The sequence below is a fragment of the Chiloscyllium punctatum genome, chromosome 39 (genome assembly GCF_047496795.1).
Source record: "Chiloscyllium punctatum isolate Juve2018m chromosome 39, sChiPun1.3, whole genome shotgun sequence".
In the NCBI taxonomy this organism is placed as follows: Eukaryota; Metazoa; Chordata; class Chondrichthyes; order Orectolobiformes; family Hemiscylliidae; genus Chiloscyllium; species Chiloscyllium punctatum.
In genome coordinates, this window is record NC_092777.1 from 19,911,432 (window position 1) to 20,055,610 (window position 144,179).

General features: G+C 41.4%; 3 protein-coding genes across 3 annotated transcripts; 2 read left to right on the plus strand and 1 right to left on the minus strand.

Moving 5' to 3' along the window:
• Positions 1 to 14,904: 14,904 nt before the first annotated feature.
• Positions 14,905 to 79,978, plus strand: glp2r (glucagon-like peptide 2 receptor). Its single transcript, XM_072558256.1, has 13 exons — positions 14,905 to 15,288; positions 27,602 to 27,695; positions 39,429 to 39,533; positions 43,743 to 43,882; positions 46,179 to 46,285; positions 49,622 to 49,778; positions 54,148 to 54,307; positions 62,145 to 62,205; positions 65,124 to 65,193; positions 67,585 to 67,673; positions 72,378 to 72,516; positions 75,858 to 75,899; positions 78,331 to 79,978. The coding sequence occupies exons 1-13, from the start codon at positions 15,181 to 15,183 to the stop codon at positions 78,631 to 78,633; spliced, it is 1,575 nt and encodes a 524-aa protein (XP_072414357.1). The 5' UTR covers positions 14,905 to 15,180; the 3' UTR covers positions 78,634 to 79,978.
• Positions 79,979 to 93,372: 13,394 nt separating this feature from the next.
• LOC140463853 (recoverin-like) lies at positions 93,373 to 102,256 on the minus strand. Its single transcript, XM_072558257.1, has 3 exons — positions 101,800 to 102,256; positions 94,820 to 94,931; positions 93,373 to 93,781 (listed from the first exon to the last, which is right to left on the minus strand). Exons 1-3 carry the CDS (start codon positions 102,178 to 102,180, stop codon positions 93,672 to 93,674), a joined length of 603 nt encoding a protein of 200 aa, XP_072414358.1. The 5' UTR covers positions 102,181 to 102,256; the 3' UTR covers positions 93,373 to 93,671.
• A 17,127-nt stretch (positions 102,257 to 119,383) lies between these two features.
• On the plus strand, positions 119,384 to 141,546 carry pts (6-pyruvoyltetrahydropterin synthase). Its single transcript, XM_072558258.1, has 6 exons — positions 119,384 to 119,538; positions 124,251 to 124,330; positions 126,446 to 126,468; positions 134,723 to 134,779; positions 134,975 to 135,045; positions 139,713 to 141,546. Exons 1-6 carry the CDS (start codon positions 119,450 to 119,452, stop codon positions 139,834 to 139,836), a joined length of 444 nt encoding a protein of 147 aa, XP_072414359.1. The 5' UTR covers positions 119,384 to 119,449; the 3' UTR covers positions 139,837 to 141,546.
• Positions 141,547 to 144,179: the final 2,633 nt, after the last annotated feature.

Sequence of the window (144,179 nt, forward strand, 5' to 3'; positions counted from 1 at the left end):
GCAAGGCATTTATTAAGGTTCCCCATGGTAGGCTCATTCATAAAGTCAGGAAGTATGGGATACAGGGTGATTGGCTATCTGGATTCAGAATTGGTTGGCTGATAGAAGGCAGAGAGTGGTTGTACATGGAAAGTATTCTGCCTTGAGGTCAGTGTTGAGTGGGGCCCCGCAGGGCTCTGTTCTTGGGCCTCTGCTCTTTGTAGTTTTTATAAATGACTTGGATGAGGAGGTTGATGGGTGGGTTAGTAAATTTGAAGATGATACAAAGATTGAAGGTGTAGTTGATAGTATCAAGGGCTATTGCAGGCTGCAGCACAACATAGACAGGATGCAGAGCTGGGCTGAGAAATGGCAGATGGAGTTCAACCTGGATAAATGCGAAGTGATGCATTTTGGAAGGTTGAACTCGAATGCTGAATATAGGATTAAAGACAGGGTTCTTGGCAGTGTGGAGGAACAGAGGGATCTGGGTGGGCAGGTACATAGATCCCTCAAAGTTGCCACCCAAGTGGATAGGGTTGTTAAGAAAGCATATGGTGTTTTGGCTTTCATTAACAGGGGGATCGAGTTTAAGAGCCGCGAGGTTTTGCTACAGCTCTATATATCCCTGGTGAGACCACATTTGGAATATTGTGTCCAGTTCTGGTTGCCTGACTAAAGGAAAGATACAGAGGCTTTGGAAAGGGTGCAAAGAAGGTTTACCAGGATGCTGCCTGGACTGGAGGGCTTGCCTTATGAAGAAAGGTTGGAAAAACTCGGACTTTTCTCTCTGGAAAGAAGGAGGAAGGAAGGACACTTGATCGAGGTGTACAAGATAATGAGAGGAATAGATAGAGTCGATAGCCAGAGACTCTTGCCCAGGGCAGGATTGACAGGTACGAGGGGTCATAGTTTTAAAATATTAGGGGAAAGGTACAGAGGAGACGTCAGAGGTAGGTTCTTTACGCAGAGAGTTATGAATGTATGGAATACATTGCCAGCCCCAGCTGTGGTGGTGGAAGCAGAGTCGTTAGGAACATTTAAGTGACTGCTGGACATGAACATGGATAGCAGTGAGTTGAGGGGTGCATAGGTTAAGTTACTATATTTTACATTAGGATTAAACCTCGGCACAACATCGTAGGCCAAAGTGCCTGTTCTGTGCTGTACTTTTCTATGTTCTCTGTTCTATGTTCTATCTCTCAGCCCCCTTCCCCCTCAACATTCCTGACAAAGGGCTTATGCCTGAAACCTTGACTCTCCTGCTCCTCAGATGCTGCCTGACCTGCTGTGCTTTTCCAACGCCACACTTTTTGAACCTAAACATGACCCCAGGAGGCAATCTCCCAAACAAAATCGTGGAATAGGCTTTGTAGCAGCTGGACTGTTTCCATTCCCCTGGGGTGGTAAGTTTTTGTGTGTTAGGGTTAGGTCATTTGAGAAAGAATCAAGTCTTATGGAGACGGCCTTGATGCGTACAGAGAATGGAGACCACAAGATAGAAAGTCTCCCAATTTAAAAAGATTTACAAACCTCACGCCATCAAGCACAGTCTCTTGTTCCTGAAAGGTTTTGTTCCTAGGTAAAATTGGAATTGTCATTCAGATTAATGCAGTCACCATATGTGTGTATTCAAAATCTGATTAAACTTTGCTTCAGAACCGACAGTCATAGGGCTCACAAAGTGCAAAAGTGTTAATTACTCAAGTAGGTACTACAGAACAGCTATTCTTGATGTGTGTGAGGTGTGTACAGCTCCTGAGAAATGTGAAGCAATGAAAAACATCTGACGTTAAGATGTGTAATAGACCAATGTTGTTAAAAGCATTAGCCTTTACTATGTGTGGATAATGAGGAATCTGAATTCCATTTCTGATCAGTAAATAAAAGAGAAATAAAAAGCACCAACATTGACCATAGGAACCTCAATACTCATATGCGCACAGCAGTTGCATAATTCAGCTATTTGTGAAACAAAAGCAGAAAGTGCTGGAGGAAATCAGCAAGTCTGGCAGCATCTGTGGAGAGAAAGCAAATTTAACATTGTTACAAGTACTGTGATACAATGAAAAGTATTGCTTTGCGTACCAACCAGACATAACATGCCTTACTTAAGTACGGTAGGATAGTAAAACAGAATGTAAAATATGGTATTACAGCTACAAAGAGTCAAAGTTTGGGAGAAACCTTTGCAATCATTAAAAACACAGAAATAGAGAACACACACCTGATCATCAATGCCACACTCACAGGAATCTGATTCACGAGAGAGGAAGAAAAGGACAACCAACTCCCATTCCTAGACGTGATGGTACAGAGAACACCGAACGGAGAATTCACCACAAAGGTTTACAGGAAAGCCACACACACAGACCAAGTCCTAAACTACGAAAGCAACCACCCCAACACACACAAAAGAAGTTGCATCGAGACACAATTCAAAAGAGCCACAACACACTGCAGCACACCAAAACTGCAAAAAGAGGAAGAAGAACACGTATACAATGTATTCGTCAAAAATGGAAACCCCCGCAACTTCATCAACAGATGCCTAAGGGAAAGACAATAGAATGAGGACATGCCACAACCCAAAGGACTAGCCACACTACCATACATCAAGGGCATTTCTGAACTGACAGCCAGACTACTGCGACCACTAGGACTCATAACAGCACACAAACCAACAGCCACTCTCAGACAACAACTCACCAGGACGAAGGACCCGATACCCAGCATGAGCAAAACCAATGTAGTGTACAAAATCCCATGCAAGGACTGCACAAAACACTACATAGGACAAACAGGAAGACAGTTAATGATCCGCATCCATGAAACCAACCAGCCACGAAATGACATGACCACACACTCAGATGATAAGCAACATGAGTTTGACTGGGACAACACTACTATTTTCGGACAAGCCAAACAGAGAACAGACAGGGAATTCCTAGAGGCATGGCACTCATTCACAGATTCAATAAACAAGCACATCGACCTGGACCCAATATACTGACCACTGCAACAGACAGCTGGAACTGACAACCGGAAGCGGCAGAGACAAACCACTATAAATGCCAGGGGAAGCATCACAGAAGCGCTTCACCGGAGGGTCCCAAGCACTGAGGATGTCACCTAGACAGGGGACGAAATGTCTGCAACACAAATCCCCAGCTCGGCGAACAGAACCACAACAACAGCTACAAAGAAGATGTAGAGAAAAATCAACTTTAACATATGAAAGGTCCATTCATAAGTCTGATAACAGTGGAGAGAAAGCTGTTCTTGATCCTGTTCTGAAGAAGGGCAAGCCCTTCGGCCCAACAAGTCCACACTGACCCTCCGAAGAGCAACCCACCCAGACCTATTCCCCTACGTTTACCCCTTCACCTAACACTACGGGCAATTTAGCATGGCCAATTCACCTAACCTGCACATCTTTGGACTGTGGGAGGAAATCAGAGCACCCGGAGGAAACCCACGCAGACACAGGGAGAATGTGCAAACTCCACACAGACAGTTGCCTGAGGCGGGAATTGAACCCAGGTCTCTGGTGCTGTGAGGCAACAGTGCTAACCACTGTGCCACCGTATGCCTGATTAATGTGTACTGTAGGTAAAAATGCCAAATTTCCAGTTAACTATTTGCTCCTAGTCTTGTGCCCTCCTTCCCCCTCCTCTGGACAATATATTTCTGCTTGACACTCAATCGCTTTCCAACAAATGTTCACTGTCTAATAGTGATGCCAATACAATATTGCAACTAGGGAGGTACAGAATGAAGTGGTGTCTCATTTGTATCTTATTCAGTGCATGAAAGTAATCATACACATCAACATAAGTTATTCAAGCACTTTGTTATTTTACTTTTAGAAACTATTCAAGGTATTGATGTCATTACATATTATTTGTTGTGATAGACTATTTAGGAAGTTTTAATCTACAGTCATATGGTCTAACAGCTAGTGTTATTCGTTGAAGAACAAGAAAATATGATGGGCACCTTCTTGACCTCTCCTATGTGCAGTACAAATATATATGAGTTATCAGCACTCACTAGATGCTGACAACGATAAACTCAAACTGATAGGAAATGTAGATTTGCTGATGGAAACTGCAACCTGCCGTGAGCAATCATGGGGACAGTCACCCAAATAGTAACATCCTAATCTTTTAAGTCTTAAGAACTAGGAGCAGGAGTAGGCCATTTGGCCCCTCGGACTTGCTCCACCATTCAATAAGATCATGGCTGATCTTTCTGTGCTCTCAGCTTCACTCATCCACCCACTCACATAGCACTTAATTCCTTTACTGTTCAAAAACCTATCTATCTTTGCCAAAGACACATTCAACGAGGTAGCCTCAACTACTTCACGGGGCAGGGAATTCCACAGATTCACAAACCCTTTGGGTGAAGAAGTTCCTCCTCAACTCAGTCCTCAATCTATATTCCCTTATTTTGAGTCTATGTCCCCTGGTTCTATCTTATCTATTACCTTCATATTTTTCAATGCTTCAATAAGATCCCTCCCCCCTCCATTCTTCCACGTTCCATTGAGTATGGACCTAGTCTACTCAGTCTCTCCTGATAAGCCAACCCTCTGGAATCAACCCAGTGAACCTCGTCTGCACTCCCTCTAGTGGCAGAATATCCTTTCTCAATTAAGGGGTTCAAAACTGCACACAGTACTCCAGGTGTAGCCTCACCAGCATCCTGCACAGCTGCAGCATAACCTCCATGTTTTTAAACTCCATCCCTCTCATAATGAAGGATGATATTCTATGTGCATTCTTTATTACCTGCTGTACCTGCAAACCAACATTTTTGTGATTCCTGCACAAGGATTCCCTCTGACAGCAGCGTGCTGCAATTTTTCACCATTTAATTAATCAGCAATTTTGCTGTTATTCCTTCCAAACTGATAATCAGTTTGATCACACATTTATCAATATTGTACTCCATCTGCCAGACCCTTGCCCACTCACTTAACCTAGCTATATCCCTCTGCAGACTTTGAGTGTTCTCTGCACCTTTTGTTCTACCATCCATCTTAATGTCATCTGTGATGTTTAACATACTATACTTGGTCTCCAATTCCAAATCATCAAAGTAAATTGTAACAAAATGCAGTCCCAACACTGATCCCTCAGGCATACCACTAGCTATGGATCTCCAACCAGAAAAACACTCATTTATCCCCACACTTTGTTTTCTGTTAGTAAACCAATCCTCTATCCATGCTAATACATTATCCGTAATCTTAATCTTAACTGTACTCTCTTGTTGGTTTAAAGGTCTCTGCACTTTTAAAAAATATGATGGTGGTGCTAAAAAATATGATGGGCTAGTTTATCAATCTTCTGTCCATATAGGTTGCATTCCAAAAATATCTTCAAACCAACTCTAAGCACAATTGCATTTGGTAAAATAATTGAGACTTACCACATGCTTCCCTCATGGTGGGTTCTCAATCAAATCCTACTTATTGGAAGCAATTAACAAAGGGAGTTCAGATGCTCTTCCAATGTTGTACTGGCAAGTAATTATTGCATGTTGGTCAAGGCAGCAGAAGAGATAGGGGAAGTGATCAGTAAAAATTAGCCAATAAGGCAAAGAAATATCATGCTGAAAAGCTAATAATCAATTTAATAATAAAAGCAGGAGGTGCTGGAAACTGTCAATGGGTTAGCATCAGAGGAAAAAGAAGCAGTGCAAACCTTTCAAGATTCTGAAGTTTCCAACAGTTTCTGGTTTAGCTCAGATTTCGAACATCAGCTGTATTTTGGTTTTGTTTCAGATGTGTTCAGAGCAGGAGGAGAGAGTGCCCACTATCAATCACTCAGAATGAAATGCAATCTAATCTTCTTCACTATATCTCCCCTTCTCACGGATGATACAGTCTCTGTTGAGTTGGAAGTTGCAGATGGGAGAAGGATTTGCATCTTTCTTTCAAACGCTCATCCTATCCCCTCAGCACAGCCTTCAACTTGGGTATTTTCTCAATTTAGAACACCTATCGCAAGTTGGCAGAGCAGTGGTAGAAAAGTAAGAGGTAGAAGCTCGGAAAGACGGTAAAGTGGAACAAATAATATAATTCACTCTTATGGTTACAGGTATTAAAGGATAGCCTAGATTTAGAATCTGCACTTGATAAGAGAGAGCAGGTACAAGTGGCCTGGAGGCAGGGCAAGTGACATAGGTAGGCCAGGTGCCCTTGTCAGATGATGAATGCCTGTTAAGAGATGGTAATTGAAACATTGAGGTCAAAATAACAATGATGTGGTCAAGTCAGCATGGCATGTGAATTAAAACCACTTTTCGTTCTTCTAGCATTTTTACATACGCACTAATAATCTCAACAAAATGTCAGCTGGACAACTCATAGGAACGCTTCAAGAGTGCCTTTGCACCACAGACACCTTTTTGGACATGAAGGTGTTCTCCTAATGCCAAATGAAATGCTAAGAAGCTGACATTTATAGCCCACACCTATACTTTTGTGTACACCTGAGTATTTGACCGACTGAAGTTTTCCTCTCTAGGTGATAGCAGTATTGGAGAGCTGCCAAATCATAAGTGAGCCAGCCTTGGTGTGCGTCATTTCCTTTAAGAGACAAGATTAATGAGTGGCAAATTAAGAGATGTACCTTAGTATTCACAACTATTTATGTTACTAATGCATCGTTCAATTAAGCAATCATTACATTTGTTTCCGTGACGCAAGGGCAGCAAGAGCAAACGAGGGAAGCATTTGCTGTGCCCTGGTGGTGTCCTCATGGTCTGAGACATTTTACAGCAAAATATTGAGGCGTTCACAGTAAGGTGGGGTTTTGAGAGCAAATGTACACCTTTGATTATCACGCAGGCCAATATCAGCATTCAGGTGTTTGCTGTGGCTCAGATCCTTTGAATAATGAAAACTGTAAATGTGGGAGCACTGTTATTGTATCTGGCTATTGCATATTTACATTACTGGTGAACTGCTTGACTCAGGTTGCAACAGTGACTTAGCAGGAATAGCTTCTATTTCTGGACAGCAGTCAATGAGCTAGAATAATATATTGGTTTATTCTCGCTCTATTAGTGAGTCACTTAAAATAAAGTGGTAGCTGGGGGCTGTGTTTTGTAGCTACACTTGAGGTTATCAATCATGTAAAAGAGGAATACATCTTTGTTAAATGGAGGAAATCAAATATGAGAACTGAATAAACTGCCAGGACTCAGGTAAATCAACATTGTCATGAATTTCCAGCATTTTGCATTCATATTGGTCGAGTTCAATGTGATAATGCCAACAAGAGGAGGGGAAGGTGTGGGTAAGGTCTCTGTGCTGTCCAGAGCAGTGAAGTTATAGATCAAATTCGAACAAGCGTGCTCATGACATTGCTTCATCAAGCACACCCTTTTGATTATCCAAAAAATATTTTTGAATCTGACTGCTGTGTTTGGGGATGATTCGACCACTCAAGAGGGCAAGATGCACTTCTGGATGCTGCACCACCGAATTATTGGCCTTGAGAAGGAGTGTGGATAGGCCACAGCAACCCAGGATGGATTTTAAGAAGAGCTTACATGAACTGAGCACATTGTTCCTGTATAATTAAAGTTAAGAGATGATTTGGTGTAAACCAGAGCCGCTAACCAATCAAAAAGATGTCAGGAAATGCTTCTTATCACAAAGGACATTTAAAGTGCAAGACTCTCTTCCACAGAAAGCAAAGGATTCAATTAATACTCAGTAGTTAACACTGCTGCCTCGCAGCGCCAGGGACCCAGGTTCGATTCCAGTCTCAGGCGACTGTCCATGTGCAGTTTGCGCATTCTCCCCTTGTTTGCATGGGTTTCCTCTGGGTGCTGCAGTTTTCCTCTTACAATCTGATGATGTGCAGGTTAGGTAAATTAACCACACTAAACTACCCATACTGTTCAGGGATGTGTAAGTTCGGTTCACTAGTTAGGGGTAAATGTAGAATCTGGATGTAAGTTTGCACGCTGAGCTGGAAGGTTTGTTTTCAGATGTTTCGTCGCCATGTTAGGTAATATGATCACTGATGATGTTACCTAGTATGGTGACAAAACATCTGAGAGAAAACTTACATCCAGAACCTCAATGTGAGCTATAAATCTTCTGAAAACTCGGTAAGTGTTGAATAATAGGGTTGAGGAATGGGGCTGGGTGGGTTTCTCTTTGGAGGGTCAGCGTGGCCATATTGGGTCAAATGGCCTGTTTCCACATTGTAGGGACTCTAAGTTCTAAATTAACTTGAAAACAATAATGGGTAGATGTTTGCTAGAATACAGTGTTAAAGGATGGTTCGCCATGGGGAAAATTTGAATTAAAATACGTATCAACTATGATATCATTGAATAATAGAACTGACTGAAGAGGCTGTAATTTATCCTTCAATTTTTATTTTCCAATATTAAGATACAAAAATGCGGGGCTGAATTTTACCAGAACTGAGCTAGGTTTCAATTTTGACAAGTTTCAGAGTGGATTTCTCTCTGCAAGGCTAGCTTCCTAACCTTGCACTACCCCTCTATGGTGTACCAGTCATCACATTCTCCCAAGCATTTCTGCATTGCCTGAGGTTACCATGAATGTCCCACCTTCTCAATTTCTCCCCTTGCCTGAGGCATGGTGACCCTCAGGTCAAATCACCATCAGTTGTCTCTCTCTGAAGAGAGAGCAGCCCTATGGTCTGTTGTAGCTATTGTGACTATGCTGACTTTACAGTGACCTTTCTCACTCACTATAGGCAGATGTGCTCCTCATTGTTGAGATCTCCTGGGTGCCAGTGCCATACTTAATATAATATGGAGGTGCCAGTGTTGGACTGCGGTGGACAAAGTTAAAAATCACTCAACACCAGGTTATAGTTCAACAGGTTCATTTGAAAGTACAAGCTGTGTCCTATGTTCCTGCCCCACTAGTTACCTGATGAAGGCACAGCACTCCGAAAGCTTGTACTTCCAAATAAACCTGTTGGACTATAATCTGGTGTTGTGTGATTTTTAATTTTGTCCATAGTTAACAGTTGGTTGTGCATCCAGTCAAGTCCTGACAGTCCAGAGGAGCTCTGCAAACCTCATGGCCTTTGGCCCAAACATGTCGAACAAAGGAAAATTGGCACCTTGATCTGTGCACAGGGACTTGGAAATCCTCCAGGATAGGGTAGTGTATGGGAGGGTTTACCCAAGACCAGCAGCAGAGACTATGAGACTAGAATCTATCAGCCATTACCAAAGTTGCCTCCTTGGTTAGTGCAATTTAAATGGTAATGCCCAGCAGTTCCACAACAAGGTTAGTGACATTCTCCACTCCACAATGTGCCAGCATCTTCTTTCTCTCACTGCTGCCTCATACTCTAACTTTGCTGTAGCGCACTCCCATCAAGCGTCATTGCCTACTACTCTCACAACTGCATGCAACATCTTCCCTCATTCACTTTCACCCTCTCCAATCCCTCCCAGGTTACTGACAGTGGATGATGGCTGCCTACTTAGTATCTCAGAGCACCTTGGCCACTTACCCCCACATGCACTGACACTAGCCACTGTCATCTCACTCAATCTCTCTCTTTGTCTCATTCCAGAATGAAATGGCCCACAGTAGGGCAGGGAAAGCCAGGACTGGTATGTGGTGCCTGACATTCAGCTCCTTACTTTGAGGAGAGGATCCTGGCACTGGCTGGGGAAGACTATGTCTGCTCACGAGTTGATGACCAAACATCCACCCAATAACCAAGTAAGAAGCGTTAGTGTGTGGTGAGGCTGGTTATGTATTGGATGCCAAGGTCATGAATGGGTGGTGTGTGTCGATGCTGACCTTGAAGTTAACAGTTAGTTACTGATGTGCAAATTGGAATGAACATGCTGGAGTCATGAAGTATCATTCTGATTTTCTCACCAGGAGTTGTCACCATCTAGTTTCTATTTATCAGAAGGGACAATGGGGTGAGATTAACTAAGACTGAGATGTTAATGAATGATAATGGATGCCAATAGAGGTCCCAGCAATCACTGATCAAAATCTCAACGCACTATTCAACAGTTGGTTGAAAAATGGGACTTTTTGCTCTTGCCTTTTTGTGAATCCCCTCACTGTCCACCTGAGATGATTTTTCCCAATTTTTTTCTCAATGCCCACATCATTCAGTGCCTGGGAAGACTTTGCCTGTGTTCTCTAGATCAGGCAAGATTCCATTAGTCTGCACACCTTGACCAGAAAGGCAGGTGAAAGCATAAAGATATGACCTCATTTTATAGTTTTATTGATTACGTCCACTAGTGAATGAATTTGACTCTGTTGTGAATGGGATGGATATTTCATTGGGTGTTGAGGTGGTGCATGTATGTCTATATGAAAGATTGATTGGTAAGATGAGGTTTTATTTGGGAAGGGATTTAATTATTTTCTTTTAATTATCTCAATTGCTTTCCCATCAGACAATATGGTGTGTAGTAGTGGGGATGGATCCCCACTGAACTTGGACCCATTCTGACAAAAATTGGAGGAGGAGGGATGACATAGGATCCAACTGGGCTTGCCACTCAATACCCAACTGACTGCCTCCATCCTACTATACACCTTCTATATCTTACATTTTGTAAATTCAAAAATGACTGTTTGTGATATTATTAAATGATTACTTGCGCAATATGTTCACATGACATTCTATTGCATTGTTAAAAGTGATACAATCTAATGTGAACTGAGTTAAAAAATCACACAATACCAGGTTATAGTCCAACAGGTTTATTTGGAAGCGCTAGCTCTCGGAGAACCGCTCCTTAATCAGGTGATTGTGGAGGTTAAGAACGGAATTTGAACTGAACAGGTTAGTCACTTCAACAAAGTTATCTGGCAGGAGAGTCTCATGAATACTTAATTTCATAAAGCTATCATTAAATGGACAGACTTTGAGATCTTGCGATGTGGTTGTAGCATCCAGACCTCTGGACTGGGAGGTCTAGGTTTGAGTTCCATGTGCCGCAGAGGTCATAACATATCTGAAAAGGGTGAATAAAAATAACCTTACACTAGCAGCTCAAGACATGTCAAATGAACGCAAAACTCACCTCGCATTTAGTTGTTGTCTATGTTCTTCCTACAGTCATGCATATTAAATTCTTAAATTCTTTCTGTGTAGACATTAGTACATCATGACACAATAACATTGTTAAACTACACATAACATATTGGTAAACACGTTTAAAGTTGGTTGTTACTGTTAATTTCAAAACATTGGTTTTCTGTTTTTACTTTTAACATTAAGAAAAAGAGAAAAGTGTGGGGGAAGGCAAGTAAAATTAGAGCCAACAAAATCAGTTCTTATTTTAAAACATCAGAAACAAAGTTAGTGACCTGCAAAACATCACTATGATTCATGCCAATCCATATATTTTTATGGCAGGTCTAAAAATAATGAAACACAGTTCCTGCCATTTCAACCTCTCTGGCTCCAAAATAAGACAATTTAAATGATGGAGTTTCAATCGTGCAGGTAGCGAAGTGATGTTGAAGGTTTTCAAAGTTTTTTTTTCCTTTGCTTCCACTCCAGTCTTTATTTGTGTTGCTTTCTATAAACAGATTTGACTCTAGGCAGGTAATTAATCATAGTCCACAGGAAGTGGTTGAGGCCAAAATATTGTGTCATTTCAAGAAGGACGTAGATACAGCTGGTGTGGCTACATGGATCAAGGGATGTGGGGGAGGGAGGAGTTAGGGTATTAAACTCAATGGAGGAGAAAGTGAGGACTGCAGATGCTGAAGATCAGAGCTGAAGATGTGTTGCTGGAAAAGCGCAGCAGGTCAGGCAGCATCCAAGGAACAGGAGAATTGACGTTTCGGGCATCAGCCCTTCTTCAGGAATGAGGAAAGTGTGTCCAGCAGGCTAAGATAAAAGGTAGGGAGGAGGAACTTGGGGGAGGGGTGTTGGGAATGTGATAGGTGGAGGGAGGTCAAGGTGAGGGTGATAGGCCGGAGTGGGGTGGGGCGGAGAGGTCAGGAAGAAGATTGCAGGTTAGGAAGGCGGTGCTGAGTTCGAGGGATTTGACTGAGACAAGGTGGGGGGAGGGGAAATGAGGAAACTGGAGAAATCTGAGTTCATCCCTTGTGGTTGAAGGGTTCCCAGGCGGAAGATGAGGTGCTCTTCCTCCAGCCGTCGTGTTGCCATGGTCTGGCGATGGAGGAGTCCAAGGACCTGCATGTCCTTGGTGGAGTGGGAGGGGGAGCTGAAGTGTTGGGCTACGGGGTGGTTGGGTTGGTTGGTCCGGGTGTCCCAGAGGTGTCCTCTGAAACGTTCCCCAAGTAGGTGGCCTGTCTCCCCAATATAGAGGAGGCCACATCAGGTGCAGTGGATGCAATAGATGGTGTGTGTGGAGGTGCAGGTGAATTTGTGGTGGATATGGAAGTGTCCCTTGGGGCCTTGGAGGGAGGTAAGGGGGGAGGTGTGGGCGCAAGTCTTGCATTTCTTGCGGTTGCAGGGGAAGGTGCCGGGAATGGAGGTTGGGTTGGTGGGGGGGTGTGGACCTGACGAGGGAGTCACAGAGGGAGTGGTCTTTTCGGAATGCTAATAGGGGAGGGGAGGGAAATATGTCCCTGGTGGTGGGGTCCATTTGGAGGTGGCGGAAATGACGGCGGATGATACGCTGGACATGGAGGTTGGTGGGGTGGTAGGTCCACTGGTCCTCACCTACCACCCCACCAACCTCCATGTCCAGCGTATCATCAGCCGTCATTTCCGCCACCTCCAAACGGACCCCACCACCAGTGACATATTTCCCTCCCCTCCCCTATCAGTGTTCTGAAAAGACCACTCCCTCCGTGACTCCCTCGTCAGGTCCACACCCCCCACCAACCCAACCTCCACCTTCCCCTGCAACCACAAGAAATGCAAAACCCGCGCCCACACCTCCCCCCTTACGTCTTTCCAAGGCCCCAAGGGACACTTCCATATCCGCCACAAATTCACCTGCACCTCCACACACATCACCTATTGCATCCACTGCACCCGATGTGGCCTCCTCTATATTGGGGAGACAGGCCGCCTACTTGCGGAACGTTTCAGAGAACACCTCTGGGACACCCGGACCAACCAACCCAACCACCCCGTAGCCCAACACTTCAACTCCCCCTCCCACTCCACCAAGGACATGCAGGTCCTTGGACTCCTCCATCGCCAGACCAGGGCAACACAATGGTTGGAGGAAGAGCGCCTCATCTTCCACCTGGGAACCCTCCAACCACAAGGGATGAACTCAGATTTCTCCAGCTTCCTCATTTCCCCTCCCCCCACCTTGTCTCAGTCAAATCCCTCGAACTCAGCACCGCCTTCCTAACCTGCAATCTTCTTCCTGACCTCTCCGCCCCACCCCACTCCGGCCTATCACCCTCACCTTGACCTCGCTCCACCTATTGCATTCCCAACGCCCCTCCCCAAGTCCCTCCTCCCTACCTTTTATTTTAGCCTGCTGGACACACTTTCCTCATTCCTGAAGAAGGGCTGATGCCCGAAATGTTGATTTTCCTGTTCCTTGGATGCTGCCTGACCTGCTGCGCTTTTCCAGCAACACATCTTCAGTATTAAACTCTATGATTGTATTGAATGACAGACCAGGTTCAAGGGGCTAAATGGCCTATTCCAATCTTCTGCTTCTCTATCTCCTTCTTGATTTGAGAGAGCCAACTGGTTATGTAACCCCAGAAGAACCACCCTGTGTCAGGCATTGAACTGGCAAGAAGGCAGATCTCAAGAATATCTGCCCGCGCAGGAATTGAGGCTACATTGTTCTGGTTACTTGGAAGCATGTACTAATCATCAACTAATCAAACTAACCAACCCCATTTACTTAAATTTAGTAATTCCTATTTTCTCTTCTGTTTTCCCCATCTGTTTTTTTCTCAGCACTTTAATTTTGTTGATAAAAGACCGAAATTTTCGATCCCACTGTTAAGGTCTCAGATGCCTTCAGCCAGCTTGTAGAGTCTAATCTTCCAACAATTTAAAATTGAAACTGTTGTCAAGCTGAGGACTGGGGGCAAAAATCTCAAGTGACAGAGAGTTTGTATCCTGGCCCCAACAAGATCCAGGATATTGATAACAGAAGATTTGCTGGAAAATTTCTGTCTGGTAAACTAGATAATTGCACACCAATATAGTTTTTGTGAAGCACATATACTTTTAAAGTCTGGTTGTAAAATGAATCTGTTGACGTTAAAATGTGAACAGTAACTTGCATCCATTGTCTGCAGTGTAACCATATCACTGCAGCCAGTATCGTGAGCTCTGCTGGCATTACTGACTCAAAGTTGATATGCTGGTGAGATATCTTGTTGCTGTTTGCGGGAGCTTTCTGTCCTTGCTCCCGATATTATATTGGTAACTATCCTTCGTGGACAATAGAACGTATTGAAATTGCTTTGAGTTGATGCATTTTGCTTTGACTTGTATACCTCAGTGCTCCCGTATATTAATTTCCCACTTTGTTTTCCTTCTGGGTGAGAACTCTAATTATTTTCTGTAAAGTTGTGACACAAGTATGTCTGGTACCTGCTTTTTAAATATAAAATGGGGAATTTCAGGAAGATAGCTTTCTTCCAACGTGGAAAAAGCCCTCTCTTGATCAATCCAGCAGTCAGATAAAAATCTAGTTGTTGAACTGAAATGTTGAGCCTGATTTTAAAGATGCCTGTCTCATGTAAGGAGCAGTAGTACATCAGTGACTGCCAAATTGGTCACTTTATATGCAAATACAATAATAATTGTATACGTCTGTTTCTATGGTGACTTCCGTCTTTGGACTGTGATTGGTAGAGAGTTGTTTAGGGATCAGGGATGGGTGGGGAGTAGGACCTAGAAGGCAGTGCATAATTCCTGCAAATTCAGAGGCTGGACCTTTCTTTCTGAGGATTAGAAACTTGACAGGAATCCCACAACATTGAACGGACTTTCTGCTTCAATAACTTAACGTTGGCTGTGAATGAAAAAAATACTATGTGGTCATGACAATCGGGAATTAGAGGTCTTGAAACATCTGATTGATGTAAAGAAAGAGCTAAGTGTCTAAAGGTAATTGTTGCAGGGTGAAAGACTCAGAAGGCTGGTTTTGGAATAAAGTACTGTAAGTTTTGGACCGCCCGGAAGTGAATTGCAAGTTCTTTGCGGACTTTGATAACGGATTATCCTAAAGCAAACTGCAATGAAAATCCTCAGAGGAGACAGGGGTGAAGGAATAAGTTCAAACCAGTGGCTAATTCGTTTACAAACTTCAGTTTTCCTGTTTGCCATACACCAACAAATGATGCAGGTGAGTGCATCTGAGTATGTGCAGTGACCATCCAAAGAAAAAAAAACTATTCGTAAAAACAAAACCACGTTAAAAATATATATTAACATAGTGAATGGTCTTACCCTATTATTTGATCATTACTTGACACGTTAAAGGTAGAACAATTTCTAACATAAGTTGAATTTTCTCCGGGGTTTTGTTTTCAGCATTGTTGCTAATGTATTTGCATGAAGTATTCGTGTGCATTTTTAACTAAGTCCTTAATCTGTTTAAGCAGACAAACGTCTGTTTTAAAGTACTGTGGGGAATTTTAAATTGAGCAATGGAGAGAGAAAGAAAGAAGCTGCCTGAAGTTTCTCTTTTCAAATGTATTTTCTCGAATAGTTCTCATTATGAGCACAACTTACATTCTAAACATCAAAAGTCTGTTTTGGGGCGCATGTGGTTCATAAAACTCTAGTAAATGTGCGTGAGTGACTCTCTTTCGTGGACACGCAAGAACTCAGGAAATGAGGGGATGGGGGTGGGGAGTAGAAACAGTAGCTGTATAAGGAATCGAACCCTATATCCTTATGATATACAGGCTAAAGCTCGGCCAACATAGCTATCCCATTAAACGTTCCTCGAATCGACCCCCCACCTTCAAAAAAAACTTAACAAATGACACAGGGTATATATGCAAATAAGTGGTCAGTATAAATTTAGTTTTGAGTTGGAATTTGAGTTCTAAATTATCCGCCCAGAATTGCTGGTCTCATGACATAACCATTACACTACTGTTCTGGGAGAAGAACTGGGTTCAGTGGCTCAAGAACCAAAACTACTCATTGCTAAGAGCCAATGCTGATTTGAAACATGAATGTCTTGCTCTCAATGGGGATGTTTCCATATTGTGAGAGGTGACTTCAGGTCTTATCTTAATGCTGGACACACTAAATTTAACTGGAAGTTAAATCAGTTGTATATGAATTTCGTAGGAGTGAAGTGTGTCCAGCACTGATGAAACTTAATTTCAAAGACATTGTAAACATTGGTAACTGGTGGTATGCAAGATGCATAAAACATTGCATCAAGTGGCACCAGATTGCAGACAAATTCCATTTTTCACTTTATGTCTTATGCAGACATAAAGAAAATACATCTGATTGAAAAGAAATTTAGAATAACAAATAATTATCCACAAAATATATATAAATAACAGCAGACCTATCATGAATAAGATATTACAGCCAGTGTTGAAAATTGAAATAGTTTGAGGAAGTTGACGGATATTCTACACATGTTTGTTTCAAATGCAACCAAAATCATTCTCAAATCAGAAGTCTAGTCTTGAATAGAAAATTATATGATCATTATCATTTGAACTTCTGTAATTTCCATTTTTTTACAACTCAGTTGAAAGCCATTGAACTGTTTGAAGTAACTACAGCTGTTGATCTTAAATGAAGGAGTTTTGAACTTTTCAGGGTAGATATTGATTTTGTTCAAGACTTGAAAGATAGTGAGGTGGCAGCCCTTTTAAATTTCCCTCAAATTTTATATCAAATGAAGTTAGTTGAAAAGAGGTACAAACCAAGCTGTCAATTTTCTGTTATCTATTTTACACTATCACACCAAGTATTCATTTACCCTCATGTCTTTTAAAACTATTTCTAAATGATGTGATATATGTCCCTCTACTCCCTCACAATTATATAATGCAAGAACATAGTATTAAATGTTAGATCAAAACAAGAAGAAAATTCCTCATCATAGTTTTGGGTGATTTTTTTTGTCTTTCATTGACCCTTTCTGTCTCTTGTCTTAGTTTTATATGAGTCGCGAGGGGATGCAATGTGGTTTAGGCAGATTGAGTGAGTAGGTTAGAGAATATGGGATAGAGTATAATATGGATTTATGATATTTGTTACTTTGGCAGCAGGAGCAAAGATGCCGAGTTTTTTCTTAAATGGTGAGAGTTTGGGAAATGTTGATGTTCAAAGTTATCTTTGTTCATAAAAAAGCTAGCATGCAGGTGCAGCAAGCAATTTGGGAAGCAAATTATATGTTAGCGTTTATTACAGGGGGATTTAAGTGCAGGAGTGAAGATTCCATGTTTCAACTATAGAGAACATTGTGAATCCACACTGGAGTATTGTATTGAGTTCTGGTCCCCTTACTTAAGGAAGAATGAATCGCTATAGAGGGTGTGCAGTCGGCTTCACCAAAAGGACGGTCCCACCATTGCAAAAATCCAATCAGGAGAATTCACCTGTACTCTATGAAGTTTGGAAGAATGAGGTGATCACATAGAAACTGACAGAATTCTCAAAGGAATAGGCAAAGTAGATGCAGAAAGAGTATTCTTCTGGCCTGGCTCTAGAACCAGGAGACACAATCTCAGAACAAAAAGCAAGCCATTTAGGACTTAAATGAGGAGGAAATTCTTCATTCAGAGGGTGATGAATAGTTGGAATTTTCTATTCCAGGGCAATGGAATACTGCAGTTTGTTCTGAATCATGTCAACCAACTTCATTTAAAAAAACTTCAAAATTAGTCATGATTTGGAGATGCCAGTGTTGGGCTGGGATGTACAAAGTTTAAAAATCACACAACCGCCTAATGAAGGAGCAGTGCTCTGAAAGTTAGTGCTTCCAATTAAACCTGTTGGACTCTAACCTGGTGTTTTGTGATTTTTAACTTCAAAATTAGTGGTGGTCTAGCAGGGAGATTCTGGTTATCTTTCAAATTGCAGTTCAGACAGCTTCTTGATAGTGAGTTAACTTAAATGGGAATTTAATAGGTGAATGTTTAGCTCTCTTCTAATGCTAACAAGAAGAGATCCAACATTGACCAATCAGAAAGTCTTAGATTGTTGCACTTAGCTCTGACAATGGATCATGCTTACAAATCACATCATTCGGCAGATACACCACAGAGTGTTACACTGGGAAGCTCTCCATCACAATTCCTATTGGAAATGTATTATTTCTCCAGATCTATGTCACATTCCCTCTTCTTTACCAGAATAGCTGAATTTTGATTCCTGAGTGTCATTTTTTAGCTGACACCTTTTAACTTCCTTACAGTATGGAAGTTTCAGGGGAGATTTACTCAAAGCGTACAAAATGATAAACCTTTTGAGATAGTAGATTGGGAGAAATTACTTTCCAAAAGCAGAGCATCAATAATCCACTGGCAGAGATTTACAGATCAATCTTGTCAAAAAAGGAACAATGTTAGCAACACCTGTCAACCAACACTCAAGCACAAAAAATGTCAAATTTCAAATAATTAATTGGCAAAACAATGGTGGTGCGGGGTGGAGCTGGAATTAGAAGGCTTTTTTCAAAATATAGTGAGTTGTTTTGATCTGGGTGGCTCTGTTTGAAGATACAGAGGAAGCAGTAACATTCCAAAGGATACATAATATACACAAAGAGTATAATCTGCAGGACTATGGGGAAAGAAACAGGGGATGGTGAACAATTTGATAGGTCTCTATCAAAGATCAGGTATGAAAAGCTGAACAGCCTCCTACTGTGCTGTGTGAGGTAGGCTAAAGCGTTTGCAATTTATAGCCAAGCTTATGAAGAATACTCCGAGATCATGAGTGATCCGTGCAAGCCAAGAAAAATGGTGTGACTCGGAAATAGTTTAAGATTGGGTAGTAATTTGGAACTGACCACACTGTTCACACCATATGTTCAAAACCTTGAAGATTCACTGGTTCACTGTGCGTTGTTAAAAATCACACAACACCAGGTTATAGTTGAGCAGGTTTATTTGGAAGGACTAGCTTTTCAGACGCTGCCCCTTTATCAGGTGGTGATCCACTTAATGAAGGGGCAGCACCTTGAAAGCGAGTGCTTCCAAATAAACCTGTTGAACTATAACCTGGTGTTGTGTGATTTTTAACTTCGCCCACCCCAGTCCAACACTGGCATCTCCATATCATTGTACATTGTCACCTCTGCACATATGTTTATGCAAACAGAAGTGATAACTGCAATATATTATAGCTGAGTTCATCAGATATGAGACTTACCTCTGTATCTTCAGCTGTCTCCCTGTCGCTGTCTCTCTTCCCCTTCTGTCTTCTACTGCCTCAATGGCCCACCAGCTATGTTAGTTCAGTAGGTTGTCAAATAATGCATAGCTCTAGTGTCAATCCCATCCAGTGTGGAAAAAGATAGGAATTCACCTCATTTTCCTGGCCCCAAATATTATGTCTCTCAACCAAGATTTCTATCAGCTACCCTCACGTCCTATATTACTACATTGGTAGTTGTACTTTACAAGTAATTTATAGGTAGTAAGCCATGTCGGGACATTCTGAGGTGGTGAAAGAAGCTGTATAAATGCAACTTCAGTTCTTACCAAATACAACCTGACATAGTTGAAACCTGTAGGTGATGCAAAGAAGGTCCAATATCACACACAAGAGCTACAAGGGTAAATTAGTAAAACCTAGACCATTTATCAGTGGTGGAACTTGTCCAAAGGTAGGTCTCAGCTGTTTATGATACTAAACAACTGAGGGAAATAAAATCACCTTGCTGTAAGGTGATGGACATTACCAAAGCTTTTCATCTTGCACTCATCAGGACAAATGCAAAAAATACCAAATTTTAAACAATCACAAAAAAAACCTGCAAAGAGGAAAATTCAATTCTAATTTCCTTCGATGTTACTCTGCAGAAAGCAATGGAGACTGTGGAATCCACAAGCTCCTCGCTAATTCAGGAAAAAAAACAAAAGCTTGAACATGTTTGGTTTGTTTCCAGAGAATGGGTCCCTGCGAATGAATGTCTGTCCTTTCCAGCAAGTGGAAACAGGTCATGTTCCAAACTTGACTGATTATCTTAAATGGCTGTTAAGGTAGCTATTGGTACACCCAAGATTGTTCAGCAAATGTTTTGCAGAGTCATCTCTAATAGTAGACAAATAAAACATATGGTAAAAACAATGACTGCAGATGCTGAAAACCAAATTCTGGATTAGTGGTGCTGGAAGAGCACAGCAGTTCAGGCAGCATCCAACGAGCAGCGAAATCAACGTTTTGGGCAAAAGCCCTTCATCAGGAATAAAGGCAGTGAGCCTGAAGCATGGAGAGATAAGCTAGAGGAGGGTGGGGGTGGGGAGAGAGTAGCATAGAGTACAATGGGTGAGTGGGGGAGGAGATGAAGTGATAGGTCAAGGAGGAGAGGGTGGAGTGGACAGGTGGAAAAGAAGATAGGCAGGTCGGACAAGTCAAGGAGACAGTAACTGAGCTGGAAGTTTGAAACTAGGATGAGGTGGGGCAAGGGGAAATGAGGAAGCTGTTGAAGTCCACATTGATGCCCTGGGGTTGAAGTGTTCCGAGGCGGAAGATGAGGCGTTCTTCCTCCAGGCGTCTGATGGTGAGGGAGCGGCGGTGAAGGAGGCCCAGGACCTCCATGTCCTCGGCAGAGTGGGAGGGGGAGTTGAAATGTTGGGCCACGGGGTGGTTTGGTTGATTGGTGCGGGTGTCTCGGAGATGTTCCCTAAAGCACTCAGCTAGGAGGCGCCCAGTCTCCCCAATGTAGAGGAGACCACATCGGGAGCAACGGATACAATAAATGATATTGGTGGATGTGCAGGTGAAACTTTGATGGATGTGGAAGGCTCCTTTAGGGCCTTGGATAGAGGTGAGGGAGGAGGTGTGGGCACAGGTTTTACAGTTCCTGCTGTGGCAGGGGAAAGTGCCAGAATGGGAGGGTGGGTCGTAGGGGGGTGTGGACCTGACCAGGTAGTCATGGAGGGAACGGTCTTTGCGGAAGGCGGAAAGGGGTGGGGAGGGAAATATATCCCTGGTGGTGGGGTCTTTTTGGAGCTGGCGGAAATGTCGGTGGATGATTTGGTTGATGTGAAGATTTGTAGGGTGGAAGGTGAGCACCAGGGGCATTCTGTCCTTGTTACGGTTGGAGGGGTGGGGTCTGAGGGTGGAGGTGCGGGATGTGGACGAGATGCGTTGGAGGGCATCTTTAACCACGTGGGAAGGGAAATTGCGGTCTCTAAAGAAGGAGGCCATCTGGTGTGTCCTATGGTGGAACTGGTCCTCCTGGGAGCAGATACGGCGGAGGCGGAGAAATTGGGAATACGGGATGGCATTTTTGCAAGAGATAGGGTGGGAAGAGGTGTAATCCAGGTAGCTATGCTGCTACACTCTCCCCACCCCCACCCTACTCTAGCTTATCTCTCCATGCTTCTGGCTCACTGCCTTTATTCCTGATGAAGGGCTTTTGCCCGAAACGTCGATTTCGCTGCTCGTTGGATGCTGCCTGAACTGCTGTGCTCTTCCAGCACCACTAATCCAGTAAATAAAACATATGGTTTCATCCAAACAACCTGCCACTGGGATGGAACGTAAATCTGAATGCAACATCAAAGTTGAACACACAGATAGCCCAAAATCAAACAGGAAGAGAAATTAAGGATAAACAAGAAACAATTTGCACGATGTGCATGGAATGGTCGTGTGGGTTACGTTGGGCTATCTGTCGCTCTCTCTCTCTCTCTCTCTCTCTCTCTCTCTCTCTCTCTCTCTTTTCATTAGCTGTTTCTCCACCAAAGACACAATTTCCTTTCCAGCGAGTTCATTTGATTGTGTCAGCTCCTGTCCATCACAATCTCCACCAACTACTGCTGGAGGTCCTATTGAATGATGAATTATTTTAAAACCATAGGATACATGCATAGACTCAAACCAATAAGGGGTGAATTTACATCCGATAGAAAGAGCTTTATATAACATCATCTAAAGTGGAATCCCAGAGGGGTGGTAGCAAAGTCTTAGAGTTATTTACGACCCTGTTATGATGTGAAGACAGAGAAATTTTAGTCATTTTTGGTTTCAATTATAGATATGTTATGGCAAGCGAATTGATCTCCTTTATCTCCTTTTTTAATTTCGCTGTGGGCATCGCTGGCTGGCTACATTTATTGCCCATCCCTAGGTGTCCTTCAGAAGTTGATGTTCTGTTCTCTTCCTGTGAATTCTCTTCACTCTTTTGATCCTTGCACCAATATCCTGGCATACATTCCTCGGATGCTGCCTGACCTGCTGTGCTTTTCCAGCACCACTCTCATTTAAACTCTGGTTTCCAGCATCTGCAGTCCTCACTTTTGCCTTATCCTTTAAAAAAAGACTACGAAACATGAAATGTGGTATTATAGTTTAGGAATTTGCACACATTTCATTTTAGATACATTTTGAAGTCAAACAGTCTTCCACTGCAGTACAGAAGAGTGGTATAAAAGATTACATCTTTTACTTCTTAATGTAACAGTATTGGTGGTTAATGTGTTAAAATCAAATAACAAGGATTTCAATGAGACCCAGCTTTATACAGTCAAATGGTTTTTCTGTTCCACTTGGACTTTATCACAATTAATGTCAGAAAGAAATAATTTTGTGAGTCTTCACTGACTTAAACGTTCCTATGACATAAGATTGAAAGAGGCTGGGACAGATCTTCCTGTCAGAATAACTGTGAGGTTAATGGCATTCACCATTATGTAGACCCAAATTGTACAGCAAAGTCTAGCAAGGATCAGATACATGGTTAAATGTGGCAACCCAAATCTCGAGTCAAAATTGTCCTGCTCTACCGGCATCTGACTGGCTGGCTTATACTCGAGAGTGTTTAGTGTCTTCAAATTGAATTTTCCCGCTTAATACCACAGATATTGCTGATAATAATAAGCCTTTGAACAACATAACAAATATTAATTACGGCTAATCAATCTTCCTGGAAACAAAAACAAACTCTATAGGTGCGGAGTCTCGTACCACATTGTGAATTGCTTAAGGAGATTTTAACAAATGTCAGACCCTTTCTTTAATGTACTTTTTCAAATTCTTTTCTTGATGTCGATTCAGCCCTATCCTTCTTTCTACCGGCATTTTAATGTTCTAATTTAAAATTGAATTCTTCTCTCAGTTCTTCCACTACTTGTTTTGCAATTACTCAATGCCATTGGTTAAGGAGGCATCCATTACTGGTTTCCTCTGATTTAGTTTCTTTCCCTGACCTGTTTTCAGTTCTCTCATTCTGCAACTTAGTGGACAGAAACATTTTTGAACTCCAGGATGCAGAGACAAGTTGAATACCAAATATCACTTGATGCCCTGCTGCAATATACTTTGGGCTTTTGGTTACTGATGAAGAGAGAAGCTTGGAGTAGATTAGGTTAGATTTAGATACTTTGAAACCAGTTTCTAAGTCACTGAATTGCACAAGTCAATCTGATTATTGTGCAGCAAGGGTTTTCCTGTGACTTTCCACTGATAAGCGTCATTTTACTAACGATTTTAAATATCATGGCTCCTGAAAATGCTTATCAAGAAACAAAAAGAACTTGGGAAACCATTTGGCCCCTTGAGCCTGTTCTGGTATTTACTACTCTCCTGGCTGATTTGATTGTGGATTTAACTTCATTATCCTGCCTGCACTTCATTAAACTTTGAAGATCTAGATGATGCCATCAAAGCTGTCACAAACTGTGGCTTGTACTCTGAGTTGCAACAGCAGGTCGGTAAAACTTAATTGAGCTTATGTCACTGAGCTGCAACATTTGTTGGGGAATTACATTGAGGAGACGGTGAAGTACATTCCAGGATTCTGTAGCAGTAGCCAACTGGTAAACCTTTCAGCAGTGCAAAGGCTTGCAATTCAGCAATGTTGCCCTTACTTGGAACAGCACCAGTGTGAGTCTTGTTTCCTACTGTTGGGTTAAGAGGTACCAGAGAACTGCAGCTGAAAGGGAAAGAGCATTCATTTCTAAAGCACTGTCCATCGACACATTTTAACTGCTTCAAACTGCAGATGGCTTTGGGGCTACATACTTTCTGTGAAGAGGATGGAATATTAGAGAGGAGCCATCAGATAGATAAGCAACTGGGAATTGAGCTCCGGTTACAGTTTAAGGGAGCTAGTAAGATGGAGTGGTTTTTTATTGTGGACTACCTCAGCCACACTTAAAAATGAATTGCAGAAGCCACCTACTGAATGTTTATGACACAGTTTGTTACCAGCAAAGTGCCAGTCAGCTATGTAAAATAGATCAGGTTACAATATGTGAAGTTACGGTTTGTTATCTCTTAACTTCTGTTTTCTGTGAATTTAGTCAGTTAAATATGCATGGAGCAGCAGGAACTGTGGCATTTATTTACAATAACCATATGGGTCATGCATAGTTCTTTGATCAGAACTGTGTCTGCATAATACCAAAGTTAAAAATCACACAACATCACGTTATAGTCCAACAGGTTTTATTGGAAGTGCCGTTCCTTCATCAGGTGGTTGTGGGACAGGAGCATAAGACACAGAATTTATAGCAAAAGTTTACGGTGTCATGCAGTTGAAATGACAACCTAGATTAAGTCTTTCATCTTTTAGAATAGATTTGCACAATTTGGTTCGTTAATATGTAAATACCAGAACTTCTTTTAAGTCACATTCTCAAGATAACTCCAGGCTTTCTAACAAAAGGTGCCATGTCAGACAATACATTAAAGGTGTGAGGTAAAAATCTGTTTGTATCCCCACCTTGAGTCAGACTGATTCTATTTCTAAAGTGGGATTTATAGACTATTACATGGATTGACTGTAGGTTATGTATTTTTTGAACAAAATAGAACGTATAGAAAGAACCTTGACATTGCCAAGATGCTTTGTTACCAATCAATCAATGCTCTGAAAGCCATTAGAGTGCTGAAGCAGCTGTCCACTGAGGGAAAGCTTGCTTGATTGACAGATATGGCTGTCTTCTGTCAATTGTGCAATCACACACAAGATTGAGAGGCTTGAAGTGCTTTTACTTTCTACAACTGATGTTTTGGCTAACTGACACTTTCATAGGCCTTCAGAAAAACAGGTTTTCTTTCAGGAAGTGGAAAGTTATGAATAAGTGACATATTGATGGGATATGTGTAACGTTAGGTTAAAGTGCCTGACCTCGCTCTTTAAGGCCTGATCAAAATGAATACAAGTTATAAAGCAAATCTATTAGCCTAATCTACTTTAGAGTTACTGGAACATATGTAATTATTGAATTAAACTACTTCGTGCATATTTAACAAGTGACTGTCACATTCTTTCACTCATTGGGGACCCGTCCTTGGTGCTGGCACAAGGAGCTCAACCTAATTTCTACGACAAACCTAGTCTAGTGGTGGAGTCCAATGAAATATGAAAAGTCCCCAGTGTTAATAATATATTGGATTTGTTGTTCCATGCTGAATTGCCTCATGTGAGTATTTTTCCCAAGCATTTCTCTATGGTTGACGGTCACAAACAGTCTAGGTATTCCTGCAAAGCAGCCTGTTCCCATCATCTAGCACAACAGCCTGTTCTCGCATACTTTTCTACTCTCTCTATCAATTACCCTTATTGCCATTACCAATTAACCCTTAATAATCTGGTTTGGAGATATCATTTTTGGATTTGTAAGCTACAGTATGTGATGGAATAGAAGTGACATGGGACCATGAAGTGATATGGATAGAGTATGGGGTGTGTGTGAGGGAGGTGGGGTTGAGGGTTGATAGTTAGAGGCTTCACCATTTTCCTTATATCTGGATAACATCCTACAGCATGGGGTGAACCTTTTTAAGCAGCTTACCTTGGCAGATGGCTGCCTCAGACCACTTTCCTGGGCCAGTTGACTTGACTACCTAACTGAACACCACCCCCCGCCCCCCGCCCCCCACCCCCCACCCCACCACTGCAACCCCACCACCACCACCATAATGAAAATCCCATCATTGTGGGCATTTTCCCCTGAGATGGGTAGCCCAAGGCATGAATTTTCCTGACTCACACCACTTGCCTCAAGGATGAAAATCCAACTCTGTATCTCAAGATCCCCTCTTCACTTTATGATACAGCTTAGCTCCCCATCCATTTTAAACTGATAGTAAAATTTCATGTCTGAGAGGATCAGATTGTACTTCAGTGGCAAGCAATCTCTTTTAGAAAAGCTCATCGTCCATCTGATCTCTTTGAAACACTGTGAAGGAACTGCTTCTGTCAAATGATACGAGAATGCCAATATGAAAACAGGCAGTTTGGCCCCTGCAAGCCTGTATGGCTTGAAGAACTAGGTAAAAACAATGACTGCAGATGCTGGAAACCAGATTCTGGATTAGTGGTGCTGGAAGAGCACAGCAGTTCAGGCAGCATCCAAGTAGCTTCGAAATCGACGTTTCGGGCAAAAGCCCTTCATCAGGAAGAGCTATGCTGACAATAACAATGCCATCAGTAGAGACAGTAAAGCTAGAAAGGGCAGAAGGGGAAAGTTAAAAACAACTATTAGTTTAGTGTTTTTTGTACAATTGAAGCAGGTGGAATGCATACACCAAAACTCTAACATAAATCCGGAAGATTGCAAAAAAAAATAACCAAAACCAATGAACCACATTAGAGGGAACATCAGCCTTTTAATCCTTTGCATAATATATGTAAGGACTTCCATCAACTGAAGAAACAAAAATCATAAGAAAGAAATATCAAAATATTGGTAATATTTGTGCTGTCCTATGTTTTAATCATGGGATTTGACATTTTAACCTAGTGATGCTGCTTAAACAAATTGCAATTAAGTATTTTAGCAAAAAAGGTGAAATGGCTCACTATTCTGAAGGGAATGTTTTATTTTTACATGTAATAGTTTATTCAAATTTTATTCTTTTACAAGCCAGAAATGTTGATGAATATTTTAGCAAACCGAGTAATCTTAAAGTTTATCCTCAACCATTGTTGAAGGATGCGACTCTTTTGGTTTGGGGTTATGTTCAGCATGGACTGGTTGGACCAAAGGGTCTGTTTCTGTGCTGTATGACTTCCATGTTGCTATTTTCAAAAGAAGTTAAAAGTACAATTTAGCAGATATAATTTATTACATTGTGAGAAAATTCTGCTCTGAAAATAAAAGGCTAAAATTAACAGACCTCAATTTTGTGGAACAGATTGTTCAACCAGATCTGTGAGCTTAGAGTTTTCACAACTTTTATTATACCCCATTGTTTTGCTTAATGTAGCTGATACCTTTTTTTTCTCAAGAAACTTAGATAAGGGCCAAAGATATAACACATGGCACTTTTCTCTTGATTCCTTGATTTATCTCTTTCCCAGTTGAAGACTTGGGAAAGAGATAAATCAAGGAATAATGTTTAGGTATTCACTTCACTTGGAACTGACTGCATTGCTTTCCACACAAATCAACCTTACAGCAATAATCTTCTGCTTTAGTAATTCACAAAGAATTTTGCTTGTTTAACTTCCTTACAGGGACTTGTTTATATGTTCCATCCTGTTTATTCTGCAGGTCAGTGGCTCGATGCTGGAGGACACGATCAGTAACTGGTCCTTGTATAAAGATCAGTGTTTGCAAAACCTAACCAAGGCCAGTAATAAAACTGGTGAGCAACCTAACTCGATAGTAAGATTTATTTAGAGGAAAGTTATTCTGTTTAAACATTTTAACCCCTTGCCACCTTGGGACAAGCTTCTATTGAGCTGGATTTTTAAGTTATTTTAACAAAGACACCAGAACACAAATTTGTCTAAGTTCATGACACTTGGTACAATTTGTTTGATGCTGTATCGTCTGTTGTTTCCATGGTCTTTCTTACAATACCAATTGGCTATTTGGTTAAAAATTTCAGCAGAGGAGCCGATAATGCTTCCCCTCAGCACTGACCCTCCCAATATTGCCTACCAAAATATGAAGTGGTTATTTCTCCTGTGCAATACCTTACCTGGCCTGTGCAAGAGCCCAAAAAGAATTCAACTGGAGTCCCGCTGTAGTTATTTTGGGTGTGTGCCACATGTCTTTCTTTGGTATAGATTAGTTCAAATATTTTGACAGTGCAAATATCTGAAACATCAGAATGCAAAAGTAATCTTTTCATCTTAACTATTGATTTTTACCCTTTGTTGTGCAGTCTCTCTGCATACAAGCACCATACATCGCCCAAGATAGATAAATGTTACACTTTAAACCAAATTTTCCATGACAGACTCTCATGCTAAACCAAAAAAAATCAAACTTTTTCAATAGTTTATTTGCTCAGAAAAGAACTGTCTCATTACCACGTCCCCATATGTCAGTGGTCAGATCAATTCATTTTGAATAATTAGTAATATTGAGATTTAGAATTCATGTCTTTCTATTTGAAGGTTCTTTTTTTTTCCAGTTGTTTGAATATGAAGGCCATCATTTCAGGCACTTGTGTCATTACACTACCTAACTTATAAAGTTGGAGGAGTTTACACAACTAATCAAGAGTATTTGCAAATTCAAGTGCAGACTTGCATCTTGAAGAGCTTGTGTTCATATCCCAGCTTGAATTGCTTTAATGGAGTAAGTCTCAGAAGTCCCCTGTAGGACCATTCGGAGATGGATAATATCACTGAATGACTAGTTTTCTGGTCAAAGCTTCTGAACTCTTTCCTTTGATCTGAGCGTACCTCAACAAAATGTAACTAGGCAGCAATCTTGTGGTGCCCTTGGACAATCAAATCCTGTGAGAGTCTATTGCTCACATTTGACATTCCACATTGTTAATGGGGAAGCATTGCTTGTCCTGATAGCTTTGTTGCTCCATGTTTCTCCTAGAATGCAACAAATCATAATAATCCTGAGAATTCACTGCTCTCGACTAAGAGACGGCAACAACATGGAACAACCATGGAACAGGAAAGGGGAAGACATTAACTTTATCATCCGTGCTCCTGATTGCCATCTAATCCCTAGCTTACATCTCAAATACAGTAAAATGCAGAACATGCATTAGCCATGATTTCTTTGCATCTGTTTTTGTCCTTGTCCCAGTCCAAAAGCTATCTGTCCATATTAACCTCCTGAACATTATTAGAAGATGCCAAAGAGAGTTGATGGAACTGTTGTGACTTTAACAATATTAAGTGATGAGAGGAGCGCATTAAGAAAGAAGTCGATATCAGCAGTTAAGTTAGGAAAGAAGCAAGAGATTTGAAATAGGATCTTCTTTCCATTCAGGGTTTGAGACAGACTAAAATAACTCTTTCACAGGTTGTCTGGATTAACTTCCCCACCTCACTACACCCAAAGAGTTGTCTCATCCATCAGGAGTACTTATTGCAAGCACATCACCCCCAATGAATTTAGATACTAAGTGAGTCACTTATAATGTGCATCGAAGAAGAATTCTTTGCTGGGTGAGGTGTTCCAGTATAAAGCCAGAGACCACACATGTTGAGCTTTTGTGGTAGTTTAATATTTGTAATTCTGTTGAAGTGAGTTGTTTCTAATATTGGGAGGATAAAGGCTGTATGTTTCAAGTGTGCTCCAATTGCTAATGGCTATGCCAAACAAGCACCGTGAGCTGACAATTTTATAGCATTTAGTTTATTTTTCACAACACAAGACAGATTCATACTCAGGAATTTTGTCCACTAGAATTATGTTTTCTATGAGATTACTTAGTAAAAGATTTAACTAGCTTCCTGGCACATTCCAAGCAAAGATGACAAGTTTCAAACGCAGCGAACTATATCGGTTCAAGTACAAGAGCACAGACTTTGCCTGTTAAATCTGTAGCGATTACAAACAAATAATCTGATTAAACAAGACGTCTCATCGGTTTTCATTTCTGAAATGTTGACCGGATTTTTTTTATTTTTCGGAATGCTGGAATGGTTGGCAAGGCAGGTACATATGACCCATTCCCAGTAAAACCAATCTGCAGATGGGATAGTCCACTACCTGAATAGTGGAGGATGGGAGGGTGACTTGTTGATAACTGTCTGTCATGCTGCACTGTGCCTGGATACTACATGCTCCAATCGAATACAGAAACAAATGGAAAAGGAGAAAAAGTAATCCATTCAACACCTTTTGCCTGCTTTCAGCATTCAATAAAATCACAGCTCATCTGTTGATGTTTTGAATTCCACATTTCTAGCTACCTCCATAATCTTTGATTCCCTTGCCTAACAAGAATCTACTTACCTGCACCTTAAAAATATTTAATGCCCCCAAACCCCTTGCATTCTGAGGCAAAGTTCCAATATTGCAAATTCTTCTGAGAGAAAAAGTTTTTCTCATCTCTATCCTAAGAAGGATGACCCATGATTTTAAAATGCTGCCCCCTAGTTGTGGACTCACTCACAAGAGGAATTATCCTTTCCACAGCCACATTGTCAAAGTCATTCAGGACCTTCTATACTTGAATCACGCTGCCCCTCTTTTAAACTCCACTGGAAATAAGCCCAGCCTGTCCATGAGACAATCTAATCAGTCCATGTATGTATCAGTCAAGTAAACTTCTTCAGAACTGCCTCCAAGACATTTATATCCCTCCTTAAATAAGGAAGCCAAAACTATGAACAGTTGTGGTCTGTATAACTAAAGCAGAACACTCTAACCTTTATTATCAATTTCACTTTTGACAAAGTATAGAATTCCAATAACTACCTAATTATTTACTGTACCTGCATGAGAACACCTGGACCCCCACCCCACACCTCATATTTCTGCAGTTGTTTATAATTTAAGTAGTACCCTTCTTGTTCCTATCAAAGTGCATTACTTCACAATTCTCCACATTATCCTCTATATGCGAGATTTTTGTCCACTCACTCGCTCTATTTATAGAGCTCTGAAACCTCTTTGTACTTTCTTGCCTATCTATGCGCCTTCTTCAAGTTTATCAACCAGGCTTTTGTCACCAAGCATAAACATACAAATAATGATTTGGTGTTAAAGAAGTTGTGTCACTGGAATAAAGGCACATTTTGTCAAAATCTTTCTTTCCATCTTGCGCTCATCAGGAAAACAAGCTGACATTGAGAAGCAACCGCTGTTTCATGTCTGTTGCCACTCAAAGGTTTATATTTAACCAAAACACTGAAGTGAAAGAAAGAAACTGCATGAAATTAGGATGTTTGGTTTTTCTTGTTATCTTCAGTGTTCCATTTAAAATTGATCACTCAGTTATTGTTGGAAGTCTCTGTTAAATGGCTATGATCTAAGTGCCATGGGTATCATCTTGTACATATTTTATTTGACAAATCTTCATTGCATTCATGAAACACTTGACCTGCTATAACTTGTTAACAGAACCCATGCAGATAATGTCCCTGCCACTTTATTAACCAGCTGCCTCACCTCTTCTTGCACATTATGATAAAGTCCATTCTTTTCAAAGGTGAAAAGACTGAATTGAGTTTCAAATTGACTTAACTGTTAAATGAATTAGTAATGAGGCTCAGCTACAAAAATTAGACAAGTGACAGGCTAGGAAATATCTCCTTGTCACTTTGTGCGCTTGGTTCTACAGTGTGATGTAACAATGTGTGTAGAATTAGGAGATCTCATATACACTTTGTAAAATAAGCAAAAGATGTGATGATTTCTTCATGATAGCATCTCAATTATGATCAAGTCCAAACATTTCTGCAGCATCAGAATTTATTGTACACTCACTGCCTGGCAGATAAACACCAAAATCATATTCGTTTATTCACTCCTGTCAAATATATCAGTTACATAATCATCTTAACTCTGTGGAATAGGACTCAAAATATTTCTACTCCTTTATTTCTGGTGGCTTCTTCTTCAATCTCACTAAACCACTCTTATGTTTTAAAGTCACTTAGGAGTGACATTTTCTCTCTTTATGCTGATACATGAGGGATTCGGACCCTCAGTAGCAGAATTAAAACTATTCAGCAATTGCCCCAATAATTATTACAGCTATGCACTATTTATATTATCACAAGACAACAGGTAAAAGTTAGCAAAAAATGCTTCAAAAAATGACAAGTACCCCAGAAATTTCATTGCAGTAAACACATGTTCCCCAGACTGGCGAGGTCACAGCAGTATCAATGCATATTTGTAATTGGGTAATTCATACTGTATGAGACATTTTGTGAAGTGATATTATAGACATGAAAATCTTATGAAATAAAGTCATTCAATGTTAAATTTACAATTGGTTAACTGATCATCATAATAGCATCCATTTTCTCCATATGGTAGCTCCTGAACTCCTGCAGCTTTAACTTGGCGATTTTCAAAGAATTCATTATCTCAATCATCCTGTTACCAGTTAGTTGAGTATTGCTGTGTCGAAACATTCAAAACCATTATTTTTTTTTGCTTTGCAAAGGGATGGTCACCTTATTGGGATTGTATTATCGACCCCCTAACAGTCAGTGGAAAATGGAGTAACAAATTTGTAAGGAGATCTCAGCTATCTGTAAGAATAACAGGGTGGTTATGGTAGGGGATCTTAACTTTCCAAAACATAGACTGGGACTGCCATAGTGTTAAAAGTTTAGATGGAGAGGAATTTGTTAAGTGTGTACAAGAAAAATTTCTGATTCCGTATGTGGATGTACCTACGAGAGAAGTTACAAAACTTGACCTACTCTTGGGATATAAGGCAGGGCAGGTGACTGAGGTGTCTGTGGGGGAACACTTTGGGGCCAGCAACCATAGTTCTATCAGTTTTAAAATAGTGATGGAAAAGAATAGATCAGATCTAAAAGTTGAAGTTCTAAATAGGAGAAAGGCCAATATTGATGGGATTAGGCAAGAACTTTCAAAAGCTGATTGGGGGCAGATGTTCACAGGTAAAGGGATGGCTGGAAAATGGGAAGCCTTCAGAAATGAGATAACGAGAGTCCAGAAACAGCATATTCCTGTTAGGGTGAAAGGAAAGGCCGGTAAGTATAGGGAACGATGGATGACTAAAGAAATCGAGGGTTTGGTTAAGAAAAGGAAGGAAGCATATGTCAGGTACAGATAGAATAGGTCAAGTGAATCCTTAGAGTATAAAGGCAGTAGGAGTATACTTAAGAGGGAAATCAGGAGGGAAAAAAGGGGACATGAGATAGCTTTGGCAAATAGAATTAAGGAGAATCCAGAGGGCTTTTACATATATATTAAGGACAAAAGGGTAATGAGGGAGAGAATAGGGTCCCTCAAAGATCAGTAATGCAGTCTATTTGTGGTGCCACAGGAAATGGGGCAGATACTAAACGAGTATTTTGCATCAGTATTTACTGCGGAAAAGGATATGGAGGATATAGAATGTAGGGAAATAGATGGTGACTTATTGAAAAATGTCCATATTACAGAGGAGGAAGTGCTGGGTGTCTTGAAATGCATAAAAGTGGATAAATCTCCAGGGCCTGATCAGGTGTACCCTAGAACTCTGTGGGAAGTTAGGGAAGGGATTGCTGGGCCTTTTGCTGAGATATTTGTAACATTGATAGTCACAGGTGAGGTGCTGGAAAACTGGAGGTTGGCTAACGTGGTGCCACTGTTTAAGAAAAGTGGTAAGGACAAGCCAGGGAACTACAGACCAGGGAGCTTGACATCGGTGATGGGCAAGTTGTTGGAGGGAATCCTGAGGGACAGGATGTACATGTATTTGGAAAGGCAAGGACTGATTAGGGATAGTCAACATGGCTTTGTGCATGGGAAATCATGTCTCACAAACTCGATTGAATTTTTTGAAGAAATAACAAAGAGGATTGATGAGGGCAGAGCAGTAGACATGAGCTATATGGACTTCAGTAAGGCATTCGACAAGATTTCCCATAGGAGACTGGTTAGCAAGGTTAGATCTCATGAATAAGGAAAAACTAGCCATTGGATACAGAACTGGCTCAAAGGTAGAAGACAGAGGGTGATGGTTGTTTTTCAGACTGGAGGCATGTAGCTGGTGAAGTGCTACAAGGATCAATGCTGGGTCCACTACTTTTCATCATTTATATAAATGATTTGGATGGCAGAATAAGAGGTATAGTTAGTAAGTTTGCAGATAACACCAAAATTGGAGGTGTCCTGGACAGCGAAGAAAGTTACCCCGGATTACAACGGGATCTTGATCAGATGGGCCAATGGGCTGAGAAGTGGCAGATGGAGTTTAATATTGATGAATGCTTTCCCAAAATGCAGCACCTTGTAAATCTTAGCAGGACTTATACACTTAATGGTAAGGTGGTGGGGAGTGTTGCTGAACAAAGACACCTTGGAGTACAGGTTCATGTCACCTTGAAAATAGAGTCGCAGGTAGATAGGAAAATGAAGAAGGCATTTAGTATGCTTTCCTTTATTGGTCAGAATAGAGTACAGGAGTTGGGAGGTCTTGTTGTGGCTGTACAGGACATTGGAGAGGTCACCTTTGGAATATTGCGTGCAATTCTAGTCTCCTTCCTATTGGAAGGATGTTGTGAAACTTGAAAGGGTTCAGAAAATACTTACAAGGATGTTGCCAGAGTTGGAGGATTTGAGCTATAGGGAGAGGTTGATTAGGCTGCGACTGTTTTCCCTGGGGCATCGTAGGCTGAGGAATGACGTTATAGAGGTTTATAAAATTATGAGGAGCATGGATAGGGTAAATAGACAAGGTATTTTCCCTGGGGTGGGGGAGTCCAGAATTAGAGGGCATAGGTTTGGGGTGAGAGGGGAAAGATATAAAAGAGACCTAAGGGGCAACCTTTTCACACAGAGGGTGGTACATGTATGGCATGAGCTGCCAGAGGAAGTGGTGGAGGCTGGTACAATTGCAACATTTAAAAGGTGTCTTGGTGAGTACATGAATAGGAAGGGTTTGGAGGGATATGTGCTAAGTGCTGGCAGGTGGGACTAGATTGGGTTGGGATATCTGGTCAGCATGGACAAGTTGGACCGAAGGGTCTGTTTCCATGCTCTACATCTCTGACTGTATGATTCTAAGACTCTATGACTCTGACTCTGTAACCTCTCATTTCTCTTAAACTCTTTTCACATTTTCCCATCCCTTTCCACCATTTACACAACCTTTTAATACTTTGAAGTCTACCACCCCACTTTACAGCTCCCATCAGCACTTTATAGACCCCTCCTCATTTGTCAATTCTCAGACCATCATTGAAGACCCTCCCTCAATTTTGAGCCCCTTCATCCACTTTGCAAACCCTTACATCTCCTTTTGAAGTCTTGCCTCCAACTCCACCCATCCATCCCCCACCACCCAGGCCCCCACTGACAATATTCTCACTCTCCCGAATTTGCAGCCTGATCCAGCACCTGGGTCCATTTGCCTCATGACTGTGGTTGTTCTCTCTAGGACAACCCAAATGTGGATGTAACTATAGAAGAGAGACAGACAGTAAGGCCACCACCCCACTTCACGGCTGGATTGGAATATCCTGTTTCCATACTGTAAGGAATCTAATATCTAATATCGTCAATGTAAATCCCTTATTCTAATAGGGACTCAGGAGCAGCCCAATGACTTGTCCAGTCCATCTCCCCATTGTTTCAGACGAGGGTTTTGGGAGTGGAGGCTGAAGTACAACCAGAAATTAGAAAGTAACGTCTTCAAATAATGATAAAAAGGAGGTTCTAGACTGATCGAATCCATTTTTATTTGGAACACAGGCATGAAAAGGCCATTAAAATGATTGTAAGGCAGTCAGAGTGTCTGCAAACCATTTTGACTGTCTATTGCTCTGTGGTTGTATTGAATGGTTTTTCCGTTTTTGGGTTGAATTTGTCAGTTCTATTTCCAACGGATTAGGACTTGAGTACAGAAATCAACTTCTATATACGTGAGAGTTTAGCAGCCTGAAGTGATGACAGTGAATGTGATGCTCTCTTGTATATCTCTGAGAGTTCCATTTATAAATAGTTCATTTTCTTCAATAGGCTATACAGAAGTAGTGGTTAATACTTTAATGTACTAAAGCAGAATGCCAATATGATTAGCAGATAGTTATTGTTTGAATCATAAGGGATTTTAAATGCAGACCAAATTTTATAATTGCATGTCATGAATTGATGCCTACATTATGATATGAGGCAGTTCTGTATGTAATATTAAAATTTTCTCACGAACTAACAGTGTGATTATGTCAGTGCAACAACTGCAGTGCCTTAATGAGGCTGCAGAGATAATCCCATGCTGGGCAAAATGCTGAAATATCGAATCAATTAATTGCTTTGATGAGTGAACTTGACTTCTGTATTTCTTCAAAAGTCAGATTGTTGATTCTACACAGCTTTGTAAATCAGTAATAATCAACATAATTCAAACAAATACCACTAATTATCTGTCTCTGCACATAAATGCATTAAATCACACCTCATTTTAATCTATATTTACAATAGTTTCCATTCCTATGGTGTCTGACTTTAAAGATAGTCATGTCCAGAAGTACAAAGGTCATTTGCTCACAGAATCAACCCAGTTTTGTGAATTGTTCAAGAATCTTTTTAAATTTAGGGTGTAGGTTTGCTCGCTGAGCTGTAGGTTTGATATCCAGACGTTTCATTACCTGGCTCGGTAACATCATCAGTGGCGACCTCCAAGTGAAGCGAAGCTGTTGTCTCCTGCTTTCTATTTATGTGTTTGTCCTGGATGGGGTTCCTGGGGTTTGTGGTGATGTCATTTCCTGTTTGTTTTCAGAGGGGTTGATAGATGGTATCTAGATCTATGTGTTTGTTTATGGCATTGTGGTTGGAGTGCCAGGCCTCTAGGAATTCTCTGGCATGTCTTTGCTTAGAGAATTCCTAGAGGCCTGGCACTCCAACCACAACACCATAAACAAACACAAAGATCTAGACGCCATCTATCAATCCCTCAGAAAACAACAGGAAATGACATCCCCACAAACTCCAGGAACCCCATCCAGGACAAACACATAAATAGAAAGCAGGAGACAACAACTTCGCTTCACTTGGAGGTCGCCACTGATGATGTTACCTAGCCAGGTAATGAAACGTCTGGATATCAAACCTACAGCTCAGCGAGCAAACCTACACCATAAACCTCAACCTGAGCTACAAACCTTCTACCAGAGCCAGAATAATCTTAAAACAAAAGTGAAATAATTTTTCTTTAATGTTTAGTTATCTTTATGAGATTATAATCTCTTTCAGATACAAAATAAATATATGTTGTATTGGAGAATAGGAACAGAATTAAGCTGTCCTTGTCACTACTCTGGAAATATATAATCTATTTAGCATGATATCTGCACCTAACTGCATAAACACATAGTTAAAATGTTTAATTATATGATGCTAAGATAGTGTGACACCTGTATTCTAGTCTGTACAGACTTTGAATATTGCTGGAAAGGAAGATATATTCTAGAATTTAAATTTTAAATTAGGCAAATTTTCTGAGATTGCTCAGGGTATTACTGCTAACTATCAATTAACATTAACTGGTGCATTTTCTACAGCAATGCCTCGACCAATCAGGGGCTACTTACCAACTAATCAACACTCTCCTTTCATCTGTTGGTTTGCCCCTTGAATTGGTATTCTTGCAAACTGTCCAGATGAGCATGAGATAAAAAGTTATGACAATATGTGCCTTTTTGTTTTAGTAATAGTCAAACCATTTTAAAATAATCTTGGTTCTCCTTAAATTGAGTAAATGGTTAATCAGTAAGTTGATAGCAAACAGAACATACAAGAAGAAAATCGGCTTCCACCTTTCATTGCTGAAACGTCAATATTCATCTCCACTCTATCTTAACATTAACTGTCACCCTCTATATTTATGGAACAAAGAATCACTTCAGTTCCTTGTGAATGTATTGTTGCTTTATTCAATTACAATGGGCGTGAAATCCTCTGACACTGGAGCCTCCTCCTGGTATCATACTCTTCAGAAGATATTGAAAACCATGGTTTTCCATTGGATTGGTTCATCATGTGCTTGGCAAAATGGTTCTCCATTGCCCTCTGCAGTATGGCTGAGCAGGAATCTCCCCCACTCTGACATCGGGCTACATTATCCTACCTCTAGTGGGATTATAACCATCCTTTTTTTAACATTATGAATGGATCCTCCCATGGCAATGAAATGCTCAAGTGGGGCTTAAACCTAGAGCTGTTGGCTGAGAGGCAACAACACCACCACTGTGCTAGAACACTTCCTGCATTTAAATCAGCCAAGTAGAAATGAGAACTGAATTTCTTATGAATACAGAAACTAACTTAAAGCTAGAAGTGAGAGAAAGTAATGAGATGGTAGTCCACAGCTCTTGAAACAGATGTTGAAAATTGAAACAAATGAATAAAGTCCCCAATCATTATTCAAACCCCAGGTTATTACTGTGAGATGCCTTTGTAGAAATTGTTCAGAAAAAAATTTGAAAAGATGTTTGGAGAGAAAAAAATGAAAACCAGACTAAACATTTCTCCCTGGTTAAAATTTAAATTAAACTTAAATTGGAGAACAAAAGGATATATCATAAGTGTGTCATGTTTTTATGAACACATAAATAAAGTAAAATTAAATCTCAAGGTCCAACGATGACCCTAACATTATTTTTTTTTAAATCGCATTAGTCAAGTTGTTGGATAGTAAATTCCATAAATTAATTAATCCAGTTCTGAAATAATTGCTCCTTACATTCTAATTACATTGAACAGTCTTTCATTTGTAGTCATGTTTGATGAAATGTTTAAATTTGACCCAAGCAATATATCCACATCCATCTCACCAATCCGTTGCTAAGGACACTAAGAATGAGCATTCAATGTGACTGCTCTTCCAAGCTGCAGAACGGATGTCTGTCACCTCAACAGGGGAATTATAAATATTAATTCAATATTAACTCACTACAGCTTACTGAGTACAGGAAATATTATGTTTACTATTGTCTTCCACAGTGTACCTTAACCTCAATCTCAGACCTCGAGTTTTACATTTCCTACAGTGGGCACAGTCCTGAGCTTTTTGTGCAGTCACTGGTGGGGATTCACTTCTGTTGGAGTTGAACTGAGACTATGTCACACTCATCTGGCTTGAAATCCATAAGAAATGACCAGCAATAAAAGATTCGTCACAAAATTGAGTCTGAGATCTTGAAGCTCATTAGCCTTAAAACTCAATTGCTTATGTTACTATTTTAATTCTAACTCCTTGAATCAACAATGGAGTCAAGTTTTATAGGGTTGATGGGTACAGGGCAGACAGAAAAATAGAGCCGAGACCATGGTTCACCTCAATCAGGACCTCATCAAATGGCAGAGCTGGTGTGAGGGGCTGAATGGCTTACTTTTCTAATTTACATTCCTCTATGTACATATGGTTTAGATGGAGCTTTTCTGCAGCAACTTGAATAATTGAGTTATATTTCCTTCCAAATAGGAATATTTTGTAATGGAAGCTTTGACCAATTTGTCTGCTGGCCAGAATCGCTCCCAGGAAATGTATCAGAACCCTGCCCCTGGTATCTCCCTTGGATTAAACCAGGTAAGCTTCAAATAATTTCTCTTTAATTTCTACAAATTTCATACCCTTGAACCAGCATCTGAGAAGAGGAAATATCTCTGACTTTTATTCCCTTTTGTTTCCCACTGAACTCTCTGCCAATTGTAGGCAATGTATCTTGAGACAACAAACTGTTGTTCTTTATCAGTCAGGCACGATTCACAAAGCAACTTGCTGACAACAGTGTATTTAATTTTCTCCTCTCTCTGAGTAAGAGAGCCATGACCTGCCTTTAAACTTATCCCTAGAAATGCTCCATAAATCACGTCTTCAACAGAAGATATAATTCACATTCCCCATCTTATCCCTGCTCCCAGTAGAGTATAAATTGCTGTTCTCTTTGAGATTTGGTGGTTCTTTGTTCATAGAATCTCTACAGTGGGGAAAAAGGCCATTTGGCCCAACAAGTACACACTGACCCTCTGAAGAGTAACCCACCCAGACCCATTCTTCTACCCTGTTATTTTACATTTACCCCTTACTAATGCACCCAGCCTACACATCCCTGAACACGATGGGCATTTAGCATTTTTAGACTGTAGGAGGAAACCAGAGCACCCAGAGGAAACCCATGCAGATACAGGGAGAATATGCAAACTCCACACAGACAGTCACTCAAAGCTGGAATTGAACCCAGGCCCCTGGCAATGTGACGCAACAGTGTTATCCATTGAGCCACCATGCAGGTCTGACAATTCTGTCCAAATTAATGCAAGATGAAAATATACAAAACCTAGAGGGAACAGGATTAAGCCACTGAGTGCTTTGAGCTTGTTTGCCATTCAATAAAGTCACAGCTGCTCTGGCTCTAACCTCAACTCCACATTTCTGAATACCTCTGATAACTTTTCATTTTCTTGGTCCAATAACATGTCTACGTACAGCAAGAATCAGATTAAGCTGAAACTTCTGCAGAAATGCTCCAAAATTCGATATCCGTGAACTGACTGCTTTTATGAGATTGACTGATTGTAGAATTGATTACAATGAAAGGCAGCTATAAAACTTGTCTGTGCGCACTGGTGTAAACTGTACTCATACTGAGCATGGCTTAGCAAGAGGTAAGGCAACCACAGATTTCTCCATCAGTCATGCTGTGTCCCACTTCTCAGTGCCTGCCCACTATTCCTTGCAACTCAGATTTACATTCACTATCTGAAGTACCAGCAGATCAGGAAATGTTCTGGCTCCACATATGCGACAGTATCCCAGCATCTCAAATTTTCTTTCCAGAGGTCAATTGTTTGCATAGGTCAAGCTCATCCTTCTTAAACAGAGTTAAGGCTCTGTTTCTGACACTCTTCAGTGATCCTGAACTTCGAGTCCAGCTTTTCAAAGACAGTAAAGAAGATTAAACATCCAGCCTTTGCCCCTCAAGCAGGAGATGGCCTAGTGGTATTTTCACTAGACTATTAATCCAGAGTCCCAGTTAATGTTTGGGGGACCTGGGTTCGGATCCCACCATGGCAGATGGTGGAATTTTACTTCAATTGTAATTTGGAAATAGAGTCTAATGATGACCATGAAACCATTGTCAATTGTCAGGAAAACACATCTGATTCACTCATGTCCTTTAGGGAAGGAAGTCTGCCATTGTTTCCTGGTCTGGCCTACGTGTGACTGCAGACCCACATGTGATTGACTCTTAACTGCCCCCTGGGAAGTCAGGAATGGACAATAAATGCTGGCCTAGCCAGTTATTCACCCACAGGATGTGGGCATCAAAGGTGTCCTCACCCTCCCTGAAGTCCCAATGTGCCTAACCCAAAATCATGCCATCTCTGAGCATCTCCCCCTACCACCTCCCACACTTACACCAAAGGACCCTTGTATCCTCATTGCCACCCTCTGGTTCTTTATCCATTCCAGTGCAGCCTCGTACTCTCCATGTCAACCTGTGATCTTCCCCCTTAACCTCCATTGCCAACTTACACCACTTCACTCAACCATCAATGATCCTTTGGACCCTTCATCCCCTACCAATGCCCATGGCCCCTCATGCACTCCTCACCAATCTACCCAATTCTATGGCCCTTTATAGTGCCATCCAAACTAAGGGCTAACACGTGCACCCTACCCAACATTTCCCCACATTTAAGACTTTATAAGGACTCCGAGCTTTCAAACAAACTGTGAACTGATCGACATCCCAATATAGTAATATTAAGTCAAGAAATTACCAATCCATTAATGATTATGGCATTCGGCCACAGACAGAGAGAACTAGCAAGCTGATTTTTCTTTTAAACAATAAGGAGCTTTCTCAACAATTAAAAGGCCATAATATTTAATAAAGGTCCCATAAAATCTTGATCGTTTCAGTGAGTGTAGCTTCTTTTTATGCACATTCAGGCCTATGTTGAACTAACTCAAAGGCATTTGATTTTTCCTTGAGGGTAACTTATATTTCCCATAGGTAACTTTAACATCTTCCAAATGTATCCCTTATTCAAAATAATATCCTAAAAGGGAAAAGCCAAGCACCCTCTGGGTTAGTTTAACATTAACGTGCATAAAAAGTGGATTAACTCATTGAAACAGTCAAGCTTCCAAGACTAATGTCAAGTTGTCAAGTTATTTAAATCTTTTGGTCTTTCAATTTTTGAGTAACCTTCTCAAGTTTAAAAAAGAAATCAGTGCATGCTATTTTACTCTACCTATCAAGTAATCATGAGTAAAGTCATGACCTAACACAGTGTGGTGCCTGTCAATTCAGAATTTCCAACTGGTTCTAATGCATTTAAAGTGGGGAAATGAATACAAATGCTTATTTTATAAGGAATAAAGTAGTTGAGGAAAAAAATTTAGTGAAGGGATTTTTATGAATGATCATTCATTTGAAACAGTTCATAAATCAATATACACTTAGAGCTTTGTCTTATTTCATCTCTGCATTGGTCCTAAGGTCTACCATGGAGGATACAGGGTGAGTTGGAATGGTGGGTATAAGGGCATAATGTGGTTGGAGGGGTGCACAAGTTAACATAAATTGGCATGATGCCATAAAGAGCCATTGGTTTAGATAGACGAGCATAGCTCAACAGAGCTCTGCAATTCATGTGAAAAGTTTAAACCCATGTACCATTTTCAGGACATTCCCCTAGTGAAAACTGGATCTGACTGACTTGATTTTAGCATGTGCAGTTTCCTCCATGAACCATAGATCTGCAAAGTACACACCACCCTCCTTCACCCCCATTGCAAACTATATGTGCCAGTTTCAGGTGTAAGACTTCTGGCATTGAAATACAATGCTATTTTCACTAAAGCCAGAGACCCTCTCCATCTTTGCCATCTCCAGACCACAGCAAGGGGAAGTTTTGCTTGCAGCAAATGTTCTTTGTTTGTAATAGGTACCAAACATCTGAGCAAATGCAGATGTACATCGAGTGCAAGACATTTGGTCAGTGGGGTGTTAGGTGAATGGGAAAGAAGCCATTTCTTTGTTTGTGGTCAGAGAAGGCCTGACCTACTCCCTGCTCCTATGTTCCATGGATATGTAAAATTGACAGACAGGAACGGAGTAGTCGGTACATCAAGTCTGCTTCCCTCTGCATGATTACCGCAGCAGTAGACTGGATACATCCCAACATCTAGCCTCCACCAACCCTTCTCTCATAGCCAAGTAATATCCTGGAAAATCAAGGATAAATTCCCTGAAAATATGCTGTAGAAATTTTTGCATCCTTTAGCAAGGAACACTCCTCCGAGGAGTTGGGTCTTCTTTAAAATCTTCATACTGTAATGCCATCTGTTTATCTATCATAGAATCCCTATAGTGTGAAAGCAAGCCATTTAACCATCAAGTCCAAGCTTAATCCCCACAGAGCATCCCACCCTGAACCACACCTCCCCACCCACCCCCAACCTCTGTCCTTGTAACCCTGCATTTCCCACGGCTAATGCACCTAGCCTACACATCCCTGGACACTATTGGCAATTTAGCATGGCCAATCCACCTAATTTGCACATCTTTGGATTGTGGGAGGAATCCAGAGCACCCGAAGGAAACACATGCAGAGAATATACAAATTCCACAGAGAGAGTCGCCTGAGGTTGGAATTGATCCCAGGTCCTTGGTGTTTTAAGATGGCAGTGCTAACGACTGACTAACTGTGCTGCCAGGCCTCCTGTCTAAATCTACAAATTCCTAAAGTTCAACCTTGGTGTCTCCAATCTACTTCACTGCAGTGTCCTTCCATGCAGGAAGCACAGGAATGGTCTACAGGTATTGCCTGGATAACGGTAGTTGGATGACAGTCTCAAATTCTACTGAAGTCTGGCGGGATCATTCTGAATGCTCTGAAGACAACCAGGAGGTCCAGAAGAAGGTAAAACATCAGGATGCTTGTAAATTTTATTCATTTTGTAAATTGCAAATATTGCCACAGCAATACTTGGTTTTATCAGTCATCTTGAAACAAAGATTTTTCAATGTACAGACTCCAGACAGTGTTATTGGTTAGTTCAGGATAACCATATTCCAGAAAGGTACAGAAAATCTATAATTCCATTTGGCCTTCATTCTGCCAAAACATTTGAAAATGCTAACCTTGCACTAGCATCTATATTCAAACAAACAATTGAGTCTTAGGCATATTAGCTTTAATTTTAAAAATAATGTTCAGATTTGTTCCTAGTCTCTCTCATGAAGTTATTGACTCATCGTATGAAAGTTCTAATGCTGTACTGTTTTGTATATGCTTCTGTCATTGTACTGTTCCTTCACAATGTTGTTCATTGGGTCTTAGCAAATAAAAAGGGCATTAGAAGTTTGGAACTCACTTCCAAAAATGGCCACTATTATTGAATCCATTGTTCATTTTAAAACTGAGGTTTGTCAACCTTTGCTATCCAAATATATTAAAGCAATGCTTGCCAAACTATTTTCCAACGTGATCCTATTTTAATACTTGAACACTTATATGATAGCATATGCCAATAAAAATAATACAGCTACAAAGCAGCATACTAAGTAAATAATCATTAAGATTTGATCTCCTGGTTAAAAAAGACTTGTGTGATAAATTGTACATATTGAACATGACCTACAACTGGCAACTTGGAAGGATAATGAAGCAGACTTAGGAATAGACAAATGAACGTATATTAACAGCCGAGCAGAAAAGCAGAGAGAGAAACAAAACCCAGCATCTGCAGTCCTCACTTTCACCTTAGGAGAAGGGGAGCCAACTCCCTTTGCATAATTGGTTGTAACACTAACATGGCAGAGATTGGGGATGTCTTTTAATGTTTGAAGTTTCTGGAGTTTACTGAACAGATGTGCATTGTTGTGCTAATCAACAACATCTTGATTAGTAAGTACTTTGAATAACATTTTATATGTGTCACATTATATAATGAAAAGGAGTATCTGACATCAAGATAAGGTATTAAATTGCATACATGTGATGAATGTAATTTTCTGATAGGTGTTTATGAAACAGGAGTTATTTGTGTCCTCAGTATGCTTCAAAATATCATAAAATGATAGGTTTTTGATGCATGCTGCAGGAAGGCAGATTCCTTACCACCGTAGATTTATCTTAAAATTACTCAGGATATCTTCATAAGAACAATGTCTTGATTTCCCTCATCTTCTTCTCTCTCACTCTTTTTGACTGATTTGTGCAAGGCATTTTTGTGTCACACAAATGCTCGCCAAGGCCATACCCAACCAGAGACAGGCTAACCCACCTGTCCTTGCTTTTCGGTGGCATTACCATTCCTCAGTTCCCAACTGTCAACAGTCTGGAGATGTCATCTTTGACCAGAAGCTGAACTGGGCCCAAATTTAAATACCATGTGTACTCAAGCAGACTAGAGTTTGGGTTTTGTGTAGATTCCTCACAGTCACAACCTCAACCACTGAGAAGAACAAGGGCAGCAGTTTCATTGAAAAAGATCCACTTGCAAGTTCTCTTCCATCTATCACACCATCCTGACTATGATATATTTTTTGTGGCTTTTTTCACTGTCACACTTTGAAAATGCTGAAACTTCCCATGTAACCGCATTGTAGGAATATCTTCAATGCAAAGACTACAGTAACTCAAGCATGGAGTTGAGCAACACGTTCTGAGCAACACGTTGGAGTGATAATGGGCGGCACGGTGGCACAGCAGTTAGCACTGCTGCCTCACAGCACCGGAGACCCGGGTTCAATTCCTGACTCAGGCGACTGACTGTGTGGAGTTTACACGTTCTCCCCGTGTCTGCGTGGGTTTGCTCTGGTTTCCTCCCACAGTCCAAAGATGTGCAGGTTAGGTGAATTGGCCATGCTAAATTGCCCGTAGTGTTAGGTAAGGGGTAAATGTAGGGGTATGGGTGGGTTGCGCTTTGGCGGGTCGGTGTGGACTTGTTGGGCTGAAGGGCCTGTTTCCACACTGTAATGTAAATCTAAATAAATGCTGATTTTTTTTTTTCCCGGGTGACTGAAAATTAATGTAAAAGTTTGAGTGTTGGCTCTTCACCTCAATTTCTCAATAAACAATTTGAAGGAAAGGTGTACTCTTCCAAAAGTAGGAAGGTGCATTTATTGTAGCCAATTATTCAGAAAAGGGAAGCACAGCTCATATTGTTCTTAATAATGCCACATTGTTGTTTTACTTTGTTGTATCTTTGCAGAATAATCAACATGGTTCACTGAAAGCTCTGCAATTGATCTACACTGTGGGTTACTCACTCTCGTTGGCTTCACTCTTGTTGGCTGTGCTGATATTGCTCTGGCTTAGGTTTGTTGTCTGTTCTTGTTAAACACTCCTAATTTATAGCTGGAATTAGTCATATTTAATATTATTCTAGTTTTATTGTCCTACATATTGACCCAATTTTGTAAAACAAGGCAAGGGCATTCTGAAATCTTTGAACAGCATAAATGACCAGTATTATGTGAGAACTCTTGCATCAACTTTAAGGGTACTTAAATGGTCATTGGATAGACCTATGGCTAAAAATGGAATAGAGTAGATTAGATTAGATTCCCTACAGTGTGGAAACAGGCCCTTCGGCCGAACAAGTCCACACAGACCCTCCGAAGAGCAACCCACCCAGACCCATTTTCCTCTGGCTAATGCAGATAACACTATGGCCAATTTAGCTTGGCCAATTCACCTGACCTGCACATCTTTGGACTGTGGGAGGAAACCGGAGTACCCGGAAGAAACCCACACAGACACAGGGAGAATGTGCAAACTCCACACACAGTAGCCCAAGGCTGGAATTGAACCTGGGTCCCTGGTGCTGGATAGGCTTCAGACTGGTTTCACAGGTCAGTGCAATATCGAGGGCCGAAGGGGCTGTACTGCGCTGTAATGTTCTATGTTCTAACTGGTGATGTAAATCTCCCATCAAAAAAAAAAGAAAAAACTGTGGGTGCTGAAAATCAGAAACAAACATAGAAATTACTGGGAAAGCTCAGCAGGTCTGGCAGCAGCTGTGGAGAGAAAGCAGAGTTAACATTTCTTGTCCTGTGACCCTTCATTAGAATAGTCTCTTCCGTCTAACATAACAATAATACCATTTCTTTCTTACTGTACAAAGGAAGTAATTAATTGTTTGCATGCTGAAAAGGTCTACATGAAAAGATAACAGAGATGACCATGAGGTAAAATGAGGAAATGGCATAAAACCAAAACTTCTTTCTGAGAATGGGATAAAATTCCATTTGTGTAACAATGTAGTTACATAGCTGCTGGTCTGGATAATATTGCTCATGTGATTATAATTCACATATGTGCTATGTAGCACACATGGAGTAGCATGTAAAGGGGGGTGTTATGTATAATTTATCAACATGAATTGGGAACCTAAAATCTCTTTTCCGAAAATGACATCTCTGTTCTTAATGAGCACATAAAATACTCATTGTGATGACCAAATCAGAAATAGATTTGATATGCAAAAACTATGTACCTCTTTGGTGAAATAACACAAAACCAATCCCATTTTGCTGCTCCCTCCTCTATGGTTTAAATATTGATCTATTTGAATATTTCATATTAAGTAGTAATCTAATGGCAAAGCATTCTGTTCATCTGCTCGACCTTTCTGAAATCAATGACAATCCCTTTCACACTTACAAAAGCCTCTACTCTTCCTTTTGAAAGAATTGGCTAATTTCTTCACTTAAGATGCCTGTGAGGCATCTTAAAAAAAAAGTCTTCTTCTGAAAGTCCACACATGTGGAATCTACTGAATCTCTTTCATATATCCAGTTTCTTCCACAAATTGCACTAAATTTATCAAACCAATTTCTGTTGGCTGCCACTTATTATCTCCAAAGCTCACTGTTTTGCTCTTTACTTAATGATTTTTTTGCAGTTTGCCGCAACCAAATTATGCTTCTGACACTTTTCTAACAAAAATGTTAGATTAGTTAACCTTTGAGTCTCATTCAGAAGGATTGAAAATTGTGACCATTGGTTCTGTTAGCTCCCCTCTGCCCTCCATTAACAGGATTGTGTTAATGCCACCAGCATCCAATGACATCTTGGCGAATGATTTCAGACAATTCCCTTTACACAGTGACCTCCAAAAATGATTACAAGTCCATCTTCCTCGTCCAACTTCACTTGTATAAGTCAAAGTTAAATATCTAAATGCCACTGGTTCTGTACTCACAAGTAGATTGCCCATTCATCATCATTTAATTATCCATTTTCATTGTTATATGCTAATGAAAATCTACACTTTTATTTTTGTTTCTCTGTTGGCCATTTCCTTCTTCACTTTTCATTATGGTAAGCTCATTTTTACCCATGGTACTATTTTCAATATCCTCACAACTTTATTATTTCAAACATCACGTTTTTGTTTCACTTAATTTTAATGTCCTAATTCATCTTTGAAGCTCTCGTCTTTGAGACCTTCCCTTTTTATCTAGTAGGTATCTATTTTACAATCTACAAGCTCATGTCAAGTATTTCCCACTGTTGATTCGTTATCGACGTTTGATACTTTCTGTCATTAGTTTGAGGTAGATTGCACCTTACCTCTTCAAACTTTGACTTTACCCAGTCAATGCCCTAACCTTTGAGTCTTCATTGAACATTACGTCTCTTCACTGGTCCTTTTAATCCATAAAAGCTGTTTCTTATAGCTTTAGCAATGTTCCAGAACCAAATTATGCTTCTGCCACTTTTTGAGGTGAGGCATGGAGGGTATTATTGCTGTACAATTCATCCAAAGATGCAGGTAATGTTCTAGGGAGCTGGGTTTGAATGGTAGAATTTGAGTTCAATAAAAATCTGGTTTTAAAAGTGCAATAACGGCCGAGTGGTATCATCGCTGAACTGTTAATCCATAGACCCAGAAAATGTTCAAGGGATCCGGGTTTGAGTCCTGCAGCAACAGATAGAATTTGAATTCAATAAGTGTCTGGAAACAAGAGTCTAATGTTGACCATGTCAATTATCCAGAAGAACCTATGTGGTTTTCGAAGATGCTTTCAGGAAGGAAATCATACTTGGTATGCCATCCATACTTGGTCTGTGACTCCAGACTCAGCAATGTGGTTGCTCTCAAGTGCCGTCAGGGCAATTAGGGATGGGTAATGAATGCTGGTCCCTGCAATGACGCCCACATCCTCTGAATGATTTTAAAAGAACTCTGGACTATGTAAAATAATAGATATTTTCCTTGTTGAGCATAAAATATTTTATCCAAGAAAATCCACATATGGGTTTGCACTGGATTCAAGTCAAACTCCCCACTCCTCTCCCCAAACAAAACCTGGTTACACCAGACTTTCATTAAGGCTTGTGTTTTGAGGAAGTGAAATAGTTCCAAATATATTCTAATAACAGAAAGTTTGAACTGTACAGAGCTTTAGCTTTGACAATTATGTATAACAGCGACCACAGCCAACGTCCTACTCTACATGTCTATGTTAATGAACCTATTAGTGTTACAGCACAACAGTAAAATTTGGAACAAGACATTGGAAGAATTTCCATGAGAATGCTTGTTTTTCCCATCTGTATTGAAGTTTCAATTTTATCCAGATTATATGGAGTTGAAAGAAAGATCTGGTAGCTGTATTTGGTTTATCCAACCTGTTTTTTTTGTAGGAAGCTGCATTGTACTCGAAACTACATCCATATGAATTTATTTGCTTCCTTTATTTTGCGAGCACTGGCTGTCCTCGTTAAAGACATGTTCCTGAATAATACTTACTCCAAACGCCCGGATGATGAAATAGGATGGAAGTCATATTTTGACACCAAGGTAAGTTTGATATCCTTTATCTTCTGTGACAGAGCTTTAAACCATCTTAGAGCAAATACACTCATGACAGTGATATATGTCTCTCCTTTGTTGTAAGCAACACATCTCTTTGTCTCTTCCTGTCTATTTCTCCTTTCTTTTCACTTGTACAATTACCAAACTAATCCAAGTGAATTTGAAATGAATGATTCTACAACCAATGAGTTCTGGATGTAGGTTTGCTCACTGAGCTGGAAGGTTCACATTCAGACATTTTGTCACCATACTAAGTAACATCTTTAGTGAGCCTCCAGACGAAGCACTGCTGATGTTTCCTGCTTTCTACTTATATGGTTGGGTTTCTTTGGGTTGGTGATGTCATTTCTTGTGGTGACATCATTTCTGTTCTTTTTTTCAGAGGTAGTAAATGGGGTCCAAGTCACTTTGTTAGTTGATAGACTTCTGGTTGGAATGCCATACTTCTAGGAATTCTCGTGGGTGTCTCTGTTTGGCTTGTCCTAGGGTGGATGTGTTGTCCCTGTCGAAGTGGTGTCCTTCCTCATCTCTGTGTAAAGATACTAGTGAGAGAGGGTTATGTTGTTTAGCAGCTAGTTGATGTTCATGTATCCTGGTGACCAATTTTCTGCCTGTTTATCCAATGTAGTGTTTGTTACAGTTCTTGCAGGTATTTTGTAAATGACATTAGTTTTGCTTGTTGTCTGTATCGGGTCTTTCAAGTTCAATAGGCGCCATTTTAGTGTGTTGGTGGGTTTGTGGGCTACCATGATGCCAATGGGTCTGAATAGTCATTTCCAAGATGTCTTGGATATAGGGAAGAGTGGCTAGGGTTTCTGGACGTGTTTTGTCTGCTTGTTTGGGTTTGTTGCTGAGAAATCGGCGGACTATGTTCATTAGGTTCATCACCATAGGAAATGACATCACCAACCCAAAGAAACCCAAACATATAAACAGAAAGCAAAAAATATCATCAGTGCTTCATCCAGAGGCTCACTCTGTTACTTAGTATGCTGACGAAATCTCTGAAAATGAACCTTCCAGCTCAGCGAGCAAACCTACATCCAGAATCTCAACCTGAGCTACAAATCTTCTCAAAACTCACTAACAATCAGTGAGTGATATTTGGATCCCGTGATTGATCTTAGCACAGGGAATGGTTATTTGGAGAATACTATTTTCCCTAAGACAAGCTTATGTGATGGCTAAATCATTTGGATATACTTACTGTTGCACCCCTTTAGATATGCTTAAAAAGTTTATTGCTATAGGTTTTCCATATGGCCTTGCTATGTATTGTAAACAAGATTCAATCATGGTACAGTTATGATATACCATGTTGCCCAACAAGTTCAAAGAGAAACCCACCCAGACCCATTCTCCTACCTATTACTCAACACTTTTTCCTGACTAATGCATCTAACCCACACATTCCTGAACACTTTGGGCAATTTAACATAGCCATCACCTGACCTGCACATTTTTGGACTGAGAGGAAACTGAAGCACCCGGAGGAAACACAAGCAGAGACGGGGAGAACGTGCAAACTTCACACACAGTCGCCCAAGGCAGGAATCGAACTCTGGTCCCTGGAGCTGTGAGGCAGCAATGCTAACCACTGAGCCACCATGCTGTGAACCATGAGAATCCAAATGTTTCACTCCTTTGCGGCTAATAATGGGAAGATATCTTCCATTCTTCAATAACTCTTTTGTGTTATTAATTCAGTGAATGAGGGCTTCTCTGACTGGTCCAGCACACAATGCTATTAAAGAAAGAGTTCCAGGATTCTAATGCAGTGACAATGACTAAAACACTTAGTAGAAGACTCATGCCACTCCATCCACTCCACCCAAGAATTCCTGAAGACCATCAAAGACACTAAGATAGAAGAGGATGAAATAATGGTCTCCTTTGATGTAACAGCTCTATTCACATTCATCAACATCAACCTGGCCAAGGAAACACTGACTACACTATTAGAAGAACAAAAGACACATACACCAAACACCACCAACTTCATCGGCAAGAACAATATCGTCAAGCTAGTGGAGCTATGCCTTACCACCCACTTCACCTTCAACAACAAAACCTACAGACAAACCAATAGAACACCCATACGATCTCCGATATCAGAGTTCTTAGCAAAGGCAGTAATGCAGAGACTCAAACAGCTCTGCCAACCATCCAACCCAAACTTTGGGTCCGCTACATGGATGACACCTTTGTCATCACTAAATCAAACAAATTAGAGGAAACCTTCAAGACCATCAACAACACCCTTCCTGGCATAACATTCACTAAAGAGGAGGAAACAACAATAAACCACCATTCTGAGATGTCACATAGAATGAACAGCCAATGGGGAACTTCAAACCAGCGTCTACAGGAAAACAAAACATACAGACGAAATACTGAATACAGAAGCAATCATCCCAACACCCACAAACGGAGCTGCATTAGAACATTATTTGAACGAGCCACCACACATTACAGCACAGAGGACCTACACAGAGCAGAGGAAATACACTTATGCAGTGTTTTCAAAAACAATGGGTATCCAATGAATACAGTCCACCAATTTCTCAGCAACAAACCCAAACAAGCAGACAAAACACAGCCAGAACCCTTAGCCACTCTCTCCTACATCAAAGACATCTTGGAAATGACTGCCAGATGATTCAGAACCACTGGCATCATGGTAGCCCACAAACCCACCAACACACTAAAACGGCAGCTAATGATCTTGGAAAAACCCGATACAGACAACAAGCAAAACTATGTCATTTCAAAATACCTTGCAAGAACTGAACAAACACTAGATTGGACAAACAGGCAGAAAACTAGCCACCAAGTAAATGAACATCAATTAGCCACAAAGAGACATGACTCACTCTCACTAATTATCTTTACATAGAGATGAGGAAAGACACCACTTCGACTGGGACAATACATCCATCCTAGGACAAGCCAAACAGAGACACGCATGAGAATTCCTAGAAGTATGGCATTCCAACCAGAAGTCTATCAACAAACACATTAACTTGGATCCCATTTACCATCCCCTGAGAAAAAGAACAGGAAATGACCTCACTTCCAGAAATGACATCATCAACCCAAGGAAACCTAAATAAAAAGCAGGCCATTCCACCAGTGCTTCATTGGAGACTCACTGACGTAACCTAATATGGTGACGAAACATCTGAAAATGAACCTTCCAGCTCAGCAAGCGAACTTACATTCAGTATCTTTCCAACTCAGGATGGTGAGTGGCTTTGAGAGAAAATGACAGGTGGTACTGTCCCCATGCACTATTCATCTAGGTGATGATGGCTGTAGGTTTGGAAGTTGTTGTCTAAGAACCCTTCGTGAATGTCTGCAATGCGTGTAGTAGATAGTACACACTATTGTTACTATACATCAGTGGTAGAGGGACTGAATGCTTATGGAGGTGATATCAACCAAGTGGGTTGCTTTGGTCAGGATAATGTTGAACTTCTTGAATGTTGAAGGGGCTGCACCCATCCAGGCAAGGGGGACTATTCGATCACACTCCTGACTTGTGCCTAAAAGGTCATTATCAAAGTTTGAGGGAATCAGGAATTGATTTACTCAGTACATTTGTTAAAACAAAGCAGGACAACATGATGGCTCAGTGGTTAGCATTGCTGCCTCACAGCACCAGGGACCTGGACTCAATTCCAATCTCTGGTGACTGTCTGTGTGGAGTTTGCGCATTCTCCCTGTGTCTGCATGGGTTTTCTCCGAGTGCTCTGGTTTCTTCCCACAGTCCACAAATGTGTAGGCAATGTGGATTGGCTATGTGAAATTGCTCATAGTGTCCAGGGATGTGTAGGTTAGGTGGACTAGCCATGGGAAATGTAGGGTTACAGGGATAGGATGGGTTTGGGTGAGATGCTCTTCAGATGGGCTGAGTGGCCTGCTTCCACACTGTAGAGATTCTATGAAAGCATTAAAGAGCAGAGTAATGTTGTTCATAAGAGCCCTGCAAATTGCTATCCATTTAGATCAAGCAATCTATATAACCTATAACATTTTATATCTGACATCTGAAATCATTGAACCATTACCCCCTCTGTTCATTGGGTATGAGCCCAGATTTCTTAATATGGAAAACTAAATATAATGGTAACACTATTAGAATTCTATTGTACTGTAGCAAGACAACAGCATGACAGCACAATCACTGAGTTTCCAGAAAGTTTGTGGACCCAGAAATTACTACTATGAGTGGTGTCCTCATAAATAAAGTGAGCCAATACAAAAACATCAGCAAAATGAATCTGGTGTTTTACCATCCATTGTAAAAGACGTTGAAGTAGTTACTGATGAAGAGTCGACATTCTGCTTGCAGGTTTCAAATGGATGTAAGATAGCACAGGTTTTGATGCACTATTTTGTCGGAGCCAACTTCTTCTGGCTTCTGGTGGAAGGAATTTATCTTCACAAAATGATCGTCCTTGCTGTCCTTTCAGAGAAAAGACTGTTAAAGCAATATGCCCTGATAGGATGGGGTAAGTGACTCAAATGTTCAAAACGTATTCACTGTCTTAAAAACTAATCATCTTGGTTTTTTTTTGATGGATGTGTGTACTGATAACTACAGCTGAGCATCCAGGAAAAGACAACCTACCCCATTCCCATGTGCTTGGTATAAATGTTGAGAACTGCTGAAAAGGACATCAGCAGTGCAAGGTTTTCACCTTAGTTTAGTGGTAGATCTCTGGTTAAGTCCAAGTCCACTCCAGAGAATGGAGCATTCAGGTCCAGGTTCTCACTGCAGCACCCAAGAAGTACTGAAGCTTTGGAAGTTGATATTTTGGATGAGGCACCATTTACTTTCTTGCCAATGTGGGACCCCAGTGTCAATCCAGAGGCACTGTTTTAAGGAAAAGCAGGAGAGCTGTCCACTGAATGCTGTCCATTAGGTATCTGTCATCAGTAGCACTGAAATGGGTTACATGGTCATTATTTTGTTGCTAATTCTGGGATCTCACTGTGAATTCGCTGCCATGTTTGCAAACAACAGTGACCATTTTTTTCAAAGTGCTTGACAAGCTACATTGTGCAACGTCATAACATCAAGTAACATTCCTTGTCTTTTCCCTAATGTTTGATTATCCCTGCAGAAACATGTTTGACTACCCTGACAGCTTCTGGAGTTCATTCCTATTCAAGTGATAATCTTGTCAAAGAACAAACAGCAATATAGCACAGGAACAGGCCCTTCAGCCCTCCAAGCATGTACTGACACGTTTTGCCCTTCCATACTCACAGGATCTGTGTCCCTCTGTTGCCTTTCTATTCATGCATTCATCCAGGTGTTTCTTGAATGTTGTTATTGTGTCTGCTTCCACCACTTCCCATGACAGCCTGTTCATGCCACTCTCAACCCTTTGTGAGAAAAAGTTGCCTCGCACACCTCTTTTTAAACTCTACACCCCCCGCCCTAGTAACAGAACCCTCCACCATCAGAGAAAGCTTCCCACTCTATCCATGCCTTTAACAATCTTTTAAATTTCTATCAGGTAGCCCTTGAACATCCTGCGTTCCAGTCTATCCAACTTTTCTTCATAGCTAAAATCCTCCAGTGTCCTGATTTAAAATTCTCTGTACCCTTTCCAAAGTAGCCACACCCTTCTGGTAGTGTGGTGACCAGGACTGGGCACAGTTGTCACAATGGATATTCTGGTCCTCATTTATGATCTGATTTTGAACATTGCCAAACTTCTTCACCAATTTACTATTACTGTTCCTATTTAATTTGTCTGTTCAAGGTTAGAGAATGAGCTTGAGTGCATTTCTCAATTTCTCTCTTCATATCTGTTCAATCACCAAGCCCGGTGTTTCTCCCCTATAAACTACTACCTGCCACCCTTCGTAATAACCCCATCCCAGCCTCAATTCTACTGGAGCCCACCAAGGTTCTAACAAAGGAAGTCAAAGCTCCAGGGCTGAGGGTATTTAAGAGTAAGCTACTCAGCCTAATTTGCAGTTACATATCATTTATGCAGCTTTTTTTGATTAAATTTTGAAGGTTTTGGAAAGGGTTTCATCTAATCCAGGTGCTTTGTTTGTGCATTAATCTTCATCAGAGTAGCAATATCTGTTAGTACCAGCAGCTGAAATAAATGCAGACTGATCTTAACTTAAGCCAAGGGTTTTCGTAGGTGGTATCTGCTCCTGTCTAGTTTTGTGACATCAACAACTTTGGAAATGTTACATTTGGTTCCTATGTTCAAACCATTGAAAAAGACTGTGGAAAGCTAAGACCCAAGTGATGATCTTTGCAGCATTCCACTAGCCATAGCCTGACAACTTGAGAATGACCCATTTATTGCTACTTTCTGTTCCCTATCTATTAATTAATCCTTAATCCATAGATCAATAATTTCCAATCTCACTTAATCAAATACTTTACGAAAGTCCAAGTTCACTGTATACGCTGATTCCCCTTTGCTAGCTACATCCTCAAAAAAAACTCCAATGTGTTTGTTCAGACCTTTATCAGTTTCTTGGTCCTCCTTTGTTAAATTCTAATATGATTTCTATCCTTAGTTTTTTGGAAATTTTGTAAGCTTCCACCTTGGGCTTTTGTCTTGTAATTGGAGGCCTGGTTCAATTCTGACCTGCTCAGGAGTTGTAAAATGGACAGGATGATTAGAAAATATCAAAAAGCTTTTTATTTTGTTCTAATGCAATCTTTAACTACCTGTATAAGCCATGGTTGACTCACCTTTTCTCTTAGATTTTATTGTGCCACAAATTCTCTTCTGTTTCATATGATACATTTCTTGTATTCTATGTATTAATTCTTAAATATCAGTCATTGCCTGTCTATGGTCATACCTTTTATTGTAGTTTCCCTGTTCTCTAGCCAACGTGCCCATTATTCCTTTCCTTTGTTTAGGTTTAAGATCCTAGCTGGTCCTCCAACATATTTGTTTTTAGAATCCCTACAGTGTGGAAACAGTCCATTCGACCCATACAAGTCCACACCAACCTTTCAAAGTACATCCCCCACCCTTTCTCTGTAACACTACATTTCCCTAATGCACCTAACCTACACATCCCTGAACAGTAGGGACAAGTTACCATGGCCAATTCACTTAACTTGCACATCATTGGACTGTGGGAGGAAACCAGAGCACCCAAAGGAAACCCACTCAGACACTGGGAAAATGTACAAACTCCACACAGACAGTTTGAGTGGAATCGAACCTGGTCCCTGGTGCTGTGAGGCAGTAGTGCTAACCACTGAGTCTATATTATGTGAGAAACAATCTTGTATATATTCTAGCAATTCATCCTCTACAACATTGTAGACTGGATAGACATAATTAGCTCAATCAGTCTTAATCTAATCTAAATTCACCAACAGTCCTTAGATAACACCTTCCAAATCCATGATTACTTCTATCTAGAAGGTCAAGAGAAGCAAAAACATGGGAACACCTCCACCTCCAAGCCTCTCATCACTGGAACTTGGAAATACAGAGGAACAGCGATCATCTGGACGAGATGCGTGGGCACGATTTTGTTCGGATAATTGATTATTCGGTTCATTGATTCAATGCCTCTCCTCTGAGGCTCAGAGTGTTCTGAAGTCTCCTTTTTCCTTGCTCTGCCTGCCTTGCTCCCTCTCTCTGTCTCAGGGTTTGTTTCTGAGCAGACACACACTTGTGTGTAAGGGACCTGCAGCATTGCTGAAGCCTTCCCCACCCCCCCAACTCCGAATCAGTTCATTGGGATTAATACACAGCGAGCATTTGCTAAGTCCACCCACCGTTTAGGAAACTAGGCAGCAGCACACTGCGTGCGAGCCCCTGCACCCCCCCCACCCCCCCAACCACCCCCACTGCCCCATCCGACTCCCCAAACCCCACCCCCATCAGATTTCCCCCCACTCCACCCTCCCCGTCCAACCCCCCCAACCCTGCCCCCATCCACCCATCCTCACCCCTCAACCCAGAACTCATCTGACGCTCCCGCAACCCCACCTACCCCATCCAATTCATCCCCACCATCCAACCCCTCCAACCCTGTCCCTCGTCCGACTGTTCCCCATCTGACCACTCCCCTGTCTGAATCCCCCACCCTCAGTCTGATCCCCACCAACCGCATCCAGCCCTGACCCCCCAACCCTGTCCCCCGTCCAACCCACCCCCATCCATGCCCCCAATCCTGCACAGTCCACCCCACCCCGTCTGACCCCAACCCCATCCAACTTACTCTCCGTCCAACCCCTCCCCCCAACCCTGTCCAACTGCGGCGCCCATTCTGCCCATGAAACTCATCCAACCACGCCCCCATCCACCCCTGCCCCCCACCCCAGAGAGAGAGAGAGAGAGATCATTTGGAGACAGTGCCTGGGCTCCCATCGATGTCCAGGACTGTTCTCAGCAGCCTTTCAGTAAGCCAAGTTCATTATTAAATCATTGTAAACAAAAGATGTGACCAGTGTTGGAAACACCTCTTTGATGTAATGTTTCTATCTGGACCTTGAGATCTCCTTCGGCCAATCCGAAATTCGGATAATTGATGTTCAGATAATCAAGGTTCCTCTGTATATTGCTTTTCCTTCACTGTTCCTGGGTCCAAATCTTGGAATTCTCTCAGGGCATTGTGGGTCAACCCACAGCATGTGGACTGCAGCAGTTCAAGAAAGCAGCTCACCACCACCTTCTCAATGGCAGCTAGGGACAGGCAATACCTACCGGCCTAGCCAGTGATGACTATGTCTCACAATTGAACATTAAAAAACAAGTAGATTGGAGTCCCCTAATATTACTGTACTACCCTTGCAACATGCATCTCTAATTTCCTGATTTATATTATATCCTGAATTAACACTACTCTTTGGTAATCTGGAAATAACTCCCACCATCATTGTATACTTTGCTCTCTCTCTCTCTCTCTCTCTCTCTCTCTCTTTCTCTCTCTCTCTCAGCTCCAACCAAACTAATTCTAATTCTACTTTTTGATCTTCAGAACTAAGATCTTTTTTTCAGTAATGTACTCACTAATGTCCCCAGTGTGGTCTCTGCAACGCTGGGGAGATGAAACTCATACTGCGTGAGTGCTTTGCAGAACCTCTAAGTTATGTTCAAAAAAATGACCCTGAGCTTCCAGTCACCTGCCATTTCAACATCTCACTGTGTTTCCACACCAACATTTCTGTCTCGGCCATGCTGCAGTGTTCCAGTGAACCTTAGCACAAGCTCAAAGCATAACATCTGATTTTCCCCTTAGGACACAACATCGAGTTCAAGAATTTTACAGCCTGATTCGAACCTTCCATGTATTTTTTACCCACACCACACTCAGTCCTGTTATGACATGGGTTGCTTTTATGACAGTCACCCATTTTCTAGGCATACTCCTAGGCATATTATTACAATATATGGATTGCTTTCAATGCAGCTCACTCATTTGCTCCTATTCTTTGCTCTTATTATCACTTATGCAGCTTTTCTTCTGACCTGGCCTACTATCCATAATCTCCTCATTTATCTACCCCTTTCATGTCTCTCTGTCTGTCTGTCTTTCTCTCTCTCTGCCTCTCTCTGCCGCTCTTTCTGTCTGTCTGTCTGTCTGTCTTTCTCTTCGACCCTGGCACCAGGGAGGCAACATACCATCCTAGAATCATTTCTGAAGTTGCAGAATCATCTATTTACCTAGTAATTGATTCTTCTACCAATATTGTTCTTCCACTCCTTTTTCCTCCTCTTTTATGCAGCTGAGTGACCTTGGTGCCATGGACTTGGCTCTGGGTGCACTTCCCTGAGGAATCATCACCTTCACTCATATTTAAAATGGAAAACTGGTTAGTGAGAGAGAGGGAGAGAGAGAGAGTCAGGGAAGCCTTGCACTGCCTGCCTCATCCTACTACAGTACAACCTCAGTTATCCGAACATTGATTATCCGAATGAGATCTCAAGATCCCGATGCTTGGGTAAACGGTGTTATCTGAACATTCGATTATTCAAACATTTGGTTATCTGAACAAAATACTACCCCCACCCTGTGCCGTTGAGATAATTGAGGTTGCCTTGTAGATAGTCTGGTGGTCACTCCTTTCATCTCTGCTTACAATTCTTTAACCTCTGGTGGGACTGCCTTCCTAAATGTGCTCTCCATGAGGTTCTCAGCCTTGCTCGTATACCACAATGACTCCGTGAGTTCTAAAACCTCAATCTCAAGTTTAGCAGCTTTTCTGCACAAGAAACATTGATGACATGTTCCAGGATGTGCACTGCATGCAAGCAAGTTGTCCCACTGTGGCTTAATATTATTTTGTAGACTATTTACTGTACATTGGAAATTAGAAAGTAGAAAATACAATTGTTCATCAGTTTCTCAACAATCCGTTCCATCCTGTGTCCTAGTGTCACCTTTTAATTCTGACATCACATTCAAACTTTTCATGCAGTAAGAAATGGTGACCATTGTGCACCTTCTGATGGGGAATAGACCGAGAAGTTAGTAGTTATATAACCTTTCCTAGCAATCAAACAGGATGATTTTATAATTAGATTAATAGTGCAACAATGCTATTTCACACATAAAGGGACAAATATAATTATAATTGAGAATACTACCCCATTGATAATAAATTAGTTATGCTACCTCAAAATTGCACTATAAATATTGAAAGTACAGGTTTTAATTTTCGATCTGGTAAACTCTGTCCGTTTTTCTCATTGTAAAGGTCTGAATATTGCAGGTTAGTTATGATAATTCTCCCCTTGACTGAGGCAGAGTCATCTTGCTAACTCTGTAGTCTTCACTTGGAGAATTAGGATAATTGTTACTTTAATAGGAGAATATCTGACTTAAATATTTTACTGTAACTCTAATTGAATTTAGAAAGTCAATTCTTGTGAAAATAAAATTACATTTCCTATGTTTAATCACAAACTTTTAACACTATGACTTACCATCTCACCCAATGAATTGTATGTTCAGTTCTTCCTTAAATGTCTGTCATAGTTTTTGACTTGCTCATTCACCAATCTGACTCCCACTGTGGAGTGGGAAGGTACATAATTGAGGACCATATTAATAATTTTAGACATTATAATTTACTGAAACCTGTGTTTTAAAAAAAATGTTATCTGGAGGATGATAATATTTTCATCTGGTTTATTTACTTTGGAGACAATTCGATCCATTTCTCAGACTCAGTGTCTTTAGACCTATCTTTCTTAGTATGTAATTGAGAAGGGTTATTTGAAAAGTATTCCTGAATTGGAATTGGCCCCAAAAAGATTTGAGGATTATAAACACCACAATGTAAGCTTCATATAGTTGTGATTAACTTCCTTCATGGCATTGACTACTTTAGGTTTGTAACCTTTCAGCTCTTATTTCTCTAATCTTCAAGCTCTGACTTCTTGTATATTGCACATCCCTTTCAGCATGTTTGTTCATACCAATTAGATCTTACATTTGAAGGAAATTTTTTTCCGCTTTTCTTTCTCTTTAAGAAGTTCCTTTAAACATTGACTAAGATTTAATGATTTGTCCTAACATTTTCCTGTTTAGCTCAATGTCAGTTTTTGTCTGATTTACGTTTCTGTGTCACAGATGATTTCTGGCATTAGGTTGCAATATAAATGCAGGTTGCTTTTAAATTTCCCATCCTGCCCTGTGTTCTGTTTATAAAACCGTAAGATGTACAAGCAAAAGTAGGCCGGTGTTATATTGGAATGGACAAAGTCAGAAGTCACACGACACCAGGTTATGGTCCTACAGGTTTTTTGAGATCACAAGCTTTTGGAGTGCTGCTCCTTCATCATCCTGACAAAGGAACAGTGCTCCAAAAGCTTGTGATTTCAAATAAACCTTTTGGACTATAAGCTGGTGTTGTGACTCCTGACTTTGACAGAACCAGAAGAGTTAGAGGAACTTGGTTGAAAAGTCTATTAACTCATTATAAGTGGTGGAAATGCAAGTGGAACAGGGTAGGACTTCCAGTTGCTTCTTATACCTCCGCATGGGTCTGTAAGAAATCCCAGTTGGGAGATTGGTGAGGTTCCTATTTCTCTTACGGTGTAGCAGTGATACCAGTTTCACCTGTAACCTGCAGGTGGCAACTTGATGCTGCTGTGTCACTCTGAGGGGAATTCTCCAACTTTATTCCCCTGGAGTGGGCTTTCCAGTTTAACTTGGAAGTATTACTTTGAGCTCTCCAGTTTCCAGAAGGAAACCTTTAATGCATCCACTGGATAAAATTGTCACAGTTGCCTTACTACACCTGAGTATCCACACAGGGCTCTGAGTAGCATACTTCCACAGCTCAGTAGCATTTCTTGACATGAATCAACAATGAACTTCTTTCTCTTTCAGTGTGCCCACTATTCTTTGTTATACCTTGGACAATTTCAAAGGTTATCTATGAGAATGAATGGTAAGATTTACTAAAAAGGAAATTAATTCCTTTATAACACTATAAATAGTTGAATCAGTGTATTGTTTTACATTCTTGAAACATATTCAATCACCTTTGAAGTTTGGGTCACATATAGACAGGATTGGGGGTGGAGGGGACTGGTTAAAAAGGCATTTAGCACGCTTGTCTTCATTACTCAGTCCTTTGAGTACGGCAGTTGGGACGTCATGTTGAAGTTGTACAAGACATTGGTGAGATTTCTTCTGGAACACTGTGTCCAGTTCTCGTCACCCTGCTATAGGTAGGATATTATTAAGGTGGAGAGGATTCAGAAAAGATTAATCAGGATGTTGCTGGGTATGGAAGATTTGAATTATAAGAAGAGCTGGATGGGCTAGGACTATTTTTAGTCGAGCATAGGAGGTTCAGAGGTGATAGAAATTTATGAAATCCTGAGGGGTATAGATAGGGTTAATGGTGGCTGCCTTTTCCCTAGAATGGGGAATTTCAAAATTAGGGACTCATTTTTTTAAGGTGAGAGGAGAGAGATTTAAAGACATCATGAGGGGTAAGGTTTTACAGAGGGGGAGGTCCGTGTGTGAAATAAACTTCCTGAGGAAATGGTAGATGTGGGCACGGTGGGATCAGTTTAGTTTGCAATTATGTTCAGCATGGACTGGTTGGACTGAAGGGTCGGTTTCTATGCTGTATGACTCTATCTAGCAATCTCTCCGACTTTTCAATGAAATGCAGGAAATGTTTCTAAACTGATCACTGACCTCTCTCCCATTAGTCTTTCTCTCTCACTTCATTGCTAATGTTGGTATCTCTCTTAATCTTGTAAATAGTCTGGTTATCAAGGTCCTTTTGTGCATTTCTTTTCCTGCTGATGTTTCAAATTAACAATTTGAAGGTCACCGTTACATCCAACTAATAATAACTTGGTTCCAATATCTTCCTCTTCCCACTATGCTCACTCCAATGCAATCAAGGTTCCTTGCACAATCTCCTTGGGGTTTTCCTGGCAGTATTCCCATCTGAGACTCCTGTTCCTACCACAAGCCTCAGCCTTTATAATTATAGTTTGTCCTTGCTGATTCGCTGATTTACCCAGCCTTACCTATAACACTTTACAACCTTTAAACGTAGTCCTTAATCTTCCTTAACCTGAGAAATGTACTAGCATCATTTACATGTTAAGACACAGACAGAGTCAATTAGTATATCATTTCTGTGCCAGTCCTAAAACAAAAGAACACTTTTTAAGAATGCATTGTTACATTTACATGTTGGCCTGGTAAGCAGGAGTAAATGTGAGGAAGCTAGCTTTATGATTTTGAGTGAAGTTACAATCCACAGGACTTTAGCCCCAAGCCATTTCTAGGTGTGCCATGATTGCAATGGCAATGGGAAGAAACATTTTGTGTTGAGTCCCTGCCTTTCCTGATGCCAAGGAATGTAAAACAGCCTTGTTGCATGCTAAACATGAGGTCTTACCAGCCATTTTTAATTGGGTATAATTGTGGCCTTCTAAACTTTCAGTATAAGGTGGTGTTTCAGTGATTAGAAGTATAAACTATTGAAAATATTCAACAGGTCTGGCAACACCATGGAAAGAGAAATAGATTTAATGCTTCAGGTTGATGTCCTCCTCCCCTCGTATTCCTTTCTCCCAGGATGCTGTCAGACTTACTGTATATTTTCCAAAGTTTTTCTGTTTTTATTTCTCATTTCTGTCTTCTGACACTTTTCGCTGAATGCAGTTTCTTTTATTCACTCATGAGATGTGGGCATCACTGGCTGGGCCAGCATTTATTGCGCATCCCTAGTTGTCCCTAAGGAGGAAGTGGTGAGCTGCCTCCTTGAATCCCTCCATTCCATTTAATGTTAGTGGACCCACAATGCCCTAAGGGAGGAATTCCAGGATTTTTATCCACTAAAAGTGAAGGCGATATATTTCCAAGTCAGGATGTAGGGACTGGGAGGGGATCTTCCAGGTGGTGGTGTCCCCATATATCTGCTACCCTTGTCCTTCTAGACAGTTGTGGCTGGTGTCTATCTAAGGATCTTTGGGAAATTTCAGCGGTCCATCTTGTAGATAGTACACTCTGCTGCTACTGAGCATCGGTGGTGGAGGGAGTGGAATCTGTGGGTAAGGTGCTAATCAACCAGGCTGCTACTTTGTCCTGGATGGTGTCAAGCTTCCTGAATATTGCTAGTGCTGCACCCATCCAGACATGTGGGGAATATTCAGTCGCACTCCTGACTTATTCCTTGTAGATGTTGGACAGGCTCTGAGGAGTCAGGAGGTGAGATATTTATAGATTTGTAGAGATGTACAGCATGGAAACAGACTCTTCGGTCCAACTCTTCCATGCCGACCAGATATCCTAAAATAATTTTAGTCCCATTTGCCAGTATGTGACCCGTATCTCTCTGAAACCTTCCTATTCATATACTCCTCCAGATGCTGTTATATGTTGTAATTGATTTTCATTTCATATATTCTTCTTTAACATAATACTGATGTACCAAATACCTAATTATGTGCTAGACACTAACGCACCAGCAACCACACAAGAGTGTAAAAAAAATGTATGTCCAAAAGAAATGTAAGCTGGAATAGACCGTTTGGTTCTTTAAGTCTACTCTGCCATTCTGAAATATCTTGGCTGATCAATTTGTAGCCTCCCTTCTTGCAGAGTCCAGTGAATGAATGAAAAGCACAGTGTAAAAGCAGAGCATAAATTCATTAATGGCTCAGGAAAAGATCATTCATCCCATTGTATACACGCCAGTTCACATCTGGAGACCAAAAGACATGAGAGAAAGTTAGAATATGTTAACAACAACGAAAAAGTGCATCATTTCCGAAACTTCTGAGAATTAATATTTTTTTAGAAAATTATGATTTACAGAAATGTTTTGTGTATCAGGTGCTGGGGAACAAACAAGCACATGGGAATCTGGTGGATCATCAGGGGGCCTGTGATATTTGCAATAATAGTGAGTATTGAAGGTAGCCTTCTATTGGTGTATGTGTAAGTAAATTTTTTTTAAACAATTTAATTCTCACCTATCCAATTGTTTTCGCATTCTGTTCAATGAGCAACCTCACTTATACTTCAGAAATGCTGGATATGGTCTTTACTGAACATAATGGGTTTGGAGTCCAATGATTTACACAAATAATTAAACCACACTCTCAGGCTTTATTGTGTATAAACATATCTAATACACTGTCCTCAAGCCCTAGAACACAGAAACATAGGCCCAGATGTTTTCACAGCCAGATAGTTGCTCCTGTACAGAAAGGAGTTTCCCAGTCAGAACCTGCAGAATCTCATTGGAGCAGACTCTGAAGGAATAGTGAGAGAGATTGCAGATTCCTGCTGGGAAAATTTCCTTACACTTGGAACCCTCTGAAGTATCTGTTTAAATCAAATAATTTAGACAATTCTGGCTAACTTAAGTGAATAGTTTCTCAAGGGAGGGTGGCACTGTTTCAGTGGTTAGCATTGCTGCCTCACAGCGCCAGGGATCCAGGTTCGATTTGTGCCTCAGGCAACTGTCTGTGTTGAGTTTGCACATTGTGCTCATGTCTGTATGGGTTTCCATCAGGTGTTTGTTTCCTCCCACAGTCCAAAGAAGTGCAGATTAGGTGGATTGGCCATGCTAAATTGTTCATAGTGTCCAGAGGTGTGTAGGTTAGGTGGGTTAGCCATAGGAAATATAGGGTTATGCAAATAAGGTGGGAGACTGGGTGGGATGCTCATCAGAGGGTGCAGACTTGATGAGCTCTTTCTGCATTGAGGAGATTCAATGATCCTGTGAAAGTCATACAATGAAACACATTGCCTAATTCCTGAAGAGCTATTCAACTGACCCCATACTTGACTCACATCCGTCTAAGTACACCTTCCCCAGACCACTTGCACCTCAAGCTCGTTGACTTGATATTGCCACCCCAGAAACGTCAAATTCTCTCTTTCTTCTCGCTCTCTCCTTTCTTCCTCTGCTCCAGACATAATATTCCTCTGACCCCAAACCCTCCCCACTCTGGACCCAAAACCTCCACTTCTTCTGCCCATTTCCTTAGTTTCAGACCCCATTCTGTCTTCCTTGTACCTGCCACTAATCCCTTCATTCCACATCCAGGGACCCAGCTGCTCTTCCTGCTCCTGACCAACTGCCATCCATTCCCTGCACCAGATCTGATCTTCCAATACTGACCCTATCTCTATCCTGCACCTAGAATGCAACAGCACCCTGTCTCCTCCGCCAGACCCAGTCTCTCCCAGAACTTGACACCCACCCTCTGCCAGACCCCATTTCTCACATGCAACCTGACTTACATGAGATATTGCATTATATACCTGGCCCTTTTGCCACCTTGCATCCTGGCATCCTACCCCCCCAGTATCCTACCTCTACTCACTTGGCATCCTTACCGCCTACCACAGCACCACCTGGGAACCTAACCCTACCTCACTGAGCTATCGGAGGAAGTAGTAGAGGCTGTTAAAATTACAACATTTAAAAGGCATCTGGATGGGTATATGAATAGGAAGAGTTTTATAGGGATATGTTCCCACTGCTGGTAAATGGGACTGGATTAATTTAGGAAATCTGGTCGATATGGCCAAGTTGGACCAAAAGGTCTGTTTCCATGCCATACGTCTCAATGATTCTATTACTTTTCTTGACTTTTTATCCACCCAGCTATTTGGCACCCTACATCCTATCCTCCTGGCACCCTACCCCTCACCTTATATACTTACTGTTCGATAGCAGCTGTCAAAATGGCTATGTGTGATTCTGGACCTCTGAATTTCAAAATACAGCAACTGACTGTTTTGAAAAGTTGGTGAGTTAAATGAGTATGTTGAACTGTGTCCAACTTGGCTTGACAGTGAGCACTGTGATCTCTTCATCAGTACTCTGAGATTTATGATATAAGGCAGGCTGCATTCTAGGTATATCCATGCTTTTGGATTAGATTTATAGATTAGATTACCTACAGTATGGAATCAGGTCCTTCGGCCCACCAACCCTCCGAAGAGAAACCCACCCACACCCATTTCCCTCTGACTAAAGCACCTAACACTATGGGCAATTTGGAATGGCCGATTCACCTAACCTGCACATCTTTGGACTGTGGGAGGAAACCGGAGCACCCGGAGGAAACCCACGCAGACACGGGGAGAATGTGCAAACTCCACACAGATAGTCACCCAAGGCTGGAATCGAACTTGGGACCGTGAGGCAGCAGTGCCAACCACTAAGCCAGCGTGCCACCCACAAAGTAGACATAAACTACTCAAAGAGGAAAACATTTTCACAATATCATAACCAAAATTAATTGTATTTCAATGTGTGTTTTCTTCTTTCCTGCAGATGAATTTCTATATCTTCATAAAAATTTTGAAAATGTTGCTTTCAAAACTTAAAGCCCAACAAATGCGATTCAGTGATTACAAATACAGGTTTGTATCTTCATCCTAACACAAGTGGCCTACTGTCTTTGTGATACGTTGGTGGGTAGGAAATGGGTCTTGTGAAGCAGTGGTGATATCTTGATCTCTGTGGTAGATGACTTATGTTCAAATCCCATCTCAGAACCTGATGAGCACATAGATATCCAAAACATATTTGTTAGCAGCCTAGACATCCTTCCAATATACTTCTGGAAGGTGGCAAAGTGGGCAAGGTTTCTGCTTGTCTTGATGTGGACTGACACAAACTACAGCCCATGACAACAGGCTTTCAACCTGTTCCAGGAAAATCTAGCTTTTCAAACAGGAAAACAGCATATTCTTTGCCTGCATCATGTGCCACTAGGTATGAGCAAAGAAGAAGGAGGTACTTGCTTATGGACTATGAACCATAGTCCATAAGCAAGAATGATTGTCTCTCTATTACAGTCAGTGGGGCATATAACCTAAGATTCCCCACAGGCCCAACTGAACTAACTGCCCCACATGTTTATAATAAAAACTAACATGTACCTACCTCAGAGGTACCAGAAAAGAAACTTGGAGTTTCTTGACTGTCTAAGGTACTAACTTTCACTGGATGTAATAACTCAGGAAGCCTGAGTGGAAAGGAATATAGTTTGTGGTCGAACACCAAAATAGAGCCACTGCTCTTGGCACACAAAGGCTAGTCACTGCCCAAGGTAGACAGTTCTGGAGACCCATCCTGAGTCTACCATATAAAGGGCTCAAGTAATGAGTTCCAAAAAGGCAGGCAAAGGGAACTCATACTCAACAAGTTCCCTGAGGATATTAATTAATGATTCTCCATGGACTTTGAAGTGGTAATTATGCAGGTTTATGGTAGTTACTGTAGTTACTCACCAATATCATGGCAGCAAGGCCAGCTTTCATCTCTCTACATTGATACAGAGACTGTTAGGAGCACATTCACTTTAGGTCTTGCCTCCGATCAGTTCCTTTTTTAATGTGACCAAGTGTCTTATACAGTCCTCAGTCAAGTGTTAACCCTTTAAGACTCAAATGTGTAAGTGTCAGGATTAGAGCTGATCAACTAAGGTACGTTGTTTCATCATGACCATGTTCTTGCTACACTTCCTCCCAGGTTACCAATTGTGTAGATGATGTGATTACAGTTGATGTAGTGTCTATGGATTTCAACAAAGTCTTTGACAAGGTCTGTTACAGGAGGCTGATAAAGAAGGTACAAAGGCTCATGGGATCCAGGGTAACTTGGCAAGTTGAATCCTAAATTGGCTAATTAACAGGAAATAGAGGATAGTGCTAGAAGGCTGTTAGAGTGACTGGAGACCAGTGTCCAAGAGCACACTGAAGGGATCAGTACTAAGTCCCTCATTGGTCATAGCATATATAAACAATATAGGAGGGAATGTGGGAGGGATGTAAGTAACTTTGGTGGTGACATGAAGATTGGCTGGCTGGTTGATAGTGAGAAGAAGATTTTATTTATTTATTTATTTGTGCACGCATCTTTATTCAATTTCCACCACCAGGAAGATATGAAAAACACCCAGGTGGCCAGTGACAAGCACTGCCCTTCACATCAAAGGGCAATGCTGTGTGATCAAAACAGTGAAGGGGAGGGTAGGGACTAAATCAAAATAGAGTTGGACGGGGAAATAATGCACTCCACTCCCTGCGGCGCCCACCTCTCCCTGAACAACTCTAGGGTGTTGGTGGACACCGAGTGCTCCTTCTCCAGAGACACCCGGGCTCTAACGTAACCACGGAAGAGGGGCAGGCAGTCGGCCCTAACGACCCCCTCCACGGCCCGCTGCCTGCACCTGTTGATGGCCAGTTTGGCCAGGCCCAGGAGCAGACCCACGAGGAGGTCTTCGGACCTGCCCTCCCTCCTCCGTACCAGGTGCCCGAAGATCAGGAGCGTGGGAGTGAAGTGCAACCAAAAGCAGAGGAGAAGGTTTTTAAGAAAATCAAAAAGGGAGTGCAAACGCCCACACCCAATATATACATGGTCCACGGACTCCACAGCACCACAGAACAATCAATTGGGCTGTGAGTCCGTGAACCACCGCAATCTGCGGTTGCAGGGGACTGCTGCGTGCAGCACCCTCCACCCCAGATCCCCGAGAGAAAGGGGATCTCCCGCGTAGAGAGACCTCCACTGGGGATCTCCACCGCCCGGTGGAAAATGGGCACGCCAAGGCGTGTCCGAACGGTGGATGAGGGAGAAGAGGTGGACGGTGTGCAGCAGCAGTCTATATAGGGCGAAGAAGATCTTAGGTTTTTGGAAATTATAGATGTTTGGCCATATGGGCAGATGAGTGGCAGGTGGAATTTAAACCCAATAAATGTAAAGTCATGCACTTTTGAAGAAGTAATAAGGCAAGGGAGTTCTCATTGGGGCAGACTGCTGGGAAGCCCTGAGAAACAGTGAGAACTTGGAGTGCTTGTGCACAAATTCCTGAAGAAGATAGGATGGATGTAGTTAAGAGGGGATCTGGGATGCTTGCGCTTATCAGTCAAGGTATAGATTATAAGAGCAGGCAAGTTATGTTGAAACTGTGCAGGATTTTGATTAGTTCAAATCTAGAGTACTGTGTACAGTTCTAACATTCTACGATATAGGAAATATGTGATTGCATTGGGCGGGGGTGGTGCAGCAGAGAGTCACCAAGATGGTGGCTGGGTTGGAGTGTTTCAGTGAAGAAGAGAGGCTGGATAAACTCTGGTTGTTTTCTGTAGAGCAGAGATGGTTAAAGGGAGACCTTAGAGGTGTGGAGGATTTGAGGGGTATGGACAGGGTGGATAGAAAGTAGCAGTTTCCCTTATTTCATGTGTCAATAACAAGGGGACCCACTATAAAGTGAAAGGTAGAAGGATTTGATGAAACTGTTTTTCACCCGGGGGTGATGGGAATCTGGAATGCACTGTTTGGGAGGGTAGTCAAGGCAGAAAACCTCTCAACTTTAAAAAATATATGGTGAATGCTTGAAGTGTCGTAACATTCAAGGCTACAGGCCAATTGCTGGGAAATGGGACCAGTGTAGATTTGATATGGCTTTGGTGGTACAGACTTTTTGGGCCAAAGGACTGTATGACTTTGTTACTTGTTTGAAAGGGTGAAAAGCTCAAGCAGAAGGTTGTAGCATAACTGATGGGACAGAGTCAGAATGCGAGAGGATCAAGTACTATCACCATCTTCACTTGCCACAGACTAAGCAATGAACATTGCCATAATGACCAGAACTCACTGCTTCGTGATATACGGAAGATGCTCTCTGTGGTTAGATCCTATTGTCTCTGAGCACTTACTACCTTGGAGAAAGTGAGGATTGCAGATGTTGGAGATCAGAGTCGAGGATTTTGCTACTGGAAACGCACAGCCAGTCAGGCAGCATCTGAGGAGCAGGAGAGTTAACGTTTTCATCATAGCTCGCATTCCTGATAAAGGGCTTAAGCTCGTAATGCAGATTCTGATTAGACTCCCTAAAGTGTGGAAACAGGCCCTTCGGTCCAACAAGTCCACACCAACCCTCTGAAGAGTCACCCACTCATACCCATTTCCCTCTGAACGATGCACCTAACACTATGGGCAATTTAGACGGCCAATTCACCTGACCTGCTCTGGACTAGCTTTAATCATGCTCGCTGCAGACAATAGTGTCCTCCTTCCCCAGCTTCCAGCCAATCACAGTGTGGCCAGCACCTGCTGGACTATTCAGATTCTTTAAAATAGCAGAGAGCATAAAGTTCATGCGTTCCTGCTGAAACATGCCAGTTCATGATTCACGATTCTTCAGCCTGGTTTTACGGGCTCTTGAATTTCACCCTGCACTGTCTCTCTGTATCATTGATGAATGTTCTACTCCATCTCTATAAATATGATTTAATCCTTCTTAGTAATGTTCGTCCTTCATGGAAATCGTGTCGAGACAAATTGTTTGGGGATCTTTACTGAAGTCACTGCCAGATATCAAATGCCAAAGATGGGATTACATTAGAATTAAAGGCTCCACAAGGCAGTGTTTATGCATTTCCTCCATTTTAACCTTGTATGGTCTGACAGTCAGCTTCACTCAGTTACTCCCAAAGGATACTGAGTTCAAGCACCACTCCAGAACTCGGGAAGAGCGGATTCAGTCAGTGTTCCTGCTTCATTGCATTTTAGTGACACAAGTGGGAAAACTCATGTGCAGATTTTACAGTAATCAAATTCAGGCGTGAGGTATATTGCCATTCACGTGAGAGGTTACAGAATTGTGAAACCATGCCCTCGGAAGGAGACATTCTCTTGAGGACTGAAGGGGAAGTAAAGAAATATCCTTAAGGATTTGGTATTTATTATCAATGTATAAACTGCTCGAGGAATGCATAATTTATCACTAAAACAAGTGTCAGAGCTTTTGGAAAATATGCTTCCAATTATTTTATGGTGAGCCATTAATTTTAGAAGAAATGATTTTGGATTGGGCTGAGATTAAGGATGTCTCTGTCTCCTGCTGGTTGATTGGCATTGCTATCCTGGGATAGGCAGATTACCAACTGTGCAACTTAAGTTGGAAAGTAACTAAAGTGATGTATTTCTCAAACATTAGTGTGCCAGCTATCAGACAGAGAATTTTAAAATGTTCTATTCCAGTAGAATTGAGGCCTTCTAACTTAAAGAATTCCCCCAAAAACCAAAAGCATTTTTTTGTCACTCCAATGTTTTAGGTTGGCCAGATCGACCCTGGTTCTGATACCTCTGCTTGGGATCCATGAGTTTGTATTCATCTTCCTGATAGACGAGCACATTCCGGGTATCCTGAAGCAAATCCGACTCTTTATTCAGCTCGCGATCAGCTCCTTCCAGGTACAAGCAAGATTTCTTCAATAATATTCTGGGTATTTATGTGAGTAAGATGCGTATTAATTCTTTGGCCAGAATGTTAAGAATGGTGATGAGCTATTTAATTTATTAAAGCTCATATTTCAAACACAGTTTCTAGGCTAATCTATATCAAGTCACTGTGACTTATTTACTTTACTGAGTCTTGGCACGTGGGACTGGCATGTATTCCCTAACCTAGTTGATATTGAGGTTCTGGCAGTGGGATTTCCAATTGAACTGTTGTGGTCTTTGTGGTGCTAGTGGTCGAATGCTCTAAGTAGGATTTTGACTTGAGTGACAAGGAAGAAATGGTGAAATATGATCAAGTGGGGATGGCCTCTGACCTAGAGGGAAACTTTCACATGATGATGTTTCCAAACACTCATTACTTAGTCCTTCTAGGTAGCACAGATTCAAGAGCTTGAAGCTTAGGAGGCAAGCTGCTGCCATGTATCATATCAAGAGTTAGCACTGTACTCCTTGTACAATGGAAGAGGTTAACATATAGGCTTTATTCTCAAATGACGGGCTAAATGTTGAGGTACAGTAGTTCTGGGTGGCACAGTAGCTCAGTGGTTAGCATTGCTGCCTCTCAGCACCATGGACCCAGGTTCGATTCCCAGCTCAGGTGATTGTCTATGTGCACATTCTCCCTGTGTCTACGTGGATTTCCTTCGGGTGCTCTGGTTTCCTCCCATAGTCCAAAGATGTGCAGGTCAGGTGAATTGGCTGCGCTAAATTGCTCGTAGTGTTCAGGGAGATGTAGGTTAGCTTCATTATTCATGGTTAAATATAGGGTAGGGGGAATGGGTCTGGGTGGGTTACTCTTTGGAGGGTCAGTGTGGACGGGTTGGGCTGAAGGGCCTGTTTCCACACTAGGGATTCTATGATTCTGTGGTATAACATAGTGGTCTTACATGCAAAACCAAAAATAGTAAATCACAATATTGACCACAAAAGGATTTAATAATTCATTGTGTGCACCTGAAACATAAGTACAATTGTTATTAGAAATTTGTTAAAACCCAACTGATTCACTCATGTCCATGTCCTGTCACCCTCTTACAATTTGACCAATGTGCAACTTTAGTTTTATATTGAGGTTGCCTCTTGATGCTTTCTAACGTGGTCTGACCAGTCATTTAGTTGTAAAAGCACTCACCACTCTTGTGATGTTGCAGCTGGGGTGCCATCCTTGCTCTCAATGTCCGCATCCTGAAAACAAATATTTCAGAAAAGCTTTGAGCACCTACATGGAAAAATGTGTTTTAAAAAGAAACTGCAGATGCTATGCAACTCCAACACGCTGGTAGAATATTCTCTGTTGAATGACATTTAACAGCATGATCCATTTACGGAAGAAATAGATCAACACCGGAATATTTATTTGGTTGATTATATTCTTTCTGTATGTCATTGCTGTGGTACAGTACCAAGTGGTGATGGGACAACATGTGGCTTGATATTAAGTAGACAATGTACAGCAAGTGGTAATTCACTAAATATTAGATCAAAAACTGTGTTTGTCATTTATTTTTAATTCTGGCACAAAGCACACCTCTGGTACTTGACTATATTCTTGTGTATAAAAATAAACTGAACCAAAAGGGAGGGACCATCTTGGTATTATTTCAGTCACAGATTGTCTGTGGGCTGAGGAAATCCCACGGGGGGAATGGTGAAAAATCAAAATGAATCATACTGAAAAATAATCCATTGCAATCAACTGTTACTATATCAGGCCAACAACAGCATTCAGTTACATTTCATATGCGTAAATTGAGTTCTTCACCTCAGCCACATAATGATAGCATATGCGAACACCTTTACAAAAAAACACATAATGATAGTGAAAACTATTGCTCTGACAGCAGTGATGGTCATCCCTTCACATAAACATTTTGAATCTGTCTATCTCACTTAGGAAATCACAGTTCAACAACATTTTGTTTTAAAAGAAAGTCAATAGTATCTCATTTTTCTAACCTAGAGCCATCTTGTTATTAACATCTGTCCCTCTGCAAAGATCTCTCATCAAAACCTCAAGTGATTTTTCAACCTGTTTAGCTGAAAATTAAGGATCAGTCAACACTGTCTTTCTTTGGTAGTTAAAGGTAAAACTAGGGGTTAAAGAAATACCTGGCCATACCACACTGGATCTTCCATTTATCTAGGACCTTTCATATCCACCAGATGCCAAAAAGAGTTCCACAACTGGTTGGCTATCAGTTGAAACAGTGACCTTGCAACCAGCAGAAGATCCCACCAGTAGCAATTGATAAATAATCAGATAATGTACATTAGTGGAGTTGGTTGAGGATAATTGTTGGACATTGGGCAAACTTTGCTGTTTTTCTTTGAATGGTGCTTTGGCATCTTACATTTATTGGATCAGATAGATTGGGTTTCACAGCCCTTCCAATTTGCAGCACTTAGGATCCAAAACTAACATCCAATTTTATATTAAATTGGCTGTATTTAGTGCATTGTCCAACTTATGAAGTCCTTTAGGACTTGAGTGAAGAATCAGTTGTACCTTCATTTTTATTCAAGCCTTATCTAGCAGTTCCACAACAGACTGAAACTGCCTGTACTTGCATTCCCTTAATAAACAGCTTACATTTAATCACTGACTTAAAATTGTCATCATTGTGGACAAATTTGACTCCTAACTTTTGTGCCAACGCTTCATCATTGACCTTTTTGAATTGACTAAGGAAAACTGCTGAATGATACAGGTCACATGTTGAACCTGCTCTTAATAACCCTTTCAAACTAAACCGAAGACTATGTCTGTCAATGATACATGATGCCACTGTAAAGACTTTATGTGCAGATTGTAGGAGTTTCAATGTTATAGTTACTGCAATATCAATGTAAGGTAAAACAAAAGGTTTGGAAACTTCCTTAATCATGGCTGATTTTTTACAAAAAAAGAGTACGATGGAATGAGATTCCAGTGCAAGCCTGTTACAACAAAATAACCCTCGGTGAACCAATTTTTGAAAAGTTGAATTTGGTTTGTGGATGCATAGACATGGTTACATTTATTGCCCAGCTCTAATTGCCCTAGAATGCAAGTTCTCTCAAGTCTTAAGGGACTTTATAAGTTGGTTAGTGCTCTGAATGGTGAACTGTACAGGAACAAATATATATTTTTAATATAACAAATTTGAGGAAAACTATTTTTCTTTATTTACAATACTATATCTGCACCTAATTGACTAATCTATGCCAAATCCACTACAGCTTTAGTACACTGTTAAGTGGAAAGTATCTGGCAACAATTCAATGGACAACAATAGTCTTTTCTTCCCCTGCAGGGTTTTCTGGTGGCCTTGCTATACTGCTTTGCCAATGGCGAGGTAAGGAATTGATTGAATATAGTCTCATTGTACACATGTCTCCATAATAACGGTGTGTTAATTGTGATAATAAATTTTGTGTCCACAGTGAACCAGGGATACTTCAGGTTGGATACTTTGGAACAATTTTTCAACTGACCGTAAATAGATCAGTTGGATTATTTTGAAGAAAATTGCAGATGGCACAAATACCTTATTGCTTTATCTGATTTATCAGTGGTTTTATTTACTGATTTTAATATAAGACCACCAAACATTTTTATACTGTCTGCAATTTGTATATGTGCTTTTTCTGTCTAAGAGCAAAATAAAGCTGGACCATCTTTGTGCGCGCATGTATGAATGTGCACACTTTCCCCACCTCTGTGTTTGGCTTTGTGTCTATCTGCATGTCCTATGCAAGTGCTCCCTCTGCTGGACTGAGCTTTTTATGTACACCATGCACTATGTACTATGCAACCTTTTCAGTAGAGAGCATGCACACATTGGGTAGACTGGGCACCTCCTAGCAAAGCGCTTTAGGGAACATCTCCGGGACACCCGCACCAATCAACCACACCGCCCCGTGGCCCAACATTTCAACTCCCCCTCCCACTCTGCCGAGGACATGGAGGTCCTGGGCCTCCTTCACCGCCGCTCCCTCACCACCAGACGCCTGGAGGAAGAACGTCTCATCTTCCGCCTCGGAACACTTCAACCCAAGGGCATCAATGTGGACTTCAACAGTTTCCTCATTTCCCCTTCCCCCACCTCACCCTAGTTCTAAACTTCCAGCTCAGTAACTGTCCCCATGACTTGTCCGGACTTGTCCTACCTGCCTATCTTCTTTTCCCCCTATCCACTCCACCCTCTCCTCTTTGACCTATCACCTTCATCCCCTCCCCCACTCACCCATTGTACTCTATGCTACTTTCTCCCCACCCCCACCCTCCTTTAGCTTACCTCTCCACGCTTCAGGCTCACTGCCTTTATTCCTGATGAAGGGCTTTTGCCCGAAACATCGATTTCAAAGCTACTTGGATGCTGCCTGAACTGCTGTGCTTTTCCAGCTGCAGACTTTTTGACTCTGAATTTCCAGCATCTGCAGTCCTCAATTTTCTCTCAGTTCCTGCATTCATTGTCCACCAGCACCCTGGAAGCCTTCCATTACCAATGGCCACTGGGAGAATTGGAGTGTGTCATCAACCTTAGAAATATCACGTCAATCTGATTAGCTCAACTGAGGATATTTATATTTGGTTGCATTATATTAGTTGTGGGGGCACAATACCTGTTTTTTTCTAGTCCTCCTGCTAATTGAATCAACAGAGGGATAATTGGGTTGTTGTTTTAGGAGGTGCATGCTTGTCTGTGTGCCTCTGTGAATAAGTGCTCAAAAATGTGTAAAGGTTGGTTCCAGTTCAACATCTGGCTTCCTGGAACAAAAGAGTTAAAACATGCCGCAACGTTCTTAATTTACTTACACTGTAATGGATCAGCCATAGCATTTCTGTGTATATTTGGTGCTTATCCATAGAGCACTATCTTCGCATCATGACATTTTCGTGCAGAAGTCTCTCAGCAAGGTCCCATAATAGTAGAGCTTCTGGAGAAGCAGGTCTGCTCAGACAGCAACTCCCTAATTTCTGCATTTTCCTGCACATTTGCAGTCACAGCTAGTTGCTGTCTGATATTTTCTTGAACAGCAGAATGCTGATGTCCTCACAATTATGCTTATTGCAAAATACAGCCCATATTTATAAACTAGGGCGCCTACTTTTGTGAATGTGTGGCATTAAGGGACTGGTAAATGCAGGAGTAGCGTGCCATCAATGTCACAAAATTTCGTCAGTGACCTTAAAATATGTGTATCATAGAATTATTTTTAAATTTATTTGATGCCCTCTTTACACATTGTTGGGGATGAAATGAATTACAAAGCGGGTGACTCGCTTGTAACGATCTAATTTAGAGAAACAATGAATCGTGCCACACAAACTTTGAGTTATTGATTGTGTATTTGTGAGGTCATGGGGAGAGACAAGTTGACCCAATGGTCACCAGTCACACTGATGAGATACAGAGAGTTGTGTGATTATATAGGTTACAGTCACTTAACAATTAGCAAACCGTTAATTGCAGGATAATGAGTAAGTAGGCACTTTGCCCAGTCAGTAGCCCCAGTCACTTGATGTCTGGACAGTGCTAGTTAGTGGCTGATAAGCAAGTGTTAGTATGACAATGGATTCTTGCAAAAGAAGGACATTCCAGTGCTGGGAAAGAGTTCACTAATCAGGTGTTAGTACAGCTATAAGGTCAACCACCTCCCTTAACAAACTTAACAAGCTGACACTAACATGAGATTTAAAATGGATTCCAGGCTTTTAATATGTGACAAGATGACTGCTTTGGTTGTCAAGCAAATTCTTATTTTATTTTCATTTTCCTGCAGGTCCAAGCAGAGTTGAAAATGCGATGGAGATGCTGGCTGCTGGTAAATCACTTTGAATGTACCAGCTGTGTCTTTGGCAAACACTTCACGTATCTGGGGAAATGCCCCAAACCCAGGTCCAACAGTTACATCTACAATAGCAGCTCCTACTATAGTGATACCAGGACGTCCAGCATGCAACTGAACACAGCACCAATGACAGAACTGCAAGCACACAAAGCTATTCCAATGGAACAGTTCATCCAGACTCGTGTGTCTGAGAGCAGCGAAGGAGAAGCAGACATTGGAGAGAGCCAGATGTAAGGACAGATCTGGACAAACCACGTCCAACATTAAGTTTCGTAAACTGTGAAGTCTTTTAAAGTAAGAAGTGAGTTAGAGTCACAATCTGAACCTACTTTGTGACTGACCGCTTTTCATTGTAAATACTGAATTTTGCAAGTGACCAGGTTTATTTGGAAGGCATTTTAAAACCTTGCTCTTCCAATGTTCTGTCTTTGTAGAACTGGGCCTTGGACAGGAGAAATCTATCATTGAATTTTGGCCCACATAGACAACTGATGTCAGAAGAGTTGCTACAATTACATGTGTGTCTGTGTGAGTGAGTGAATGAATGAGTGTGTATTTGTGTGTGTGTGTGTGTGTGGGTAATTTGATTTAATTTTGATTTGATTTATTATTGTCACATCTACCTAGGTACAGTGCAAAGTGTTTTTTTTGTGTGCAATACAGGCAGATCATACCATACAAAGTGCATAAGGGTAATAGATCAGAGCAAGGAATACAATGTTACAGCTGCTGAGAAGGTGCACAAAGAATGAGGCCAGCATCCAATTTGAAATTTGAGAGGTCCATTCAGCAGTCTAATAACAGCAGGGAAGATACTGTTCTTGAAACTATTGGTACGTGTGCTTAAGCTTTTGTATCTTCTGCCTGATGGAAGAGGTTGGAAGAGATTATAACCAGGGTGGGAGGGGTCTTTGATCATACTGGCTACATTTTCAAGGCAGTGGGAAGTGTAGACAGAGTCAATGGATTGAAGCTTGGCTTGTGTGATGTGGGTTGTGTTCACAACTCTGCAATATTGTCTCTCTGAGTGAGTGAGTGGTATCTGTGTGTAAGTCTGTATCTGTGTCAGTGTGTTAGTCTGTGTGTCTGTAGCTGTGACTGTGGTTGTGTGTGAGAGAGTCGGTGTGTAGGGTTGGTCACAATGACTTCTGCCTGACACTCATTTTTCAGGTTCAGATTGATTGGTCAGTGCTTTAAGGAGCAATGTCACAGAGGAAAAAAAGAAGAAAATCCCAACTCAAGCATGGTCTGACCTCATCTACTTACTCTGGGAACAACTATAAGTTTACTTTTGTAATATATACCCACATCTGAACATGTGCCTCCTTCTTTGTGTTAAGCCAAGTGACCTCCTTCCTGCTTTAATATGTAAACCGTTACAGTCTTATCTTTTAGTATCAAGCCCTATAAGGTTTCATAATGATACCCAGCTTGTACATACCGTGCACTAAGGTAAACATTCCCCTCACCCCCAGTTTTGGGGCATTATCTAAAATATAAACTAATAAGCCATTAAATTTATGTATTTAATGTTATTGTTGTGAGCTTTTTTAAGAAAGAAAACTGTACTCATTTGAAATGTGCCCAGTCAATAAACTTTATTAAACTATACCCTGAAAGTCATTTGCAGAATCGCTAGCTCTCGGCTTTTGTTTGGCCTGAATCTTCTGGTCTGAAATCTGGGGTTTTCAACTAGAATCAGGCAAATACAGGGAGCTTCTATCCAAACCTCCAAGGCAGAAGCCTCCATCATTAAAACAATTGAGAGAAGGATTAGGAACAGCAGAGTAAATCACCACGGAGACCCCCCTCCCCATTTATGGTCATAGCTGTAATATTGCAGGCTTTAAGGTCCCACTGCCACTTTATCAGCTACTGAGAGAAGGTAATTAGGAAGGGGAGTAGTGTGTCATATCGGTGAGAGGCTGAGGGTACCAAAAGTTTGGAGGGAAGTGGGTGAGGAGGTAAAGTGGGTCAGGTGTTTGCAGGAGGGTGACATGTTAAGATATCCACGAAGGGGTGGTTGTATTGACTGTTGATTTGGGAGTGGGGCAAGTGAGCTGTTAGTCAATCAGTTTTCCATGGGGGGGGGTTCTCTACAGGCAGGATCTGTCATGTGTTTGTGGCATGGAATTCAGGAGTCCATGGGGAAGGGGGGGGAGGGAAGCTGATTCAGTGAGAGTGATTGGGTTGTATGTTTTATAGTTTAGTCAGGAGTTACAGTCAGCTTTAACTCCTATACATTTCCCTAGGTGGAAGGTAACTAAGTTGGAACCTTCCAAACTCTCTGACTTACCAGGTAATCATTACATTGGTTTATCAGACCAATTCCTTGGGTGGCAGGACAGACCTATGAAGAGGTGTTGGATGAATTGGAACTCTATTCACTGAAATTAGAACAATGAGGAGAGATCTCATGGAAACCTATATAATTCTCTACAGCAGTAAACATACAAAGGATTTTTGAGAGTCCAGAGCAGTCTAAGGACAGGCATTGGCCATGAGTAAGATGAGGAGAAATTTTCTCACCACGAGCCTGTGGAATTTATTGCCATAAAAAGCAGTTGAGTCCAAAATACAATAGCTGTTTTGCCTTTAGGGCTAAAAGGATCAAAGGGTATGGGAGAAAATGGGAACAGGATACTGAGTTAGATGTTTGGTCATGATCATGTTAAATGGCAAAACAGGGTGGAATGGTTTACTTCTGGTCCTATTTTCTACATCCATCAGTGACCCAATGCTTTGTCCCATCAGCCTCCCTCACTTAGCCAAGGCCTTACATTTAGATCTTGTTGACCCAGTTTTCAATGGCTGAACAAGTTGCCTCTCACTCCCTGGCACTCAACTTTCTCTTGGGAATTGGGGCTAAGATTCCCCATCAGGAAGGACTTAGGGATAACCTGGAGCAGAATTAGCTTCATACCCTGTTCTGCAAGAATGGGTGCATGTACATTTCAATGCCTTGTAACTGGCATTGATTTAAAGACAGCACAGTAACAGTTCTCTGCTGGGAAAAGTGGAAATGATCAAGGTGGAATTAATTGAGCTTGAGTTAATCAAAAATGAAACATCAAAATTCTTTGTAAATGCTGGAAAATTCTTGCATGAACTAGTTTTTTGGTTACCACAGGTGATAGGGTCTGTGAGCATTGGCCCAGTTTATCAGAGATTGAGTACTCTATCTGCAATCATTGAGCTATGACCAGGCTGTGTTACATCACTTTCATTCCTGATGAAGGACTTTTGCCCGAAACGTCGATTTTCCTGCTCCTCGGATGCTGCCTGATCTGTTGTGCATTTCCAGCACCGCTCTAATCTTGACCCAGACCAACAACAGTCCTTCTCTGCTGCAGGTCTCCACTCCACTCCTCCAGACACTCAGCCACACCAAGGTAAGTTGTGCTGCTCCAGGACTCGCTTTTCATCTTGCGATCTCCAGGACACATTTCCCCTTGCACTGCTCGAGGACACACTTGCCTTCATCCTGCTCCAGGACTCATTTCCCCTTGCGCTACTCTGGGACTCATTTCCCCTCACGCTGCTCTGGGACTCATTTCCCCTTGCGTTACTCTAGGACTCATTTCCCCGTGCGCTACTCCAGGACTCATTTCCTCTTGCGCTACTCTAGGACTCATTTCCCCTTGCGTTACTCTAGGACTCATTTCCCCGTGAGCTACTCTAGGACTCATTTCCCCTTGCGTTACTCTAGGACTCATTTCCCCTTGCGTTACTCTAGGACTCATTTCCCCGTGCGCTACTCTAGGACTCATTTCCCCTTGCGTTACTCCGGGACTCATTTCCCCTTGCGCTGCTCCAGGACTCGTTTCCCTCATCCTGTTCCAGGACTCACTTTCCCTCGTGCTGCTCTGGGATTTGTTTCAAGTTCCGCTGTTCCAGGACTTGCTTCCACTCACTGCTCCAGAACATGCTTGCCTTCGCACTGCTCTAGGACTCAGTTCCGTCATCCTGCTCCGTTACTTGTTACGACTTGCAGTGCTCTGTGACACACTTCCCTTCACGCTGCTCTGGGGACTACTTCCCCGAATGCTACTCCAGGACGGCTAAAAACGAGAACAAAAAAAAGAAAAGAAAGGAACAAATAGATGGGCCAGTGGAGCTCCAAATGGAGTGTCATAATGATTTTACTGCTAGCTAGACAGAGTCATAGAGTCACAGCGATATACAGCATAGAAACAGGCCCTTTGGTCCAACTCGTCCATGCTGACCAGATATCCTAACCCATTTATCAGCACTTGGCCCGTATCCCTCTAAACCCTTCCTATTCATATACCCATTCAGATGCCTATTAAATACTGCAATTGTACCAGTCTCTTGTAACTTGACCACTTCCTCTGGCAGCTCATTCAATACACACATGAAAAAGTTGCCCCTTAGGTCCCTTTTATATCTTTGTCCTCTCATCCTAAACCTCTAGTTCCCCTCTAGTTCTGGACTCTCCCACCCCAGGGGAAAGACTTTGTCTATTTATCCCATCCATGTCACTCATGATTTTATAAACATCTATAAAATTACCTCTCAGTTTCCGACGCTCCTGCAAAAATAGCCCCTTGTATAGGTGTTGGAGCAGATGTCCTTGAATTCCAGGAGCAGTAATTACTTGTTTATAACCTGCTGCATTGTTTTGGAATTTTGGGGAAAAAACAGATAAAAATAACAGCACTTTAAAAAGGAGGAAGAGACAAAGGTAGGGAGCACATGATCAGTAAACCAAATGAGAAACAAACAAGAAAGAGACTCCAGCAATTTTGCCTGGGCCCATTATACATTTACAGAATCCCTTTAGGTGATGTGGGCAGATTCAGTGCAGCCACATCTTATTGCACATCTGACATTGCTCTTTAAAAGTGGTGTTGGTGGATAGCCTTCTTGAACCGGGACAATCCATGTAATGACATTACTCCCATTTTGTGAGGGAGTAGCAGGAATTTGTGACAATAATAGAGCAGCCACATTCGTAAGAATGATGTGGAACATGGAAGGAATTTGAAGGTAGTGGTGTGTCTTTGTACCTGTTTGCATTTTCTTTTCAGCTTGAAAATGGCACTTACAGTAAGGTTGTTACAATGCGTTTTATAAATGGTACATAGAGAACAGTGGGAATAAATACTTAAGGCATAAGGTTAAGGGTTGCAATAAGTACGAATGTACAAATTAGGCAAGGGAGTAGGCTATTCATCTCATTGATTCTGCACTGTTAATCAATAATATCAAAGCTGAACTGTTTGCAACATCAAATCCACATTCCCACCTACCTCTGATACAATACACCCACTTACATAATAAGAATTTATTTACATAGAAAATAGAACATAGAAAAAATACAGCGCAGTACAGGCCCTTTGGCCCTCGATGTTACACCGATCCAAGCCCACCTAATCTACACTAGCCCACTATCCTCCATATGCCTATCCAATGCCCGTTTAAATGCCCATAAAGAGGGAGAGTCCACCACTGCTACTGGCAGGGCATTCCATGACCTCACGACTCGCTGAGTAAAGAATCTACCCCTAACATCTGTCCTATACCTACCACCCCTTAATTTAAAGCTATACCCCCTCGTAATAGCTGACTCCATAAGTGGAAAAAGGTTCTCATGGTCAAACCTATCTAAACCCCTAATCATCTTGTACACCTCTATCAAGTCACCCCTAAACCTTCTTTTCTCCAATGAAAACAGCCCCAAGTGCCTCAGCCTTTCCTCATACGATCTTCCTACCATACCAGGCAACATCCTGGTAAACCTCCTCTGCACCCGTTCCAGTGCCTCCACATCCTTCCTATAGTATGGCGACCAAAACTGCACACAATACTCCAGATGCGGCCGCACCAGAGTCTTATACACTGCAACATGACCTCTGGACTCTGGAACTCAGTTCCTCTACCAATAAAAGCCAGTACGCCATATGCCTTCTTCACCGCACTATTTACCTGGGTGGCAACTTTCAGAGATCTGTGTACATAGAACATAGAACATAGAACAATACAGCGCAGAACAGGCCCTTCGGCCCTCGATGTTGCGCCGACCTGTGAGCTATTCTCAGCTCGTCCCCCTACACTATCCTAAAATCACCCATGTGCTTATCAAAGGCTTGTTTAAATCTCCCTAATGTGGCTGAGTTGACTACATTAGCAGGTAGGGCATTCCACCCCCTTACCACTCACTGTGTAAAGAACCTGTCTCTGACATCTGGCTTAAATCTATCACTCCTCAATTTGTAGTTATGCCCCCTTGTACACGCTGATGTCATCATCCTAGGAAAAAGACTTTCACTGTCTACCCTATCTAATCCTCTGATCATCTTGTATGTCTCTATCAAATTCTCTCTTAGCCCTTTCCTTGCCAATGAGAACAGGTTCAAGTCTCTCAGCCTTTCCTCATAAGACCTTCCCTCCAGACCAGGCAACATCCTGGTAAATCTCCTCTGCATCTTTTCCAATGCTTCCACATCTTTCCCGAAACATGGAGACCAGAACTGTACACAACATTCTAAGTGTGGCCGCACCAGCGTTTTGTATAGTTGCAGCATGATATTGCAGCTCCAGAACTCAATGCCTCTACAAATGAAACCTAACACACCGTATGCCTTCTTAAAAGCCCTATCCACCTGGGTGGCAACTTTCAGGGATCTATGCACATGGACTCCAAGATCCTTCTGCACATCCACATTGCCAAGAATCTTTCCATTGACCCAGTACTCTGCCTTCCTGGTATTCTTCCCAAAGTGCATCACCTCACATTTAGCTGCATTGAACTCCATTTGCCACCTCTCAGCCCAATTCTGCAGTTTATCCAAGTCCCCTTGCAACCTGTAACACGCTTCCACACTGTCCACAACTCAACCGACTATACATGGACACCAAGATCCCTCTGCTCATCCACACTACCAAGTATCCGACCATTAGCCCAGTACCCCACCTTTTTGTTACTCATACCAAAGTGAATCACCTCACACTTACCCACATTGAACTCCATTTGCCACCTTTCTGCCCAGCTCTGCAGCTTATCTCTATCCTGCTGTAACCTGACACATCCTTCCTCACTGTCAACAACTCCACCGACTTTCGTATCATCCGCAAAAGATAGTCAAGGGTTCTGTTTCCACCATTCTTTTTCTGGAAGAGTTTCATATCCCGCTGGGAGCTAAAAGTTTCATCTAAGCTTTACCTTTCTTTTAGCATGTAACGTGTATTCTTTTTACTGAAAAACAATGTAAAATCATTGTTCAATTCATTCAACAAAATACCAGGCCAAGAGTGCATAACAAATCCTAATTTATACTGTTTAAATAAATATTTTCCTTGTGTTAATTTTGGTTAATCTGGTTACTTTGCTAATCAATTACAAATTAATTAAATCTGGACCATTCAATTATTGATCCTCCAGCTATTAGATGTAATTCCTACTTATTCTTCTGAAACGTTTCATCATTTTGTGCACCTCTAACATATATTCTCAGGCTTCTTAATCTTTAGGAGAGCAAATTAGTCTCTGGGTCATCCCTTGCCCCCCAGAGGTGTTATAGTAAATTGCTTCAGAACCTCTACAAACACATCATATCCTTCTAGTGATCAGAATTGGCAACCATAGTCTCTGTGGGGTCAAATTATTTTATAGAGGTTGAACAACACCTATTTGCTTCTGTGCCCTACGCCCTGTTTTCAGTGTAAATACACATTGTACACATTGCTTTGTAGGAACAACACTTTCAGCATTTGAGTTGACAGACAGAGTATTTGGACTTGCATGGAAGCTGAAATAGAAGAATTCATCAATATTTTCAACTATCAGCCCTCATTAAACTTACATCCACAGCACACAATAAAAGCATTGATCCTGGGAGAAGAAGGGGAGGCGTGTTCTGAGGGCTAAGAGACGTTCGACTTCTGATTTTCTTCTTTGTTGTTTTTGTGTGGTTGAAAAAAATTGATCCTTAAAACGGCGGTTCTTGGACGCGGCGTAGTTGGAGGATGCTCAGGTGTGCGGTGGAGTCCCATCTGCGCTCATCCCTGGCCGGACGGAATTTCACATTGGCCCCAAGGTCTCATACTTCCCCCGGAAACCTGTGTCTCACAACCTGAGCCACGTCAGGAATTTTAGTTTTGTCCCTTTTAAGGACATAAAACAGCAGGCCCTGTACAGACTGCTGCTGCACACCGTCCACCTCTTCTCCCTCATCCACCGTCCGGACACGCTTTGGCGTGCCCATTTGCCACCGGGCGCTGGGGATCCCCAGTGGAAGGCTCTCTACATGGGAGTCCTCTCCCTTTCTCTCAGGGATCTGGGGTGGAGGGTGCTGCACCGTAGATTGCGGTGGCTCACGGACTCCCAGCCCAATCGCTTGTTCTGTGGTGCTGTGGAGTCTGTGGACCATGTGTATATTGGGTGTGGGTGCTTGCACTCCATTTTTGATTCTCTTAAAAACCTTCTTCTCTGTTTTTGGTTGCACTTCAGTCCCATGCTCCTGGTCTTCAGGCACTCAGTACAGAGAGAGGGGGGGAGGGCAGGTCTAAAGACCTCCTCATGGGTCTGCTCCTGGGCCTGGCCAACCTGGCCATAAACTGGTCCAGGCAGCGGGCCGTGGAGGGGGTCATTATGGCCGACTGCCTGCCCCTCTTCCGGGGTTACGTTTAAGCCCAGGTATCTCTGGAGAAGGAGCACGCAGTGTCCACCAACACCCTGGAGTTGTTCCGGGAGAGGTGGGTGCCGCAGGAGTGGAGTGCATCATTTTCCCCTCCAATGCTATTTTGATTTAATCCCTGCCCTCCCCTTCACTGTTTGATCATGCAGCATTGCCCTCCAAGAGGGGCACCGTTTGTCACTGGCCACCTGAGTGTTTCCTTTCTTCCTGGTGGTGGAAATTGAATAAAGATTTGTGCACCTTGTGTCTTTCATTCTGTTGCACACCTGCACACACACAACATGGGTGTGGGGGCAAAAAAGAAAAATAAAGAGAAAATAGAACAAAAAGCATTGATTTTGTTGATACCACTGGCTGCATCTTCCAGTCTATTGGTTCAGTGGAGTGATTCTCACCAAAGCTTATCAAATTCACTTTATTAATTGCACTGTTCCCATCCAATTTCTACCCCATCTTACCACTTGCCATTCCTGGAATGACTCACCGCTTAGCAGATATCCCAGCATTCATTAGATTCCCTTGCATGTCTTTTAAAAATTAAAGTCTATGAATAGTGAGATTGGGTGTTGCAATTAAAAATGGCCACCATGCTCCACCTGCATACGCACAAGGCCATTGCAATGACAGCCACAAGGTGAGAAAGATATTTTTGACAGACAGACATTTTGCAAAACCAAAGTCAAATCTTATCTTTTAGGAGATGAATACATAGACTGTTTTGTTTCTTAAATCAATGAGACAGCCCTTACCATTTTACCATTCAGTCTATTTAGCCTATCCCTTTCCCATCTCTCCTCATGCCTAAGAAATAGACTTGAACAAATGTAAAAGGGAGCCCAGTTGTCTGCCAAAAACCCAGACCTTGGGGCTTCCCCCAAGCATTGTGAATGCTTAACTCCACGGCCTGTGCATGGTGTAACTGACAGATTTTATGTGTATGTATATATATGTATGTAGCGGTCACTATGTACTCCCGCCCATTTCCTGCAGATTGATTTATGATCCTCTTCCTTACTCCAACCCACTTCCTGCCCTCCCCACATCCCAACCCCACACCACCTCCCTCCCCCATGACCTTGTTCCATTTGATGCAGGAATCCACTCCTACAAGACTCTCCTTCCTCAATTCCCCATCAATCCCCAATCCTCCCAGCACACCCCCAGACTATCAACTCATGCCCAGCACATTGATTCTCCTACACTTCAACCAATTATCAAACTTTATTGACTGTTCTTTTCCCCCCTCCATTCTGGAACTTCTGAGCTCTTCGGCCTTGTTATCTCCAACCTGCCTTTAGCAAGCCTTCTGAAATTAATCTATTCCTCTGCATTTCAGCCTCACCTCCGAGCATCTTGCTTCATCATTTTTAACACCTTCATTCTCCTCCATCACATTGTAAAGCACTTTGAGATGTTTCTGAAAAAAACAAGCAAGAAGCTTTTACATGTCGAAGTTGGCCAAATGTTGCACTTTCTGCCTGGATATCGGACATTGAGTAAGATGTGCCATAAGACACAAAACCTGTTGTTAAAACAAAGGCAGCACGGACTGAATGAACAGGATATAGACCTCGACAGTTCATTGTGGATGATAACTGGACAGTATTTGCAACCAAGAGCTGATAGAAATATTGAACTGCACAACTGCTATAGAATGTAATGTGTGGTCCACTGAACTGGGAGACTCTTCTAATTTGCCACAACAAAAAAAAAACAAATGCTTCAAGTATTTAAAGAGCCAAGCAGCAGGTTAGATGGTAGGGACAAATCTGACTTAACAAGTTGGTGATCTTTTAGAGCAGAGCCCTGATTAAATTTCAAGTTTACTCCTTATTCTCTTGCTCTCCCTCTCTCTTTTCAAATGCTTCCTGACTTGCTGAATGTATCTGGTACTTCATTATTGTTTGTATTTCAAGTTTCTAGTATTTTGACATTTTTTTTATCTGCCATGTTGCCATGACAATTATCCTGTGGTCCAAAATAGGAAATTAAAATCCTATTTATAGAGTCATAGAGATGTACAGCACAGAAACAGACCCTTCGGTCCGACTCATCCATGCTGACCAAATATCCCAACCCAATCTAGTCCCACCTGCCAGCACCTGGCCCATATCCCTCCAAACCCTTCCTATTCATATTCCCATCCAGATGCCTTTTAAATGTTGCAATTGTACCAGCTTCTGCCACTTCCTCTGGCAGCTCATTCCATGCACGTACCACCCTCTGTGTGACGATGTTGCCCTTAGGTCTCTTTTATATCTTTCCCCTCTCACCATAAACCTATGCCCTCTAGGTCTGGACTCCCCCACCCCAGCGAAAAGACTTTGTCTATTTATCCTATCCATGCCCCTCATGATTTTGTAAACTTCTATAAGGTCACCCCTCAGCCTCCTATGCTCCAGGGAAAACAGCCCCAGCCTGTTCAGCCTCTCCCCATACCTCAAATCCTCCAACCCTGCAACATCTTTGTAAATCTTTCCTGAACACTTTCAAGTTTCACAACTTCTTTCTGATAGGAAGGAGACAAGAATTGCACGCAATATTCCAACAGTGGCCTAACCAATGTCCTGTACAGCCGCAACATGAACTCCCAACTCCTGTACTCAATATTTTGACGAATAAAGGAAAGCATGCCAAATGTCTTCTTCACTATCCTATCTACCTATGACTCCATTTTCAAGGAATTATGAACCTGCACTCCAAGGTCTCCCAAGGACATTACCAGTAATTATGTAAGTCTTGCTAAGATTCGCTTTCCCAAAATGTAGCAGCTCACATTTATCTAAATTCAACTCCATCTGCCGCTTCTCAGCCCATTGGCCCATCTGATCAAGATCCCATTGTAATCTGAGGTAACCTTCTTTGCTATCCACAAGACCCCCAATTCTGGTGTCATTTGCAAACTTACTAACTATACCTCTTATGCTCACATCCAAATCATTTATATAAATGACAAAAAGTAGTGGACCCAGCACCGATCCTTGTGGCACTCCATTGATCACAGGCCTCCAGTCTGAAAAACAACCCTCCACCACCACCCTCTGTCTTCTACCTTTGAGCCAGTTCTGTATCCAAATGGCTAGTTCTCCCTGTATTCTGAGATCTAACCTTGCTAATCAGTCTCCCATGGGGAACCTTGTCGAACGCCTTAATGAAGTCCATATAGATCACATCTACTGCTCTGCCTTCATCAATCTTCTTTGTTACTTCTTCAAAAAAACTCAATCAAGTTTGTGAGACATGATTTCACATGCACAAAGCCATGTTGACTATCCCGAATCAGTCCTTGCCTTTCCAAATACATGTACATCCTGTCCCTCAGGATTCCCTCCAACAACTTGCCCACCACCGACGTCGGGTTCACTGATCTATAGTTCCCTGGCTTGTCCTTACCACCCTTCTTAAACAGTTGGCATCACTTTGGCCAACCTCTAATCTTCTGGCACCTCACCTGTGACTATCGATGATACAAATATCTCAGTAAGAGGCCCAGCAATCACTTCTCTACCTTCCCACAGAGTTCTTGGTTACACCTGATCAGGTCCTGGGGATTTATCCACTTTTATGCATTTCAAGACATCCAGCACTTGCTCCTCTGTACTATGGACATTTTTCAAGATGTCACCATCTATTTCCCTACATTCTATATCTTCTATTTAGTCTTATTTAAAATTAAATTAAAATTAATTAATTTCTCTGTTCTGCAAAGGATCTTATTTAAGCTGGAAAGGGTTCAGAAGAGATTTACTGGGATGTTGCCAGGAATGAAGGGTTTAAGTTATAAGGACAGGCTGGATAGGCTGGGACTTTTTTCACTGGCTTGTAGGAGGCTGAGGGGTGACTTTAAGAGATTTATAAAATCATGAGAAGTATAGATAAGGTGACTATGAAAAGGTGAGGACTGCAGATGCTGGAGAGTTGAAGTCAAAAAGTGCAGCGCTAGGAAAAGCACAGCAGATTGGCAGCATCCGAGGAGCAGCAGAGTGGACTTTTCGGGGATTAGCCCTTCATCCTCAGATGCTGCCTGGCCTGCTGCGCTTTTTCCAGCACCACATTTTTCAACTCTAGATAAGGTGAATGACAGGTGTCTTTTCCCTAAGGTGGGGGATTTCAAGACTAGGGGACATATTTTAAGGTGAGAGGAGAAAGATTTTAAAAAAGCAATGTTTTTACACAGAGAGTGGTTCATGTGTGGAATGAACGTCGAGAGGAAGTGATGAATGCAGGTACAGTTACAAATTTTAAAAATCATTTGGATAAGTACATGAAAAGAAATGTTTGGAGGGATATGGGTCAAGTGCAGGCAGGTGGAACTAGTTTAGTTTTGGATTATGGCCAGCATAGAGTGGTTGGACTGGAGGGTCTGTTTCTGTGCTATGAGACTCTATAATTTAGCAAGTTAATTAATGTAGTGGCTTCCTGGTATTTGGGAACAAAGGCTATATTCTGCCTGCGACTGAAAAATATTATGATAATAACTCAAGGTTACTGCGAACAGCCATTGCATATTCCTTGATGTTGCCTCCATAAATATTAAGAATATGGCTATGTTTCTGAAATGTAATGCAACAGAAACGTTGCATAAGTTAAACCACAATAAATACCAATATCTGTGAGCAATGATGTTGGTCTTCAGAAAGAGTTCCATTTGGAATTTACAACATTTTGGCTGCTCACATGGGTCTGCACAGCTAATAGCAGCTGACCGTGTATTTATTCAGGTGCCATCTGTGAGAGTATATGATCTGCTGGTGTCACTTGTAACCTAATCACATTCAGTGAGGTGACAGCACTGTTTGGGACTCGCCACATCATTCACAATGTAGTGTTACAGCAAATATGCTAGAGGAGACTGCTCCCATTTTAACCTCTCCATTTGATGGAGATGATCGCAGAGAAGGAGTTACAATGGAAGCCAATTGTTACCCAATTGCCATGTTTGCACTGTTGTGGGGTGTTGGTTAGCTCAGTTGGTTGGAAGGCAGAGTATTTACAAAGAAAACTCCAACAGCAGGAGTCCAATCCCACATTGACTGAGATTAGGATGAGGGGCTGTCTTTGTCAAGCTCTCACCTTGCCCTCAGCTTGGTGACCCTCAGGTTAAATCACCAGGTTGAATCACCCCTCCCTCTTGAGAGAGCAACTCTACAATCCAGTAGGACTATGGAAACTTTACCATAACTACCTACCAGTTTAAATCCTGAGTTTGTGTGCGTGCTGAAGCTGCCCAATGCCAACAGGCAAGGACGACATGATGACTGGAATGTCAAGGTTTAAAGGCATAATTCGAACCCAGCCAAGAGATGAACAACAAAGAATCATTCAAGTTGTGCAGTGTTAGAGTCACCCTTGAAATCTAGACTGGGACCAGAAGAGACACAAATGGGCAGCACTTGGTAATAAATCCTGAGTTTGTCTATCCCTGCACAAACAGCCATTTAAAGATTACCAGTCGGGTTCTCAATGTGACTCACTTGTGTTTGCTACAAGTTACATGTATTCATATGGAGGTCCCAGTCACCTGCAGACAAAATAAGAATTTGTCAATGTGTTATATCTTTTCAATTAGCAGCTCATAGGCCACTGTTCCCTGGGGAATTTTACATTGCACATGCAATCAGAGCTGTCTTGCATCTTTTGAATTTAAATAAACGTCTTAGGTAACTGCTCCATGGTACAATGTCCATAGCAATGCCTCAACCAGTCAGAGTCTACTTACAAACAGTATCCTGGTTCTGACACAGTATGCATTGTTGTTCCTTTCTGAAACTTGTCACTCTTGCAGTTATCCAGATGGTCACAAAGACAAAAAACATGACGCCATGTCTCTTTTTCCAGCAATAATCAAGTTCTGTACTACTAAGTTAAATATTGAAGGCCCAAGTAGTTTGACTTCCTAAAAAACAATCCATTTGGCTGCAATGTAACACCAGACATTCTGCTGCTCAAAAACATTTTCAATTGCTAACTAATTGAGGCAACTCTCCCAATTGAATAGATCCTTACCTTTCATAATAAAAAAAAATCTTGATCTGATTTATGGCAAGAATCAATATCTAAATCTAGATTTTGATTCTGAAATTCAGTTAAATCTGCATTTTAATCTATGTTAATCCCATATGTGTGTAACTATCAATCGATTTCACTTAGTGTAATAAACAGCAAACTCAGATTGATAACTTTGAAATAAAGTCACCTCAGACAATTGTAGACGTATAGATGTTAGGTTAACATCTCACCAAATTCACCAACTGGAAGACTGACAAAAGACAAACCATATCAGTTCTCATTAATAAGTACAATAAGCCATGTGTATAATATTACATAATTAAATGTAATTTATTTGGGACCCAAACATCTCGAAAAATTAATAAACGGATATCTGTAAATGACCTTGAGGATTAAGAGCTTTAACCATCAATTTGGATTAGAAAAATCTTAATCACATTCATTATGTGCATGATAAACAGCGGAATATGCAAGTATATCACAGTGAATGTGTACAGTGAAATATTATGGATTTAGATGTACGTTTACACTATTTATGTAGAAATATGCAATTTGTAAACAATTTTGAAACAGTCTTTGGAAAAATAGCTTCCTTGGTGAAAGTTAGTTCTGATTTACTTTTCCTTTGATTTTCTGAGGTTCAAACTGTATCAGTCGGAGTATATCCTTGTTTTCCAGGGTGCCTTGAATAAACTCACCTTCCGATAATTTATCTGTGAAAAAGAACATTTCATTAAAAGGTGTATGTATCTAAAACAAACTTTCACTTCAATTTGCTTTGTACAATATTGACATTTTACATTTTATAATAGGGTTTCTTTGTAACTTTAGTTGTGAAACAGCAGTGGTAATTCTTTTAAGAAAATTGCTCACTTTTAAATGAAATAAAATGTTATGGAAAAATTTACCTATTTTAAGTAAACATAAACCTGGAATAGCATCCAGTAACTAGGTCACAAGGAAGTGCTGGGGACGTACAGCAGTTCACTTAGATCAGACAAGGTAGGATGTGTAAGGTAAAATCTTAGTCTTATTGAACAGTTCCTTTACACCTTCAGATGCTGATGGCCTGTTGTACATTTTCAGCATCTTCAATGTTCTTTTGAGATTTCTAGACATCCCATTTTTTTTCTTTAAATCCGTGGTAAGTAAGCAGGTCTATTTCCCTTGTTCTAGCAAAATCTCTGTGTGTGGCGATTTAAAGCTTTGAGAGTTAGTTCACTCAGTTGTGTACATGTGGTACAGTTATCACTGTGCTAAAAGTAACAGATAATTAAGGATTATTGATTATAAGTGAGCAATAGGTGGATTATTGCTCCTTGTTCAGTATTTCTCCTATTGTAATATCTGACAGCTTGACAATTCTTTGTTGTGGATTTGTAAATAATATTTAATTAGACTCTGCTATTATTAACTATAGACTCTAACAAGGTAATGAATTAATAGAATATGCCATATATACATATTTATCCACATAGTCCTTATTAATCCATTGTAGTTGTTAGTTAGAAATTTTTATTTCTTTGAATTTATTCCCCCACCATAAATGGAATTTTATTATACAGGAACAATATTTAGTTTGCAGGTGAATTAGTATCACAGGATTAAAATCTGTGTGCCTCCCCGATGTCAGTGTATAGCAACTATCAAAAGGTAGGGAGTTATTTCCTGCACTCCCTCCACCCCCTCACAGCTTCCCTTCACCCCACCGCAGTTCCTGCCTCTCCTCTCCCCAACCATCTCACATTTACCATTTTCTTTCTTGCCAAAATACTCCCAAATTTTGTCAGCCCTCTTCTCTGGGGTGTTCTCATCCTCTGGCAGAGTCTTCAGTTCTTCTTCATTGATCATTTTAAATATTGACTGTGGGAAAATAAAACAACTGATTTCATCAAAGTGGCAATGAGTATAACGAACCATTGCAATAATTCTGCAGAGGACCCAGCGATGTGTGCTTCCCTTTTTCACAGATGTCGATATACAATAATGGTTTCTCTAACTTACACAGTTAACTTAACTTATATCAAACTATACTTACTTTTGATAAATCCAAGGAATGACCAATAAAGAAACAATGGGAACACAATTTCATTTTCAAATGTTCAAATCTTACTCCTCCTTCCTCCCCGAAAGAGCATTCTATTTTATGAAAACCCTTCCAATATCTTAAAACCCCATTGCCATTTTTCATTTACATGCCTATACTATGATTGCCAGTGAGATGATTGGAGCTAGTCTTGTTCTCAGTGTCTGTTCTCATGCATCTCTCAAAGTAACTTACTGGATAGAGATCAGGATCAAGAATTGTTCCTGTTTTACATTTTCTGTTACGAATTATTAAAAGACAAAGGAAGAAGGAACTTGGGCACAATGTTTAATTGCATTGTTTTGATGCTACAACTATCATTTTTCATTCAAAATAGAGGCTACAGTAAATCCATACATTTCCAACACTGGGCAAACCAGGGACTATCTTGGTGAGGAAATTAACAAGGGCACTGTGACTGTGCCATGGAAGTGCATACAACATACTAAATTGTAGAGAGCCTTGGTGAGGTCACAACTGTTGTATTGTGTGCAGTTTTTGTCTCCTTATCAGAGGAAAGATGTTCTAGCGATGGAGGGAGTGCAACAAAGGTTTTCCAGTCTGATTCTTGGCAGGGCAGGATTATGTAGGAAGAGAGAGTGGATTAGTTAGGACGATATTCACTAGAGTTTAGAGGAATGAAGGAGAATCTCATAGGAATCTATACAATTCTAACAGGCCAAAACAGGGTAAATGCAGGAAACATATTTCCGATGATTGGGGCGTCCAGAATCAGAGGTCACAGACTAAGAATATTGACTAGGCCATTTAGGACTGAGATGAGGAGAAATTTCTTCACCCAGAGAGTGCTGAGCCTGTGGAATTCTCTGACACAAAAAGTGGTTGAGGCCAAAACATTGAGTGTTTTCAAGAAGGAGGTAGATATAGTTCTAAGGGCTAAAGGGATCAAAGGGTAAGAGCGAACATTGGAACAGGTTACTGAGTTGGTGATCAGTCATATTCAGACTGAATGTAGATAAACAGGAAGCTGGAAGAACACAGCAAGCCAGGCAGAATCAGGAGGTGGAGAAGTCAGCATTTCAGGTGTGACCCTTCTTCAGCACTGAAGAAAGGTTTACACCCAAAACATTGACTTCTCCACCTCCTGATTCTGCCTGGCTTGCTGTGTTCTTCCAGCTTCCTGCTTGTCTACCTTGGATTCCAGCACCTGCAGCTTTTTTTGTCTCTAAATAATCATATTGACTAACAGGTCAGACTCAAAGGACTGAATGGCCGACTACTATTTTTATTTTCTATGTTTCAATGCTGATAGTTCAGTGCATGCCTTTTCTTAACCTTGAACAGAGTAACATGTAGTAAGCAGCAAGAGAGACTCCCCCGCTCAGATTACTTGTTGGATAACATTTCCAGTCATTGCTGAGTTTGGTGTCTTTGTCTTTTATTGAAGTCTATAAGGTGTGGTGTCATACATGGTAAAGGTTTCCCTTTTCACTTTAAGGATCCTGTTCAGGCTACCTAATCCCACCCATGGGTGCAGGAATCTGTCACTTGCTTGGCTGCAGCACAGCCAGGAGGGGAGGGGTGGGGGGGAAGGTAACATGAAACACTGAAAGTGGGAGAAGGACAAAGGGTTGAAGTGCTCTCAGCAAGAGGTCATATTTACTCAATTTCTTCAGTGAACAATTCTCTTATTGTAATTTGTGAGAAATTATATGTCAAACATCTCTACTTCACTGAAGTGGTACATTCTGAAGTCTTGTCATCTGCTGCAGGCATAGAGCAGAAGCAGAACAGCATTGCCAGTGACAGTGAAGGTAATTCATAGATTCATACAGTGCAGAAAAGGCCCTTCAGCCCATTGAGTCTGCACTGACATAACTACCGCTAAAAATGCACTAATCCCAATTTCCTGCACTTCTCCCACATCTTTGAATGTGATGGTATTTGAAGTACTCATCCAAATATGTTTTAAAGGCTGTAAGTTTTCCAGCCTCCATTACCTTCCAGATTACCACCATCTGCTGAATGAAAGCATTTTTTTCCCAAATCCCCTCTGAATTTCCTGCCCCTTACTCTAAACCTATTGTAGATTGTAGCTGGGTCCATACACCTTGTTTCGCCCAGCGGTGGGTTTTCCAAGACTTTCAAGTTTGCTCTTCGCCATTGCCTACGGGAAGACACTGAGATCGAGAACTCAAGGAACATCTGATTAGGTTTTGATTCTTTCTTACCTGAGAAAAGCAGGCAATGTGGGAGTACATCTTTGCAAGAATCACAAGGTACAGCATGTGTTGTTGGCAGGTGTAAATTCTGAATTGCACAGCAACCCAGGGTTTCCACTCTGGAATGTTCAAGTGGTGTGTGATTGTAGTCAGATCTACATGAGGTTTTGTAGCAACAGTCATGATGCCTTCATTCTGCCATGTCTGGATCTGCCATGTCTACTTGCAGCAAGATCACAAATCAGAGGTCATGGACTATCTACCTCACAGTAGTCACAAAGAGGCTGTCATCAAAGCTTGCTATGGACTGCACAACTCATATGGATGCAACCCTTGCCACCAGGACTTGGCTGAGCCACTGTGGAACAGGTTGAGGAATAAAAGGAGGGAAGAAGTCTAAAGGAGGCACCCTTCCCATTCTGGCTGGCGTCAGAGTAACTGTCTCATCTGACTGTGGAATGAGAGAAGGTAAGTCCATTTAACCCAGTCACACATCATACCTGTCAAAAGCAAAGTTCTGCAGATGCTGGAGATCTGAAATACAAACAGAATGTGCTGGAGAAACTCAGCAGGTCTGGCAGCGTCAGTGGAGAAAGAAAAGAGTTAGCACTTCAAATCCAATAACATGCCAGAGAAGAGTCAATGGACTCAAAATATTAACCCCTGTTTTTGTCTCTCTCTCTCTGCAGATGCCGCGATACCTGATGAGTTTCACCAGTGTTTTCTGTTTATATACTTGTCACACTGCATTCAGTTGGCCAAAATCCTAAAGGAAAAAGGACCATGGGACAAAGTTCAAGAACAGTCCAAATCAGCTTTCTGAATGAGACTGTCCACAATTTCATATAAAAATCAACAGATCAACTTTGTACCTTTCCTTTGTACCTCCCTTCTGAGTGTCTTTTCCAGGCTTAGTGCACCTAAGCAGTTCTCCCCCACTGTCTGCAATAGGGTTGAGTTGAAGGAAAGTATTGACTTTTAATGGGAGAGACTGTCTTGAAGGATGACCTCAGGCAGCTCTGACCCAAGAAGCCTGAGCTTTGGTTTGCACTGTCCTAGCGTAGACAATGGCTATAGGCTGAGAGCTGGCCACGAAAGAACTGGCAGATTGGCAATGGGGGCTGGATGGACACTGAGGTCTTTCACAGTATCTAGCCATTGTGTATGTGCAACAACAGAAACTGAGACATCAACTATCAGATTGGTTTTTTTATGATTTGTTCACAGATGTGGGTACTGCTGGCTAGGTCCATTTATTGCAGTTTTCTTGTTGATGGCAATTACGTCAGCCATAAATTGGTGTGGGTCTGGAGAACCATGTAGGCCAGACCAGGTAAAGATGGTAGATTTCCCTCCCGAAAGGACACTAGTGAACCAGTTGGGATTTCACAATTAACAATGGTTATATAGTCACCAATAGACAGGCTTTTCCTTGCCAGATTTCTTATGGAATTTAAGTTTCACCATTTGCCGTGGTGTCCCCAGATCATTAACCCAGGGTCTGCGTTACTAGGTCAGTGACTGACCATTACACCACTGCCTCCTTTGTGCTTGTGTTGGCTAGTATTCTCATGAGGATATTCACCGTGCCCTTGCAAGGTATAATGGGCTGCAAACTTTGCAATTTTTTTTTAATTTCAAGACTATACTTTATTCATTAAAATATCTTTATTTACATTCATAGTCACTGAAGCAGTTTGGGTCTGTATCGCAGCATATGGATAAACAAACAAACATTGGAGTTTGACTCTATTCAACAAACAAACCAAAGGCATTTCTTACTTGTAGAAGACTATATTTACATACATCTGAGGCATTGGGAGGGTCTGATAACTGAACGGACCCCTATTTAACTTCAGCAGAATGACCTTAGACCGTGATCTTTCCTCACTGCACCTTGGCTGCTGTGCATCTCTCAGCACATAATCTTGGACCTTGGAATGTTCCAGTCTGCAACACTCAGTCGAGATCAACTCTTTGCCCTGGAGGCCAATAAGTTTCAGGCGGACCAAAGAGTGTATTTCACCAAGTTGATGGTCCTCTTCAATGTTTGTATTGGTGAGTGTCCCGGAGAACAGACTGTCGAGCACAGAGTCCTGCAATAAAGTCAACGCTGCACCTCTTCTTACTGTGTTCCATTGACCACAAGCTTTCTGGCAGATCTACCAATGCAACACCCCTTTCATTGTATGTGACCAGCCATTGTCCTCAGTATCCTGATTCATCAAAGTTTTCATCAGATTCTCCTGCAGCAGGACCCAAGAGGAATCTCATCCTCTGCTACCTTTGACATCTGATTCAGCTCTAGGATTCTTGTGCAGATCCTATCTCTGAGCTTTGTACAGTGTCACTGTCTGAGCTGTGAACACCAGTGTTCCCGCTTCATCATTGTCTTCCTGCCCTTTTACCACTCGTGAAACTTCCACGTCTGGTGAGTTCCTGAAAGGCACGTGGCTCGGGTTGTGTTGACGGTCAGCGAATTTAGGAAGGGGGGGGTGCAGTAAGAGTCTGTTATTAAACCATGTGCAACTTTTAAATCAGAGGAGATTGTGAGGTGAGGGGGAAGCTGAGAAAGAGGACTCAGTTTGAGTCCACCTCTGCAGATAAATAGATACAGCCAGTCCTTTCCCCTATCTCTCAAAATCTGTGCTTCCAGTTATAACCCAACTTGATCATCAAGAGAGTTGGAGTTGTGCCTCTGAGCAGGCTACAATGAGTTTATGTGATTTACCTGCCACAGTTCAATAGCAATAGCTGGCAGTTTTGCAAATCAATGTTGAGATAGGTGTGGTGGCATATGTGAGGTATGAGGAACGATTGATAGCGATTATCGATAGGTGAGTGAAGGGAATTGATGAACAGAGCAGCGTCTGATGTATGTTGTAAGATTAGGTTCTGAGAATGTGAGATTTAAAGATATTTTCCCTGAATTTGAGCACTCACCTGAAGGCATTGAGCTTAAAGCACTGCATCCGGATCCTTTCAGCTACATTGGATGTGTTTGACCATGAACTCTAACTGCTCCCATTGCCTTCACAACCTTAATCCAGAGGGGTCTCTGAAGTCCTTGTGGATGAAAACCATCTCCCCTTTCTCCACCATTGGCATTAGCACCTCCAGTGCTGGATCGGAGACTCTTGATTAGTCAGTGTTCCTCCTCCTCAAAATCACGAGTTACTTCCATCAGCTTCTCTAGCCAGAATCCATCTTCCCTACAAAATGCAGTTGCCTTTAAGTCATGGAAGTTAGCTTTAAGTGCTGCTAGCCTGACAGATCTCGAGAGTCTTCACTGAAGTATACAGTCACCCAGAGCACTGCACTTAAAAATCATGCAAGTCAGCAGGTTGTTTGAAAGTTTCCTGCTGCCTGCATTGGAAAAAAATGAGCAGATCATAATCCCCACATTTGTTTTCAGGGCAAATGTTGTCCCTCTTGTATTTAATTAGAGCGCTTCATGATCTCGAGAATTCTAAAAGAGACAATAAACTGCTTCTGAAGGACAATGACATGAAATATGGCCATTGTTAAAAGATTCGAAAAGTCAATCACCACATCCCAATTGCTATCCCTTAGTATTTTTGGTCATGAGTATTCCAACACAAAAAGCAATGAAGGAAATAGAGCTCATTAATTTTGAGCTTTAATATGTTTACAAATTCCTGATGCAGCATAAACACTCCAAAGTCATCACAACTATTAAAGTAACATAATGCAACTGAGTAACAGTGAGTAACAGTGAAGAAACCATTGAGAACTCTTTCATATATCCACTATATTCGCATGGACTGCAACTGTCCATTTAATCAGTCTCCTTCTATCTAATAAGTATCTGCTATTACAATTCACATCCTGATTGAAAGGTTAGTAGATAATTTTACTTTTGATGAGTAGTATTATGAAGTACATTATGAGTAGTACATGAAGAAACAAATGATCTATTATTTTGTTCCTTTGCTGTTTTTTTTTCAAACTTTGCTGCCAGTATATTTTGTGTTCAGTCCAGTTGTACAATCATGTCTATCCTTCAAAAGCAAAGTGCCTAAGGATATCTTAGGCTTATGCTTCAATTCTTTAGAAATAAAAACAATTTCAAGATTTTGTTTTGCAGTGAATGTGTAAAGTTACTTCAGAGTTTGAAATTAAGTTTTATAATGATAGAATGTACAATGCTTGCACTTGTGTTAGGAAGCCCATGATTGTGTCTTGGGAAGAGATGAGGAGGAAAAAAAGAAATAGTGTTAATTCATTCAGCTGAGGCTATTTCTGCAGATAATGGTCACTGTCGACTGAACAGCTCTTGATTGGAAAGGTTCCCTCCAAAGATTCCCTCCCTGCAGCTTAATGGTAAACATTAGGCGGAAATAGAGAGAAGAAAATAACACCAAGTTGAAAATGGAGTGTTCACCAATTTACAAAACTGGCATTGTGCAATTTTGGGCATTGATTTAAAATTGATCCATACCTTAACAATTTCCAGTACTTCCTCCTTGTTGATTGTGCCATTGCCATCCACATCATAGAGGGAGAAAGCCCACTCAAGCTTTCGTGAAGTCTTTCCAGAGGAGGTGAGGTGAAGGGCGATGATGTATTCCTTAAAATCCAGGGTCCCATCACTGTTGGTGTCAAAGCTCCTGAAGACATGTTGAGCATAATCTTTGGGGTTTGCATCTGGGAAGAAGCCAGAATAGATCTTCTCAAATTGTTCCCTGGTGATCAAGCCAGATGGGCATTCCTTCAAGAATGTCTGGTACCACAAGGAGAGTTCTGCTTCTGTGTACTTGGTGTTCATTTTGAGGTCTTCCAAGATCCCCTTGGATAGGGCGCTACTTTTAGAGTTTCCCATTTCTACTGTCACAGCCTAGAAGAAGTAAAGGACTGCACAAGACCTCTTCAGACTCTCCAAAGACTGCACAGACTGATAGCAGAACTGTATTTATCAGAACAGATTAAGCTTTATGGATTAAAGGGATTAGTCTTCATCTCCTTGCCTGACATTCACAAAGACAGCAAAATTCTTACATAGTGCAAGCTAATTAGCTAATGGAAATAACTGACCTAAGGTCGAAAAATCTTAAAATTGTAATGAACATCTGTCCTTGCAGATGGTTCAATTTCTATCTCATGTCACTTTGCACTTACACCTACTGTCTATTGGTCCATTGATAATTTGTATTCACAGAGAATGGAATAACTGGCTATTTTTAATTTCATTCTCAGGATGTGATAAAACTGCTAAGTTCAATTTTGATGCTAATTTACATATTGAAGTATAGAAAATAGGAGCAAGAGTAGGCTATTCATTCCATCGAAACCACTCAGCCGTTCCCAAGATCATGGGTGATCCTTTATCTCAAGCAGAAATGGGCCAATCAAGTCCACGCTCCATTTGAGATTTTTCCTAACTTCCCTCATTTAATTATATCATTGTAACCCTGTATTCCCTTCTCTCGCCTAAGCTTGCAGAGAATTACATAAAATTTACAGATAATATAGTGTCCCAGAGAGATGTATGAGTGCTCGCATTGAACCATTCTATTTCTTGTGGTGACAGTGTTAATCCCAAATTGGATTTTGACTCAGCACCAATGCTGGAAACAGCTGTTTAGACCCAAGACAGATTGGTGTATGATTTAAAGGGGAACTGATAGATGACAATGTTCCATATGGGTCCTTCTTATTTAGTCTTTGAATGGTGAAGCAGACTCGATGGGATGAATGGCCTATTTCAGTTCATGCATCTTAATGTCTTATAGTCTTATGATCAGTCCAAACCTGGATATTGTCTAGGTTAATGCATGTGGATGTGAATTACTTCAGTATATTAGAGTTGTGAACAACACTGCAATAAATAAGCGAGCGTCCACATTTCTGTACAAATGTTAGGGGGAAGGTCATTGATCAAGCATCGAGAAAAGGATATCTCATGGACGCTGCTCTGGGGATACTCTTATGGCTGAGATAGTTATCTTCCAACAACCAAAATTGTCTTTCTTTGTGCTAAGAATGGCTAAATGGCTATGAACAGCAGAGATATCAAAAACTTGCCATGACTATCAAGGACAACCACTCCTACCTCACTACTGAAATCCAGCTTTGGAGTCCGTTTTGTCCAGAGCTGAGCAGCTCTGGTGAAATCCAAATTGAGAAAATCCAGTGGCAGAAATTACAGAAGAGGCAGGAGGTATTGAACTAAAATCAAAACCAAGGAACTGTGAAATCAGGAAGTACTGAAAATGCTTCCCACAACTTCATTAAACTTCTCATTGTACATGAGTTGGATTCCCTTTTATGGATAAAGAGAATTCCATTTCGACCTGATGCAACTTAATGTTCACTCGAATAGCAAGTCAACAGAAGCAAATGACCTCAGATATTCAGCAGCTGCAGTATTTCAGTCAGACAAGAATCTAGCCTTAAAATACTGGCTTCTATTTCCACACAATTTTTGACACACACTCCACTGTTGTTTATGTTATAACAAGACCATATGAGTCTGTTAAATGACAAGCCAAAAAAAATTGGTACAAAGGAAATAAATAATCCTTAAACGTTAAAGCAAATATTGGAGCAGTCTGACTTTTCATGCAAAGTCATTTGGCAAAAACTTTTAATTAGTGCATTCTATGGCAATATCCATCATTGTGCAGCTTGGCATTAGAAATGTAAATTGTAGCAAAGAAGTACATCTTTAAAAGGAACAGTTCAGATGAAATGTCTTTGTTAAACAGATAACCCACATACTCAAAATTATAAAATTACAATGACTCTGGCCAGTTTCCAGTTTAGGGGTGAATCTTTATTGGACATGGGCACAGACTTCCCTCCTGCCAGTTAGGGTGCCAGCAGTCTGTTTTCTGGATGACATGATGCAGGACTGGAAGAGGTTACCCACTTGCAAGCAGTAGGCAGCTGGTAGACATTGTGAAAGATTAGTTAAGGTCAATCGTTGAAGGCCAACTGGAAATTCTGTCATCTCATGTCTCCAAAGATGTTAGGGAAGTGTGGAGCTCCCTGCAGGCAACCTTCTGCTCCAGTCAGTTTTAAAGGCCCTCTACATCTCCACTCCGGCTCTACGCACAGCTCCCCCTGGAACTGGAACCATTTCAGAATGGTGGCCCAGTTAATCAGATCTTTTATTAGAACTTTCGAAGGAATGCAGTTCAAGTTGGCACTTCCATCTTGAAGCATTCTCTTTCTCACTTCCTTGAAAGACCAACTTCTCCTTCAGAGCTGAACGGCGACCTGTTAGCCATCCAGCTTCGAGAGCCCACCCATCGGCTCCACCTAATGGGCAGTTCTCTTGCCATAACTTGACCAATTCAGAGAAAATCATAATTGAGTGATTATTTCTCACGCACTTCGGCCTCTTGAATCCCATTAGAGCCTAAAAGTCCATGGGGAAAATGATGCCTTGACCTCATTCAGATCTCTATTACTCCAGGTATTCTTCATTCACCATGCTTGCTTTCACTGACTCAATTCCTTCCATTTTCCAAAATGCCTTGACTTTAACACTCTCAATGTCATTTGCTTTCTCCTTACCTTATCAGCTTATAACACTCTGGGATCTTAATGTTCCTTCAATCAGGCCCCTTAAGTTAGCACGGGAAGGTACTATCGTTGCTGGCAGTTGTGCCTAAATCCTCAAAGAATTCCTCCACAAGCCTATCTATTTCTCTGCTCCTTCATGACACCCCTTAAAATCTGCCTTTCTGACCTGGTGACTTCCTTATACAGCTTAATAATGCTCCAGAGAAGCACCTTGGGCTTGTTATATTTGCTGTACATAGGCACCATTTAAATGCAAGTCAATGTTTTGTATATATATATGACAAAAGTCTCAGATTGGAAACTTGCCAAATTGGTAGATGACACTAAGAATGTACAGTCATGCAGATAAAGGATATAAATTGTTAAAGATACATGGAAAATCTTTAGTTTGGGTCTCTTTGGTATATAACAAGCATCAAATAGGATAGATAAATCAGGTAATGTCAGAATTTCATTTTCAAGAGAATCGAGCCAGCAGAAGCAGCGGACAGAAAAACAAAAGTAAATTCAGAACTAATATTAGCATAAGCTCCTTTACTCAAAGGGTATTTAGTGTAATCTAACAGACAGACGGTAAGATTACAAGCATTCAAATCAGAAACTAGTGTTAAGATGAAAGACTTTGAGAGAAGAATCTGCAATTTATCTTTTTTTTTCATTTTTATATCACTAGTTGCGGGAGATGAACTGCTTTAATTGAACATAACGGACAGAATTTATTTGTTCTTTTTACACTTGGAGGTAAGGAATGTGTACTTTCTTACCTTGCAAGCTATCATCCCATTAAATAATTCACTTCAGCAGGCTTTTTGTGGGCTGTAAAATAAAGAAGGTTATTTTAATATCTCACTTATCTTTCTCACACACCTAAATAACACATGCACAAAGAGTCGATACAGATCGAGGCTCTGTAACGTCTCAGATACGTTAATGCTTTAGTTGCAGTGAAGGACTTGTGGAGGATTCACAGTAAGATGCAAGCTTCTTGGAGTTGGATTTCCAGTTGATTAGTTCTCAGGTGAACCTGAAGATGGATCAGGCTGAGAGAAGTCCTACTTTTGATCTATTGCTGTTTGTCATCTTAGCTGCTTTGATGACATACACTTGTTTTGATGCTTTCTGATGGAATGCTATCAAACAGTTTCTTCTCTAATATTGAAAGCGGATAATAAAAAGATATTCTCATCCTGTGATTTGTGCATGTTCAAAACCCTTTACCAAAGAAAGGTGATGTGTTGAATACACATACTGTGTTGACATTTCACACCTTGAGATGCACCCAGTTCAGTTTGAATTGGGAAAATTATTATAAAGTAAAGGAAAGTAAATGGAATTAATTTACATTCATTTAACATACAATGTATCTTTTTCACATGATAAAGTGAAAAGACAAGTTGGCTAGAATACTCCAGATCTCTTGTTGATTTATCATTAAACAAGGAGTTTGTAAATCCAAATTCCCTCAAATATGTTCTTCCCTCTTATAAATCCTCTGAGGTCCATGAGCAGTAGTGGTTTCCAAAGCTATCAGTCCAATGGACTTGAAGGACTGAATAGCCTACTCCTGCTCCTCTTTTCTATGTTTCTAAACATCTGCAGGTTAATTGGTTTGTGTGGATGCTTCAAGCATTTGCCTGTGATGTGGCCACACAGTTTAGAGGGAACATTGGTGTGAATTCATAGATGGATGTGAATGTTTTCCTGAGGCTCAAGTCTGTCTAGAGCTGAAACTTTCAAAAGTCATACAGTTTGCAGCAGGGGTCACTGTAAAGTATGTTTGTGTTTACAATTTTAATGTAGCTACAAGAGAGTTCATAACAGACCAGAGCAAGATTCAACTCATCGGTAATTCTTTGGTGAGATCGGAACACGCATAGATCTGTGGAAGCTAAGACACAGGTTTCCTGTTAGCTTCCAATTCAACTTAGCAATACTATGAACTTATGCAGCCCCTTATTACTGAATTCCTTTTACGCAATGTTTATCTTAACACAACCTATACCTTGGCCAGTTCCACAGAATAACATTACCAGGTTAATTTGGATTTGTCAAGACACTACCATGAGGAATGAATGAAGAGCCAGAGGAGAAATCAGGCTTTCTGCAGCATCTTGCCTAAGTCAGCATCATTCTTTAGTAGTCTTGATTCATGATTGCAAAACTGGTTAAATAAGCACTCTTTGATAATGAAACTAGCCATTGCTTTATAATCAATAAACATACCATAAGCTGAACACACATATGAGGGAAAGACACAAGTCCCACTGAAAGCTGTCATAGTGTAATTTATGACTAGGTCCATTTTGGTGATACAAGTCCACGGTTTTAACAACTTTTTATCCCACCAGTTCTAATTAAAGCTTTAAATATTTCTCCAAATGCATCTAGTGTGATGCTCAGCTCTTCAGCAAGAAAATGAGCAATTATTTAATTAACTTGAGTCAGTGCTGAAGAGGCATATCTAAGGTTCTAAAGGAAATACAAAATGAAAAAAGCAATCAGAGAACCAGTTAGTATCCCAGGCCATCTTGGTAAAATACACAGTAGCTAGCTGGAGATGGCATCATCTTGAGCATGGTAACTTATGTCTTGTTTGTATTTAGATTAGATTAGATTACTTACAGTGTGGAAACAGGCCCTTCGGCCCAACAAGTCCACACCGCCCCGCCGAAGTGCAACCCACCCATACCCCTACATTTACCCCTTACCTAACACTACGGGCAATTTAGCATAGCCAATTCACCTGACCTGCACATCTTTGGACTGTGGGAGGAAACCGGAGCACCCGGAGGAAACCCATGCAGACACGGGGAGAATGAGCAAACTCCACACAGTCAGTCGCCTGAGGCGGGAATTGAACCCGGGACTCTGGCGCTGTGAGGCAGCAGTGCTAACCACTGTGCCACCGTGCCGCCCACTTGTGGGTATTGTGGGTAGGAAGTGTTGATTCACAAAATATTACGTAAAGGGTCATATACAGTCATAAGGCATGGAAATAGACATGTTGATTCAACCAGGTAAAAACAACAACTGCAGATGCTGAAAACCAAATACTGGATTAGTGGTGCTAGAAGAGCACAGCAGTTCAGGCAGCATCCAAGGAGCAGCGAAATCGACGTATCGGGAAAGTCCTGATGAAGGGCTTTTGCCCGAAACGTCGATTTCGCTGCTCCTTGGATGCTGCCTGAACTGCTGTGCTCTTCCAGCACCACTAATCCAGTATGTTGATTCAACCAGTCCATGCTGATCATAATCCCAAACAGAAATAGTCCCAACTGCCTGCTCTTGGCCTTTATCCCTCCAAACCATTCTTACTCATGTCCTTATCTAAGTGTCTTTTAAACTTTGTAACTATGCTCACATCCACTCAGGAAGCCTATTCCATACAAAAACCATCCTTTGTGTAAAAAATCTGTCATTCATGTCTTTTTTAAATCTTTCTTCTTTCACCTTAAAAATATGCTTCCTAGTCTTGAAATCCCCCATTCCAGGGAAAGGACGCCTGCAATTAACCCTATTGTGATGATGCTGCAGCTTCAAGAGGTCACCTTTTCCTGGTTTCTTTTAAGAGTAAGATTGATCAAGAGGTTGTGAGCTGGCTACTGGAATCCATTTGAGTAAACATCTTGGGAGGCCTTCTTTTTTCATGCAACTTGAGTGAGTGTGACCAGCTCTCATGGGTTAGGATTTCTGGAGAGAAAAGGGAAGTATTTTCATTTTAAGTTATATTGAAAGAGAGTTTTGGATGTAGGTTTGCTTGCTGAGCAAGAAGGTTAATTGCCAGATGTTTCGTCACTCTACTAGGTAACATCTTCAGTGGGCCTCAGGTGAAGCAGTTCTGATAATTCCTGCTTACTATTTATATGTTTGGTTGGTGATGTCATTTCCTGTGGTGATGTTATTTCCTATGGTGATGTTATTTCCTGTGGTGAAATCACTTCCTGTTTCTTTTCTCAGGGGGTGGTAGATGGGGTCTAACTCGATGTGGTTGTTGATAGAGTTTCGGTTAGAATTCCATGCTTCTAGGAATTCTTGTGTGTGTCTTTGTTTGGCTTGTCCTAGGATGGATGTGTTAGCCCAGTTCAAAATGGTGTCCTTCCTTATCTGTATTTAAGGATACTAGTGAGAGAGGGTCATGTATTTTCGTGGCTAGTTGGTGTTCATGTATCCTGGTGGCTGCCTGTTTGTCCAATGTAGTGTTTGTTACAGTTCTTGCACAGCATTTTGTAAATTACATTAGTTTTACTCATCTGTATAGGGTTCTTTCAAGTTCATTAGCTGTTTTCCTAGTGTGTTTGTGGATTTGTGGGCTACCATGATGCTAAGGGGTCTGATTAGTCTGGCAGTCATTTCCAAGATGTCTTTGATGTAGGCGAGAATGCGAGGATTTCTGGATGTGTTTTGTCTGCTTGTTTGGGTTTGTTACTGAGAAATCAGCAGACTGTGTTCATTGGATACCTGTTCTTTTTGAAAACACTGCTTAGGTGATTTTCCTCTGCTCTGCGTAGTTCCTCTATGCTGCAGTGTGTGTTGGCTCATTGGAATAATGTTCTGATGCAGCTTCGTTTGTGGGTGTTGGGATGATTGCTTCTGTCGTTCAATATTTGGTCTGTATGTGTTGTTTTCCTGTAGACAAGAGTTTGAAGTTCCCCATAGGCTGTTCGCTCCACTGTGACATTTAAGAACGGCAGTTTGTTGTTGTTTTCCTCCTCTTTAGTGAATTTTATGCCAGTGAGGGTATTATTGATGGTCTTGAAGATTTCCTCTAATTTGTTTGATTTAGTGATGACAAAGGTATCATCCACGTAGCAGACCCAAAGTTTGGGTTGGATGGTTGTCATCCCTAAATGAAACAAATCCAGACTAGTCAGTTCGAGTACTAAAGCTAGATACTGCTGCTGTTGAAAAACTGACTTGTAAACAGGAAAACCTGGACATACTCAGAGTTCAGGCAGCAGTGCAAAGGCAACGTTAAAATCATAGGTTGACATGGTTTGCTGTCAATGACCAAAATCTCTACTCTGTTTCAGCTGCTGTCTGACCTCACTACTACTCCAGTGGTCTCCTAACCACCTTTATGCGCTTCAACTTATTCAAAGCTCTCATATTAAATCTCATACAGCCATCAGTCTGTGCTCACTGACCTACATTGGCTTCAGGTCTACCCAACACTTCAAATTTAAAATTATACTCCTTGTCTTCCCGCCTGTCCTTTCTTCGTAATCTCTTCCAGGCCCACAACCCCCTCTGCCAAATGCCCATCCTCCATTTAACTCTGCATCATCCCTTACTCTGACATCTCTTTCTTCCATCCCTCCCCTCTTCCTACCATTGGCTGCCACTCTCCCAGCTGTGTAGGCTCTATCTCGGTGACGCCCTAAACAAACTCCACCACCTCCTCTCCTCCTTCAAGCCATTCCCTCAAACTGACCTTTCTGACCAAGTTTGAATCCCTCCTTCCTAATCCCTCTTTACTTGACACAATGTTGATTTTTTTTATGCCTCTTTTGCAAAGCATTTTAATCAGTCTTTCCCACTTTTAAAAGTGCTTTACAAATGCAGGTCATTCTTGCTATTTCTTAAATTGCTGAAAGTGTGTTAAGAACTGATGTCATTCTTCCATAGCTTTGCCAATGTTGAGGATAATCTGTTGTCTTCAATCTGTCAATGTAATTAAATTCTTAGGTAAGATTTGCTGTGTTATTTACCTTCCCTGCACCACTAATCCATCAACCGAATTGCTGGTCAAGAACCAGACAAAGTCCATATTGCTGAATAATAACCTTATTCGCAGGAACTCTGGAGTTGGGGCAGACTGAAATCACTGCGAAAAAGCCATACTATGGATGGTCCCTAGACATTCACCAAAGTCTGAGTGACTAGGTCTTTTATCTTTAGGGTAAAGAAAATGAAGTGCGGCTGATAGGTGTCTTTAAGATTATAAAGGGATCTGATAGGGTCGGCACAGAGAAGATATCTCTGTTTGTCGGAAAGTTCAAAGTCATAGACCCCAAATATGAATTTGTCACTTATACATTCAATGGAAAGATGACTTTTAAAGAAGGTTAACAGATGTCTTGGAGTATTTGCGTTTACCCTGCAGTGCAACACTGATCTGTAGCAAAGTACTTTTGTGTAACTGATTTGAATGAGGATAAGGAGTTATGGTGACTAAGTTTGCAGATGTCAGCAAGATTGCTGGTGTGGTGGACAGTGAATAAGGGGAACTAAGATTTCAAAGAGATCTTGATCAATTGGGTCAATAGGCTGAGGAGTGGCAGATGAAGTTTAATTTGGAAGAATGTGAGGTCATGCATTTTGGCAATAAACAAAGACAGGACTTTCACAAATAATGGGAGGTCAGGCAGCACCCGAGGAGCAGGAGAATCAAAGTTTTGAGCATAAGCTCTTCATCAGGATGTATGCTTGAAACGTTGATTCTCCTGCTTCTCAGATGCTGCCTGACCAGCTGTGCTTTTCCAGCACAACACTCTCGACTCTGATTTCCAGCATCTGCAGTCTTCACTTTCTCCTAAGGGCACTGGGTAGTGTTGCTGAGGAGAGAGACTTAGGGATTCAGGTCTATAATTCTTTGAAATTTGCATCACAGGTAGACGAGGTGGTTAAGAAGGTGTTTGGCACACTTGCTTTCATTGTTCAGACCTTTGAATATAGGAGTTGAGTCATCATGTTGAGGTTGTACGGGACATTGGTGAGGCCTCTTCTGGAGTTCTATTTGCGGTTCTGGTCGCCCTGTTACGGGAAAAATATTATTAAACTGGAGAGGATTCAGAAAATATTTACCAGGGTACAGTTGGGAATGGAGAAATTGAGGTATAAAAATAGATTGAAAAGATTGGAACTTTTTTCACTGGAGTGTAGGAGGTTGAAGGATGGCCTTGTAGAGGTTTATAAAATCATGAGGAGCATAGATAGGTGAATGACAAGGTTCTTTTCCCCAGGATGACGGAGTTCAAAACTAGGGGACATATTTTTAAGGTAAGAGGAGAAAGATTTAAAAGGGACAGAGAGAATGGTTCATGCTTGGAATGAATTGCCAGAGAAAGTGATGGTGTAGATATGTTACAACGTTTGAAAGAAATTTGGTTAAGTTCATGAATTGGAAACGTTTAGATGGGCATAGGCCAAGTGCAAACAGGTGGGACTAGTTTAGTTTGGAAACACGGTCGGCGTGGACTAGTTGGACTGAAAGGTCTGATTCCATGATGTTTAACTTTATGATAGCAGTCATGTTATAGAGTAATAGCATCATAGAGATGTACAGCATGGCAACAAACCCTTTGATCCAACTTGTGCATGCTGACCAGATATCCTAAATCAATCTTGTCCCATTTACCAGCATTTGGCCAATATCCTTTGAAACTCTTCCTATTCATCTACTCATCCAGATGCCTATTAAACGTTGTAATTGTACCAGCCTCCATCACATCCTCTGGCAACCCATTCCATACACACATCACCCTCTGAGTGAAAAAGTTGCCCCTTAAGTAGTTTTTAAATCTTGCCCCTCTCACCTTAAACCCATACACTCTGGTTTTGGACTCCCAAAACCTGGAGAAAAGACCTTGGCTATGCATCCTATCCATGCCCCTCATGATTTTATAAACTTCTATAAGCTCATCCTTCAGCCTTTGAAGGTCCAGGAAAAATAGCCCCAGCCTATTCAACCACACCCTTTAGCTCAAACCCTCCAATCCTGGCAACATTTTTGTAATTCTTTTCTGAACCCTTTCAAGTTTCAAAATATCTATAGCAGGGAGACCAGAATTGAATGCAATATTCCAAAAGTGGCCTAACCAGTGTCCTGTTAGCTGCAACATGACCTTCCAACTCCTTTTTCCAATGCATTGACCAATAAAGGCAAGCATACTAAATGCCTTCCTCACTATCCTGTCTAGCTGCAACTCCACTTTCAAGGAACCATGAACCTGCACTCCAAGGTCTATTTGTTGTTTATTAAAATTGCAAGTGTGTGCCTAGACCTATCAAGATCAATTGCATGTTCTGACTAACTCTCCTCAAACTTAGTTAGAGAGAGCCAATCCAATGGAAACACAATCAGGTCCATTAAATTTAACTTGACCCCCACACAAAGGAAGGAAGCTGATCAAGAATTTTACTCCTTTCTTGATATTCTAAATTTCAATTACTTTATCTTAGGCTAGATTTTAATTTTCTCAAATGTTTTATGAACCTGAGTAAACTTCCTCAGTAAATATTCACTCAAATGTAAGTAAAATCAAAATACTGTGGATGCTGAAAATCTGAGACAAACACAGAAAATGCTGGAGAAGCTCAGCAGGTCTGGCAGCATCTGTAATGAGAGAAACAGAGTTAACGTTTCAACTCCAATATGACTGTTTCAAAAGTGAGGGAATTCCTCCTTCGAATTCGCATTTGTATATGTATGTACAATCTTTCAAGTTTGTTCCATAATTAATAAATTTGATCATTCGTCTCGCGGGAATTATCATATACATACATATATTGTTGAAATGTTTCAGCAAAAGTCTATAAAAATATGAATTTTTATAGTCAAGGATCAACCTGCTGATACAATGATCATTTGATTCAGCCACATGTATTTGTAAAAGGAGGACATATAAGCCAGTAACTGAGACTGTAAATTTTGAGCAACATAATCTAGTAACTGGTTACAAGGCCTGGATGGATTATGCCCAGAGGAACACTCTGGAATGTCATACCTGGGTAGGACGGGCGGTATTGCAAACTGAACTGCAATCTCCTGTAAATTACCTCAAACAGTGAACACTATGGGAGAAAAGACAGCAGTTTTGATGAGAGGTATAATAGTACTTTTGTTTTTCAGCAATGCATAAGAGGAATTAAAATTAGTTCCAACCCTGGTCGATGTGCCAATGGGTGACGGCACACGCTATAATTGAACAAATCAATAGCCATTTCTGGAATACAGGTAAAGAATTTCTATCCCAACTCCTCTCTCTCTCTCTCTCTCTCTCTCTCTCTCTGTCTTTACTCTCCTTGCAGGAAGCCAGAAATCAAGTGAAAGTACAGTTGAAATGAAAAAGAAAAAAGCCTTTTAGCTGACTTTCAAGCTTCTTAAAATAAACTGCTTGCACTCATATCACCCAATGTAGCAACCACAACATTCCTCTATCAACTCTTTACAAACAATCCACCACATTTGTAAATTTAAAAAAACGTTTTTGGACTCCCTACATATTTCTAACCTGTGTACATGCTTTGCATAATGGATTTCTCCTGTTTAATAATTAATAAATTCACACTTTTGTTAATGCAAGAAAGCCCAGTTAAATCAGCTCCTTTTAAAAGATAAATTCAGTTGCTCTTGGAGAAGGCAAGGGACAAGGGAAGGGATCCTTATTAAATTCACCCTGTTGGAGCCAATTGAGGGTTTGGATTAATAAAGATGGACAGCCAATTCATTCCGCTATACCTGAGCGCTTCACAATTTGTAGCAAGCCATGTGAAATGTACCTGGAAATTGTTGTAATGATACATTCATACCTGGCACAAAGGAAGGTAGTTGTGGTTGTTGGAGGTCAATCACTTCAGCCCCAGAACATCACTGCAAGAGTTGCTCAGGATAATGACGTTGGTCAACCATCTTCAGATGCTTCAACAAGCTTCACTCAGAACTGGGGACATTCGCTGATATTGTATAATGTTCAACACCATTCATGATTCTTCAGACATTGAAGCAGCCTGTATCCATATTCTACAAAATCTGGACTACATCCAGGGTTGGGCTGCAAAGTGGCAAGTAACATTTTGCCAAACCAAGTGCAAGGCAATGATCATCTCCACCAGGAGAGAATCTAATAATTGTCTCTTGATATCCAATGACATTAGCATTGCCAAATCCCCATTACCAACATCATGGTGGTTACCATTGACTAGAACCTGAACTGAACGGGTCATATGAATATTGAGGCTACAAGAGCAGGTCTGCTGCTAAGATCTTTAAGATTAGGTGAAATCTGTGCTGAGGTCAGCCTTTCGACCTCCTAAGGCTGCTTCATTATTCAATATCATCATGGCTGACCTTTTCTGTTTCAAATTCCACTTTCCCATTTATCCTTGAATACCCTGTCTAACAAGAGCTTGCAGGTTACTCATTCAAAGAACTTCAATAAGTCATTTGGAAATGATCATCCTTTGTCAAAACCATTCCAATTCTGCCTGATTACTTTGAGTTTTTCTCTGCGTGAAGCTATAATGTTTTTAATGATTGTTGCTAACACTTCCCCACAACATTCAACAAACTAACTGGTAGATATTTCCCCATATTCTGCCTTCCTCCCTTCTATATTATATTTATTACTTTCCAATCTGATGGAACCTTTCCAGAAACCAACAAATTTTGGAAAATTAATACCAATACATCAATTACCTCATTAGCCTTGTTTATGAGAAATCCATCTGGGCCTGGAGCCTTGTCAACCCACAGTTCATTCAGTTTGCTTTGTACCACTTCCCTTATAATTTTAAGTGTGCTACGTTGCTCCCTCCTTTCCATCTCCTAATTCATAGTTATCGCTTGAATGTTTTTGTATTCTCTATAGTGAAGATAGAAGCAAAATATTGATTCATTGCACTCACCATTTCCTTATTGTTTAATACTAACTCCCATTCTCATTCTCTAGAGGAGCAAAATTCACTCTAGTTACACTTTTAATTTTTAAATACCTGCAGAAATTCTTACTATTTATGTTTACATTCCTTATAAGCTTTCTGCCACATTTTAATTCCTTCATCTTGGTTAACCTTTTAGTCATTCTCTGCCATTCTTTATATTCTGACCAGTTATTTCACCTGCTGTTCATTTATTTGCAGTTTTATGCTTTTAACTTCAGGTTGATGTTTTCCCTAATTTCCTTAATTAACTAAAGATGGTGGTTCTTTGCTTTGGATATTTTCTTAACAGTGGGAATGTACTTATTTTGAAATGTATTCTTAAATGTCTGCCACTGTAGTTCTATTGACCTATTCTTAGCCTACTATTCCTGTTCACTTCAGCTTTCATATTCTCTTAGTTGTCTTTATTTAGATTTAAGACATTTGTCTTCGCTCCCATCTTCTCCTTGGTATACTGGACATAAAAGTCAAGCATATTGTGGTTGTTGCTACCTTAACTCTGAGGTCACTAATTAATACTGTCACATCACATGATTTCAAGTCTAATCTAACCCATTCTCTGGTTGGTTCTAAAGCATGCTGCTGTAAGAAACTTTCTCAAAAGCATTGTATGAACGTTTAACTCAGGCTACTACTGCTAATCTGCTTTTTCACATTTAAAGTCACTCACAATTATTGCTGATATTTTATCATATGCACTTAATACTTTGTCTTGAATACTTTGTCCCACATTGTAAATACTATGAGGGACCCTGTAGATCACTCCCAACAGTGACTTCCTTCACCTATTTCTTCACGTCCACACAAATCTATTTTACATCCTAATCTCCTCAACCAAGTTCATCATGAACAATTATACAAATGCCATCCTTGATTAACAGTGCAACCATTCCACCTTGAGCTAGTTCCTGTTTCTCCTGCCTGTCATATACGTCACAATATTCAAGATCTAAACCTTGTCATCCTGAAGACATGCCTCTATAATTATATTCTGATCATATTTATCTGTTTTTATTTGTGCTATAAATTCATTTGCTTTGTTCTGAATGCTATACACATCAGGCTTATTTTACGTATCTTTGTAATGTCCAGTCTTGAAGGCAGGTGCATTCCCAGTTAGCGTCATAGAGAGGTACAGCAGAGAAACAGACCCTTTGTTCCAACTCATCCATGCCAACCAGATATCATCAATTAATCTAGTCTTATTTGCCAGCATTTGGCCTATATCCCAAAACCATTCCTATTCAAATATCCAACCAGATACCTTTTAAATGTTGTAATTGTACCAGCCCCCATCACTTCCTCTGGCAGCTCATACCATACCTACAACCCCCCTCTGCACAAAAATGTTGCACCTTAGGTCCCTTTAAATCTTTCCCCTCTCACCTTAAACCTATGCCCTCTAATCTTGGATTCCCCTACCTTGGGGAAGAGACCTTGACTATTCACCCTAGCCATGCCCCTCATGATTTTACAAACCTCTATAAGATCACGCCTCAGCCTCCAGCACTCCACAGAAAATAGCCCCAGCCTATTCAGCCTCTCCCGATAGCTGAAACTCTCCAACATCTTCATAAATCTTTTCTGAACCCTTTCAGGTTTCACAACATCTTTCCAATCTCTCTAGCCCTTCCTGCTCTTCTGTGGCCCTCATTTTCCATATTACTGTGTTCCTACTTGGCCTCTTTCCACATTTGATCCCTTGCCCTCACTGGTTTATTCAGGCAGCATCCGAGGAGCAGGAAAATCGACGTTTCGGACAAAAGCCCTTCATCAGGAATAGAGGCAGGAAACCTCCACGGTGGAGAGATAAATGGTGGGATGGGGGTGGGGGGGTGGGGGGGCAGTTGGGGAGTGTGCTGGGGAGAAGGTAGCAAAGAGTACACTAGGTGAATGGGGCTGGGGATGGAGGTGATAGGTCAGAGGGGAGGGTGGAGTGGATAGGTGGGAAGGGAGATTGGCAGGTAGGACAGGTCATGGGGACAGTGCTGAGCTGGCAGTTCAGAACTGAGGTAAGGTGGGGAAGGGAAAATGAGGAAACTAGTGAAGTCCACATTGATGCCCTGAGGTTGAAGTGTTCTGAGGCAGAAGATGAGGCGTTCTTCCTCCAGGCGTCAGGTGGTGAGGGAGCGTCGGTGAAGGAGGCCCGGGACGTGCATGTCCTCAGCAGAGTGGGAGGGGGAGTTGAAATGTTGGGCCACATGGCGGTGAGGTTGATTGGTGTGGGTGTCCCAGAGATGTTCCACTTTCCGCAAGGAACCTCTGTGACTACCTGGTCGGGTCCACGCCCCCCATCAAACCACCCTCCCATCCTGGCACCCTCCCCTGCCATCGCAGGAATTGCAAAACCTGCACCCACATCTCCTCCCTCACCTCCATCCAAGGCCCTAAAGGAGCCTTCCACATCCATCAAAGTTTCACTTGCACATCCACCAATATCATTTATTGTATCCATTGCTCCCGATGCAGTCTCCTCTACATTGGGGAGACTGGATGCCTCCTAGCAGAGCACTTTAGGGAACATCTCTGGGACACCCGCACCAATCAATCCCACCGCCCCGTGGCCCAACATTTCAACTCCCCCTCCCACTCTGCCGAGGACATGCAGGTCCTGGGCCTCCTCCACTGCTGCTTCCTCACCACCTGACGCCTGGAGGAAGAACGCCCCATCTTCTGCCTCGGAACACTTCAACCTCAGGGCATCAATGTGGACTTCACCAGTTTCCTCATTTCCCCTCCCCCTACCTTACCCCAGTTCCAACCTTCCAGCTCAGCACTGTCCTCATGACCTGTCCTACCTGCCAATCTCCCTTCCCACCTATCTGCTCCACCCTCCCCTCCTACCCTCTGACCTATCACCTCCATTCCCACCCCCATTCACCTATTGTACTCTTTGGTACGTTCTCCCAGCAAACCCGCCACCTCCCCCACCCCCCACCCCCATTTATCTCTCCACCCTGGAAGCTTCCTGCCTCTATTCCTGATGAAGTGCTTTTGCCCGAAACATCAATTTTCCTGCTCCTCTGATGCTGCCTGACCAGTTGTGCTTTTCCAGCACGACTCTGAATAGTACAGCCCTCAATTTTCCCATGATTGGGACCAGTGGTCCACACACTGAAACCCACTTCTCCTAATCAATCTTTGAGTCACATATTCATCTCTCTAATTTTATGTACACACTGCCAATTTGCACTTGGCTCAGGTAATAATCTAGTGATTATAATCTAGGATGTAAAATAGGTTTTGTGGACGTGAAGAAATAGGTGAAGGAAATGAGTGTTGGGAGTGATTTCCTTGAGACCCTGTAGTGCCTAGCTCGTCATACTCTCTCTTCATACTCTCTTTCCTCGGTCTGCTGTGCCATTGGTACCTACATGAACCACCATCGCTATACAAAGCAGGGGCAAGTAGGCACCACCAAATTTTTCAACTTTTTTTCCTTCTGGAGATTTGTTGCAGAAGATGTAATTGAGGTAAATGCAATTATATTTACAAATATATCATTTGATGAAATGTCATAATAGGAATATATCAAACTATATTTGACAAATGTCTGTTTCCCGTTTGCAATTCAAATATGGCTGAGTTTTCCGACCTAAATATAAATGAGAAAATACATTATAAGTAAATATAAAGTGTTCGCATTTTCCCTAAATTGTTTGATTTTCTATCTTCAAAGCCCCATTGACAAATATATGTAAGCAATAGCAACATAACGATATTGAATTCATAAATGCAGCTGTGTGAGTGTTTGGGGTCTGAAATGATTTGATGATCAGTCGGAAGTGAGTTGAACGTCGACTGACTGATGTGTTGTGCGTGGTTGGCGTGTATCCAGCAGTTTAATCTGTCGCTCTGTGGCTACGTTGGCAATTGGGGCTCGGTTTGTCGCTGTACTCATGGAAGTAGGAGAGCAGCAAATGAAATCAACCAGGACAGCGCTGGTGACACGAGTGGAAAGCTTCAACGCTGCTCATCGCCTCCATAGGTAAAACAAAATTAAAACTGTCACCATCCCTCCCGGGGAATGGGGATAACATTTAGACGTTGTGGGTTTCACTTTCGCTGAGAGAAGGGGCATAATACGGAAGCCGTTCTCAGGATATAAGCTCCAGTTTGTCTATTCTGGTGTAATTGTACGTGGGTTTACGGTATTTATTTAACCATCTCTTCACTGTGGTATAGAATGGCCTTGTATTAGACTTTAACTCCCAAACAGAAACTCTTTGTACAGGGTCTCTCGCGTCATGGTTGTCCTATTTCTGTGCAGCACCATGTGCAATTGACCTTTCACAGCCTCCAAGGAAACAGCCGAGGATTCATCCTGTACCCAGACCCGCAGCTACACAGATCCACTTTAATTCGGTGTAACCCATTCCGGAAATCCTGTCTAATATCGAGCTAGCTGTGTTGTACGGGATTTAGTGTTGTGGATTGGCTCATTAGCTACATTTTTCTACAATGTCTGCCTCAGGTCCGTGGATTCAGGCAGGCCTGCAGGTTACCCTGACCTTTGTGGGAGATTCCCATCTATTTCCACATCCGAGACAGGGGAATGGAGTCAGTGACCCCCTCATCCACTTGGCATTCTGGCAAATCCAGTAACTTACACCCGATTTATTTATTCAGCCGCTCTGAGGCAGCACCTGTCATCCCTGAACAGTTCACATGGAGTGTTATTAATGAAGTATCTGTCACTGAGCCTCGTGAGAAGATATTGGGGCAGGTAACCAAGGTTTTAGGAGACAGAGGTAGTGAGATTAGATTCTTTACAGTGTGGAAACAGGCCCTTTGGCCCAACCAGTCCACACCGACCCTCCAAAGAGCAACCCACCCAGAACCACCTCCCTCCTAACACTAGTGGGCAATTTAGCCTGCACATCTTTGGATTGTGGGAGGAAACCCAAGCAGACACAAGGAGAATGTGCAAACTCCACACAGTCACCCAATGCTGGAATTGAACCTGGGACTCTGGTGCTAAGAGGCAGCACTGCTAACCACTGAGCCACTGTGCTGCCCCTGCCCACACCAACCCACCAAAGAGCAACCCACCCAGACCCATTCCCTACACCTAACACTACAGGCAATTTAGCACAGCCAATTCACCTAACCTGCACATCTTTGGACTGTGGGAGGAAACCCACACAGACACAGGGAGAACGTGCAAACTCCACCTGAGACGGGAATTGAACCTGGGTCTCTGGCGCTGTGAGGCAGCAGTGCTAACCACTGTGCCACCGTGTAGATTAGGTAGATTAGCCATGCTAAAACAGTTGCTGCTGATCTCATGCTCAGGCTGTTTTTTATCCATATCTAGAGTATTGTATCATGAATGAGGTAAAAACAATGACTGCAGATGCTGGAAACTAGATTCTGGATTAGTGGTGCTGGAAGAGCACAGCAGTTCAGGCAGCATCCAAGTAGCTTCAAAATCGACGTTTGGGGCAAAAGGCCTTCATCAGGAATAAAGTGTTATTCTGCTGCTTGCTGGAGTTGTGATTAGTCTGACCAGCTGCCTTGTGGCTTTACAAATTCTAATCTGTCTGAAAGCTGCAATCATTTACAAATTAATGATTGCTCCAGAATGAAGTTTGAAATTTGTCTTGTGAGAAACAAAGCCCACTCACTTCAATAATTTCAGTCCGAGACAAGATCTGAATCAGTAGTGCCATTTATTTTACACTTGCAAGTGGGTGTGATGTCACTTTCTCAAGGCAAGGGACATACACACACTAAATTCAATTCATACATAACATTTATATGATTTGATGTCTATTGTTTTACACTGCTCCCTCCCCTGCTTACATCGTCCACTTCCCTAAGACCGGCCCCCATTACCCCTGTTTGCCTCTTGCCTTATCCGGCCTTGTCTGTGATAAAATGCTTATTTCTGGTCTCACAAGGCTGTTTGACCTTACCCTGCTATAGGTCATTGTTAGGCATATCCCTTCTTCATCATTATCTACCCCCTTCATCTGTGCCTTTCCCGAGGCCGTTCTGATCCCTATGACCCTTTTAATTGGGGTTTGTTCCTGTGTTTTTGTAAAAGTGGGAAGCACATGTTTATATCTACTGTTTGTACAGGCGTATCTAGCTTAACTTCATCCCCTCACAACATCTTATCTACTTGCCCATAATGTCTACCTTCTGACATACAGTTTTAGCTAATACAAGAACAATTATATATTTCCTCCACATCGTTTCCATTCTTGTTGACTCAGCTCTTGACTAAAACAATTACCCACTGGTGTGAGTTCACCTCCTTTGTAAAATGGAATTGCAGAAGTAACACTAATCCACCTATATCCCACAGTCTTGTTCTTAAACTGTTGAAAAGAAGGCTTTGCTAATGTTTCAAAGAAAGTTTGCAGGTCACAGAGGACACATTCTGAAAGTCAACAAGCCAGGATATCCAGGAATGTGGCCAAACATGTATTAATTTCTGTTATGGTGATGACAATTATGCTTATATGGACATGTGTGAGGGGAGCTTAACTTACTTTGAGGAGACTGCTGGCTAATTCCTGGCTGCTTCTTGAAGTAATAGTGAAGCAGGAAGAAAAGGGTAATTGAACCAGGATCTTCTGAACAACAGTCCAAGGGGTTTACTAAGTACAAGATGGCAATGTATTTGAAAATATGCTGAAGGTACTGCTACAACATATTCTGTGGTTTCATAATCTCAAAATAGCTGTCTATCTTAGCTGGTGCTCTGTGGTCAGGTGGGTTCCAACTCCACTCTGGTCAATATTTTTTTTAATTGATTCATGGGATGAGGGCATGACTGGCTAGGACAGCATTTATTGCCCTGTCTCTAAATGTCTAGTGGGCAGTTATGAATCAACCATATTGCCATGGGTCTGGAGCCACATGTAGGCCAGACCAGGTGAGGATGGCAGTTTATTTTCCTAAAGAACATTAGTGAATCAGATGGATTTATCTGACAATTGACAATGGCTTCATGGTCATTATTAGACTTTTGATCCCAGATTTTATTGAATAGAAATTCCACTATCTACTGTGGTGGGATTTGAACTCAGGACCCCAGAACATTTCCTGCTTGTCTGAACTAACAGTCCAGCAATAACACCACTAGGCCATTGCTTCCCAATGTTCAGTGCTCATGCCCCCAATTTTTGTAAAAATGTAAATGCATGGGATGTGGGCAGTGGCTTGCTCAGCCATTTTCAGATATCAGTAAAAAGTGAATTGGAGTGTCCTGGAGTCGTGAGTCGGCCCACCCAGCTAACCATAGCGGATTTCCTTCCCTAAAAGACACCAGTGAGTCAGATGGGTACTTACAATGTCCAAGAGTGTGAGCTGGAAAAGCACACACTAGGTCAGGCAGCACCCAAGGAGCAAGAGAATCGACATTTTGGGCATAAGCCCTTCATCAGGGATGGGAATTTGCTCTTCAGATGCTGCCTGACTGGCTGTGCTTTTCCAGCTCCAAACTTTTCGACTCCGATCTCTAGCAACTGCAGTCCCTCACTTTCTCTCTGGGTATTTACAGCAACTGACAATGGTTGCCATTCGACAGTTTTATTTTCATTATTGAATTCAAATTTCACATCTGCTGTGATGCAATTCTCTCCTATGTCCCCAGAGCAATAGCCTGAAGTTCTAGATTACCACTCCAGTAACATTATTATTATGTCACCACCTCCCCAAAATAAATCAATAAAATCAATAATTAAATATCTGCTTTTAATTTTAATTTTTTTAAAAGATGGCGTCTGTGTTCAGAGTAGGTAGCGTATTGTAGCATTTGCTGAATTAAAGTCTTAAGATTCAACACAGACAGGCCCCTGGATTATACTGAGTTCCATGGTATAATGGGATGCTATATGGGTACCAATGTGGTAATTTCTAAAGCAGATATGTCAGCCTCTGAAAAGGACAGGTATATTTGATCACATTGTCTTTTTTTTGAGGATAAATTGAGATTGAGCTGAGTAATTGAAAATTTGATCTGCATTCTTATTGGTTGTCTCTGATATAAAGCTAATGTTTCACAATCCTTTCATCTCACTAAAGGTTTCATTCCACTTTCGAAAGGAAAGGCTTATGTGAGGAAAAGTGGAAAAGATGCCATGTGCAGTTTCATCACAATGAGATCTGATTGTTCTGCCCCTTTGAGTCCATTCCACCATTCAATAAGATCATGGCCAATCTGTGGCTGAATTCCATAAATCTGCCTTTGGCCCTTATCCCTTTCACGCTTTTTTAAAAATAAAAATGTATCTACCTCAGGTTTTAAGTTAACTGATCCAGCATCCACTGGCATTTGTGGAAAATAATTCCAATTTCTACCATCTTCTGTGTTTGGAAGTGCTTTCTTACATCTCTCCTGAATAGCCTGAGAATTATGGCCAGACCATGTACTCTAGTAATAGAATCCCTAACCAGTGGAAATAGTTCATCTTTATCTACCCTGTCTTTTCCTGTTAATATCTTGAAGATATCAGTCTTAACCTTCAAACTTCTAGAAAAAGCAAGCCTAATTTACATAGTCCCTCCTCATAACTTAACCCAGCGTATCATCCTTGCAAAACTGTCGTAGGACAGAAATCTGCAAGGACATTCGCACAGATTTGAGAGAGAAAAATACACTATATACTAGATAGGAAATCAGTGTAGTGTGTTCAGTTTAGAATAATTGCTTTGAAAATGTAACACCATTGGGAACTTGTTTTCCAGTAATTACTTGAGTGCTGAAGAGAATAAGAGAATTTTTGGAAAATGCAACAACCCGAATGGTCATGGTCATAACTACAAAGGTCAGTAAACCTTATTGACATAATTTCATAACCAAAATGTATGCAACGCATTATTACCTCAGCCTAGATACATTGTCTAGTGAACTCTTAACAGTTTAGATTAGATTAGGTTACATTAGATTACATTGCAGTGTGGAAACAGGCCCTTCAGCCCAACAAGTCCACACTGACGGGCCGAAGCGCAACCCACCCATACCCCTACATTTACCCCTTCACCTAACACTACGGGAAATTTAGCATGGCCAATTCACCTGACCTGCACATCTTTGTGACTGTGGGAGGAAACCGGAGCACCCGGAGGAAACCCACGCAGACACTGGGAGGACGTGCAAACTCCACACAGTTCCTTACTGTGTTCTGCAAGCCAAGTACAATCAAGCCAAGTACTGTTATAACACAGTCGTTCTGTTCTTGTGCAATCCCATGTTATAAGAAAATTGTGTAATAGCAGCACCATTTAAACTAAAAGGGCCAGAAGTGTGTTATAACCAATATTCGCTTTAAACGTTTGTACTTTAGATACATTGTCCCAGTTCACTGATCATGTTACAGTGAATTCACAGAAACGCAACACACATTATGGCAGAACAACCGGTAGCTCCAAGCAATTTGGTGTTGCACTGTTTGATTGCTTCTGAACTGTAGCACATATTTCATTCTGTGGTGTTAACTGCCAGCTGATCAGACTTCCGACTTTTGTGTGGTGCTGTTTATTTCTTAATGAGGAACATTTTCCAACTTTTCACCCCATTTCAAGACAAACATCTTTGTGATCCTTCAGTGTGACCTGTGAGAAAGGGGGTGGGGGTCTTGTGAGAGCAGAGGGCCTGTTTAGAGTGGGAGCTCAGCTGGAATAATTCAGTCAGAGCTCCAGGGATGCCGCTGCTGCTGCCTCAAAGCCTGTGACCCCAGACGCCCACCTTGTATAAACGGCTATTTCCTGAGACCCCACACTCAGAAGATGCTCTGTTGATGGCAACATTTCCCCACAAGGTGGTGGGGTGAAGTGGAGAGCAAGAAAGTTTAATACAGCTGTTGAACCAAATATTTAGGCCATTGGTGCAGTAGCTTAAAAAGAACCTCTTTACCTAGGTCGGAAAGTGGAACTTTTTTTTTCCCTCATTCTCCACTCACTGGATTTTTTTTAATGAGCAAAAATTAGATTCTATGCTGAATTCTTTTGTTGTTGAGACCTACAGGTTGAAAAGCCTATCAATAAAGGCCTAAGAGCTGATGGTTTGGAATGGTTGTTAAGGCCCTGTGTGTGATGAAGGATTGACTGAGCCCAAAAAGGTCATTAATGCTTTCTCAGTTTATATCAGCTGTTATCGGAAAGATCTTATTTCTGTCGCATCTTTTATTATTGTTGACTAGGACAGAATTTTAAATTTAGGTTTTAATGCCACGTGCATTCAAGTAAAGAGTACTGTGTAAAGTGTAAAACGTCACCATTCTCAGCACCATCTTGGCTATAAAGGTATCTAGGTTCAAAATCTTAGAATAGAAAAAAAAGTTTAAAAGTTCATCGTAACAGGTTTTTTTAGTATAAAGTGGAAAGATAAAGAAAGTAAGTTAGAAGTTAAACATTGCAGTCCTTTCTCAAGCCATGGGCCAGCGGGTACTCTACGCTGATCTGGATGATAACTGGAAAATCCAGTCAGCCTCTCTCAGTAGGCTTTGATGGGCATGTGGGTACCCCCAGCCCATTCCAGGGAAATGGGGTGGGTTGGAAGAGGGGAATAAGGAAGCGAATCAGCAGTGTAAAATTCTGTATGTGTCCGCCTTCATTCCCAGCTGCTCCACAAGCTAAGAATCCATCCATTAGGAAGACGCCATGGTGGAGAACACATGGGCTACCTGTTGTGGGGATTCATATCTGCTCGTGACTGAGCCACATAGAATACCTCGTACTCACAGTTTATTTTTTGCTTATCTACTTTAAGGCTATTGCTCCAATATGATTTGTAGCTATCCGTAAATTGAAAATACAATTACTGCATTTCAAAAACCAACTTTTTTTTAAAAAAGCATTGTTTATTGTGAATTTTCAGTTTTCATCTTCTGAGCAATTTTTAGTGTGTGACATTTCTGACCAGTTGTATTTGTGTTTTGCAGTGGAAGTTACAGTACGTGGCGAGGTGAGTGTGAGAGTCTGCATGGGGGCGGGGGCGGGGACAGATGGTAACGTAGTAGTAATGTCAGTAGGCTACTAAAGGCCCAGGCTGATACTTTGGTGACAAGGCTTCAAATCCCACCTCACCACTGGTGGAATTTAAATTCAGTTAATAAATGCAGAACAGAAAGCCGGTGTCCATGACAACTAACACCAATTGTTGTAAAAACCCATGTGGTTCATTAATGTTCCTTAGGGAAAGAACGTTGCCATCCTTATCATGACTGACATGTGACTTCAGACCAACAGTAAGGTGGTTGATTCCTAGTTGCCCCCTGGATTGGCTAGCAAACCACTCAGCCCAAGAGCAATTGGAAATGGGTAACAAATGCTGGCCTTGCCAGCGATGTCCATAAGCATAAAGATTCAAACAAAATTGTAGGCTACCCAGAAACTAGTACTAAATATGACTGAAGAAAACAGCAAGAGTTGATTCTGCCCAATTTTTATTTTCAAGTCATAAGTACTAACATTGACTTGGTCATGTCTTTCGGGAACTATAAATTGATGAGCCTTGTGTCAGTGGTGGGTGTGTTGTTGGAGGGGATTCTAAATGACAGGATTTACATGCATTTGAAAAGGCAAGGACTGATTAGGGATAGTCAATGTGGTTTTGTGCATGGGAAATGGTGGCTCACTAATTTGATCAGGTTTTTTGAAGAGGTGACAAGAAGATTGATGAAGGCAGAGCAGTAGATGTTGTCAATCTAAACTTCAGGAAGGCTTTTAATAAGGTTCCACATGGCAGTCTGGTTAGTAAGGTTAACTCACATGGGATCCAGGGGGAGCTAGCCAATTGGATACAAAATTGGCTTGAAGGTAGGAGACAGAGGGTGGTGGTAGAAGGTTGTTTTTCGGACTGGAGGCCTGTAACCAATGGTGTGCCTCAGAGATGGGTGCTAGGTCCACTGATTTTCATCATTTACATAAGTGATTTGGTGTGAATATTGGAGGCACGGATAGTAAATTTGCAGATGATACCGAAATAGGTGATGTAGTGGACAGTGAAGATTATCTCTGAGTACAACGGGATCTTGATCAGATGGGCGAGTGGGCTGAGGAGTTGCAGATAGACTTTAATTTAGATAAATGCGAGGTTGCATTTTGGTAAGACAAATCAGGACAGGATTTATACAGTTAATGGAAGGGTCTTGGGGAGTGTTGTCGAACAAAAGAGACAAAGTGCACAGTTCCTTTTAAGTGGTGTCATTAGTTCAGAGGGAATGAAGAAAGCATTTGGCACACTTGCCTTCATTAGTTAAAACATTTGAGTATAGGAGTTGGGAGGTCATGTTGCAGCTGCACACAACATTGGTTAAGTCACTTTTAGAATACTACATACGATTCTGATCACCCTTCTCTAGGAAATATGTAGTTAAACTTCAGAGGGTGGAGAAAATGTTGTCGGTGCTGGAGAGTTTGAGCTGTAGGGAGAGGCTGAATAGGCTGGGGCTATTTTCCCTGGAGCTGAGGGATGACCATGTAGAGGTTTATATAATGGGGAGGGGCATGGATAGGGTGAATAGTCAGGTCTTTTTCTGGGTGTAGGGGAGTCCAAAACAATGGTCTAAGTTTAGAGTGAGAGGGGAAAGATTTAACAAGCACCTGAGAGGTAACTTTTTCATTCATAGAGTGGTTCATGTATGGAATGAGCTGCCAGAGAAAGTGGTGGAGGTTGGTACAATTACAACATTTAAAATGCATCTGGATGGGTATATGAGTAGGAAGAGTTTAGAGGGAAATGGGCCAAATGCTGGTAAATGGGACTAGATATCTGGTCAAGGTGGACCAAAGGCTCTGTTTCCATGCTGTATGAATCTGTGATTCTCTGACAGTGGGTGGGTGTGTTCAGATACAGGAACAGTTTGAAAGTTGCAGTCCCAGGTGGCCTAACAACTTTTGGCATTAGCAGGATGTGCTGCAGTTTTCTAAAGCACTGGCCAGTCAGGAGGGAGAGCACAGCAGCCTGCATACTCCAACTCACTAGCTGCTAAATGCGTTGCTCTTTGCTGTGCTTGGTAACAGGCTGGGGAGGAGGCCCTTAGAACATGTTTAACCTAGTGAGGGAGAAAGTTGAATCATCTAATGCGCACCCTCTGAGAGCAATTGGGGAGGCTGGACCTTAATCACAGAATCATTCAAGTGCAAAAGGAACAAGGAATGTAGTGGGACAGTGGAAATGTCCCTACTTTTGGGTCAGGACACCCAGTTTCAAGTTACATCCACTTCATTGTTATGTCATAGTATTGGCAATGCCAGAGGAGACTATTCGGCCCATTACATCTGCACCTTAACGTGATATCACTGCTGAGTTAAAGCACCAATGAACATGCAAATTAGGCCATTCAGCCCCTCAAGCCTGCTCCTTCATTCAATGCCTGATAGTGTTCTGAATTTGACACTCCCTGAATCACACATTCTACCTCCAATAATCTGAGATTCTTGTTCGGCAAGGGAATCAATCCAGCTCCATTTTAAAAATAGTCAATGACCCAAGCTCCATCACCTTCTGAGCCAGACCATCTAAAGGTGCTCTGAGAAAAGATTTCTCCTCATCTTTGTTATGAAAGGACATTTATTATCAGTGTCTGTCTACGTCAGGAATCACTGACAGGGAAATATCCTTCACACATTCAGGAATGGTCCAGGCCATTCAGGATATTTATGCATTTCAGTCTAATTATCCTTCACTGTTCTAAACACCAGTGAAAACATTCCCAGCCTGTGCAACCTGTCCTCATAAGATAACCTACTTATTCCACGTATTAATCTACTAACCTCCTCTGAACCACCTCCAGTGCCCTAAATGAAACCAAAACCCCACACTGTATTCAAGATGTGAAATTGAAGCATAAGATTCTTGCATTTATGTCCAATTCCCTTATAATAATTTAAAACATCCCATTAGTCACCTTAATCATTTGGGGTACCTCCATAGGAATGTTTCACCTAGCTTTATATATTTACAAAGTCTTATGTAATCTAGGATTCTCGGGTAGGGGCAGGGTGAGTGAAGAACCACATACCAGTTGGCCACTTCCTTACAGCATGAGGCAGAGGGTTTTCTGATCTGTTGCCAGCGTTATTCCACAAGACAGCAACTAGTCAAGTCATGGTTCCCATTTGGCTTTGAGCATTGCAATCCAGAGCTGGTTCCCACCTCTAGGCAGCATTGGGAGGGAGAAGGGTGGGGTGTTTTCAAATTGGTTGCAAATATCACTTCCAATCCTAGTTCGGAACTTTGAATATTAAAATAACATCCAGTCAGAGATGGGACCCAGACAACAAGTAGTTGTCTGCTTCCTAACCCTCCAATTTGAAAAATCGAGCTCTAAGATTTCATTCTCTTGGCTTTCAGTGAAGACAGCAATCAGACCAATTTCAAAAACCATTTATTCAATTTATTCTCACCTACAAAATTAAACCTGGAAGCTTCATGCTGGAGAGATTAAGATAGAGTCCAGACTAAAGATTTAAATTTGTGCCTTTTTTCAAAGCCAATAATGTGTACAAATGATTGATTGTTACATTTGAATAAATAGGGAGTGGTAACATTCAGATTGAAATGGAATATTGAAGAAATGAGAAAGGAGAATCAGGAAGGTTGAGATGAAATAGAGAAGTGTTGCTTTCTAACTAAATTATTTGAATTTTTGTTTAGAATTACTTCAGCAATTAAGCTATTCTGATACTTTTTTTGCTGATTTATTACTATGATACCATTTATTTTAATACTGGGGTGGCACAGTGGCTCACTGCTTAGCACTGCTACCTCACAGTGCCAGGGACCCAGGTTCGGTTCCAGCCTTGGGTGACTGTGCAAACTCCACACAGACATCCTCCCTGCGTCTGTGTGGGTTTCCCCTGAGTGCTCTGGTTTCCTCCCATAATCCAAACACGTGCAGGTTAGGTGGATTGGCCAATGCTAACTTAACATAGTGTTCAGGGACGTGTAAGTTAGATTATTGCTTGATTTTATAGTAATTAAATTAAGCTTTCTTGTTTAGTATTGTGTGGGCCGTTCAGATAAGTGAGGTCTGGATGCTAGGGCAGTTGCTTGCTCCTCCTGCAGAATGTGGCAGGTGGGAGACATGGCACACGTCTCTGCTGGCTACATCTGTGGGAAGTGTACCCAACTCCAGCTCCTTGAAAACCGTGTTTGGGAATTGGAGCTGGAGCTGGATGAACTACGGATCATTCAGGAGGCTGAGGGGGTAATTGAGAGGAGTTACCGGGAGTTGGTCACTCCTAAGGCTCAGGACAAGGATAGATGGGTTACAGTTAGGGAGAGGAAAGGGGACAGACAGACAGTGCAGAGATCTCCCGTGGACATTCCCCTCAGCAATAAGTATATCATTTTGGATACTGCTGGGAGGGGGGATGACCTACCAGAGGGAAGCCATAGTGGTTAGTTCTCCGGCACTGAGCCGGACACTGGCCCAGAAGGGAAGGGGGCAGAAATAGAAAAGCGCTAGTGGTAGGAGACTCGATTGTTAGGAGAATTGACAGGAGATTTAGTGGTCAGGATCGGGATTCCCAGAAGGTATGTTGCCTCCCTGGTGCCAGGGTCCGGGACATCTCCGATCGGGTGTATAAGGTTCTGAAAGGGGAGGGCGAACAGCCAGAAATCATGTTACATATCGGCACCAATGATATAGCCAGGAAAAGGACTGAGGATATAAAAAGTGATTTCAGGGAGTTAGGGTGGAAGCTGCAGAGCAGGACGAACAGAGTAGTGTTCTCGAGTTTACTACCGGTGCCACGAGATAGCGAGGTGAGGAACAGGGAGCAGGCGCAGCTTAACACTTGGCTGCGCAGCTGGTGTAGGAGGGAGGGCTTCAGATATGTAGGTAATTGGGATGCCTTCTGGGGAAGGTGGGACCTGTACATGAAGGACGGGTTGCACCTGAACTGGAAAGGAACCAATGTCCTGGATGGAAGGTTTGCTCGAGTGGTTCAGGAGGGTTTAAACTAGTATGGCAGGGGGGTGGGAACCTGAGCTGTATACCAGAGGTGAGAGTTGATGGAGATGAGGCAATAGCAAGAGGTAGACCAGCCAGTGGGAAAGAACCAAGGGATCAGTTAAAGTGTGTTTGCTTTAATGCAAAGAGTATCAGGAATAAAAGTGATGAGCTTAGAGCATGGATCAGTACCTGGTGCTATGATGTTGTGGCCATAACAGAAGACTGTTATGTTGGATGTTGCTGGATGTTCCAGGGATTAGAACATTTAAAAACCATAGGGAGGGGGGGAAAAAGAGGAGAGGGTATCACAGCTGCAGAAGTTACCATTGCCAAGGAGGGTCTGCCTACTGAGTCAGTAGGGGTGGAAATTAGGAACAGCAAGGGAGCAGTCACCTCATTAGGGGTTTACTACAGGCCCCCCAATAGCAGCAGGGAGATTTGAAGAAAGCATAGGTCGGCAGATTTTGGGAAAGTGTGAGTATAGTAGAGTTGTTGTAATGGGTGACTTTAACTTTCCCAATATTAATTGGAACCTCCTTCAAGCAGATGGTTTGGAAGGAGCTGTTTTTGTAAGGTGTTCAGGAGGGCTTCCTAACTCAGTTAAAAATCACACAACACCAGGTTATAGTCCAACAGGTTTAATTGGAAGCACACTAGCTTTCGGAGCGATGCTCCTTCATCAGGTGATTGTGGAGGGCTCAATCGTAACACAGAATTTATAACAAAAATTTGCAGTGTGATGTAAATGAAATTATACATTGGAAAAATTGATTGTCTATTAAGCCTTTCATCTGTTAGGAGTACAGTGATAGTTTCACTTCTTTCATGTGTAAATCACAAAACCCTTTTTTTAAAAGTTGCATTCTCGGGTTAGCTGTTAACAATGGTGATAGCTAGACAATATGTTGGAGGTGTTAGCCCCCTGTGTTCTCTGTCTACAACCTGATGTTTAGATTGATTCTAATCTAAAAAGTGCATACATATCAAGCCCAGGGCAGCGGCCCTCCGGTGGGGTCCATGTTAACACCTTCTTTGGTCGCTCCTCTACAGATCCCAGTGATGACTGTTCCAGTTCATCAGTGGGCTCAGTGGGATCACTGCCGGCACCTTGAAAGAATTCCCGGAGTCTCATTCGTCTGATGAACTCCTCTGTGTCTGCTGCCAGAACCAACAGGTCCATTTTGGTGGTGGGGCAGAAGTTGAGACCCCTGGAGTCCTTTCAAGGTGCTGGAACGGATAGAGATTGGGGAAGCTGATGTGTTCAAAATTTTGACAAACATTAAGATTGACAAGTCGCCAGGGCCAGACCAGATTTGTGCTCGGCTGCTTTGGGAAGCGAGAAATGTGATTGCTTCACCGCTTGCGAAGATCTTTGCATCCTCGCTGTCCACCGGAGTCGTACCTGAGGACTGGAGGGAGGCAAATGTAATTCCTCTCTTCAAGAAAGGAAATAGGGAAATCCCCATCAATTACAGACCAGTCAGTCTCCCATCTGTCCTCTGCAAGTTGTTAGAAAGGATTCTGAGGGACAGGATTTTTGACCATCTGGAAGAGCATGGCTTGATTAAATGCGGTCAGCACGGCTTTGTGAGGGGCAGGTCATGCCTCTCAAATCTTATTGAGTTCTTTGAGAATGTTACTAGACAAGTTGATGAGGGTCGAGCGGTGGATGTGGTGTATATGGACTTCAGCAAGGCAGTTGATAAGGTTCCCCATGGTGGGCTTGTTCAGAAGGTCAGGAGGAATGGGATACAGGGAAATTTAGCTGTCTGGATACAGAATTGGCTGGCCGACAGAAGACAGCGAGTTGTAGTAGAAGGTAAATATTCTGCCTGGAAGTCAGTGGTGAGTGGTGTTCCACAGGGCTCTACTCTTGGGCCTCTACTGTTTGTAATTTTTATTAATGACTTGGATGAGGAGATTGAAGGATGGGTTAGCAAGTTTGCAGATGACACAAAGTTTGGAGGTGTCGTTGACATTATAGAGGACTATTGTAGGCTGCAGCAGGACATTGACAGGATGCAGAGATGGGCTGAGAGGTGGCAGATGGAGTTCAACCTGGATAAATGCGAGGTGATGCATTTTGGAAGGTCAAACTTGAAAGTTGAGTACAGGATTAAAGACAGGATTCTTGGCAGTGTGGAGGAACAGCGGGATCTTGGTGTGCAGGTACATAGATACCTTAAAATTGCCACCCAAGTGGACAGGGTTGTTAAGAAAGCATATGGTGTTTTGGCTTTCATTAATAGGGGGATTGAATTTAAGAGCTGTGAGATCTTGTTGCAGCTCTATAAAACTTTGGTTAGGCCGCATTTGGAATACTGTGTCCAGTTCTGGTCCCCCTATTATAGGAAAGATGTGGATGCTTTGGAGAGGGTTCAGAGGAGGCTTACCAGGATGCTGCCTGGAATGGAGGGCTTATCTTATGAAGAGAGGTTGACTGAGCTCTGACCTTTTCATTGGAAAAAAGAAGGAAGAGAGGGGACCTAATTGAGGTGTATAAGATAATGAGAGGCATAGATAGAGTTGATAGCCAGAGACTTTTTCACAGGGCAGAAATTGTTAACACAAGGAGTGATTAGTTTTAAACTGTTTGATGGAAAGTATAGAGGATGCCAAGACGGGTTCTTTACGCAGAGTGTTTGAGAACTTGGAATGCTTTGCCAGCAGCAGTTGTGGAAGCGAGGTCATTGGGGATATTTAAGAGACTGCTGGACATGCATATGGTCGTACATTTGGTTTACCTTACATGAGGATCAGTGGTCGGCACAAGATCATGGGCTGAAGGGCCTGTTCTGTGCTGTACTGTTCTATGTTCTAGGTTAGGTGCATTCGTCAGGGATAAATGTTAAATAATAGGGTAAGAGAATGGGTCTGGGGTTATTGTTCAGATGGTTGGTGTGGACTTGTTGGGCCAAAGGTCTGTTTCCACGCTGTAGGGATTCTATGATCAGTGAGTGAATCAGTATAACTGGCAGAACAAGGAAGACACTGATTTCTGTACCTATGGCATTATAAAGAGTCAGTGTTAGAAATATTTTGTCACTTTGAGTGACCAACATTAATATAAACTTCATTTCCACCTCCTGAAACATTTCTGGATTGAGAATTAGCAATATAAGGACAGAACAGTATTTTTGGGAGCACTATAAATTTGAAAGAAACCATAATAGAACAGAAATAATTCCATGCAGTCTTAAGCTTGACAATGAGTGATGAATCCAAATTCTTCATTTCTGTTCACATGTGTTTCAGGTCAATCCACTCACAGGGATGGTGATCAACATCACAGAGCTCAAGGAGCACATGCAGGTGATGATTAAATTCTGATAGAATTCTGGTTGAAATGGCAAATGAAATGTAACTGCCCCCTTCTCTACCAATTTATCAGTGGCCCTAATACAGATCATGAGTGTCTGATCCTTAACATTTTAGAAATCAGTGAACTAAATAAATGAAATCTACTAAATATTGTCCACAAGTCCTTATCATCTTTTCTTTCATCAGGAAGCCATAATGAAACCACTTGACCATAAGAATCTGGACAAAGATGTTCCATATTTTGCCAATGTTGTTAGGTAAGTAGATTATATGGGTCTTAGGAATGTAGGAGCAGGAGTAGACCATTCAGCCCTTGTGCCTGCTCCACCATTTTAGATAATGTCTGACTATTTATCTCAATGCCATTTTCCCACATTGTCCCTGTATTCTTTGGCTTCAATATCCAAAAATCTGTTGATCTCCGCATTGATCCTGTTCAATGATTAAGCCTCCACAGCCCTCAGAAGTGCAAAGATTACCCATCCTCTGAGTGAAGAGTTTCTCCTCATCTCAGTCCTAAATGGCCTGCTGCTTATTCTGAGATGGTGTCCAATTGTTCTCGATCCTCACTGTCCCAAACTGAGGGAAATAGCCTTTCTGTCCCGACCATGTCGAACCTTTACGAATTCATTGAGGTTAGTGGTTCGATGAGGTCACTTCTTCTGTTTCTGAGCTCTAGAAAATACATGTCAAACAATGAAAAAGCAGCAGGAATAAGCTATTTGGCCCTGAGCCTGCTTTGTTTTTAAATCATTCATGAGTTGTAGGTGTCCCACTCTTATTGCCCATCCAAAGTTATCCTTGAGGAGATAGTGGTGAGCTGCCTTTTTGAACCACTGTAGTTCCTTAGCTCTGCCATTTAATAAGTTCTGATCTGATTATAACCTCCAATCCCCATTCCCATCTCCTCGATGACCTCTCACCCCCTTGCTTACCACAAATTCTGCCTTGATACTTTTTGCTTCCAGTACCTTTTCAGGAAGACCGTTCCAAAGAGTCATGACCTTCTGAAGAACAAAAAAAATTCATTTTGCTTGTTATAAATAGGCAACAATTGAATTTTTAAACAGTGCTCATTAGTTCCAGATTCTCACCCAAGTGGAAACATTCTCCAAATCTACACTGGCAAGACCCCTCAAGGATCTTATGTTTCAATCATGTTTTTGCTTCTAAAATCCAGCAATACAAGGCTAGCCTGCCTAATCTTCTGTTATGAGAGAAACTGTCCATTAATTGAGTAAGCTTCCCATGAACTGCTTCCAACTCATTTGCATCGTTTTGAAAGTAAGGCGACGGATACCTTATACAGTACCAGACGTGATCCGCTGATGGCCTGTATAATTATAACATAATCTCCCTTATTTGTACTCCATTCCCCTTACAATAAATATAACAACCTATTAGTTTTCCTAATTACTTGCTGCAGCCAGGTGTTAGCATTTTGTGATTTATGTATGAGGACATCCAGATCCCTCTGCATCACAGAGTTTTGCAATCTCAGAGCATTTGCTTTTATTATTCTTGCTGCCAAAGTGGACAATTTAACATGTCTGCACATACAGCCTTCAGCCAGACCTTTTCCCACTCATTTGTCTAGTCTATAGAGAGTTTTTAACCACTTCATGTCTTTTCACAACTCACTTTCCTACATATCCTTGTGTCAACAGTAAGTATACCTTCAGTCTCTTCATCAAAGGCATTCATATAAGTGATAAATAGTTACTGTCTCAGCACTAATCCCTGTGGCATACCACTCATTCTATTGTGTCAACATAAAAAAGATTCATTTCTACCTATTCTCCATTTTGTTAGCCAGCCATTCTTGTATTTGAGCCAAGGGAAACCCCAATCCCATGAGCTTTTATTATCTGCAATAACGTTTGCAATGGAATGCTTCTGAAAATCTTAAGTACAGTCCTTCCACTCGTTTGCTTTATCCACAGCTCATGTTATAGAATCCCTACAGTGTGCAAACAGGCCATTTGGCTCAGCAAGTCCACACCGACCCTCTGAAGAGTAACCTACCCCCATCCAGTACCCTACATTTACCCCTGACGAATACACCTAACCGACACATCCCCCTGAACACTATGGGGAATTCAGCGTGGCCAGTTCACCTAACCTGCACATCATTGGATTGTGGGAGGAAACCGGAGCACCTGGAGGAAACCCACGCAGACACGGGGAGAATGTGCAAACTCCACACAGACAGTCACCCAAGGCTGGAATCGAACCCGGGTCCATGGCACTGTGAGGCAGCAGTGCTAACCACTGAGCCACCGTGCTGCCTTATTATTATTTTACTTCCTCAAACACCTCCAGTAAATTATTAAGGGAAAATTAGAGTAAGAGAGCAATCTAGCCAGAAATTGAAAAACAGACAGTAATGCTTTCTATAAATGTGTAAAGAAGGAGTGTTAACAAAGTGAACATTAGTCCTTTAGAAAGTGAGTCTGGAGAATTGCTAATGGAGAATGAAGAGATGACGGATAAATTGGAAGGTATTAAGTTTCATTAGTATACACAATGGAGAATATAAGTAACATCACAGAAGCAATGATAAATCCGGAAATGTAAGGTTCCTGGAAAATTACAATCACTAGAGAAGTGACACAGTTGCTTAGAGCTGTGGCTGACTCTGGTCCTGATGGATTTCAGCCGAGGGTCTTAGTGAGACACAGTCCTCCTGAAGTAGCTGAGGTTGTTCTGGGAGAAAGTAAATGTTTTGGAAGATGAAATCTTGTGCTGCAGTGATTAATATCCTTGCCCCTGAGACAGAAACTCTGGCCTCAAGTCCCAGCCCAGGATTTAATGGCCAAAGAAGGTGCATTCAGAACCTGGTGGAGTACTCTTCCAACACAAGCCAACAGCAGGCAATAAAAGCAAGGGAGGCTCATGATCAGCCCAGTGACCGGGGTGGGGGGGGGGTTGGGAAAAGACATTGCAACCTCTACCATAACTATCCACAGTTCCAAACTGCAACATGCATGTTGTCACAGTAACTCCAATTCCATGTTGATTCAGTCCTGCATTTGATGGAGGGAAGGTTGTGAGCATAAGTTACTGAACCACGTTTTTGTAGAAATGCTGGTTTATTCATTAGCATGCTAACTTCTAACATCACAAACTTCAGTGGGTCTGAATTTGATGGTGGAGGGAGAGGACTTGGATGTTAACATTTTTCCATCTCCCATGTCAGAAGCAAAGCTGGTTTTCAGTCTCACCTGTGTTTTACTTTAACCTGGGTCTATGTTAGGAGCAGAAGCCACGTTTGTTTTTGACATAATGAAGGCCTGTTTATCAAAGTGAAAATAACTTGCACCTTTCTGACCACAACGTACCCTAAGACTAGGTGTCAAGTCTAAAGATAAGGGGTAAAAGCAACTCAGGACTGAGATAAGGAAGAATTTCTTCATTCAGAGTTGTGAACCTTTGGAAATCTCTACCACAATACTGTTGGGGCCAGTTTGTTAGATATATTCAAGGGGGAGCTGGACATGGCCCTTGCAGCTAAAGGGATCAAGGGGTATTTAGAGAAAGTGGGAGTTGGTTACTGAGATTGCATGATCAGCCATGATCATACTGAATGGTAGTGAAGGCTCGAAGGGCCGAATGGCCGACTCCTGCACCTATATCTTATATTTCTAAGACACCTCACAGGCAAAGTGAGATTCAAATGTCATCACTATTGCAATGCAGGAAACACAATGGCAGTTTCCCAATAGGACTGTGCTAATGACCAGAGTGACAGAATTTGAGCAGAATATTACTGTCCCCGCTCATTGGCATATGGCCAGATGATGAGTATATAAAATAGAACGAGGGGCTCACCCACTGGTTTCTTGCCTATAATACAGTGGGCAGCTGAGACATCAGCTAATCTGCCAACCCTTCGACCTATAGAAGGCTATAACTGGCCAACTAACAGCCTGTTGAGGGCTGGATTTGCCTCTGCCACCATAATACACGCAGCTGGGAAAGGCTGAACAAATGAGGCCAATTCAGTCTTTCAAGGCCTCCGAACAAGAAGGCAATGGGCACAGTAGTTTCTCCTCCTGTACTGAGTAGGGACGCCCCTACAAAATGATGCTACCTTCTTTGTACCTCCTACCTGGCCTAAAGAAGCCAATTCCCACCTCTTCTTCTCCAGACCCAGGATGCAACTGTCATCCAGTAACAGCCACTCATTTCTGCCATTGCTGGGCCTGTTCAGCTGCTGACCAATCAGATTATTTATCTTTCCTGAGGCTGGGGTTCCCCTCCCAGCTCATTAAGCAGCCTTTTTAACACCATTTAAAGCTCAAGACTAACTACTCTATCTACATAATCCACTCCTGCCCTCTGTACAAGTCTCCCCTTTGATTTTGAGATAAATATTGGTCAGGACGCCAGGGATGACTCTCCTGCTCCTGATTAAAAATAATGTCATGGAATTGTTTGCATCCACTTGGGAGAGCAGGTAGGGTACATCAGTTTAACGGTTTCTCTGAAATACAGTATTTGATTCTCAAAATACTATCCAGGAGTCACAGTCTCATCGTACTGGAGTCCTACAGTGGGACTGCAACCCATAACCTTCTAGACTTCAAGGTCGGCATGCATTTAACTGAGCCATGAGTGGGATAAACAACCCTCTTGGATAACTGTGTTGTATCTATATATAATGTACATCTGATAGATTCACTGCAAAAAGTGTTCTCAACAGTTTCAATGAATATTAAAGTGTATTTGTATTATAAGCTTGGTGTAGGCAGAGAATGCTTCTGACTTTGCACTCAACCCTGAATATATACAACTAATGTATTCACATCCAAACTAAACCCAGTTAAAGCATTGGTGTAAATGCACATTTTAAAAGGAGGCTATTCAGCAGATTGAGTTGGTGAGAAGCAAATAGAACTGATTATTTTATCCTTTCACTTAGCACTACAGAAAACGTAGCTATCTTCATCTGGGACAACCTACAGAAATACCTCCCAGCAAACCTACTGTATGAAGTAAAGGTGCACGAAACAGACAAGAACATTGTGGTTTACCGTGGGGAGTAGGTAATTCCCTTCAGTTCTTGCAGTATTGTGATCTCCTCACACTGGCATCTTGTTCAACTATGAATTCTGATGGACCTGATTACTCTTCCACACAATGACACCAATGTGAATTGTCACCACTACAGAATGCTAAATTCTGTTAACCTGCCAAAATAGCTCCCCCACAAACTACAACAGGCACTTCCCCCATTTACTTCAGCATCCAGAAAAATCCAAAAGTGCTTCATTTTGGTATCTAATTGTTCTTCGAGGTTTCCACTACTCTTCCAAGAAGTTCATTCCATATGTTCACTTTGTGTATGAAGACCTGTTTAACAACCTGATATCAATCCGAGGTTTACCTTTGGTTATTGAAATTATCTTCCTTGTCCTTGTGGTGTCAATTGTCATAAAGCAACAATAGTGCGTGTGTGTCACAATTAGCTAGTCCGTGGGGCCAATATCTTTGCAGTGACAAATCTGAGATCACACTGATACTTGGCACTCTGTCATTTTGATGCAGCTAAAAAGAAAGGATGAGAAAATCGAGGAAATTAAAGTTCTGGACTGATGACACCAATATTTTCAATGTCATTGTAAATGGGGTTTACTTGTCAGAACTGTAAACTAGACAGAACTTTGACCAATATTCACAGATATCTTTGTCCATGTCACAGTAAAAGCTCCAATACCCATTTTGTTTTAACGGGCACCTTATCAACCAGCAGTCTTGATAAACTGGCAAAATTTACATACTTCAAATATTATCGTTTACAGTGATGTTCAAGTATTAATGCTGCAAGTAAGATATAACTTTTGCATTATGTTTCTATTACTTACTATGTGTTTTACGTTGATTTTAAGAGTTGTGTTGATGTTTTTACATCGATTCTTTAAGGAATCTTGATGCTTTTCTTAGTCAGGGTTACTGTAAACCTCTTGATTATCACAATATTTGGTCAACCAGCACTTACCTTGTCCTATCGGTGCCAGTTAATAAAAAGTTTGCTGTATTTTCATTTTGGGTAGTGTACCTTTTAATTCCAAAATGATAACAGGGGTGTGGAATATGGCATTCTGAAAAAGGTATGATCGTTCCAAGAAAAGCTGCTATGGGGAAGAAAGCTTTTTTTAAAAAAGCCAAAAGTAAATAGAATGTTAATTATTGATGAAATTTCAGCTGGTCTTGGAACCTGCTGGTCAGAACATAGCATGATACCCATTTAGAATAAAACCAGCAGTTAGGGGACTAAAGAAGACACTTTTATGAGGAGTGGTGTGTAATACAGTTGAAAGCACTGAAAGCTAAATGAAGAGAGCAGTGATTGGTCATATGTAATGTACATTGTGTTCTAGTTTTGCCAGAGGCAACATGAAGGGGTTGTAGAAGGGAGTCTTTGGGTATCCTTGCCATCAAAACTACTGCGAGTCTCACATGGGAAATGCTGTAGGGGTGTGCTGTATTGATATCAACCGTATCCAGGGACTGTAGATGGAATGCAGCTGCCAAGGAAAGTGATTTGAGGGTCAAATCCATTAAATGGAATGTGAGAGGTTCCTATAGGAGCCGAAATTAGAGTGAGACTGTACCTTCTACTATGTGTGTGTAAAGTAATGCATGTGTTGTAAGTGATGAACATCTTTTTGTATCAGCTATTTAAATAAATCATCCTTTTTTTATTTAAGATATGCACCTATTAATTCTTGATGTATGTTGATTTAATTGATTTGTTTCAGTAAAGGATTTTTAAAAGTGAAATATCGTGCATTGATTGTTTTCATTGTTTGGATTCCTTTCACATTTTAAGAAGTTAGCAATTGCTGAAGAGAACATATTACAACATGAGCATGGTACTAAGATTTCAATGTGGGAGAAATTTCATCTGTTCACTGTTAGTGAAAAGGGTCAATGATGCTAAATCCAGACAAATGAAAAAGAGTTAATAGTTTATATAGCACAAAGTACCAGCAGTAGTATTTTAAAACATTAAAAAGTCTACCTTTTTTTTTAAACTTTGCAACCAGTTATCTTAACGTTTTCACAAAATCTTTCGCATATAGTTTGTGATATTTAACCATTTTTTTGTCGAAGACTTTGATACAATTTATATTCAGACGTTATATTTTAAAATGAGTCATTACATTATAAAGGATAAACTACATAATCAGCAAAGCATGAAGGATGGTTAGTTAATAACAAGTGGGCAAGTCCAAGAACATTGAATTTGACAGGAACTTGGAGACAGAATAGAAATGTAAACTCATGAACTTTATCATAAACCAGCAATGCCCACATCCTGTGAATAAATAAGATAATTCCAGGATTGTTCAAGGTTAAAGACTGTTAAAGAAAAATATGCAGTCAGATGTTCCTGTGTTTCAGTAAGTGACCACCATATTAAACATTTTTTTTTAAAAATGATCTTTAAAGCAGGATTTCATTCTGGGATCTGATTTGTCCAAAGACTGTATCAATTAGGAATGGTGATGTGGTAAGGAATAGTGTCATTTTTACTTGAGAAGACTACATTATTATTCTTCATTGTTTCACTGTCATTGGCAATGAATAATCTTTCTATATATTTTGTTGAAGCTGAGTAAGCCATGGGAGTCTTAAGATGGTCTGGGAGTGACCCTACCTTCATTCAGAAACTCTGCATTCAAATCTCGCTTCTCAGCCTCAGAGTGAAGGGATGGCCCTTTTCAATCTGAGATGAGGAATTTCTTCAACCAGAGAGAGGTGAATTTGTGAAACTCATTGCTGCAGAGGACTGTGCAGGCAAAGCTATTGAGTGTATTTAAGACAGAGATAGGCTCTTGATTATTAAGGGGATCAAGGGTTACAGGGAGAAGGCAGGAGAATGGAGTTGAGAAACATATCTACCATGATTGAATGGTGGAGCAGACTTAACAGGCCAAATAGCCCAATCTTGCTTCTTTAGCTTAGTCTTTGACTTAAGGCATAATGTAAAAAAAGTCTTTTTATTTGGTTTTTTTGACAGTGAGTGGAAATGAAAAAGAACTATTTTAAAATCAATGTTTGAAATGATTGCTGCATGTTTTTGAAAAACCAATAACCTGTCTATCCCCAAAGGCAAACATTCTGTATACAAGTGTTTGGTAGTTTAGATGAGCAGAGAGATCTCTGTGTCCATGTACACAGATCCTTGAAAGTTGCCACCCAGGTTGACAGGGTTGTTAAGAAGGCATACAGTATTTTAGCTTTTATTAATAGAGGGATCAAGTTCCGGAACCATGAGATTATGCTGTACAAAACTCTGGTGAGGATGCACTTGGAGTATTGTGTACAGTTCTGGTCACCGCATTATAAGAAGGATGTGGAAGCTTTGGAAAGGGTGCAGAGGCGATTTACTAGGATGTTACCTGGTATGGAGGGAAGGTCTTACGAGGAAAGGCTGAGAGACTTGAGGCTATTTTTGTTGGAGAGAAGAAGGTTGAGAGGTGACTTAATAGAGACATATAAGATAATCAGAGGGTTAGATAGGGTGGACAGGGAGAGCCTTTTTCCAAGTATGGTGACGGCGAGCACAAGGGGGCATAGCTTTAAATTGAGAGGTGATAAAAATAGAACAGATGTCAGAGATAGTTTCTTTACTCAAAGAGTAGTAAGGGTATGGAATGCTTTGCCTGCAACAGTAGTAGATTCGCCAACTTTAAGTACACTTAAGTCATCATTGGACAAGCATATGGACGTATATGGAATAGTGTAGGTTAGATGGGCTTCAGATCGTTATGACAGGTCGGTGCAACATCGAGGGCTGAAGGGCCTGTACTGCGCTGTAATGTTCTATGTTCTATATCTTGTGTCTCTTGCAAATCAGTGGCAGCATCCATAGAAAGATGACTAAAAAGCAACTTTTCTGACCAACATAAGGATTATCTCAGCAACACATGAAGAGGAGGCACTGAATGTCCTCCCAGTTTCCCTCTGTTCATAATCAATTTTTTGCTTTCTGTTTATGTATGTGGAAGAGGAAGCTTATAAGGAGATGGGAATTTAAATTAGTAATACATGCCAAGAGTGTATAATTGTATAGATGTAGCTAGAGACTAATTATTGGTAACACTTAGTAATGTACAAAAAGCTGGGTCTGAAAAGCAGGTAAAATTGGAAGTTTTATTATTGAAAATCTTCTCACCTCTATGATTTATTTTAAAATCTTTAATTTGTGTGACCAACTCTGGAAAGAGCAGTGCTTGATCGCCCCAGCATTACTCCAGTCATGACACTAAGGAATGTTGTAGTCTGGTGAGTCAGACCTGCCTTTATGCAAAAGAAAATCAAGAAGGTAAGCGCTTCCAGAAAGTTTAATGCATTCGTGGGGTGTAGGCATCAAAAGCAG

Excerpts from the sequence above, each read along its gene's own strand:
- pts (XM_072558258.1), top strand. The coding sequence starts at position 119,450 with ATGGAAGTAGGAGAGCAGCAAATGAAATCAACCAGGACAGCGCTGGTG. Across the intron at positions 119,539-124,250 it reads GCTGCTCATCGCCTCCATAG|TAATTACTTGAGTGCTGAAG; the intron begins GTAAAACAAAAT and ends CTTGTTTTCCAG. Across the intron at positions 134,780-134,974 it reads AGCTCAAGGAGCACATGCAG|GAAGCCATAATGAAACCACT; the intron begins GTGATGATTAAA and ends TTCTTTCATCAG.
- LOC140463853 (XM_072558257.1), bottom strand. The coding sequence starts at position 102,180 with ATGGGAAACTCTAAAAGTAGCGCCCTATCCAAGGGGATCTTGGAAGAC. Across the intron at positions 94,932-101,799 it reads AAGTACTGGAAATTGTTAAG|TCAATATTTAAAATGATCAA; the intron begins GTATGGATCAAT and ends ATTTTCCCACAG. Across the intron at positions 93,782-94,819 it reads TTTTGGCAAGAAAGAAAATG|ATAAATTATCGGAAGGTGAG; the intron begins GTAAATGTGAGA and ends TCTTTTTCACAG.
- glp2r (XM_072558256.1), top strand. The coding sequence starts at position 15,181 with ATGAAAATCCTCAGAGGAGACAGGGGTGAAGGAATAAGTTCAAACCAG. Across the intron at positions 39,534-43,742 it reads TCTCCCTTGGATTAAACCAG|TGTCCTTCCATGCAGGAAGC; the intron begins GTAAGCTTCAAA and ends ACTTCACTGCAG. Across the intron at positions 62,206-65,123 it reads GTTATCTATGAGAATGAATG|GTGCTGGGGAACAAACAAGC; the intron begins GTAAGATTTACT and ends TTTGTGTATCAG.